This window comes from Syzygium oleosum, unplaced genomic scaffold (assembly GCF_021117445.2).
Source record: "Syzygium oleosum isolate NSW1041296 unplaced genomic scaffold, Sole_v2.1 Sole_v2.09, whole genome shotgun sequence".
Classification (NCBI taxonomy): Eukaryota; Viridiplantae; Streptophyta; class Magnoliopsida; order Myrtales; family Myrtaceae; genus Syzygium; species Syzygium oleosum.
In genome coordinates this window covers 5,090,799-5,227,077 of record NW_026607493.1, presented here as the reverse complement: position 1 = coordinate 5,227,077, position 136,279 = coordinate 5,090,799, and the positions used below count along the sequence as shown (strand labels likewise).

General features: G+C 40.4%; 17 protein-coding genes, 1 non-coding gene and 1 pseudogene across 41 annotated transcripts; 12 read left to right on the top strand and 7 right to left on the bottom strand.

The window, feature by feature from the left end:
* Window positions 1-1,125: 1,125 nt before the first annotated feature.
* LOC115673662 (putative pentatricopeptide repeat-containing protein At1g12700, mitochondrial) lies at window positions 1,126-6,339 on the top strand. 8 transcript variants are annotated; one of them, XM_056314865.1, is made up of 6 exons: window positions 1,126-3,136; window positions 3,961-4,022; window positions 4,266-4,374; window positions 4,572-5,433; window positions 5,570-5,701; window positions 5,811-6,339. In XM_056314865.1, exon 1 carries the CDS (start codon window positions 1,159-1,161, stop codon window positions 3,028-3,030), a length of 1,872 nt encoding a protein of 623 aa, XP_056170840.1. In that variant the 5' UTR covers window positions 1,126-1,158; the 3' UTR covers window positions 3,031-3,136; window positions 3,961-4,022; window positions 4,266-4,374; window positions 4,572-5,433; window positions 5,570-5,701; window positions 5,811-6,339. The 8 variants fall into 8 exon arrangements, with proteins under 8 accessions (XP_056170840.1, XP_056170839.1, XP_056170844.1 ...); XM_056314864.1 differs by having other exon boundaries at window positions 4,266-5,433; XM_056314869.1 differs by lacking the exons at window positions 3,961-4,022; window positions 4,266-4,374 and having other exon boundaries at window positions 5,347-5,433.
* Window positions 6,340-11,527: 5,188 nt separating this feature from the next.
* Window positions 11,528-14,351, top strand: LOC115673661 (putative pentatricopeptide repeat-containing protein At1g12700, mitochondrial). Its single transcript, XM_030595890.2, has 2 exons — window positions 11,528-13,568; window positions 13,771-14,351. Exon 1 carries the CDS (start codon window positions 11,584-11,586, stop codon window positions 13,462-13,464), a length of 1,881 nt encoding a protein of 626 aa, XP_030451750.2. The 5' UTR covers window positions 11,528-11,583; the 3' UTR covers window positions 13,465-13,568; window positions 13,771-14,351.
* Window positions 14,352-14,938: 587 nt separating this feature from the next.
* LOC115673596 (fructokinase-1) lies at window positions 14,939-19,801 on the bottom strand. Its single transcript, XM_030595808.2, has 5 exons — window positions 19,292-19,801; window positions 18,323-18,570; window positions 17,899-18,190; window positions 16,674-16,826; window positions 14,939-15,732 (listed from the first exon to the last, which is right to left on the bottom strand). Exons 1-5 carry the CDS (start codon window positions 19,685-19,687, stop codon window positions 15,346-15,348), a joined length of 1,476 nt encoding a protein of 491 aa, XP_030451668.2. The 5' UTR covers window positions 19,688-19,801; the 3' UTR covers window positions 14,939-15,345.
* Window positions 19,802-21,812: 2,011 nt separating this feature from the next.
* On the top strand, window positions 21,813-27,397 carry LOC115673663 (glutathione reductase, chloroplastic). 3 transcript variants are annotated; one of them, XM_030595894.2, is made up of 11 exons: window positions 21,813-22,268; window positions 23,215-23,440; window positions 23,530-23,808; window positions 23,900-24,076; window positions 24,176-24,229; window positions 24,299-24,447; window positions 25,574-25,637; window positions 25,712-25,882; window positions 25,967-26,104; window positions 26,603-26,695; window positions 27,093-27,397. In XM_030595894.2, exons 1-10 carry the CDS (start codon window positions 21,880-21,882, stop codon window positions 26,642-26,644), a joined length of 1,689 nt encoding a protein of 562 aa, XP_030451754.1. In that variant the 5' UTR covers window positions 21,813-21,879; the 3' UTR covers window positions 26,645-26,695; window positions 27,093-27,397. The 3 variants fall into 3 exon arrangements, with proteins under 3 accessions (XP_030451754.1, XP_056170745.1, XP_056170746.1); XM_056314770.1 differs by having other exon boundaries at window positions 27,074-27,397; XM_056314771.1 differs by lacking the exons at window positions 26,603-26,695; window positions 27,093-27,397 and having other exon boundaries at window positions 25,759-25,882; window positions 25,967-26,110.
* Window positions 27,398-29,743: 2,346 nt separating this feature from the next.
* On the top strand, window positions 29,744-33,470 carry LOC115673664 (aspartic proteinase oryzasin-1-like). 3 transcript variants are annotated; one of them, XM_056314223.1, is made up of 14 exons: window positions 29,744-29,917; window positions 30,166-30,565; window positions 30,658-30,718; window positions 30,860-30,954; window positions 31,043-31,155; window positions 31,245-31,449; window positions 31,523-31,562; window positions 31,689-31,753; window positions 31,860-31,973; window positions 32,067-32,131; window positions 32,206-32,362; window positions 32,471-32,590; window positions 32,858-32,940; window positions 33,127-33,470. In XM_056314223.1, the coding sequence occupies exons 2-14, from the start codon at window positions 30,194-30,196 to the stop codon at window positions 33,209-33,211; spliced, it is 1,575 nt and encodes a 524-aa protein (XP_056170198.1). In that variant the 5' UTR covers window positions 29,744-29,917; window positions 30,166-30,193; the 3' UTR covers window positions 33,212-33,470. The 3 variants fall into 3 exon arrangements, with proteins under 3 accessions (XP_056170198.1, XP_056170199.1, XP_030451755.2); XM_056314224.1 differs by having other exon boundaries at window positions 32,847-32,940; XM_030595895.2 differs by having other exon boundaries at window positions 29,746-29,917; window positions 31,245-31,413.
* Window positions 33,471-33,510: 40 nt separating this feature from the next.
* On the bottom strand, window positions 33,511-33,581 carry TRNAG-GCC (transfer RNA glycine (anticodon GCC)). Its single transcript has one exon. It is a non-coding gene; the product is annotated as a tRNA-Gly (tRNA).
* An 11,862-nt stretch (window positions 33,582-45,443) lies between these two features.
* Window positions 45,444-47,618, top strand: LOC115673595 (uncharacterized; annotated as a pseudogene).
* Window positions 47,619-48,125: 507 nt separating this feature from the next.
* Window positions 48,126-51,215, bottom strand: LOC115673667 (U3 small nucleolar RNA-associated protein 18 homolog). The gene is made up of 2 exons (XM_030595899.2): window positions 51,021-51,215; window positions 48,126-50,493 (listed from the first exon to the last, which is right to left on the bottom strand). Exon 2 carries the CDS (start codon window positions 50,463-50,465, stop codon window positions 48,771-48,773), a length of 1,695 nt encoding a protein of 564 aa, XP_030451759.2. The 5' UTR covers window positions 50,466-50,493; window positions 51,021-51,215; the 3' UTR covers window positions 48,126-48,770.
* Window positions 51,216-52,726: 1,511 nt separating this feature from the next.
* On the top strand, window positions 52,727-55,920 carry LOC115673632 (phospholipase A1-Igamma1, chloroplastic). Its single transcript, XM_030595848.2, has 3 exons — window positions 52,727-53,277; window positions 53,391-54,257; window positions 55,590-55,920. The coding sequence occupies exons 1-3, from the start codon at window positions 52,814-52,816 to the stop codon at window positions 55,822-55,824; spliced, it is 1,566 nt and encodes a 521-aa protein (XP_030451708.2). The 5' UTR covers window positions 52,727-52,813; the 3' UTR covers window positions 55,825-55,920.
* Window positions 55,921-57,787: 1,867 nt separating this feature from the next.
* LOC115673685 (putative uridine kinase C227.14) lies at window positions 57,788-68,006 on the top strand. Of its 6 annotated transcripts, none has more exons than XM_056314474.1 (13): window positions 57,790-57,959; window positions 58,616-58,746; window positions 58,881-58,924; window positions 60,203-60,280; window positions 61,200-61,392; window positions 63,673-63,703; window positions 63,782-63,840; window positions 64,210-64,283; window positions 64,863-64,949; window positions 65,889-65,950; window positions 66,080-66,108; window positions 66,195-66,327; window positions 67,765-68,006. In XM_056314474.1, the coding sequence occupies exons 1-12, from the start codon at window positions 57,902-57,904 to the stop codon at window positions 66,285-66,287; spliced, it is 939 nt and encodes a 312-aa protein (XP_056170449.1). In that variant the 5' UTR covers window positions 57,790-57,901; the 3' UTR covers window positions 66,288-66,327; window positions 67,765-68,006. The 6 variants fall into 6 exon arrangements, with proteins under 6 accessions (XP_056170446.1, XP_056170450.1, XP_056170449.1 ...); XM_056314473.1 differs by lacking the exon at window positions 67,765-68,006 and adding an exon at window positions 66,423-66,703; XM_056314471.1 differs by lacking the exon at window positions 66,195-66,327 and having other exon boundaries at window positions 57,788-57,959.
* Window positions 68,007-70,391: 2,385 nt separating this feature from the next.
* On the bottom strand, window positions 70,392-73,060 carry LOC115673613 (auxin-induced protein AUX28-like). The gene is made up of 5 exons (XM_030595823.2): window positions 72,629-73,060; window positions 71,787-72,007; window positions 71,112-71,247; window positions 70,967-71,028; window positions 70,392-70,749 (listed from the first exon to the last, which is right to left on the bottom strand). The coding sequence occupies exons 1-5, from the start codon at window positions 73,012-73,014 to the stop codon at window positions 70,712-70,714; spliced, it is 843 nt and encodes a 280-aa protein (XP_030451683.1). The 5' UTR covers window positions 73,015-73,060; the 3' UTR covers window positions 70,392-70,711.
* Window positions 73,061-82,769: 9,709 nt separating this feature from the next.
* On the top strand, window positions 82,770-84,276 carry LOC115673449 (auxin-responsive protein IAA1-like). The gene is made up of 4 exons (XM_030595620.2): window positions 82,770-83,236; window positions 83,348-83,559; window positions 83,679-83,766; window positions 83,899-84,276. The coding sequence occupies exons 1-4, from the start codon at window positions 82,788-82,790 to the stop codon at window positions 83,969-83,971; spliced, it is 822 nt and encodes a 273-aa protein (XP_030451480.2). The 5' UTR covers window positions 82,770-82,787; the 3' UTR covers window positions 83,972-84,276.
* Window positions 84,277-86,208: 1,932 nt separating this feature from the next.
* On the top strand, window positions 86,209-91,569 carry LOC115673447 (NADH dehydrogenase [ubiquinone] flavoprotein 2, mitochondrial). 4 transcript variants are annotated; one of them, XM_030595619.2, is made up of 10 exons: window positions 86,210-86,382; window positions 86,497-86,529; window positions 86,648-86,713; window positions 87,930-88,046; window positions 90,322-90,399; window positions 90,474-90,579; window positions 90,691-90,737; window positions 90,924-91,001; window positions 91,094-91,159; window positions 91,299-91,569. In XM_030595619.2, exons 1-10 carry the CDS (start codon window positions 86,314-86,316, stop codon window positions 91,404-91,406), a joined length of 768 nt encoding a protein of 255 aa, XP_030451479.1. In that variant the 5' UTR covers window positions 86,210-86,313; the 3' UTR covers window positions 91,407-91,569. The 4 variants fall into 4 exon arrangements, with proteins under 4 accessions (XP_056170848.1, XP_030451479.1, XP_056170850.1 ...); XM_056314874.1 differs by having other exon boundaries at window positions 86,324-86,382; window positions 86,497-86,558; XM_056314873.1 differs by lacking the exon at window positions 86,648-86,713 and having other exon boundaries at window positions 86,209-86,382.
* A 1,269-nt stretch (window positions 91,570-92,838) lies between these two features.
* LOC115673446 (histone acetyltransferase GCN5) lies at window positions 92,839-103,700 on the bottom strand. Its single transcript, XM_030595617.2, has 13 exons — window positions 102,885-103,700; window positions 102,247-102,311; window positions 101,898-101,978; window positions 100,974-101,045; window positions 100,103-100,271; window positions 98,731-98,774; window positions 98,202-98,301; window positions 96,774-96,842; window positions 96,083-96,137; window positions 95,221-95,318; window positions 94,961-95,054; window positions 93,242-93,383; window positions 92,839-93,164 (listed from the first exon to the last, which is right to left on the bottom strand). Exons 1-13 carry the CDS (start codon window positions 103,500-103,502, stop codon window positions 93,095-93,097), a joined length of 1,677 nt encoding a protein of 558 aa, XP_030451477.1. The 5' UTR covers window positions 103,503-103,700; the 3' UTR covers window positions 92,839-93,094.
* A 1,907-nt stretch (window positions 103,701-105,607) lies between these two features.
* On the top strand, window positions 105,608-107,924 carry LOC115673756 (histone H2A variant 1). 2 transcript variants are annotated; one of them, XM_030596013.2, is made up of 3 exons: window positions 105,608-105,769; window positions 106,119-106,240; window positions 107,288-107,924. In XM_030596013.2, exons 2-3 carry the CDS (start codon window positions 106,124-106,126, stop codon window positions 107,582-107,584), a joined length of 414 nt encoding a protein of 137 aa, XP_030451873.1. In that variant the 5' UTR covers window positions 105,608-105,769; window positions 106,119-106,123; the 3' UTR covers window positions 107,585-107,924. The 2 variants fall into 2 exon arrangements, with proteins under 2 accessions (XP_030451873.1, XP_056170227.1); XM_056314252.1 differs by having other exon boundaries at window positions 105,626-105,792.
* A 3,211-nt stretch (window positions 107,925-111,135) lies between these two features.
* Window positions 111,136-116,358, top strand: LOC115673755 (beta-carotene isomerase D27, chloroplastic). Its single transcript, XM_030596012.2, has 7 exons — window positions 111,136-111,642; window positions 111,770-111,909; window positions 112,347-112,439; window positions 114,406-114,467; window positions 114,752-114,858; window positions 115,813-115,905; window positions 116,072-116,358. Exons 1-7 carry the CDS (start codon window positions 111,381-111,383, stop codon window positions 116,110-116,112), a joined length of 798 nt encoding a protein of 265 aa, XP_030451872.2. The 5' UTR covers window positions 111,136-111,380; the 3' UTR covers window positions 116,113-116,358.
* Window positions 116,359-120,904: 4,546 nt separating this feature from the next.
* Window positions 120,905-123,079, bottom strand: LOC115673594 (ammonium transporter 2 member 5-like). Its single transcript, XM_030595807.2, has 3 exons — window positions 122,235-123,079; window positions 121,755-122,040; window positions 120,905-121,583 (listed from the first exon to the last, which is right to left on the bottom strand). The coding sequence occupies exons 1-3, from the start codon at window positions 122,823-122,825 to the stop codon at window positions 121,024-121,026; spliced, it is 1,437 nt and encodes a 478-aa protein (XP_030451667.2). The 5' UTR covers window positions 122,826-123,079; the 3' UTR covers window positions 120,905-121,023.
* Window positions 123,080-124,428: 1,349 nt separating this feature from the next.
* LOC115673451 (peptidyl-prolyl cis-trans isomerase CYP63) lies at window positions 124,429-132,162 on the bottom strand. Of its 3 annotated transcripts, none has more exons than XM_030595622.2 (14): window positions 132,004-132,162; window positions 131,274-131,371; window positions 131,088-131,142; window positions 130,272-130,360; window positions 129,221-129,245; window positions 129,072-129,110; window positions 128,881-128,998; window positions 128,572-128,753; window positions 128,121-128,466; window positions 127,862-128,007; window positions 127,583-127,748; window positions 127,171-127,455; window positions 127,013-127,093; window positions 124,429-125,171 (listed from the first exon to the last, which is right to left on the bottom strand). In XM_030595622.2, the coding sequence occupies exons 2-14, from the start codon at window positions 131,349-131,351 to the stop codon at window positions 124,781-124,783; spliced, it is 2,001 nt and encodes a 666-aa protein (XP_030451482.2). In that variant the 5' UTR covers window positions 131,352-131,371; window positions 132,004-132,162; the 3' UTR covers window positions 124,429-124,780. The 3 variants fall into 3 exon arrangements, with proteins under 3 accessions (XP_030451482.2, XP_056170578.1, XP_030451485.1); XM_056314603.1 differs by having other exon boundaries at window positions 127,013-127,078; XM_030595625.2 differs by having other exon boundaries at window positions 128,593-128,753.
* A 910-nt stretch (window positions 132,163-133,072) lies between these two features.
* Window positions 133,073-135,941, top strand: LOC115673452 (uncharacterized). Of its 2 annotated transcripts, none has more exons than XM_030595628.2 (3): window positions 133,073-133,882; window positions 135,389-135,534; window positions 135,692-135,941. In XM_030595628.2, exon 1 carries the CDS (start codon window positions 133,081-133,083, stop codon window positions 133,705-133,707), a length of 627 nt encoding a protein of 208 aa, XP_030451488.2. In that variant the 5' UTR covers window positions 133,073-133,080; the 3' UTR covers window positions 133,708-133,882; window positions 135,389-135,534; window positions 135,692-135,941. The 2 variants fall into 2 exon arrangements, with proteins under 2 accessions (XP_030451488.2, XP_030451487.2); XM_030595627.2 differs by having other exon boundaries at window positions 135,688-135,941.
* Window positions 135,942-136,279: the final 338 nt, after the last annotated feature.

Here is a 136,279-nt window from a genome sequence, read left to right as displayed (position 1 = left end):
GTTCCACAATATGAAAAGTTTCGTTAATATTTTCCTTCTTGGTTTGTTCTTTTCTGCCTTCCTGGCTTGCAGCCCGGCGACCAGCAAGACGGCGACCAGGCGGAGGCGGCCACGACAGCGGCAGCGCCGGCGGCAGCGGCGGCACCGGCGCAGCACGGCGGCGGCCGTAGCTGCGGCGGCGGGCTGGCCGGAGGCGGTGCGACCTTAGTGAAGAAGAAGAAGAAGAAGCTCGGAAAATGATTTCCGCTTTTGAAGAAGCGGAAGTCATTTTCCATAGACTTAGGCTATTTTGTGAAGGGGGAAGGAAAATATTTTCCACGGAAAACGTTTTCCGCCCCGAACACCTAAAACCCAAAATATTTTCCAAGAATATTTTCCGCCAAACGAACGGAGCCTTGGTTTGTTGTTCTTCTTCTTCCTTTTGGTTTGTTGTTGTTCTTCTTCTTCTTCCCGGCTTGCCGCCGGTCACAGGCCAGGGCCGGCGAGAGCGGCTCGCGGCCGCGACGGCGAGGCCGACCTCGCCGTTGCGACCCAAGCAAGGGAGATGGGTCACAACGGCGAGGTCGGCCTCGCCTTGGCTGGGCAAGGCTCGACCTCGCCCAACCAAGGTGAGGCCGACCTTGCCGTCGCGACCGGCAAGGGCCGCGATGCCCTCTCCGCCCTGGCGCCGGCGACCAGCCACAGGCCAAGAAAGAAAAGAGAAAAGAAAGAAAAAAATATTAAAATATTTAAAATATTATTATAATATTATTAATAAAAAGAAATTTTGTATAGTTACTAAATGCATTTCTGTTCTTTTTCTATTCTAAGAATATAAATTTTAAACAGTTATCAAACGCTTTCAAATGCTTATAAATTGTTCTCGGGCACGGAATCATTTCTGAATAGAATCAGTTTTCGGACACAGAATCGTTGCCATGCGCATCCTGAATTATATTTTTGTGATAATTTTTATGACTTAAATATATATTTAAAAAATTTCAAGACTCAATTATATTTTCATAACGAGTTTTTAAGACTTATAATTCACTTTTTCCGCAACTTTCGCATCCGCTTGGAAACCACGAATTGCAGTTCAATTGGGTTTAGGCTCTGGAGCAGTCTTCTCCTGACTAGAGAAACACTTCGCCTTCGCGAAGTGGTCGTCGCTCACCAGCCATGGCCGCCAAGGCTCTGCGTTCTTCTTCTTCATCCGCTGTTTCTGCTGCTTCGGAAGGTAAGCTCTCCTCTCTCTTCACATACCCACGTCGGCAATGTCCCAGAACTCGCCATCCCCCGCAAGAACCCGCCGTTCAAATCGCGCCTCCGCCACCAAAATCCAAACTTTCAGACACCCAGGAAGACCAAACTCGACTCGCCCTTTTCCTCCAGAAGAAGTGTAAATCAGGGGATTTCACCGTGGACGAAGCGCTCCGCCATTTCGACCGCATGATCTCCATGCAGCCCTCCCCTCCCACCTCGTCGTTTCGCTTGTTGTTGGGTGCACTAGCTAAGAAGAGCCATTACTCTGCTGTGATTTCGCTTGGCGCAAAGCTGGAATCTGTCGGGTTGTTGGCTGATTACGCTGTGCTCAACATTTTGTTGAATTGCTTCTGCAACGCGAGGCGGGTCGCTGAGGGTTTCGCGGTTTTGGGGGCCATTTTTCGGAGAGGTCATCGCCCGAATACTGTCAGTTACACTCAGTTGGTGAAGGGGTTGTGCTTAGAGCATAAAATTGGCGAGGCGGTTGGCTTGTTTATGAAGATGTTTCGCTCGGGTCGCAGGCCGAATATTGTTACTTATGGCACATTGATTGGTGGGTTATGTAGGAGTGGTAATACGAGTGTGGCGCTCAAGTTACATCAAGACATGGTGAGTAGCAATGGCAAGAATAGTGTCCTCTGCAAGCCTAATCTAGTTAGTTATAGCACCATCATCGATGGACTTTGCAAAGATGGGTCGTTAGAAGAGGCTCGGAAACTTTTCTTGGAGATGAAACATAGTGGTATTTCGCCAGATGTAATTGTTTACAGCTCTCTGATACACGGTTTGTGTAGCATTGGACAGTACACGGAAGCCAATGTTCTGCTTAATGAGATGGTAGATCAAAAAATCCCACCTAACACAATTACGTTTAATTCGTTGATAGAAGTTCTTTGCAAAGAGGGAAAGTTGAAAGAAGCAGAAAATGTGCTCAAAGTGATGATTGAAAGTGGTGTTGAACCTGACATGTTTACGTGTAACACGATAATGTGTGGCCTGTGTTTTGCTGGCAAGATTGATGAGGCAAGGGAACTGCTTGTTCAAGTGGTGAGTAAAGGTTGTCTAATTGATGCAGTCAGCTACAATGTGCTGATCAATGGGTATTTCAATCAGGGAAGTACTGAAGAAGCTATAAGTACATACAAGGAGATGATTGATGAAGGAGTTAAGCCAACGGTTGCCACCTTTAATACATTGATGAAGGGTTTCTTCCAGAGAGGTAGGGTTGGTGATGCACGGAATTTGTTTAGAGAAATGAAACGTCATGAAGTGGAACCTAATACAAGCACATTCACCATATTTATTGACGGACTTCGCAAAAATAATTACCTCTCAGAGGCATTAGATATTTTTCATTCTCAAGATCCCAACATAAAGCTAAGTGTACAGACCTTCAATTCCCTCATTGATGGATTGTGTAAAGCAGGGGATCTTGAAGCTGCATGGGACTTATTCCACAGGTTACAAAAGGGTGGGTTAGGACCAACTGTTGTAACATACTCTATCATGATAAAGGGACTCTGCCAACAAGGTCAATTTGACAAGGCAAATGAGTTATTTATGAAAATGGAAGCCAATGGTTGTGCTCCAAATGTCGTCACATTCAACACACTGATGCGTGGTTTTTGTCAAAATAATGAGATCGTTAAGGTGATTGAGCTGCTTAAGAAAATGGCAGAGAGAAGTATTTTACCAGATGACTTTACGACATCTGTGGTGGTTGACATGCTATCAAAGGATGAAAATTATAAGGAGTATCTCAATTTACTTCCTACATTTTCTGCTTGAAAGCTATTGGAAGAAGACACTTTTCAGTCATTGGGATGCTTTTTGCATAAGGACCGCAATGCAGCCGTCAAGATATTGATCCTGACCTTGTTCTCGTTGGTGGTTGGTAAGTGAAATTCTCTGTGGTTCTCAAGAAGCAAATTTGCATTGTGGTCTTGGTGGGTCATTTACTGGTTACAATTGGTAGAGGTTTTTTATACAGATGAATGCAAGTGAAGAAGCATATGCCACATCACTTGCATGCCATTCATAATAGATAATTATAACTATGGCCACTCGATAAGTGTTTCGTTTTTCCTTTTGCGGAAGAAAAGATAGAATCAACAGTGGTAGGATTTCTAGTTTGCGCCAGGATCTCATCTCATTTGATTGCAACAGTAGACAAATTACTTGAAATGACTCATGAGATGCGCATCTTCTCTTTTGATAGTTTTCTATGGGCTAACTTTTTGGACTTGCCCTAGACATAAAAATACATGTCAAGATTATATGACGCTTGCTTGTGAAGACTCAATCTTATCTGGATCCACTGGCAGGGGGATTTTTCTATGAAGTCAGATGCTAAGCATATTGAGACTGCTTTCTAAATGACGTGGCAAACTGGATACTTTAACAAGCTGGCTATATTCAAGTTCCAAATCAAATCTTGCTAATCACTTTGTGAATCAATTTTGCAAACTAGTCCTAGTATCTCTACCGTTATTTGAATATATTATACTAGCTTAAATACTCAGTAACAGTTTACTATATTACTTTTATAAACCAATTATGTAAAATCTCAAGCATTATTCTTGTGAATAAAGGTTGTGAATGTATCCTAAGAGTTCCCTTTAATAATTTGTTAATTTGTTAAGAATTTTATGAGCTCTATGAAGTCACATTTCACAACGCTTTGCAATCCTTAGTCTGTCTAACTTTCTTCTTTGGAAGAATTCCACAAATGACAAGCCATGAATTCTTATCAAATAATGGACAAATCACACTGATTACAGGTCCTGCTCTATACAACTTAGACCTCAAGCTCAAAGTAAAGTTCTAACTCAACCAGATGAGTCAATAGCAAGAATGAGAGACGACATGTTTTATGGCAGATAGAATGGAGCATTGAAGTATTTGGTTCTGTGATGTTTTCCATTTTCTTATTTGCTTGTCAATGCTTTTAACTTTTTTTTTATTATTAAATTTGTAGTATTCTCATAGTTTTTAAATCCTCATACATTCTCCTGCAAAAACAGGAAAACTGGATTTTGGTCAAAAAGCATTTGGAATCTACTTTCTGGTATGCGCATTGTTGAAAACTAGGGAAGACCAAGCAGCTAATTGGGAATGAAGTGGGTGAGTTAGGTCACTTTTTTTGGACCATTGCTAGAAATTTGGCTTTAGCACTCTTTAAGTTTCTTGAAGTGGGGACAAGTACCTAAAAATGTGAAGTTGAGGTAGTTTAACACCCTGATTAAATGTAATATGTTGTTTTATTCTTATTATTGTGACAAGTAAAGCTCTGGATTGTTGCATAGTACATTTTGCACTTTCTTTTGCAGTCTTAGTTTGAATATCTTTGATATTAGTGCATGAGGATATGGATTAAGAAATCACTTGGCACAATGGAGGAACTATAAGAACGATTAGGAGGCACGCTATTATGATAGCATGAGGTCATTGTCATATCATTTAACCCAAGTTACAGATAGTGTGAGTAGAGACCCATGGACAAGCCTTGTCATCTTCAAGGGTCGGGGCAATGCGTTAAACATTCAAGTGTTGTTTCGAAGTATAATAGTAAGCATTACAACTGTCTTCATCCTGCTGCTTGTAATTCTCTTAAATTGGAGAAGTTTTAGCAAGACAAACAAAAAAATTAGGTCGAATGGAAAAACTGGCCATACTTTGGGAAAGGAAAGCTATGCTAGGATCACCCTTGGAAAGGTATAAAAGCAATGATTAATCAGCCCTAGGATTACCTCTGGAAAAGTATCAAGCTAAAAATGCAATTGTTTGTCTTATCTAAGATAATTGTGCAAATACATTTATGTTTCTGTCAATGGAATACGAACTAAGATAAGTCTTTCTGTTTTTTTTTTTTTTAATATGTACAAATGAAGGATATATTGGAGCTGTATTCTGACTAAACAAAAGAAGATATTGTTACCTTAGCTTAAAACCTGGGTTATGTTTGATATTAGTCCTTGTCTTTTAGAAATTTCAGCCTCTTACATATAAGTATTTAGCAAACTTGAACTTGAACTCATAGATATAGAAGGTTTAAAGAGTTCATCAATTGGTGGACCTACAAATAATTATACAAACTTGGATCAGATGAAGAGGATGATGGTTCATGCACTGCAGACGATAAGTCGTGGTAATCCAGCTGACTTGGACTTTGGCTCATTGTCCACTACGCAGGTAACGTTTGACTTGGGTCATTGGATTCATTGTATTCTAGAATTTGAAATAAAGCTGCAGAAGATGCAGATTAGATGCGAGTGTGTTTCGAATGGACATATGGGGGATGTGGGTCTAATGTTGTGGTGTTTACTAGGGAAAATTCCAAAAATCCCCCAAAAGTGAGCCCAATTTCTCAAAGTTCCTCCTGGTGGCTACGGCTCCAAGTCCACCACTGAGCAGGTCACCGAGTGCCGCCGCAACCTCCGCTCTATCACTGCCATCACTGGTAAACTGGAGCTTTCAATGATTTTCGTGCTTATTCACTCTAATAGCGATGAAATTGATAACAAAAGTCAATTTCATTGATTGTGATAACCGTTGATGGTGATGATCAGGTGCGATGTTGGAAATCAAAGCCGAGATGGCTTGGGTGCTGGTGAAGTGCGGCACAAGGCGGGTGCTCCCCGGTTGGAGCCTCAAAGCCGTTAAGACAGCCGGTGCTTGCATCATCTCTGAGGGTCCTGATTGCTAAACTCTGTTCACGACCATTTGCATTTTCTCTGCACCAACGAATTGAAATTGTGAAATTTATAGATTAGGGTTTGATGGGATGTGCGGTTTCAGACATTTTGGGACAAAAGTACTTCTGTTAAGGGCTGGACACATGACTCGCATGTGATCGCCTTTTGGCCAATATTCTGGCTGCCAATGAGCTGGGAAGGGGGGGTGGAGGGGTCATCTGACACGATGCCGCTAACTTCAGGGGTTTTTCTGGGAAACAAATCCCATTCTGGGAGGAACTTTGAGAAAACGGGCTCACTTCAAAATGCTATTAATTGACTTTCATGAAGTGTTTAAATTGAGATTCGGTTAATAATGGCGTTGTCCTTTTTATTGTGCATTATACTTGTTTCTGCTGCTAAACATCCAGTTTACCAATTTACATCTGACAAAAGTGCCTAATTATGTTGTAGGAAATTGGTAAAGGAGGTTCGCTTGGTACCGATATGCGGTCACTAACCTCGAGTTTTGTATCTCGCTCCGGTGAAAAAGGTAGAACGCTGCACCATCTAATCTTTGCGCATATACGTAGATTCTGAATTCAAGCTGCTAGTATGACTTTTGCAGGTGGAAGTACTTGGGGGCATCGACGGGGTCCGATATTAGATGTTCGCCTTTCCTGTGCATGTTCTTCCTTTGTGCATCGAACTGTTGAACCTGGTTACAATTGACTGGTGTTCTTAGGACTTACAGGTAAATCAGGTTTAGAATTAGTAGCTCCCTACCTCCCTCCCTATGGTGGTTGTTCTTGTTAAGCTATCGAAAAACCAACGTCATGGAGTGACTTTTCCTGAAGTCGACAGGATTGGAAGATCTATCGGGGAAAATTGCAATTACCTTTATCAGGACCTTTCTCCAACATTGTCCTCCTCACCAATATATTGAGCAAAAGCCATTCTCGCCAATATCCTGAAAAATCACCTCGTTAAAATTTTTTCATTAATTCGATCGGTTTTATTGATTAAGGGTGTAAACAGTTAGGTTTGGTTCGGTTTTCTTGAAAAACCGAACTGAACCGAACCATTAAGGGCGCCCCCTTGAACCGAACCGAAACTCGCTCGAATCGAATTGGAACCGAACCGAAAAATCGATTTGGTTCGGTTTGGTCAGGATCAGTTTTCGATTTCTTCTTCTTCTTTTTTTTGCTTTTTATTCATGGCTCAGTATTTTTTTTCGAACTTCCTTCTTCCTTCGCAGATCTATTCTGAAAGAGACTCTCTCTCTCTCTCCTTTCCGTCGAAGCTGCTCTCGCCTCCAGCAATGGCGGCCACTGACACCTAGTTCGATCTGATCAGTAAGCCCACCCCCCTCTCCTCCATTTCCACTTTCCCTCTTCTTTCTCTCTCTAACCCCCCCCCTTCCTCTCTCTCTCTCTCTGTGCGTTTCCCTCGGCAGCCGTCGCCCCACTCCGCCTTCTACACCGGGTACCTCTCTCCCTCCCCTCCACCACCCATGCTGCGTCTTTTCGCCTCCGCGCGTTGCGAGTGTTGATAGGTATGTTTTTTTTTCACCTCCTTTTGTTCTTGTTGGGGGCCCTCGATCCAGGGAGTACGTGTTCGCCGATGCTGGAAACTTGGAGCACTGCGCTTGGTACTTGAACCAGACGCTCATCACTTTCGGCTTCCTTGGACCTCTTCGCCAGCGATCCGGTGCGTTCTCGTTGCAAGGGGTGGGGGGTTGTTGTTGAAAGGTTGAGCTTCCCCGCTGGTGGTCCTGATCTGCTTTGCTTTCTCCGGCAGGTATTGATCACCCAGACTTGTAATTGCCTTTACCCTTTACTTCAGCAGGGGCAGCGCGATGTCGAATTCAGAGACTCTGCTAACGAGCAGAGGCAGATGCAGCGAGGGCGAGATAGCCCTAGAGCTCAAAGCAAAAGACTTTAAGGGTAAAAACTGAAGTGTCTATTTCAGTTCGGCTCAATCCGAACCGAACCAAAATAAACCGAATTGAAAAAAAGAATTGGTTAATTTTGATAATCCGAACTGAAACCGAAACCGAAATCGAAATGCACGAAATTTCCGGTTTGGTTCGGTTCGTATCTCGATTCGATTTTTCGGTTCGGTTCTGACATCCCTATTATTGATAATGTCCTGACATCTATGGGCTAACAAATACGATGATACTTCAGCTCATTGTGCTTTGTCCTTGAATGAAATACCAAATTCATTGCAAGACAAATAATACCGCGACTAAAACGACGCTGCTAACAATCTGATCCTAATGGAGGTGACAAATACCGCATGATATTGATTGTGCGCTTTGTCGGGGGTGGTTTGAATCTCAATTCGTTATTGTCTAGTAGCATAGGATGAAAGTTCGTGTTTTGTTCAGTAGTAAGAGGTCGCCGATGTTGATTTAGGGACTGGTACATGTCACGTAAATAACGAGTATTCAGACCATATTTAGGTTAAGTTGAACATGGAAATTGTGACGACAATGCTTAAATAGTTGTAAAGAATGATAAAAACGTTGAACATTGTCCCAAAAACAAATGCAGATGCTAAAAATCGAACTCTCTTGTTGATTGTCCTCAAGCAACCTTAAAGTCACCCTCTAGTTGCCTGCATCTTAGCACATATCCCGACTTTTTCACAGTTCCGCCCCTGCTCTATGAGTCTAAAGCTAAATTGTAAATATCTCTAGCCAAATTGACCAAAGTCAACCCCTCACCCATGATTCGAATCGAATGAACCAAGAATTTTTTATAGCACATTTCTCCTTTGGTTGTTAACATGTGGCATGCACGATGTTGAAAAGATATTGCCTTCTTTCCATCTTCTAATATATTTGCAATGATTTACACAGCCTAGCCATGTCATAGAGAAAAAAGAACATAAGTAAATTTGAAACCAACTGCTTTTACCATGTCTTCGGACAAAATGTTGACAGCATCGTCATAAATCCATACTCTACTGCATCGAGCAGAACTTTTGGGACATTCCTGTACAATAAAATCTTTACCCATCAACCGAAGCAAGTCATGCATTTGCAAGGTCCCGGCCTCATGTTTTGTCAATGACCTTTCCATGATAATATCTATTCCTATGACTGTGTCAAAATCACAGCCGTCAAGAACTTCCTTGATTAATTTATACTCTTCCTTTCAAAGAAATAATCAATGTAGAGGAAAATCTCCTTCTCATTTTCCTCCAATCCATCAAAGCTTGTCTTGAGAACTCGATTGATAGCTTGTTCTGTACTTCTGGCAAGTTTTATCCAGTGTACTTTTCCATGTGGCCCTCCCTCTCTCACATAAGAACGAGCCTAACACCTCGAGTGCTAATGGAAGGCCGTTAGCATAATGAACCGCACTTCTACAAGATCCCTGCTTATTTCAACCTTTTTACCATTTGGAAAGGCATGTTGACCAAAAAGCTCTTGTGCTTGGCTGTCTCCTAGAGCTTTTAACTTCGTACACACGTTTTATGCCGTTAGAAGTTAGCAAATGTTTATCTCTTATTGTAACAATGATTCTACTTCCTTTGCCAAACCAATTGCATTCTCCCGCTGGCGCATTTAATTGATCCAACCGATCCACGTCATCTAGAACAGGAGGACTTTTTTGCAACAAAGTCTTTCTTACATCAGAGTAATCCCCCCATCGACACTATACACCATCAAATTTTTATGCAATAGAATCTCAGATAGTAGTTTTTTCTTGTGAAGGAACTAGATCATTGCATTTGTTCCAAGTTTCTCTAACTCAGTGCTAGAAAACTCGAACCTGCAAAGTGTCTCCATATAGCATTATATACGGCTTCTGCAATTGTTATCCTCCCTATGTCTCCAGGTCCCCATATGCTTCTCGTACGAACATCTCATCTGACTCCATTTCAGAGATGCGGATGTCCGCAACAACTTCCTCGGTTATCTCTATGCCGACCAACTGTACAGGTTCTTCGAAGAACATTTCCCTGAGTCGTAGAAAGAACCTGAAACTGCGTACTAGCTAATAAGCTCCCTTTATCACCAGTAAATTCTAGAGGCAAAGGATTACTTTGTCAATGAACCGAGACAGTAAAGGCATATAGAAAGAACCTGTACAGTAGGTAGTACTGTCATTGACTGTCCCAACCGCTCCCCGGCACTAGCTAAACTGGTCGACGGACAGAGAGAATAAGCAAAAATTCTTAGGTTTTCCGGTGTTCCGCGATGTGAGTTCAATGCATCATCGTTTTTAATTTTGGTGGGTTCCATGCAGCACTCGCAATATCGTAGGGCTAAGGTACAACACCGGGCTCACGTCAGCCCGGTACATCAAAGAATGCCTCGAGAATAAGATAAACAAACAAAGAAGAGAAAGAGAGAGATGAAACTTGCTGGCTCTACTCGCTCTATCATAAACGAATAAACCCCACCATGCTCATCTTTCTTTAAGTTGTACAATCTTCTCGAAAATTTTTGCACAAATAGTTGTTTAAAATTTTGGTAAAACTTAAAACTCTCCGATATGCGCTAAACTCGTATATAAGATCATCAATTGATTTGATACAATTATTTCATTTAAGCTACAAGGATTGAGTTCGAGCTAAATATGATGAACATGGACATAACATCTTTGTAATCATGAAAATGGTTGACATAAATATAAATTAATGTAGACATATATCTAAAAATATTATTTTTAAGGTTATATTTTATAAAGATGGGTAGTGTTTGATTAATTACAAATGTTATATGTAATGTGTTAATAGTTGGAAAGATAGAATGAGAAAATGGTTGTGGCAGCCAAAACAGCTGAGAAAGAAAAATGAATGAGTGTACAATAGCGTCTTAATTAAAAAATGTCACAAAGATATATACAAAGGCTAGCTAAGACATATTGTTTGTTTCGTACAAAAGAAGCACGCATTTAACATAAAACTTAAATAAAAAAACAAAACTAAGATCGAAATTGTCCCTACCAATCAGTGCTCATATAGTCATTCGACATTAATTGCAAGTTGGACGTGAATTAACAGTTTTTTTTTCTAATTTCACGTGTGTATTATTAGTTGAATAAAATGAAAAAATAAATTAATTAATGAAAATACAAAAACAAGAAAAGTGAAAAAGAAAGTAAAACGGTTGAGAGATGAGAATAGAGAAAAAGGATAGAAGAATAAGAGTTTGGTTCCTAAATTTTTAATTTATTTAATATAGTTCCTAAATTTTTAATCCAATGTAGAATGTGATCCTCGAATTTCTAATTTATTTAATGTCATCCTTGAACTTTTTGTATATGTTCAATTTAGTCAACGAATTATATGAAAATTTTCAATATATTTCTTTCATTAATTTAAATTCAATGACTACATTTGAATATTTTAATATAATTCAGGGATTATATTGAAAATATATCAAAATTTTTTTGATCATCATTTTGAATATTTCGCTGTTAAAAATTAATTCGAGTTAAATTTATTACATGTGCCCATTTTAAAAAAAAATTTATGACAAAAAAATTAATTTTAATATATTTATATAGATGTATGGATTATCCCACGTTTTTACGCAAAACTCAAAAGATCGGGCCTTCTTTTATTCATGAAAGAAAAACCCGTCTGAGCGACGATGAGTTGAACAGGATTACCGAGAGGCCTTAGCTTCCTTCGTTCAACGGTGGTGATGGCGGCTTCCAGGACCCTGTCTTCCTCATCTTCTTCTTCTTCCTCCTCTTCATCAGCTGCAAAAGGTAAACTCTCCTCTCTCTTCGCACACCCACTTAGAAGTTCTTCCCAAATTCTCAAACTTCCTCGAGAGCTCGCCGCCGGGGCCTCGCCGCCGCCCCCAAAACCCGCGCTTTCCGCCGGCGCGGAGGCCCGAGCTCGACTCATCGCTTTCGTCGAGAAGAGGTGTAAGACGGGGGACTTCGCCGTGGACGAAGCGCTCCGCCACTTCGATCGCATGATCTCTGTCCGACCCGCTCCTCCCACTTGGTCGTTTCGCGTGTTATTGGGCGCCTTGGCTAAGAAGAAGCATTACTCTGCGGTGATTTCTCTTCGCAGGAAGCTGGAACTTACTGGGCTGTTGTCTGATTGCTTTGTGCTGAATATCTTGTTGAACTGCTTCTGCAACGAGAGGCGGGTGAACGATGCTTTCGCGGTCTTGGGGTCGATTTTTCGCCGAGGCCATTGCCCCACTGTAGTCACTTACAATCAATTGGTGAAGGGATTGTGCTTGAAACATAAAATCGGCGAAGGGGTCGCCTTGTTTAAGAAAATGGCGCATCTGGGTTGCCGGCCGAACGTTGTTACTTTCGGCATTTTGATTAGTGGGTTATGTCAGACCGGCAATACGAGCACGGCACTCGAGTTGCTTGAAGAAATGCTGACTAGCAATGGTGAACATAGCGTTGTATGCAAGCCGAATATAGTTTGCTATGGTGCTATTATCGATGGACTTTGCAAAGACGGGTTGCTAGAAGAGGCCAGCAAACTTTTCATGGAGATGAAAGGTGGTGGTATTTCACCAAATTTGGTCGTTTACAACTCGCTGATATGTGGCTTGTGCTGCGTGGGACTGTACAAGGAAGCCACGGATTTGCTTAACGAGATGGAGGATCAAAGAATCGAACCTGACATAATTACATTTAATTCTCTGTTGAATGTTCTCTACAAGCAGTGGAAGTTCGAAGAAGCCGAAAACATGCTCAAATTGATGATTGAGAGGGGTGTGGTTCCTAGTATTGTTACCTATAACACGATAATGGATGGCTTGTGTTCAGCAGGTAAGGTTGATGAGGCAAGGGAACTGCTTGCTCATGTGTTGAATAAGGGTTGTCTAGTTACCACGGTTAGCTACAATGTGCTGATCAATGGGTATTGCAATCAAGGTAGTATGGAAGAAGCCATGAATGTGTATAAGAAGATGATTGATAATGGAGTTAAGCCAACAAAAGTTACTTTTGGCAGTTTAATGCTTGGTTTTTTCCGCAAAGGTAGGGTCCTCGATGCACGGGAATTGTTTAGTGAAATGAAACGTCATGAAGTGGAACCCGATTCATTCACATTCAACATACTTTTGGATGGACTATGCAAGAATAATTTGCTTTCAGATGCATTGGATTTTTTTCATTCCAAAGATTGCAATGGAAAGGTAAATGTTGCAACCTTCAATTGCCTCATTGATGGGTTGTGCAAAGCAGGGAATCTGAAAGCTGCATGGGACTTATTCCACATGTTGCAGCAGGATGGGTTAGCACCAGATGTTGTAACATACTCTATCATGATTAATGGGCTCTGCCGACAAGGTCAACTTGAAGAGGCAAATGAGCTTTTTGTGAAAATGGAAGACAATGGCTGTGCTCCAAATGTCGTCACATTCAACACATTAATGCATGCTTTTTGTCAAAAGCATGAGGCGCTGAAGGTGATTGAGCTGCTTAAGAAAATGGCAGGAAAAAATTTAGTACCAGATGCAACCACAGCATCCATAGTATTTGACTTGCTTTCAAAGGATAAAAATTATCACGAGTATCTGACTTTACTTCCAGCATTCCCTTCATGAAAGTACATGGGAGAAGACACTGTTCGGTCATTGGCATGCTTTTTACAGAAGGACTGCAGCGGACAAGACCAGCATCACCCTGCGATTGCGATTTTTGGCGGACGGTAAGTCAAATTGTCTGCTGTACTCAACTAGCTTTGGCATTGTGGTCTTCATAGGTCATGTAGGGATTACAATTGATACAGGTTTTTGATACAATTGAATGCATGTGAAGAAGCATGTGGCACATCCCTTGGCATGCCCGTCCATATATAATTGCTTTATGTTTGGCCACTCGATCAAGTCTTATGCTTTTTACCTTTATAGAGGAGCAGACAGGATCAATTGTGCACTCCAGTTGTGTAGTTGTAGGAATGCCTCTTGGAGCTCCGCACCGCTGGGTCTCATGTGGTGCATTTGGAAATGGAAAGGACACGCCAAAAGATTTTTGGATTTCATAGTTGGAAGCTGTTGTTTCCAGAAGGTAAGAGAATGGTTATAGGATTCTCTGCGGTGGTGAGCTAGAGTGGAGTTGGAGAAAGCGCTCTGCACTGTTGCAGTAAAAGGAGTGATGAACTGAGGGAAAGGTCCTGAACGATTCTATCAAGGAACTGGCACAGCTGGAGTTCTTAATCTCGAAAAATGCTGGGCTTAATGTACGTTAGCAAAGAAGAGTAATGTGTTCAAGAAGTTTGCGCCGGTCTTGTTATTCAGCTGTTACTGGAACTGTATGCTCATGTTGCTCGATCAAGAGTCCGCAACTTCGGATTTTCCTCGAGTCTGTGCATCTTATGTTTACCTTGGCACTCGATTCATCAAGGCTTTATCCTTCCTAACAATGAGATCCATATGATGACTTGGGTGGAATGTACCGGCTTTGTTGCTGTCAATGTGGTTTGTACTTCTTCCTGCTGGTGGGGCTAGTTGACTGTGCAGTCGCATTTTATTTCCAATAAAAGACTTCCCCTACCGTGGATGTAGAAGTTTTAGAAGGCCGGAACTGATAACCTGAAGTCGAGTAACAAGACTCTTCGCGGTTTATATTTCGAAGCTTTACTGTTTTTATTTTGTGATTAACGGCACAAGAAATTTATTAGTAAACAAGACCCTTCAAATGAATTGACTACTTCTGTGTCTAATCATCCCACTTCTATTACTGATATATCACAAAGCATCGCTTCCATGATCTTGAGCAAGAATTCTCTTTAAGATGCTATGTTACTATTTGATCCTTGGACTAAAATCTATAGGTTCCCTGCCATGATACATATTCCAAAGTGCAAATAATTGAAAACGCAAGGATTAAACAAAGGAAGAATCGGCTTTCCTGATATCCTAGAAAAGTGACATCGAAGAATTTGATTAATTTGATATGCCTAAATCATAACAGAAAAGTCGAAATTTTCATTCCCGTGCCTGCTTTTAGTCCTGAGTCCTGTGGCGGCAAAAAGGATTCATTTCCCTATCAAATTATGAAATTGTGATGAAGATGAAGTTCAATGCAAAAACAGGAAGCCCTGTCCACGTCATTTCCAATCTTAGCCTTGAAAGAAGTTGGCCGTCAATAATTCAAGAATGGTGAAGCAGTTGCGTATTATAACTGCACAAGACCCTCTAAGAAGGGATGCCTAGCAGTAAAGCAGCTATTGAGACCCCCAAAAAGAAAACAGCACAAGAATCAGCTACAAAAGCTCGAACTCAAGAACCGATTTTTACTGACTTAAGTGAAAACTAGAGCTTCCCCAAAAATGGCCCAGGCAGACTTCATCTCGGGAGTCCCTCTAATGAGGTTTCACCTTTCACCTTGAGGCCTAGCTTCGTGTTCGGTAACAACATGCATCCGCTCAAGCTTAATCTGGACATGATGGACCATGGAGCTGAAATATTAATGCAATCATCCAATCAAAATGTAACTGAACTCTTCAACCGTGCAGGCTCAAGCTCAGACAGCAGTTCAGAGACCACTTTTCGCAAGGGTACCCGATTCCCCTGAGCACTCTTCCCGTTGATGACCATCTCCGAAAGAATGCTAATTTCACAAGAATCCAGTTTCTCACCGAGAACTAACTTCCAAAATTTGTCATCTTCATTGAGATTTGAAGCTTTCATCAGTTCTATAGCCTGATCTAATTTTGCCACGTTCCTGCCTGCGCCACAACCCATAGCCGTTGCAGCACCAACTGCATTCGCAAGTGCTAATGTGTTGACCAAGGGAATATTATGGATGAAACCGTAGGCGATAGCAGCTACAAAACTATCTCCACAACCAACAGTGTCGACGACATTCACCTTACACCACAAGTTCAAACAGTATTAAAAATCAAATATGGAACAACTGAAGATGAGAACTTGACAAGCAGAAAAAATTGGATGCCAAGACTGTTAGCCATCATGAAACTTAAAGAAGTGTTAGCCAACAGATAATTCTAAGATTTTGCGTAATAGAATCAATCTTGAAATAGTAAAAAACAATCACAGACTCCTAACAAAGTTTAGTAACATCAATACGGCTACCTAATAAACCAATTTTGGTACAGACAACCGACCCTGTTGACGAGTGAAATTTGAAACTCCATTCTTCTTGTAAAAAGGAAACTCTCAGTTGCTTGGTCAGTAACAGCGAAAAATTCTTAAATAAACAGTCCCCTTAATTTCCCATCCATAAAGATATACCACTGCTCGCAATGTCAACTTTCATGTTATTAGGCTGACCATTCAACATCCAATTCCAAAAGGACTCAGTTATCCAATGAAGGTAAAAGAATAAGACTGTTTTTCACACTCGAGGCATGAGCATCATCATGATATTTCTTTTCTGTTTTTCACACGGGAGATTTTTTAGGGGTCATATCCCACTTATATCCAACCTTATCCTGTCTAGCAACCGAACACGGGATAGGACCTATCCTGGCTTTTATCCTGGTCACCAAGCATAACCTTACTGATTAAGGAGAATAAGTCCCCCACAAACACACTTGAACACGGAAATTATTACTAGAATTTGATTATGGCCCTTGGGCAGGTTAAACTGCCGAGTGCACATATAAAGCCCCAAATTTGGCATACCTCTACACAGTAAGCAGGGCCCAATCATACAATTATTCTTGGGTCAAGTCCAACTAAACCAGACACTGTTTAGGATTGAGCGTAAGATCCTCTGCTTGTGAGATAATATTAGTAGAAGAATGAGGATGACATACAAGAGTGCGTTACCGCGAGTATTTACAAACCTTGAATGCAGGTGCACAAGATATACTTGATCCCGTGATGATGATGGAACCTCTAGCGCCCATTTTAATGACTACCCACTTCATACGTACACCTTGCTCTAGCAACTCCTGTCCAGCTAGAATCGGGTCATTAATTCCAGTGAGTGACTCAGCCTGAATCCAAACGATTGAATAACAGAAAATCTATTAGAAAAGAGAGAAGTACTGAATAGAGATTGGCAGAATAGATAGAGAGCAGATCCAATATATCATGACAAGGTAAACATGTAAACAGAGTTCCGAGACATTATTACAAAATGATAGATTCAACTTCTCTCTTGCACAATCAATTGCCTGCACCCATCATTAGATTCACCCCCAATATAATGAGCACACAAGAAACAAAGGTACTCGGTCAACCAAACATTACAATTCAAAGGAAGAAATTCCTAAACAATAACTGCTTCTAAAAAAAACTGGACAAGCAATACATGCAAACTTGTAATTCGTTACGTGGTATGCTTCCCGATGACTGATACAAACGTGATTACGATATTTCTGCATTTGCTTTTCAAAGAAATTGCACGTATTTGCATGTTATTTATATATACATTAGAGACCATTCCAACGAATATCTCTTTCAAACTTGGGAAAAAAAAAAGGATCATGTCAGATGTCTTTGCCAACTATGCAGAAAATTCTAAATAACACGAGGTAAGACAAGAAAACTGCATGTTGAATTGCATCTGGTGGAAATTTAGCTGCAGCAACAGTGACAGTGACTCACTACGAGATAATGAAAACTAGTGGATTATTAAAAAGCTTAGTTGGGTAAAACCAAAAATTTCAGCATGTTGAAGAAAGGTTATTTGGACACAAGAGAGGATTGACTAACCAAACCAGTGAAAGTTTTGGGAGCTAAGGTAAACAAGCGGAGATGATTAAAGCTCCAGAACTATACACACTGAAAGCCATGTGGCTTTGAAAGTGTAAGGAGGGTAATGCTTCATCAAAGCACCTAAATTACCTGCCACTAAGAAACATGATCTTAAAGGAGAAAAATAGCTAGACTTTCTGAATGGGCATTTTAGTGCCCGCTTGAGGGTACAAGAAATAGGCATTAGTGATAAGAAACTTGGCAAGGCTACAAGATTATCGCATTATTAAAAATCCCCAAACAACAGTATAGAGTTGCAAGAATAGTACTCGTGATAATTGAAAGAATATTTCAAGGAAAGAGCTGAACCTCATCAGAAGTAAGAAGAAGAACGTCACTCATCTGCAGGATCTTTCTAAGTGCCTTCCGTTCTTCTGGTGTTCCTTTGGAAAGGTTCTTTCCTCGTGGTCCAGGATCAAAAAAAATTGATGTACCAACCTCAACAGAATAATCTAAAGCTGAGGTTATTAAATCAGGGGACAGTTCATCAAAGCCATAACCATTGCAGAATAAGATCTTTGACTGCGTAATAGCAAGCTTTACTTCAGCAGATAGTTCATTCAACCAACTGAATGCAGGTTCCTTTTTGAAATCAGCTCGACTAGTAAAAGAATAGATAATATCAGAAATATTCTTGACAAATATGTACTGTAGGGTTGAAAAATGATAGTGACAAAAATGTTCAACAATTCCAATAAAGATAAAAGACAAGCAATACTTTTAGTAAGTCTACCTGCAAAAACCATGTCTTTGTAATGGATCCACGAGAACCCAACATAAAAGTGTTTCATACGAGGCACTGGAGTTGTTCACATCGGCATCTTCATTCATACCAACCATACGAATGCCCTCGTCATGAAGGACATCTATGAGGAACTTCCCATAAATTTCGTCACCCACATGACCAATTGCAGTACAGTTGAGCCCCAATCTTGCTGCTGCTATAGCAGTATTGCAGTTGCCTCCAGCTTCCCAGTATCGCTATGCATGAAAGCACAAACAAATAACAATAGGAATTGCAAAAATGCATATACTCAACAGCGTTTCCTGACTACATCATCTGCAGGAACAAATAAACAACAATCATGAACAACTTGATTGACTCCTCCTCATAGTGCATGAGGGATTAGCAAGTTTTCTTGTTCTACCATGCACAGTTATTGGACCCACATAACAAAGTCCTATCAATCTATCACATCCCGCTCAGAATATTGAGGCACCCTAGCAGAGCAGTATCTAAAGACCGGGGTCAACTGTTCAACACTCAAAAGCAGAGTACCCTATAGTTTTAAGATCAGTTTGCTTTGAGAATCTATCTACCTTTGAAATCAGTACAACGTCCAACAACAGGTTCCGCCTTACCTACACAGCGGGAGCGTCCAGAATTCTAGAGGATGCGATTGCTATTCGGTCTTAATCAAAACCAAAAGGAGCTGAAAGCTCTTTCTTACATGTCAACTAGCGATCTATCTTTTCAAAGTGGCCACGGGAAGGAAACGACCAAACTGTCTCAGCCAATTCTCATTTAACTTGCATCTCAAACAGCAAAATTCCAAATTTTGTCCAAGTCATGGAAAATTGGATCTACCATTAGGCTCAGTGTACCTCCAAACAAGACAAGCGACTAAGATCTCAAGCCAAAGTAAACTGAAAAAGTCGTCACGAGTTCGCACAGAAACTGCATTTAAGTTCCTCAACTGACCTTATCGGGCGGCGAAGCAGACAGCTCTTCCATATAAGCCTTCCTCTCCTCCTTGGACGGCGGGGGCAGAGCGGGGACGTTGAGGACGATGTCGACGCAGAGATTCCCGAGCGTGGCGACATCGACGTCCCTCGCCGCAATGCCCCGCACCTTCCCGTCGCTCAAGCAGCAGCCGCCGTAGCCGGCGGTCGCGAAGCCGGGCGGGGCCGAGCGGCGGAGCCCCCCGGCGGCGGCGCCGCCTCCGTCCCTGCAGCTCAAGAAGAAGGAAGCGCAGCGGGGATGCCACCGGGCGTGGGGAGACGTGGTCGGCGGAATCGGGATTCTGAGTGGAGGGTTTTCGGATAAGGTCACATGGAAGAGGAGCGGGCGTTTCGGAGAGATTGCGAAGCGATGCATTCAGAGAAGGAGACAGAGGAAAGTGGAACAAGAACAAGAACAAGATCAAGAACAAGAAGCTATACCGCAAGAACAAGAATTCGCAGGAAGCCAGCACGGAGGGATACTGTTCTGCAACTGTTTTTATTTAGTAATGTGGAAAATGGAAAATGGAAAATGGAAATAGTAATAGTAGTAGTAGTAATTAAATATAATAATGATAATAATAATGAAAAGAAATTTGGGGAATGGAATCGAGTGAAGGCGAAGAGAGATCCTTCGGGTCAACAACTTGACCCCTTCCCCAACTGCCCTTTTCCCATTTATGCTTTGCGGATTGGATTCACAGAATCTTTCTTCTTCTTCTTCTTCTTCTTCTTCTTCTTCTTCTTTTCAAATGGATTTGCTTTTCTATTTATGCCCATTTTGTGGTGGATTTCTTTACCTAGCGACACTTGTTGAACGCTTCATTTCTTCCAGCTTGATTAAAATACGCTTCTGCTATAATTATGTCTTGTTCTCTAGTTGTATTACTGCGATTCCTTCTTGGAAAAAAACAAGGAACAATCTCAGAGATGTAGAGATCGATCTGCATAACGAGGGCGGCCGATGCTTGTTGAGCATTTGCAGAATGGGTTCGACCGCCGGTTGTGGGGAACAACTGCGGTTGGAAGTCCTTAAAAAATTGGGTGTGAGATGTCCTAGATCTTCTAATCGATGCAGGCGAGTCCCGAATCGGTTTACGAAAGTGAAGCGAGCCGGTCGGTAATTCTCCGCTCTCTTCGTGCTACTGTGTAGTCAACTATTGACTGCCATGTAAAGCAATTTTTTAGAGGAAGAATTCAATTGAATTTTTTCCGAAAGGATTCGGGATTTAACTGCATGAATTGAAGTATTGAGGATTTATTTGGGCTCCTCACACACAATTTAGGATTTTAAATGCACTTTGTTGTTTTTCATGATTGTATGGGGGGTAACTTTCGGCCCTTCCGACTAAATACATCTTAGGCGGGTCAATTATGAATGTCGCTTGCAAAGATTTCCTTTCCTTCTCCATCGATGTGTACAACATACAAACGAATCAAGATACAAAGGAATTTTACTGAGCAATCCTAGCTAATGTATCCATTTACTTGGATTTTTCTTGTTAAGCGGCGAAACGATGTCGTAGCCAACTCTTTTAAGCAGATTTTCAATCCATGGAATTGAGGATGGTACAAGTCTAACGAATCTCTACCGTTTGATTAAATTATGCGAGAGGAATATACAATCTGCCTCGCTGATTCCTTAAGGTCGCTCAGGGAGATGGATATGCCGAGGTGCATGAGAGCTAGTCTCGACAATATCTGACCATTAAACCAAACAAAAAAGATTCATAACAAGTTAATGGACTAACTGCTAAAGTGATGAAATGTATAATTTATATTGGTAAGTCACTGATAAAAAGGTTTTATTAGCGATCGATATGTTTATATTTTCTCTTGGAATATGTAAAATTACTTATCGTTATTGAAAATGGTCACTATAAAATATTGACATTCTCAACTTTAAAAGATTTGGCCGAACTCAAAATGGGTTCAGGCGGCCCGTCAAGGTGCATGGGCCCCCACCAGCATGGGCTACGTGAGATGTTGAGCCTTGCCCAGCCCGACACGACCCTAGCATAGCCTTACCAAAAAATGGGTCGTGCTGACTCGCCTCGACCCCTTTTAAAATGAGTCACCTCAGTTTGTGTATGAGATTTCTTATATATCAATATGGGTCGGGTAAGGTACGAGTTGGGTAAAAAATGGGTCAATGAATTTGTATTGCATGGGAATTATTCAATTTGGATCAAATCATTTTCGACCCAATCCAAAATCGACTCAATTCATTCATTTGACAGGTCTAAATTTTACATGTGTAACTTCTTTCGTTTAATTCGACAAAAAAAAAACAAGTTTTATTTAAAGTTTAAGCCAAATTAAAGATATATCCACGGATTGCCCACGCGATCTCACAAGCAAATCCTATCCAGCCAAAAAAAAAACAGAGAGATGAAATCCAAATTGAATTCGAGCTCAAGAGGCCAGTCAAACATATCATACACACATACATATATACATATATATGCGCATAAACATTTAAAAATAAAAAAAAAAGATAAAAAAAAAACAATTCAAATATCAAAATTTATATTCCTCCACAGCCATTACTAGCCAACCACCGCACGAATGGCCGCTTCCATCGCCACCCCGAAGCTCACCGCCACCTTCTCCGCCGCGCCGTCCCTCCAAACCCTCCGCCGGAAGCTCTCGACCCCTCTCTCCCGCTCCCTCTCTCTCCTGCCCCCTTCGGCTCCGCGGACCCTCGACCTCGACCTCGGCCTCCGCTCCCCCACCAAGCCCCGGCCCCGCCGCCGCCGGCTCTCCGTCGAGGCCGCCGAGCCCGACAACGGGGCCGAGACCGCCCGCCACTACGACTTCGACCTCTTCACCGTCGGCGCCGGGAGCGGCGGCGTCCGTGCCTCCCGCTTCGCCGCCAATTTCGGCGCCTCCGTCGCCGTCTGCGAGCTCCCGTTCTCCACCATCTCCTCCGAGACCGCCGGAGGCGTCGGCGGAACGTAAGCTGAAATTCGCGGGACCTCTGTTGCTTCTCTTCGCTAGTTCTTTCTTCATTCTGAGCGAATTTGTTCTGGCGGGCCAAGTCTGTGATGTTACTTGATGCTTCTGAGTTTTAGCTGGTGGATGTTGTTTTAAGGTCAATTGTAACGTTGTCTAGAAGAATATGCTCTGCTGAGTGTTGTTTTGTTCCAAAGTTTGAATTTTGTTCTCTTTGTTGTTTGTTGAAAGAATTGGGTTCCTACTTCCTAGTTAGTATGTAAGTTTGCAGCGTCATTATGCAATCGCTTATTCAATTTTGATCTTAACCATATCTGCTTTGCCATTGCCTCCAATACGTTTATATTAACGACAGAAGTCAATTCCTGTTTTCGTTTGATGTTCAAATGTCCTCAATCCTTACTGGAATTGGATCAATCTCTACCTGGGAATGTCATCGCAAGATGTGGGGTGATAAAGGAGAGAGCAAATTTTTGCATGCCAAAGCTTAAGTGCTTTGAGAAGGTTTGCTTGAACTGGTAATGTTTGTCATTTCATCAGTTAGCATCCAAATTGTTGGACCATAGTTGATTTACAATAGCAGGGAAGTTTGGCAAAGGCCTTGTGGAGAAATTATAGCAACCTATCCTTATCTTCCCTCACACAAGCATATCCCCTTATCCCATGAATGCTGTCCTGTTGACTGACCCAAACATAGGAGGGATAACAATTGCTCTTTACTTATAATCAGGAACACGGCCCAGGAGTCTAGTCTATGCAGCTTTCAGTAGACAACTGTATGTGTTGTGACGTTCTTAATTATGTTTAATCTAGAATTGAATGGATCCTTTGGTCCATGAACAAAGACTTCTTGGCAGTCATCATTAGCTGCATGAATGTCCTCATCGACAGGGTTGTCAATCGTGAGTTTTCTTTCTTTACTTCTTCTTAATCATTTTTTCAATGCAGATGCGTACTTCGAGGTTGTGTACCCAAGAAGTTACTTGTTTATGCATCCAAATATTCTCATGAATTTGATGAGAGTCATGGATTTGGATGGACGTATGATGCTGAGCCTAGGCATGATTGGAGCACCTTAATGGCTAACAAAAATGCTGAGTTGCAACGACTCATGGGTATCTATAAGAATATACTAAGAAATGCCGGCGTCACTCTAATTGAAGGCCGTGGAAAGGTGGGTTTATGTACCTCTTTGTAATCGATGTTCTAGTGTCCAATATTGTCCTTTCCAGGGGTTTATGTTTATTCAATGGAATTGGACAGATTGTGGACCCTCACACAATTGACGTGGATGGAAAGCTCTATTCAGCTAGGCATATACTAGTTTCAGTGGGGGGACGCCCTTTTATTCCCGAAATTCCTGGCAAAGAATATGCAATTGACTCAGATGCAGCCCTTGATCTGCCCTCAAAACCCGAGAAAGTCGCAATTATCGGGGGTGGCTACATTGCTCTTGAATTTGCTGGTATCTTCAATGGGTTGTCTAGTGATGTCCACGTATTTATACGGCAAAAGAAGGTTTTGAGAGGGTTTGATGAAGAGGTGATAAGTTGTTGACTCAAATAGTAATACATTACCATTATGCTTATGGATATATGTATGTCATACAAACATATGTTCTTCATTGCTGCAGGTCAGGGATTTTGTGGCTGAGCAGATGTCCCTACGAGGAATTGAGTTCCACACTGAGGAGTCACCTCAAGCCATCCAAAAGTTGCCTGATGGTTCACTGTCCCTTAAGACCAATAAAGGAACAATAGAAGGTTTTTCACATATTATGTTTGCTACAGGACGACGGCCTAATACAAAGGTCTGCAATTCCTTGATTCCATTAAATGGACTGTTTGTTCAAACATGATAGAAACATTCGATGAAATAACAGTATTTGAATGAATACCATGAAGTGCAGAATTTAGGATTAGAGACGGTTGGAGTAAAGATGACCAAGAACGGAGCTATAGAGGTAGTTTTCTCAGTGCTTTTGCCTTCTCCTTCTGTTAGTTATTACATATAATTTCTTCCATTTTTCTAGGTCGATGAATTTTCCCGAACATCAGTTCCGTCCATCTGGGCGGTAGGGGATGTTACTGACAGAATTAACTTGACCCCAGTCGCTTTGATGGAGGGAGGGGCATTGGCAAAGACTATATTTTTTAATGAGCCAACAAAGCCTGATTACAGGTACTGATATAGTCATATTTTGGGAATCAATGGATCCTCATCAATTTTTTACCTCTGGATAACCCACGCTTTCAATTAGAAAACCTGCCCGAACTGTTGGAGTTCCAGAGCACAGGGGAATGGGTCGATGTAGAATCATGCATGTGCTATTCAATATCCAATATCTCCAATTTCTATAAGATTTTGTTCGGAGAGAGATAAAGTAAAGACGGGAGTGGAACGAAGCCCCTTTTTTCTGGATCCATCTCACTCAATAATCTCTCCTGACTGGAGTCCTTCTCTTCCGAGGAACCCTACCTTCTCTGATCCATTTGATACGTGCAATTAATTGAGATATCTGTCCTTTTTGTGTATAATTAATCAGGCTTAGTTTTGGTAGTATACATATGCAAATGATTGTAATGACAGTGGTGTTGCAGCCATTAAATCAGTTGGGCAAGAGGAAGTTCTGCAATTCAACACAAGAATCAACGCGTAATTTCACTTGTACATTGATTCAAGTTAGAAAATGTTTGAGACGCTATTGAACCAACTCAATAGATTTTAAAATAGTTGTTTGGAACTACTGTGAACCTAGCCCTGCCTCTTCAAAGACCTCGAAGTTGCTACATCTGTATTGCTTTGGTCTTCTGCAGTGGCAATTGACTATCCCTAGTTTATATTAATCTCTGAAGAACTAGTTCTTCTTTATGCAATTTGATTATGCGAGAAATTGATTAACTATCCTCAGTTTATATTTCCCTCATTGTAGGCATTTGATACTCTAATTTACTAAGCAATTTGGTGGAGAGTACAACAAATATTGGCATGACCTTGTGTATGTTTTGTTCCCTGTGTTTGACTGATCTATTCTCTTGGTATGTTTCAGCAAAGAGGCGATGTTACTTAATTAATTGGTTTTATGGGCTTGGGAATCTGTGAAATTTAAGAATGTGAATAATTAACTGATTTTAGGCATTTTGTCTTGGCATCAACTGCTGCTGCTGGAGATCTACGGATCATATTGACTTTTTTGGCAGGATGTTGCATTTTAATCGGTGTATAAGCTGGGGTTACTCCTTTCAAGATATATTAATTAGGTCATCTGATGTTTTTAAATGCACTTTTACTTTTTTATTCTTTATAGAGCTGTTCCATCTGCTGTGTTCTCCCAGCCACCTATTGGACAAGTTGGTCTCACTGAAGAACAGGTGATAGAATATTTTCACACATTTATAGTGCAACGCATTAATTATAATTAATTAATAGTTGAAGAATGTTGCAGGCTATTCAAGAGTACGGCGACGTTGATATATTCACAGCAAATTTCAGGCCTTTGAAGGCAACTCTCTCTGGGCTCCCTGACCGTGTTTTTATGAAGTTCATTGTCTGTGCAAAAACAAACAGAGTCCTTGGGTTGCATATGTGCGGGGAAGATTCTCCGGAAACTGTACAGGTAAGATGTCTTTGACCAACGAACTTCGCTTCACTAAGTATTGGAACTTGCAGTTTTTTAATCATTTTGAAGTTTTAATTCCAGGGTTTTGCTGTCGCTGTGAAAGCTGGTTTGACCAAAGCAGACTTCGATGCCACAGTGGGCATTCACCCAACTTCTGCTGAGGAATTTGTTACGATGAGGACGCCCACTCGGAAGATACGGAGGGGTCCTTCATCAGAGGTACAACACGAGCCTGAGCCTCGCGGTTCTTGATTCAACTATATCATTCATCTAATCACAATGACAGAATATTTGGGAACTGGTATAAGTTCAAATTAAGAAAATGCTGGCTGTATTCAATGGCCTATTCTAATATCGTAATATCATTTCCCATGTGTGCTGCTGTGGCTGCTCAGGAAATCACTGTCAAGTCCACGAGAGTTTAATACCTGCGTATATCAAAAAATACGGAAATTAAAACAGCAGCTTGTTGATTTTACAATTACTCTCGAGATAAAATTGATTCAAGGATTCTGGTGTAGTAATGAGACTTGTGACTTGTCTAGCTGATCCACATGGTGACTTATTTGTCCAAATTACCAACCTACGTATATCCGCAGCCTTACATGATGGACATCAAGCTGGGTTCTGAAGTCCTTTTTACTTGAGTTTTTGAATGTTGTTTTGATTTCTCCAGTATTACATAATGACATCTTTACCTGATTGCCCACTTGGCAGGGAAAGAAGGACTCTGATGCTAAAGCTGCAGCTGGGGTTTAGAATGTATAGGACTACTGGCATAGCTAACAACAGAGTGGTCTCCCTTTAATGGTATGAGCAATCTCTTTAAACTGAAGTACTTGTCAAAAACTTTTAGTATGGTCATGCTAACTGTCATCCTACTATGAGGGTTGGAAGTGTGCAGAAGGGGAGTAACATATGTTTATTGATTAACTTTAGCTTTTGTCATTAAGGCAGCTTTTATTGAGCAAGCATTGGTTCAGAGTGCTTTCCTGCAATAATTTAAGTTTACCTTTAGCATGACGAGGCTGATTTTGACGGTATACAAAGTGTCTAAAAGGTTTAATATCTCAAGCATGATGAGGGCTTATTGAAACTGTGAAGTATCTTGATACGCAGTCTGCATATCATTTCCTGGAAAGGCAGCGTAGGATAACTCGGGACGTATTGATTTTTCGCTTACGTCAGCTGTTTGACGATGTGATAGGTTGCATTCTTGACTATGGACTGGTAATACGCCACTTTGCATGGGAGCATCGTATTTGAAGGGATATGTGGGAGGACAAGTTGACAGCCAGGTTCTAAGGACCAGCGCAAATCTTGTGGCATAAAATGTTGTTACTGTGCAGTGATCGATGTGATGCTGGTGAATGTGAAATAAACAGGAGGGCCAAAGAGCTATCGTATGGATCTTCTATACGGTCGTTCTCTTTGTTTTTATTTTATTCTCGCCTCGCTTGTTTATCACTCTTTAGTCATGTATGAAATAGCAAAGGAAGAGGTAATTGTTAGTGGTAACATTCTATTAGATTGATTGATTGTTACAGGCTTTCTTTTTTCTCTTTCTTTTCATGGGGGAGTTCCTATAAGTGACCAAACGGTAGATTCTGGCGTTTAGCTCTATTGATTTCCCTTTTCCTAACATTATGAAATCTATTGCTTTGATGAAAGTATGTCTGGATAGCTGATAGACAGATGAATTACTACCAAAAAAAGGAAATCATTAAATTTGTGAAAAGAGTCGGGAGTAATCCCGAAATAAAACTTATGGCGTATTTATTTTACGGAAAATAGATAATTTGGAAAATATTTTTCAAAAAATAATCGCTTACAAAAAAATAAATGATTTGCGAAAATGTTTACAAATAAATTGTTGTCGATAATGAAAATGCTTTTATTGACTAATTATTTTAAGCAATATGAGCGATCATTTTTTGAAAAATATTTTTAAAATTGTTCATTTTTCGCGAAATTAACGGATCATTAGGATGTGTTCATTTCAAATAAAGATATATAAGAAAAATGCTTTAAAACAATTTACCAATCTTTAAAACAATAATTGAAAATTTTATTATTATTTTCTTTTGCTTTTGTCCCAGTACTTTGACTCAATATTTAATGTCATTTCTGAATTTTTAAATTGTTCAATGTGATCCCTAAATTTCAGTCAAGTGTGCAATGTAGTCTTTGAACTTTTAATTTGTTTAATGTGATTTCTAGATTTTTTGTACATGTTCAAGTTAGTTCATAAACTATATGAAAATATTCAATGTCATTCTATTAATTCGAGTTCATGGATAACATTGAACATTTTCATATAGTTCAGAGACTAAATTAAACATGTATTGAAAGTTTATAGGCTACATTGAACAAATTAAAAGTTCAAGGACCACATTGCACATTGGATTAAAGTTGATAGATCACATTGAACAAATTAAAAGTTTAGGAACCACATTGCACTTTGGGCCTAAGTTCAGGGAAAATTTCATTTTGGTACCCAAAGTGGGGGCATTTTCTCAATTTGGTACCCAAAGTGGACTATAGCCGACGGACGGAAGAAGGAAAAAAAAAAAGAAAAGGAAAAGAAAAAGAAAAAAAACAGAAAAAGGAAAAAAGAAAAAAAAATAAAAAAGTAAAATACCTGTTCCTGTAGTAAACAAGAAATTTCTTGCCGACTCATTGGTGAGCATTTGACCCGGCGAACTCAAGCACCAAATTGAGACCGAATGGGCACTTTGGGTACCAATTTGAGACTATGTCCATTTTGGGTACCAAATTGAGAAAATGCCCCCACTTTGGGTATCAAAATGAAATTTTCCCCTAAGTTCATGGACCATTTGTGTCATTTTCCCTTATCCATTTTAACCTTCGAAATTGAAATGAGATTCATATCTGAGTTAAATAATTCATGAATGTGTTGTTACTTCATTGATTTTTATTTTATGTACCCTTTAAATATAACCGATTTGAACTCGCAATTGCTATTAAGGATCATTAATTTTGTTAGCTATTTTGATAGTTAATAAACACCACAAAACATCTTCTCGAGCTGCGTTTTCAGCAGGACCAAATACAAGAAAACAATTTGTTTTCTAGAAAAAACGATTTATCAGGAAAATACTTTTCACCACCAACGAGTTTTCTGTTAAACATACGGACTCCTGGTAGAAACGAGCTAAAGTCGACTGAAAAGACATAAAGACGAAAATGGGTGTGAGCAGAAAGACTCGAAGGAAATTGCTCGTGGCTTCCTGGAGGGAAGATGACAGACCAGAGGAAATTGCTGCGTGGCTTCCTGAAAGAGAAGAAGACACGCCAAAAATGGGTCTATTTTCACCGTAGTCCCAAGCAAACACCACGTCGTTGTAGTACCCAGTTTGATCGGTAACGTGTTCGTTTCAACGTATGCAGACATGGAATGCAGTACATCACAATTTACGCGATTACTTAACCACACTTCGTTATTGGATTACGACGAAAATGAACAGATGTTCGGCTGCTGGTAACCCGAGACACGGTACCCCGAGGCATCGCGGAAGAGGTTGCTGACTGCTGCAGATTTTTTTTGTGTGGTCCACACACGGTGTGGGGCGTGTTCGGGGCCGAGGGAGGGCGGTGACACGCACCTGTCCCACGAGAAAAAACTAATTCACATAAAAATCTTGCAATGTGATTGATTAGTTCACGATAATATGGCGAATATTAATGCCGTGGAGGCACTTGTTAAGTAATCAATAATGAAGACTTTACCGTTTCCAATGCAGTGACGTCTCTCGTATTATTTGTAATATACACTTTTAAAATTAAATTATTCCATAAAGGTTATGCTTAACTAGTGCACAGGACTCACCCATGAACACTGCCATTTATCATTTAGTGAGTTTATCTGATCATATTCTAAAAGTTGCATGTTATGGGCAAGGCGAGTCTGCTTGTAGAAGAAGAACAGACAACTAGCCAACCTTCACACTACTAAATAAGAGGCCACCAAGACATCTCTTTCTCCATCATGGATTACTTCGCTCAATGCAGGTATTAACTTTCCTACTTCTCATCTCTCGGCCAATACTAAATCATGCAAGTTTTCATTCACATTGCATGGAAGATGGACGAGAATTACTCGATGCTCTTGTAGTATTTACTCAGGTCAAAGCAGCCAACAAATGACACGATTTGAACAAAATACCAATAAAAACGGTGCTATTGAGTTGCGAGTTACGTGCAAACTAGTGTTTCTCCATCCCTTTTACATGTCTGAGTTTTGCTTTCTTGCTATGCAGCTTCTGAAGCATATTTAGATTGGACAGGATGAGAATGGCCGCTTCAAAGAGCCTCATCATAATAGCATTATACTCGTGGCTTTGTTCAAGCTCCTACTCATTCGAGGCTAATTCCTCAGAGGGGTTGTTGAGAATTAGTTTGAAGAAGCGGACACTTGATTTTGACAGTGTAAATGCTGCTAGAATTAGCAGAGCAGGAGACCATTATTACCTTAGAGAAAAGGGATATACAAGAAGGAATCAAATGGACCCGAAAGCAGAAATAATATATCTGAAGAATTATCTCGACACCCAATATTATGGAGAGATCGGTATCGGCACGCCACCGCAGAAATTCATGGTCGTCTTTGACACCGGAAGCTCCAATGTTTGGGTGCCATCTTCAAAATGCCTATTTTCTGTAAGTGACCGCAAGTCAATATACATCTACGTTTTTAATGTTTGTCCTATGGGGCTAGTTATGAAGTACGTAAACTATTTACCTCTTTGCAGATTAATTGCTATTGGCATTCCAGATACAGCGCGAGACTGTCGAGTACTTACTCCAAGATTGGTAACAGATTTGTTCATTGCAAGACTTTCATCATATCATCAGAATTTAAAACAATTAATTGTGGTTTGTAAGAATTTGCATCTGCGAATTCACTTCTGGTTGTTGCTGATTCGGTTTCTTTCCGTGTTCTTATTATTCTAGGAATACCATGTAAGATCCACTACAGCTCTGGTTCAATTTCCGGAGTCTTTAGCCAAGATAATGTCAAAGTTGGGGATATTATCGTCGAAGATCAAGTGTGTGCTTTGTGTCTGCTTTCAACTGTTCCATCAAATCTAGATTTGTTCTAGTAACTGCTTCAATATATACTTTCTCATCCTTCAGGAGTTCGTTGAGGCTAAGAAGGAGGGGTTTTTAGGTTTCTTAGCTGCTCAATTCGACGGGATACTTGGGCTCGGATTTCAAGATATTGCTGTTGGTGGAACTACACCATTGTGGTACCTTTATGCGTTTATCAGTGTGTTCTATCAATGAGAAGCTTTTCCTAATGGTGCATTCTACATGTTGGTTATTATACTGCTTGCAGGTATAATATGATGCAACAAGGTCACGTTCCTCAGCAAATATTCTCAGTCTGGTTTAATCGAGACCCTACGTCGACTCTCGGTGGCGAGATTGTCTTTGGCGGTCTAGATTGGAGGCACTTCAGGGGCGAACATTTTTACGTCCCACTTACTGAACCGGGTTATTGGCAGGTCCAGGGGGATGCGATTTTGACGTTTATGTTATTAGTAAATATCGACTCTTTTAATAACTCTCCTTACCGAAAGATTTTGCACCTGACTTTGTCTGCAAAATCTCCAGATTAATGTGGGCGACATTCTTGTAGCCGGCAATTCAACAGGTAATAACTTATCGTGCTTCGAGTTTGCGTTTCCACTGTCAATAGAGACATGCTTGTTTCGTTTATCTCCGAATTGCTGATTTATGATCCAAAAGCATTCGTAACATCCAGTCATGTTGATTTCAGGATTGTGTGACCTCGGTTGTGAAGCCATTTTAGACACGGGAACATCTTTTCTTGCCGGTCCAACTGTAGCATTCCCTTCCGAATTTTTCTTTTTCAAGATCAATATTTCGTGTTCGTTTTTTCCTTCCTACAATTGCTATTCGACGCCATTTTACGAGTTTCCTATCACAGAGGACCATCGCTCAAATTAATCACGCGATCGGAGCGGTAGGAATTGTGAGCTTTGAATGTCAAACTGTCGTCTCCAATTATGGAAATCGAATATGGGAATATCTGCTATCAGGGGTTTGTGCTTCTTCCTATGTCTTGGTGATTAATTCATGTCCTCCTTCATAGATGAACAAAAAACCTCAAATCCTTAACTTGCCGTTCATGCAGCTCAACCCGGAAACAATATGCGTGGACATCGGACTGTGTTTGTACAATGGATCCCGGCATTTTAGGTACAAAATTTGTCTAGATTCCAACCTTTCACAAACTTTCTTCTGGTCTGAGAAACCAGTTTTGACTATTGCAGCACACGAATGGATAAGACGTTCAACAATGGCACTGAAAAGGGTTCTTCGGTCAATGAGACCGCTCTATGTACTTTCTGCGAGATGATTGCCTTTTGGATTCAAATGCAGCTCAAGCAGCAGAAAGCAAAGGATCGAGTTTTCAAATACGTAAACGAGGTGATATTCCGTGAAAGATATCTGTTTCTGTGATGAACAGCAAAGGAGTTAAACAAGCTGAAGCAAGAATTCTTTGTTTTTTTACTTTTATTTTTTCCCATGTTGAAGCTGTGCGAGAAGTTGCCGAACCCAATGGGGAAATCCTTCATCAACTGCGATAACATCGAGAACATGCCACACGTTTCGTTCGTCATCGGCAATAAGTCCTTCCCGCTTTCTCCTCAACAAGTAAGATATCCTCGTACTCGAGCATTCCTCAATCCCTCTCTACGCTCGAATTTCATACTCTTTAACGACCACGAGGATCCGTGGCTACAGAATAAATACTTCTCTCTTATCTCACATGAGCTGTCACACAAATTTTGCTGCTGCACTTGCACCTTCAAAGTTAATTTCGCTCAAATCTTCGAGGTTCTCCGTTAGGAACTCCTGATCGAACAATGGTTTCATTAGGACACTGACCATTTCCTTATCTTTTTGGGAGCAACTACGCAGTATACTCTCAGAGTCGGAGAAAGATGCTCGACGATCTGTGTAAGCGGATTCGTTCCTCTGGACGTCCCGAAAGGTCCTCTCTGGTAGGCCATTCTGTCAATAAAGCACGGCTCTATGAGTTTGATTTTTTAGCTTTGGCCTTCCTAAAAACCGTTCTCCTGCATGAACAACCTCACATGTTGGGCATCAGATGTTTCCAAAAGATTTAGTAGTCTCGGACATGTCTCTGTGCAATATGGTATGAAAGTAAAATGACTGCATAATCTCAGGATTCTCGGGAACATGTTCATGGGAGCATACCACACGGTTTTCGACTTCGGCAATCTCAAGATCGGATTCGCAAAAGGGGCCTAGAAATCTCCGACGAATGGCGAGCCTGTAATTCGCCAATGTTGAATAATGTTGTGGCGTGTGATATTTTCTAAATCAGCATGCATGAAAGTGAAAGTGAGAGCTACTCTTGTCCTTGTACAAAAGCTAGTATTTCATGAACTGTCTTGTACAAATTGTCAAGCGCCAGCGCGCAGATTGTGGTGTTTTGTCTCAGCACGGCAGTTTGTATCATTACCAGATGTCATATTTCAATGATAAAGTTTCTGAATTTCCTCTGAAATTTAGAAAAAAAAAATGATAAAATACAAAATTAATTGTGTTGCACCAGCCGGGAATCGAACCCGGGTCTGTACCGTGGCAGGGTACTATTCTACCACTAGACCACTGGTGCTGTTATAAATTCGTAGGATGTGAAGAAACTATATATATATTTTGTAAAAGGAATCTTAGCTTACAAAGATATCGAGACTAACGTGAGGAATCGTGTCTTTGATCTTTGCTGGAGGATTAGGCCACTCGCAGCTCTCTGCTTAATTGATACGCACAAAACGTAAGGACATTACGGCCTAATTTCATCGACCGATTACCAAAATCCTTCTTTCCGACGATGAACTGATGGTCAAATCATCAAATGTTTATCGAATTCCCCATTTCTTGCGTTTTGGGAAACTTCTGATGCTGGAGAGATTGTGTTTACCAAATCCATATCTCCGTACACGAGTCCGAAATCGTTTTTTTGGAGGTGATTTTGATTTACACACACTATCGCAAGATATTGGACAGATTAGATGAATACACGAAGAGCTGGTTGCACACTCCAATGTCAAGGGGCGATAATCTGGCTTCTCCCGTGTCTAAGTGGATAGAGATAGCTTCGAGACGTCGTCTCCGAGATCTAATGCCCGGCCGAACGATTCAGCCTATCCCGATAGAAGGAACATGCACCTGTGCCCGGACTTGATCTCCGGCGCCGTCTTGGCCCTGCAGGTGATAATCCGGCTTCACAACGTTGTTTATCATCATATGCAAGTCGCCATTTATTATTAGTAGCACCATTGGATACCATCAGGAAGGTGGGATCTAAGTTCTCTACTTCTGGCAAGTAATATCAGTTCGACGTCGCCATCGCTTCATTTGACTTGTTTTCAATATTCCTCCTTTAATGTCATCTCTATTTTCCAGAAATCTCCGTTTTTGGTCAGCTGCCTACATTGACTGTTCTCCATAAATTTTTTTCCCTTTTTCTCATAAGATTCTTGGATCCTCTTGTTAACAAGGTTACGTCTTCATCTCAGTCTTCATCCTCGTTTGAGGTATCAGCTTTAAGAGGCAATTAACTTCTGCTTTATATGCTGTGCTTATCATTTTCCAGCTCAACTTCATTTGCCAATGGAGTGTCAACCAGCTCATCCCATTGATACTCACAGTGACTGCCTTGTTGACTTCCATTATCGCCGTCGAACTGAAATTATTTGCCAGAAGTAGAGAACCTAGACCCACCTTCCTGATGATATACAATGGTGCTAATAATAATATATGGTGAATTGCATATGATGATTAACAACGTTGTAAATGTTTGTTTTATGTGTTTGAGTCATTCGGACGTTTGAGATTCCATTCAGGGAAAATTTCAAATCAGTACTCAAAGTGGGGTCATTTTCTCAACAAAAGGTCCAAAATGGACATAATATCAAATAAGAGCCTGAAGTGTCCAATCAGTCTCAAATAGAAGCCCGAACTGCCCAATCAGTCTCAAGTAAGAGCCTGGGTTCGCCGGCCGGTCAAATGCTCACCGGCCGGCAAGCAAGTCACTATTCCGGTGATCGGAACAAGGGCAATTTCGTCTTTTACTTTTTAAATTTTTTTTTGTTTCTTTTTTCCTTTTTCTATTTTTTTCTTTTCCTTTTCCTTTTCTTTTCTTTTTTTTTCCTCTTTTCCCTCCGCCGGCCCCGAAACCCAAGCCCTTACTTGAGACTAATTGGGCACTTCGGGCCCCTATTTGAGACTGATTGGGCACTTCAAACCCTTATTTGACATTATGTTCACTTTATATCCTTTTTTGAGAAAATGACCCCACTTTTGGTATTGATTTGAAATTTTCCCTTTCATTTATGCAATGAAATCGAGCTTGATTTCATTAGCCTATAAAGCCACTTCATCTTCCCTCTCAGTCCCAGTCTCTATGTACTATCTTTTGTCCAACTTCCATAAGCAAGCGCCCAATTTTTTTTTTTTGCTTTTTATGAACTTTTTATTGTCGTTTCTGTTCGAAACAAAGATCAGCTCACTATATAATCCCAAAGAAGAAGAAGAAGAAGAAGAAGAAGAAGAAGAAGATATCTTCAAACAGTGAGTTTTGTCTTCTTTTTAAGACTGCTCCTTCTGATCGACCATGTTCTGCATTAGTTTTAGTCCCATGTTCTTGCTTTTATATTTGCTTAATTCTTCCCTGCAATTCTTTCTTTCTTCGTGAATGTATCTGGAAATCAGAGAATTGAATGGTCACTGAGAAATTTGGAAGCTTTTTGAGTTCCCAACCTGCACGGTATAATTCACTTGTGATCACTTTTAAAGAAATGCATGGTATGTAATGTACCCACATTTTAATTTGAACTTCTGAATGTGTTTTTCTAAAGTTTTACTGTAGTTTTCACTCAAAGAATTTGGTGAAAATCACTAAAGATGGTTATACTCATGAATCATTCAATATCTGCCATCTGATGGGTTTTCTGTTTGTGCGTAGGCCATTCCAAATTGCATTGAGGACCGTATTTAGTTGCGACAATGAGCAACTCCTTTCTTCCATCTTTAAAATCTGAGCTTTTCGACATTAGTAAACAAGAATTCTTAGATTCATATTACTGTAGTTGATCTATATGCATCACAAAGTTTGCTCCCTTATTTGATTGCAACCAATGAAGGATCAGGACTTTGTGGCCAGTTTCAGTTGAAGTTTTCGTTTTGATTAGTTTTTACCTGATATAAATTGTTTGCAATGCTTGTTTGTTGATCTTCAGGAAATGAGTTTCGGATGCCGAATGTGGAACTGTCTACCCTGGTGGACAGCAAAATGTATGTATTTTTTTTGTCGTTTACCTGAAACAAAGAAGAAGAGGAGAACTGACTATATACTTAAATTTTTTACCTTATGGTATACTTTTGATGACAGGAACATGCACAGCAATGGTGGATTCTATTTGCAGTCCAAAGCATTCAATGATGACTACTGGTTAGGAGGTGAAGATAAAGTGGCTATTCCTGCTCAGCCCCTTAATGATCTTCAAGCAGGTTTGAATTTTTTTTTTGGTGATAAAACTTTTTAATATATGCTGTGAAATTAAGGACAAGTCAAGAGATATTATATCGAGCTACACGAGCCACAAAATTTATCTTTTCTTTCTATGACTCCATTGTGCATCTAAGAAGGGATTAATGAATTTACCTTTTGAATTTGACAGGTTATGAGTACGTCACACCAAGCTATGATACAACAATCCAGCAGCCAAGAAAGAAGCTTTTGGTTCCACAAACTCCAAGTGTATGCTATTTATCTCTTTGGTTATTTTGATTTAAGTGTGGCCAATTATAGCTCAGGAATTTGAATGGTTAATGTAGTATAAGTTGATTTTGGCATCGATTGTATGTTTGAGACAGAGTGGTTCAGCGTTTTGACTTGTGATCTGTCTCCAGGATTTGCAAGCCAATCACAATGCAAGGAAGCACCAATTAGAGGGAAAAGGGTTCGTACCCGAAGAGGGCTTTAGCGCATCGCTGCTCAAAAGCATGCCTTTGAACGAGTGGAATAAGAACAAGAGGAAAAGAACCTTGTCTCATGAAGAACATCATAAAGTCAAAAATGGCTCGGTTGTGGGTCCACGATGCAGGGTATTTTCTTTCCTTTTAGAAAAAGCTCATCAAACATAAGAAAATAGTATGGCTATACCAACCAATTAGTATATTTCACCAAAGAAATACCAATTGTCAAGTCAACTAGTTGTTTCTCGGGCATCAAGTGATTTATCAGTTAAATTTGCAGATGCAAGTTCCTGTAAAGAGAAGTCAAAAGATAGGTGACAAAATTACAGCTCTACAAAAGCTGGTGTCTCCATGTGGTAAGGTCAGTTTGCATCCCATTGAGATAATTAGCAACTCCTAAAAGATGCGCAATCTTTGATTATTAGCTCCTAAATGTTAATTGCTTTCCTTCATGTTAACAAAAACATTTCAGACTGACGCTGCGTCAGTACTCCAAGAAGCTTCCCTATATATCAAGCTCCTTCAAGAACAAATTCAGGTAATGGATGATCTTCATCTACTTTGTCCGAGCGATAAATGATCCAAAGACTCAACAATCAGAGAATGGAAAAGAGACCGACCTTTTCATCTTGTTTCGATCCCTATTTATCTAGTCCTGTTTCAGATTATGCATGTCGATGAACTTCAAGTGAAAGCTGAATTTACCCGAAAAAGTCACTGATGATACTACCTCATTTCATTTGTGTTGCCTACAGAATCTTTTCCAAATGCTAAGCAGCTCATATAGTAGCATCAGAGCACTCGAACCACAGGTATCATTCACTAATTTTTCTCTAATATATTATAGAGCTTTAATCTCATTTGCTAGTTTCACAAATGTTATGTATGTACGACATTTTTTCCTGTTTCCGCAAGGAAAGTTATTTGAAAAAATTTTGGAGCACTCGAGAGATTTTCTTCTCAAATTCTCTTTAATCTGATTGGGTCGTGCTTTTCTCACAGCCGTGCATTGGTTTAGAATTGAACGGTGAAAGGAAACTTGATTTGCGAAGCAGAGGACTCTGCTTGGTTCTGATATCATCGATCCAGAAAATGTCGAGAGAGATCCTAGCTGAAGCTCAAAGTCATACAATTTATTAAGGAAGTTGGTGAAATTGTTGTTACTGGACTCGTCATACAATTTTTTAAGAGCTGAATAAGTATCACCCGCAGGAGATACAGTTGAGAGAGAAAAATAGAACAGGCTTTTGATTGGTCAAAGAACCTTGATTTACTCTTGAGAGGATGAGAACTAGTTGAAGGGGGTCTCTGGTTGCCTTCTTAAGTCATTGAGGCTTAGAGATATTTATGAGGGTAGATTGATGCATCTTTATTTGGTGATTGATTAAGCTTTTCTTGTTTGCTCTATCTCTCAATCTCACAGCGCGTGCGCACACGCATATCAAAAGAAAAACCATGAAACAATGAATGAATAACATCTGAATCTCAGATCAACACCCAAATACATCTTATGTCGAAATAGGGTCACAAACAGCAAAGAGACAGCTAAGATTTAGCATTCCAAAATGTCTGACATGAGATGAACCTACAGATAAAGCTATATCAATCTTCATCATGAAGAACACATCTCTTGTCACCGACCATGATTTATTAAGGGTTGAATTGGCTCTAGGTCAAAAGGTTTATGACTATTTTGGCACCATTAAAAGATTTATGACTAATTTGGCACCAATGTAATAGGTTTAGGACTTTTCTAACACTTTTCCCTATTGTATGATGAGTATGAGCCAAAGAGCTAGCTATGGACATCATAGCCTGCGCAGTGACCTCATGTGGATAAAGAGCATCATTGAACGTGCCAGGCATCGCTGGCCACACAGCCTTGAGTGTTTGAAGTTTGATTTCTTCCTGTCTGTTATAAAATGAGTGAATTCATCTCCAACAGCCTGCATTTGACTTTTCTGCCACCATTTACACACAGCAGCGACACTATGCAATTTCTTCAGGATCTATCACTCTACTAAATATTCTCTCTCGGACCTTTCACTCTGGTATGCCTCCATGTCCACGTCTCTGCTGTGAACTGAAAGTGGAAGTCCTGGTCGATCCCCACAACCGGGTAAGTCATCAGCAGCCGGACAATTCAGTTTAGACTAACAGGTGCGTGGTATGTTCATCTGAAAGATTCATACATCTTGCTTTTCTTCCTTTTTTCTCTCCACCACCAAGTATATTGTCTTTGATGCCGAAGCGCGAAAGAAATTAGGCTAAACAGAAGAATCGAAAGATAACGAGGAACAAACTGTTCTCTCAATCGATTAACAATCAAAATATCCAAAGTCTGCTCAAACGAAACCCTAAAATAAGCTTATATAGCCCCAAACCTAACCCTATTAGGGGGTCCGTTTTGGTTCAACTTTGAAAATGCAACTTAGGGAATGCAAATACCTTTGGGTAAAAGCCCATTGGGGAAATGCAAATGGTGTTTGGTAAAAATATTTTGTAAAGCTACTTTGGCCAAAATATAGTGTTTGGTGAATTATTTTTGCAAATGGACTTTGGGAATAAAAATCTAACTTACCCTTCGCCGGAGCCGGCGTGACCGGCCACGGCGAGCCGATCTGCGCGCCGGCGGCCGTCGCCCTTTGAGGTCGGCGGCCGCCGGCGGGCCAAATCTGGGGCGGCCGTCGCTCGGAGGTCGGGTGACCCTCGGCGAGGTCGCGGGACCTGCGGCCGCTGCGAGTCGCGCGACCCGGCGGCGGCGCACTGGGTCCCGTGACCTCGCAGAGGGTCGCCCGGCCTCTTACCGGCCCGATCCGGAGCCGGCCCGATCCGGAGCCGGCCGCCTCGCCGGCCTCCCTCGCCGGCCACCTCACGAAGAAGAAGATGAACAGTACACACGAGGGGCAAAACCGGAATAAGCCAAAATAACTAAGGGTAGTTTGGGGATAAAAAATTTTGGTTCAGCATTTGCCAAATGCTGAAAGCCCAAAGCTAGTCCGGACCAGCTTTGGGCTTTCAGCATCCCAAATGCTAGTTTTGGGCTTTCGGTATCTTAAATGCAATTGCCAAACGGTTCAACATTTTGGGAAGGGGCTTTCAAGGCCGAAAGCCCCTTCCCAAAGCTGAACCAAACAGGGCCTAGGATTAGTAAACATCAAAACGTAAAATTACGAAACTGCCATTTACTAAATTAACCCATAAAAATACTAAAATAATAGAAAAACCCATCTAAACGACCCCGAATCGCGAAAATCCAACGTTAGTCATAGCCAACGGCAATGTGTATTGATCAGCACGCCGTTTCGCTTCAGTCGACCAAATTTGAGCTCAATCCAAGATCGTTGACTTCGAGCCCGTCGGTTCGTTTAATCGCATAACGGGTCCACTTCGGTCCCCCTAGGTGCATCATCCTCCCTCGCTAGAGAAAGATTGTCCTCGAATCGCCGCCTTCATTGTCGTCAATCTCTTCAGATCTTCTTCCTCTTCGGCGTAGTAAGGTGACAAATCTGCTACATTAAAAGTTCCGGATACATTATACTTACCGCAAATCGATCTTGTAAGCATTGTCACTAATTCGCTCCAAAACTCGAAGGGTCCATCGGCTCTAAGTTGAAGCTTGCCAAACCTACCCTGGAAATCGTTCTTTCCTAAGGTGAATCCAAACTATATCACCTTCCTTGAAGACGACTCTTTTCCTGCGTATATCCACGCGCCGCTTATACTTCATGTTCTCGCCGTTGATTTGATTATGGACCCGGGAATGCACTCTTTGATATGCTTTGCATGTTCTTCAGCTTCCGAACTAAATTGCTTGAGAACTGGTATCGGTGTGAGATCTAATGGAGTAATTGGATTACGCCCATAAACCACCTCAAAAGGAGTCTTGCCTGTAGTTCGGTTCTCGGATCTCATATATGTAAATTCTGCGCCGAGGCAATGCCAAGTCCCACTGTCGCGGATTATCTCCAATCAAATTCCGCAGCAAATTCCCTAAGCTTCAATTGACAACTTCTGTCTGACCATCAGTCTGAGGATGATAAGAGGAAATAAACTGCAATCTGGTTCCCATGTGCCTCCAAAGAGTGCGCCAAAAGTGACTCACAAACTTCACATCACGATCTGAAGTTATGGACTTGGGAACTCCATGTAACTTAACAATCTTCTGCAAAAATAATCGGGCAACCTGTGAAGCATCAAAGGTCTTGTTACAGGGAATAAAGTGAGCCATCTTCGAAAATCTGTCGACAACAAACAATATTGGAATCCTTATTCCGCTGTGTTCTTGGCAATCCCAAGACGAAATCAAGGCTGACATCCTCCCAGGGAGCATCAGGAACAGGTAGAGGCATATATAAACCAGCATTGGTACCTCTAGTTTTTGCCACATGACATACTCTAAACCTCTCTACAAATCGAGTCACGTCACGCTCCATTCGGGGCCAATAAAAGTGCTTACACAGTAAGGCTGTCGTCTTATCCACTCCAAAGTGCCCAGCTAGACCCCCTGGATGACTCTCAGTAATAATTGATTCTCTCAAAGAACATTGAGGAATGCATAATCTGTTACCTTTAAATAGGTAACCCTTCACGATCTGAAATTGCTTAAAAGGCTCCGTTTTGCTCTTCCTCCAGATATCCCCAAAATGAGGATCATCCACATATAAATCTTTAAAAGTATCAAAGCTTAGAACTTTTACCTGCATCGTAGACAGCAAAGAGTGTTTTCTGCTCAATGCATCTGCCTCACTATTTAGCACTCATGCTTTATGCTTGATGGAAAAACTGAAAACTTGAAGGAACTCCACCCACTTTGCATGCCTTGCGTTCAATTTGTGCTACCCATTGATGTATTTCAAGGCTTCATGATCAGAAAATAAGATAAACTCTTTCGAAATAAGATAGTGCCTCCAATGCTCCAAACTCCTCACAATAGAAAAAAAATGCTTTATCATAAGTTGAATATTTCCTTTTCGCCCCATTCAACTTCTCACTAAAGAATGCTACAGGTTTACATTTTTGACTTAGGACACCCCCAATACCAACACCTGAAGCATCACAATGCACCTCAAAAATCTCATTAAAGTCAGGAAGCACGAGAACAGGTGCTTCAATCACCTTCTTTTTTAATAATTGAAAGGTAGCTTCTGCCTCCTTAGTCCACACAAATTTAATTCCTTTCAGACAATCCGTTAGAGGTGCAATAATAGTACTGCAATTCCGAACAAATCTCCGATAAAAAGACGCAAGCCCATGAAAGCTACGTACCTCATGAATATTTTTCAGAATCTCCCAATTTGTAATAGCCTCAACCTTAGCTGGGTCCATATGAATGCCCTCCTTAGTTACTATATATCCCAAAAAGGTCACACGATCAGTCAAGAAGTGACACTTCTTGGTATTAGCATATAATTTCTGCTCCCTCAATATCTCGAACACCCTTCTCAAATGCTGCAAGTGTTGATCAATCGATGCACTATAAACCAAAATATCATCGAAATATACGATGACAAACTGGTCAATAAAAGGACGAAACACCTGATTCATCAGTCTCATAAAGGTGCTCGGTGCGTTAGATAACCCGAAAGGCATCACCATCCACTCATACAGACCATCTCGAGTTTTAAAAGCGGTCTTCCACTCATCTCCAGGACGCACCCTAATCTGATGATATCCACTCCTCAAGTATATCTTCGAAAAGATAGTCGCTCCATATAGTTGATCAATTAAATCATCAAATCTCGGGATAGGAAAGCGATACCTGATCGTGATCTTGTTAACAGCATTGCTATCTACGCACATTCTCCACGACCCGTCTTTCTTAGGAACCAACAAAGCTGGCACTGCACAAGGGCTCATGCTCTCTTGAATTGCACCATTTTCTAATAGTTCCCGCACTTGCCTCTGCATCTCCTCATGCTCCTTAGGATTCATTCAGTAAGTCGCCTTATTAGGAATAGCACTCCTCGGAACGAGATCTATACAATGCTTGAATGTCCTCATGGGTGGCAATCTAGGTGGCAATTCCTCTGTACGACATAAGCAAACTCCTCAAGTATAGGCAGAACTTGAGTTGAAATTTCTGGACTATCAAGATTCTGTTCCATGACTACAACAAAGAAAAAGCTCTGGGCATTCACCGCCTCCTCCCGGAACTCGATTTGGAAAGCGTGATTACTTTTCCCCTTCTTTTCTCAAATCAAGGACCCGAGTAATGGTCCGGCCATCCTTCTTGAAGGTGTATGTATTTTTGAATCCGTCATGCTGTGTTTTCCTATCAAACTGCCAAGGTCTTCCTAACAGAATATGACAAGCATCCATTGAAATTACGTCACCCCACACTTCATCAGTATATTTCTTCCCAATCGAGAATTGCACTAAACACCTCTTGCTCACTTTTACCTCATTCCCTTTCCTAAGCCATGACAGCTTATATGGTTGAGGATGTTCGACAGTTTTCAACCCCAACTTTTCTACCATAGTGGTAGATATTACATTCTCGCAACTTCCCCCGTCAATTATCATACTACACACCTTTCCCCCACTAGTACACTTAGTATGAAAGATATTATGCCTGAGCCACGATTCATCATCTACCTCATCAATATCTAAAACCCGGCGCACAACTAAAGACTCACCAGAATCGGCATAGACAATGTCCTCCGGATCCGGATCCGCATCTTCTTGCTCTCCATCAGATTCATCATAAATTGGGTCTTCATCAAAAGTAGGATTATCTACAAGTGTCACAAACTGTCGGTTCGGACAATCAGCAGCAAAATGTTCGAGTCCTTGACACTTGAAACATCGCTTGCCTGCAGCTCCTCCCCTGCTAGATCCAGCACTACCCTGCTCTCCTTTTGTTGCGGATTTTGAACCAGCGCCCTTAACCTGTCACAGGGTGAAGAACTCCCCGCTTTCCCTCGGACTCTTTATCCGACCACTTAGAACCGCTGCCCGACCACTTAGAACCGCCGCTAGACCACTTGGACTTACTTGCTCTTTCTTTTAAACGCCCTCCACCTTTAGGGCTAGTCTCGCATACATCCTCATATATCCAATACTTCTTTGTAATTGAACAACATCGGATATCTCATATCGCAGCCCTGCTAGATATCGAGCAATCGTCTGCTCGTCTTCCTCCGCCACATCACAACGCATCCACAAGCGATCAAATTCCTCTGTAAATTCCTCAATTGTTTTGTCACCTTGCTTGACGTTATGATACTCGATAAACGCCTCTTGCCTATAATGGGTAGGCAAAAAAAAAATTTGCAACAACTTTTTCATCTTCTCCCAGCGATCCACCTTCGGCTTTCCCCTAGCGCGTTGCTTTTCACGTGTTCCCACCAAATCGAAGCATGTTTTCGCAGCCTAATAGCCACTAACTTCACTTTTTGGCCCTCAGTTAGGTCTTTAAGGTCAAAAATCCGTTCTACCGTATGTAACCAATCAATAAACTTATCAGGATGAGTCTTACCATTAAATTCGGGAATCTCGATCTTCATCCCGAAATTTTGAGAAGAGAGTTGATTTCCAGGTCGTATTCCTCGATTCCGCCCTTGGTTCAGAACCCCGAAAGGATTTACGTCCTCCTCTTCATCATCGGATGGATCCTCGGTTCTGCTTCTTCTTCGGATTGAACGCCCAACCTCGCCTCCACAAGTTGTCTCTCCAAATCTCGGATTCGTCTTCTCTGTTCTACAATTTCTACGTCTCGCGAGATCTCTTAGACGCGGTTGGTCGTCCCGCTTCAGAACGCGTCCACGCCCCGGCCACCACGAGCCCGCCGTCCACGACCGCGATTCTATTCAGCCATTGATTCAAGCAACCTGTGCTCTGATACCAATTGATGCCGAAGCGCGAAAGAAATTAGGCTAAACAGAAGAATCGAAAGATAACGAGGAACAAACTGTTCTCTCAATCGATTAACAATCAAAATATCCAAAGTATGCTCAAACGAAACCCTAAAATAAGCTTATATAGCCCCAAACCTAACCCTACTAGGATTAGTAAACATCAAAACGTAAAATTACGAAACTGCCCTTTACTAAATTAACCCATAAAAATACTAAAATAATAGAAAAACTCATCTAAACGACCCCGAATCGCGAAAATCCATCGTTAGTCACCAATAATAGCAGTTGAGTATTGATCAAGCACGCTGTTTCGCTCTTCACCCGACCAAATTTGAAGCTCAATCCAAGATCGTTGACTTGAGCCCGTTGGTTCGTCCTAATCGCATAACGAGTCCAGGTCCCCCTAGGTGCATCAGTCTTCCATGAAGATCTCTCTCTCGCTCTCTCTCACTTAGAGTATTCTGCAGAAATGAACCTGAACGTTTCATTTGAAGATATTATCTGCTTCCTGTTTCCTAGGAATCTTGCTTTCTTTTATGCTGGCAAAAAGAATTGAACTCAAGACAATCTGTTTCTATTTTTATGTATTACTTGGAAATCAACAAATATGACTAACTTCTCTGAGACCTTCTGTATCAATGCAGTGTGAGATTCCACTTCCACATGCTGCACGGCAAGATCTAATTGTTCTCTTTTCGGTACATAAGGTCCTTGGAACCCCTAAGATTTTGCACTTTTGACCAAACTAGAAAATTAGATGTGAACAAATCTTCTCTTTTTAGTGAAGAAAAGTAAAAGTTCTTCTGTTAGTAAAGAAAAAAAGAAATTCCATTGATATGTTACTCTGCTTGAAAGACTCTGCTGAAGAAAAGAGACCCGGAAGTTCATTTTGAAGATGAGTTGTTCTGTCTAGTCCTCGATTTCCTGGAAAAAATGAGCTTACCTTATCTTGTCTAGAAAATTTAGAAAGTGGAAGGGAGTGGGGCTTGTTTTCCCAATTCCAATGTCATTGAGCAATGAGCAACCGCCACTATTAGCGACAATACAGAAAAGGCAAATTGTACTAGTTCAAGCAAAAAGCATACACAATAGAGGAAATTCAATAGGTTTTGCAATGTGCTGCCAAAGAACACCTAGCGACGTTGGACTGACAAGATCACAGCACCCGCCACCTCGTCTTTGTATGTTGTTCCATATTCAGTACCAACTCCAAAGTCCAAACAACTAAAGTTGGAACTTCATGTTGGTTTCTGCACATTCTTACTGAGTGTTTGTCTTTCTCTAATTGTGCAGATGATTTTTTTTAGGTTGTCTCTTCAAATTCTTGAATCTAATCACTCCATTTCTGAAAATTCTACAATAATTGTTTCTTTCCTTCCTTTTTCTTTTCTCTAAGACAATTTGCTTAAATTGTTCCATGAAACATGCACTAAAACAAATGCAACAGACAAAAAAGTGACAAGAGAAGATCGGTTGTTGTAGGGCGACGCGATGCGCGCATTTACTTGCTAATTAATTAATGGGTGCAAATTCAAAAGCTTGAGACTTTCCTCCATTTCAAGGATGCAAACCGGAAGGTCTTATCGTTTGTGCAAATGCGATAACCTAATAACAATCATCAAGAACTTGACTTCTGCAGACACTTAACTCGATCAGAATAGGCTGCATCTCCTCAAAAGTTGTATCGCGGTCAATAAGCTACAGAGGAGCTATGTAAGAGCTTGCAGAGTATATGCAAATTCCATAACAGCGATAGAAGATATCTTCACCTCTAACAAGGGAAGCACGAATTCCTCACGCTTATATGTACTGCTAACACCTAACACGGTAGCCAACCGGCTCCTGTGTGGAAGTATCAATTGAGAGTGAAAACAAACCCCATATTGACCGAAGCTACGTACGAGAGTGATACAAAGTGACTGCTCCCCAGTTTCAGAAGAAGGAACAGAAGGAAATCAGGCGAAGACAGCAATTTCTCAGCACATCCATGAAGATTTAGAATCCTATAACGTTGAACCACCTAAACGTCCAGAAGTTGGCATTCATTCTTCGAAGGAGAAATGCTTTCAGCTAATGCTGAGAACCATGGCAAACTAGAGATAGACCCTAGTGGGAGTATAGATGCAGGGCTGTCGAAAAGCTTTCATACGGTTGAGGAATACGATGCATTGCTGGCTCGGATTTTGTCAACAAGCTTTTCTCATGATAATGTCTCAGAGAACCAAGAGAAAATACCATATCCTGAATCTCCAATGCACGGCCCTCAGAACAAGTACATCAAGACGGTGGATAGAACACCACCAAAAGACGATGTTTTGGTGGACAAGAACATTGTAAACGATGAAGCTGTAAAAGATGACTCGATCATGTTATTGGCCTCAGGATCAGAAACCAAAGAAGTGATGCCGAGTTCACTGGAGTTCCGCAACAGTGATGAATTAATTGCCAAAGATGATGTTGCTCAAGAAGAGAGACGTGTGACGGAGAAAGGATTCAAAAGAAAGACCTTTGCAAAAAGGCTTGAATCGCTTGCAATTGCGACCACCATTGAGTTTCCAGCGGGAATGGCTTCCTGCGAGGGGCAAGTCTACTCTCCTAGAGCCTACACAACTCCTAAGTTCAGCACCTATTCTTTGCCAAAGTCTGAGAATCTCTGCGAGGCCAGCAAGGAGGTCTTCACCAAGGAATTGGTGATCGCCTTTGAGGAGCACATGCAAGAACTAGAAGCAGAAGAAACTATTCCCAAACGAATTGCAGAGAAATTAGAACGGGAAGGTGCCAAGGAGAATCTAGATGAAGTTGCTACAACCTAGATAGGACGATTTTTTGTGTGGATTTGGATAATGAGCAAAGTGTATGGTCCAAGTCTGAGGAGAATTCAGGATTGTATCTCAGAGTTCATGCCCTCGGCCCCTCACATTGTAAGATACATTGAAGTGAGAAATATATCTGAAAATGAAAAACACAAAAAGGAGTTCAAGCACACTCATGTTGTGGGTGAAAAGCGCTGTTTCTTCATCCAACTAAAGCTATAGGTCCATGAACACGAATGTTTCACAACTCCCATCTCAGTTAAATATCCAAGAGGACACTTACAGGTACATATGGTCGTGCAATCACTAACATGATTGTTTGAAAGTATGTTTCAATGATGACTGCCTCATCACTAAACAAAGTTACTCATACTACTAGAAAAAACTGAAAATGACATTTGTCCTTCAGTAGCAGCAACGGACGTATGAGCTAGCAGTTCACCGAGGGCCATAATCAGTCAGTAGATCAATTTCGCAAGAACATAAGAATACTCTAGGTAAAGAATCAGAAGATTCATGAAAGTAATATTCAGAACAAGACCCTCAACAGACAATTTCCACATGACTCAATCCGAAGTTCAAGTAGATTGCCAGTGTACTGGAGCCAAAAAGTGTAAAGCTCACAAACAGCAACAATCAAAGCTGAAATAGTTCTGCAAATACAGAGAAAAACTTCAGACACTACTGTTGGGTTTAATTCAACATAATCTAGATTCTAAAGCATGCATATCAGCATTTTTCAATTGCCTACAAGTTTTTCAGTCATCGTGTAGGTTCAATTGCCTACACGCACGTTAACATGGCAGGACCTAATTTTTTAACCCGCGAATACTTCTGTGTCCATGCCCTGGTTTCCTCGTATCGGCTTCTCTGTTGTTTTTAAATGTGAGCAATTTCAGCAACAAGAGGGTCGTCTGGACTGGGGTCAGTGAGAAGAGAGCAGACTGAAAGGATAAACAATACCAAAGGCCACCAAAACAGAGGAAGTGAGAATTCTCAGTGTCATCTCAATAAGTTACCAGAGGGAGTGAAGCAATCATCATCCATAGCCTCAATTAATTGAGAAACCTTCACCAAACCAACAAATCCTTCAACACAAAGGAGGAATATACAGGCACTTCATTCTAGGATGGCGATTCTCATTTTTGAATCTCACGCTCGATCGTAATGGTGCAACTTGTATAACAAAACTCTTCCAGCAGCATTTCCTACAGCCAAGAAACCTCCTCCCGGGCTGAAATCCACACTGCGAGGGTAATCCAGCGTCCTATTTTGCAGAGGAAAGTTCGAGAATACACTAAAGGATGGGACATGTATCAACTTCAAACTGTTCTTCTTCATGCCAGAACAGATAGCCAATATTTGGGCATCATTATTAAATTTCAAGAGATCCACTTTAGTTGTTAGATTCTCAATGGCTTTGATTGGCTTTCTCTTACCACCCAAAAACTCGTGTCTGTTGTAAACATTCACGATGCCGCTATCTGAACCCGCAGCGAACAATGCTCCATCGGGAGAAGTGCAAAGTGCCGTGCCATTGATACAGCCCTCATCCACGGCCTTATGGAAACAAGTTCGTGTTCTTAAATCCCAGTGATAGACCTGCCCATCACCACCTGAGCTCAGCAATTCCTGCCCATTATTAGCAAAAGCTAGGGAGCGAGCAGTTCCGTTCATCTTCAATGTTCCAATCAACTCCTTTGTCCTGGATGAAACTAGCAAGATATAGCCCTCGTTGCCTACAAATGCAATTGTACTAGAATCAGGAGAAACCTCAAAGACTTCCAGGCTCTTCTCTTCCCTTCCGACAAGGGGACCTATTTTATCGACCTTTGCTTTCACCAAGTCAAAAGTATAAAAGAACTTTCTCCTTCCTGATACAATGACCTGAGATCCATCAGGTGTGAAGGATGCTTTTCTGATAGGGCAATCATCAAGAAAGATGCTCTGTATTTTTGTGTTCCGTTTGCCATCAATTTGAAAAAATCTAATCCTTCGATCTAGTCCGGCAGTGACCAGCAACTGAGCATTCCGATGAAATTGAACCGAATTAATCGGACCGTTTGATGGATCCTCGGCATTTGCATCCACAAGCCTCGAATACTCGAGAAGTCCAGGCAAAAGTTTTGCACCCCTCTTCACCACTAGGTCTTCATCGGTTCGAAGAATGTTGCCCAGTGGTTCAGCATCCTTGTGTCTCCCGGCAAGAACAACCCCGTTTTCTTCTTCATCAGATGATTCGTCATCATAGGAGCTATCTTTCTTATCAAGTTGGGCCCACTCGGTCCCAGGATTTAGCTTAACGTGTTGAGCCCTTAATCTTGATACATACTCGGAACCAGATATAGTACTTTCATTCTCTTCCTTCCTCAGTTTTCTCAATCTGTTAACAGTAGCTATGTTAATATTTGCCTTTTCCTCTTCCTCGTCCACCCAAACAGGTTTTTTTTGCTTCATCTCCTCTTCATCATTCATACAATCCGAGGACTCAGAGTCCTCCTCATAAACGGAAAGTTGACTATTTGCAGTACGGTCAGTGAAGAATAAAGCAGGACCGTTCTGGGCCTCGATCGGGACTTCTTCCCTGTCCTCCTTCCCAAACTCAACAGGCGCATAGAGGGATCCGAACAAAAAGTTCTCGAGCTTTTTCATTTCCTTCTGCTCTTCAATTTCAACATGACCATCCTTCCCTTTCTTCCTCTTCTTCGTCGTCCTTGAGATATCGGCATCCGAGTCTCTTCCTTCATCGTTCACCCTTTTCTCTTTCAACACCGCAGACTCATGGTTTTCATCACTTCTGCTCTTGTTTTTTATCTTGGAAGCAACATTCTGAGATATCAAACTCATCTTTCCCGACAAAACAAAATGACCGGTACTGCAAGAACAAACAGAGCATTAGATGACAGCTCGACAACAGCACCATCAATCAAAAATGCAACTCGTAATGATCCTTTAGATCAACCAGGTTCAGTTGAATTGCATCTCTGTCGAAAAATAAAATACATCACTCCCCTACTACCAAGCACGCGATCCAACATCAGCGAACTAACAAGAAAATAACCGACTCCGAATCCCACAGATGATTCATCAGAATCAATGCCTGCAGGATTTTGAGGTTCACTATTCAGGGTTTCGACGCCTATAGCTGCTGCTGCCTATACAATGTCGCTGTAGTTTCCAAACAAGAGAGGAATGCAAGCAACCATCCAGAACTGGGAAGCAGAACTCCCACATCACCAGACGGATTCCACAAGACCAAAACAAGTCATCTCCTAATGCATTCAAAAGGCTAACTTTCGCATATCAGCAACCAAATCACAAGTTCAAGCGCGAAACCAGATTTTCGGGTCACATCACTCGTATATGGAACGGAGAGAGAGAGAGAGAGAGAGAGGAGCTCACTGTCGCGGGTTTCTTTCGCGGTCCAGACGACGAAGGAAGCTGGATAGGGAGAGGCCTCAATCAGCCTTTGGACGATCGAGATCGGCGGCGGTTGCCGTCGATCGCCGCGGCCGCTCCGGCGTGCGATGGTGCGTCGGCTGGCGGCGGCGGAAGTTTCAGGGGAGAGAGAGAGAGACAGGACGCCGCGGCGATGGCGGGGGGCACAGCGACGGAAGAGAGATGGGAAAATTTCTTAAATCTCATCTAAAACCCTAATTGACAAAATAAGAGGGGCAAACATTAAGGGTATTCCAGTAATTAGACCTCCACGATAAGACATGGGGAAACCAACCCATTTTCACTAGACATATTGTAATGTCAAATGGTGTCACCAAATTTATTTACGTTTCTTCTCATTATGGCTTTTTTCTATTTTTATGAATATCCAGTGTTTTGTTTTTTTTTTATTATGGGTATATCGTGTATATTGAAGGCACTATTTTTTTTATTTTGAAATTTTACGTACGTAGAAGTTAGCTCGAAAAGAGATATTTCCCCAAAAAAAAATGAAAAGCTTAGTTCATCTTTACGTTTTAGAGAAAATTTATGGATTAATCGTCAAATAGAATCCAGAAAAATTTCGACATAAACAACTTTTTACACAATCACCATGTTGTTAATTGTTTTCTTTTTGTTATGCATATCACCATCAAACTGATCAAAAACAACAAAGCAAAAACCCTCTTAAAGATCTTTCGTAACAGAATCACACTCACATCCCCCAACATAAAATTTTAAGAGATGAAATTTGATTATTTCAAGGCTTTGCATGAAATAATTTTTTTCTTTTCAAAATGCAAGTTGTGGCTCCAAATTTTTTTTACTTTCTTTTTCAAATTTTAAGAATATCACATATTTTGTTTATATTTATTGTGGATATCTCGTATATGTTAAAGCCATTATTTTTTTTTTTGTATTTCACTTACCTAGAAATTAGCTCAAAGAGAGAAATTTCCCAAAAAAATTGATTGTTAAGCAAATTTATCAATTAATTGTCAAGTAGAATCTAAAAAGATTTCGACATGAACAAACTTTTACACAATCACCATGTTTATCAATTTTTACTTTTATTGTGCATATCACCATCAAGCTCTTTATTAGAAGTTGTCTTTTATATACATGTACACATAATGCGATGATCAAATAAAACAAAAAAAATCACAGTTACATTCTCGGCTCGAAACTTTGAAAATTGCAAATTTTATTCAATTAAAGCTTTGCAGAAAATAAGAAATTTTTCAAAATGCAAGTGAAATTTCATTCATCTTGGATCGACAAAAAATATATATATCATTCATGGAGTATTTAAAAAAAAGAATCATAATTGACGTTCTTGCATTTATCCCTGTAATTATTTTTAGAGCGAGAGAGGCGATAGAAATGAATTTCATTACAACGTGCAATTCGACATACCGAGATTATTTTCGGTTGATGAATTTCTTTTATCCTTAAGTGTTTTTCACATAACTTACTTATTTAAACCCCAATTTACAAAATCGCGATATCAATTTTTCGATAGCAACTCCACATGAGATGGAAAATCCACGAGGAACTTCCTTGAAACTCGAGAGTATTAGAATATGTATTCATAAGTGGTCCTATCTTTGGAACCAGCAATGCACCAATAAAAATATTGGTGCATTGCTGGTTCCAAAGATAAGATCAATACATATTCTAATACTCTCGAGGAACCTACCCCCACCACATGGCCGTAAATCAAACCCACATCCGATTCAACTCAGCTCATCTCCGCCATGGCCACTTCTCTGTCCTCCGTCGCTCTCTCCTTCCCACCACCAAGTTGCCAACATGACCACCGTGCCGTCATCCCCCAGAAGCCTCTCGTCAAATGCTCCCTAAATGCTGCAGAATCGCCGGACCCTCTTCACATTTGCCGGGTCTTGTCCAAGGCGCCGAGCGACCCTCTACCGTTCGTGGTCGTCGACGGCGGCGAGGACGAGGGCCGCCTCGAAAGAGAGAGGTTTGGCGGGTTGGTGGATCTAGACGGCGATGGGGGAGCGAGGCCGGCTGCCCGGGTTCCCGAGGGGCGGTTATCCGACGTGTGGCGCGAGATCCACGGCCAGGACGACTGGGCGGGCATGCTCGACCCCATGGACCCGCTCCTGAGATCGGAGCTCATCCGGTACGGCGAGATGGCGCAGGCGTGCTACGACGCGTTCGACTTCGACCCCTTCTCCAAGTACTGCGGAAGCTGCAGGTCGAGTTGATTTCGACAGATATATATATATTATTTCTGCATTGCCATTGATTTCATCTACGTCTGTTCCTAGAATGATAAGCGGAACATGACTGGTATAGTTTCTCCGGCAGGTACGCGAAGCAGGAGTTTTTCGAGCGCTTGGACATGAAGGGCCACGTCGGGTACGAGGTCACGCGGTACCTGTACGCGACGTCCAACATAAACCTGCCCAACTTCTTCAAGAAGTCGCGGTGGCCCAAGGTGTGGAGCAAGCACGCGAACTGGATTGGGTACGTGGCGGTCTCGGACGACAAGACCACGCGGCAGCTGGGGAGGCGGGACGTCGCGGTCGCGTGGAGGGGGACGGTCACGAGGCTCGAGTGGGTGGCGGACCTGATGGACTACCTCGTGCCGGTGAGCTCGCAGAAGGTGCCGTGCCCGGACCCGGGGGTGAAGGCCGAGTCCGGGTTCTTGAGCCTGTACACGGACAAGGAGGACGACTGCAAGTTCACCAAGTACTCGGCTAGGGAACAAATACTGACGGAAGTGAAGCGCCTGATCGAGAAGTACCCCGACGACGAGCTCAGCATCACCATGACGGGCCACAGCCTGGGGAGCGCGCTGGCCATACTGAGCGCGTACGACGTCGCCGAGACGGGCATCAACGTGAGGCGGGACAGCCGGGCCGTCCCGGTGTGCGTGTTCTCCTTCGCAGGGCCCCGGGTCGGGAACGCGCGGTTCAAGGAGAGGGCGGAGGAGCTCGGGGCGAAGGTGCTGAGGGTGGTGAACGCGCGCGACTTCGTGCCCAAGTCGCCGGGCCTGGTGTTCAACGAGCGGTCCCCGAGGGCGGTGATGAGGCTCGCAGGGGGGCTGCCGTGGAGCTACTCCCACGTCGGGGTGGAGCTGGAGCTGGACCACGAGCGCTCGCCCTTCCTCAAGCCGACCAGCGACCCCGCCTGCGCCCACAACCTGGAGGCTCACCTCCATCTGCTCGACGGGTACGTCGACTCCTTGCCTTGGATAACTCCCGTCCAATTTGACTAAGCGTAGAGAAAAACATGTTGTTAGCATGATTGAGGATTCTACGTAAATCGAAACGGGGTCAAGGATCTTCTAGTCAAGTTCAATAGTTTTTTTTTTTATTTTTTTGGTAAGGGTAGTCAAGTTCAATAGTTAAGTTCGGTTAAATGATATAGTTTCTAACTAAGACTAAAAATTTCGCTTTCGTCCAACTCGGAGTGATCAATACTATATGATTAATAATAAATTAAGATAAAATATATCCGAGTCAATCAAACACATTACGAGGGTCACCATCCGATGGTTGTTTGTCATTGTCTTACAGGTGGAGGCGATAATGATATTATTAATCACGACAGGTTTAGCTCATCAAATTATAGCCAAACTAGTAGAAGAAAATTTTTGGAGGATCTCTTTGGTCATCGATCGAGTCCGCCAAGAAAGTGTGACGGTCTCCCATTGAAATCATTCGCCCGTATGAATTAATTTTCATGTGTTATTCTAAATTTTGCGACGCATGCATTTTTAAGTTTTTCTATCTTGAAACGTTCGTAACATGTCGACATCGAGATGTAAATTCATGAATTATTTTTTATAATTTTTTTTGGAATTTGGACAATTTTTCAAAATTTGGCTAGAAAGAAAAACGATTCGTTTTCATTTTTGATGAGTTTGGTTCTTAAAAACAGTCGAAATACTGTGCATCATCATCATCCTACCTTGGCAGATACTTGTTTAACATTAATGGTGATGTACGGAACAAAGATTTTTTTTTTTAAATTATTATGAGCGTCACACGTTTGACTTACATGTGCTCAAGCAAGCAAATTGCGGTTGAGGCATAAAAAATTACTAAGCACGGTCCTCGTGACATGTACTTCCTCAATAATCAATAATACATTAAAAGTGTCCTCAAAGAAAAATAATTAATCAATTAATTAACAAATAGGTTACATACAAGACATGTTATGAACATCGTACACAAATTTCGTATCGCAGAGCTGACATCGATTGCTTGTGCACGTCTCGAAAGAACGTCATATTATTCATGCATTCAACAACGTCGCCAATGATTGAATATTAAAATGAGAAATTCGAAGGAAATCATTTCCGTTATGGTTCGAGAAACTCAGATCGCAGTGTTTCTTCGCATGGCAATCGTAATTGCTTTTGTCTCCCTTAGAAGGAAGGCCCCGACGATGTCGCATTATTACAATCTATGTCTTAAATTATGATTAGAGATGCAATTTTGGGAATTCACTAATTAAATGTTTTTTAATTAATAATGTTTAATGATGATGCGATTTCAGGTACCACGGAAAAGGGCAGAGGTTCGTGCTAGCGAGCGGGAGAGATCCGGCGCTGGTGAACAAGGACGCCGACTTCCTGAAGGACCACCACCTGGTCCCGCCTTTCTGGAGGCAGGACCACAACAAGGGCATGATCCGGAACCACGACGGCCGTTGGATGCAGCCCGAGCGCCCCAAGCCGGAGGATCACCCCGCTTACATGGACCATCGTGTAGAGCAGCTGGGCCTCCAATAAATGGTCACACTTGATCGAAAAAAAGAGTGAAAATGTCGCACATCAATTATGGAGTTTTTAAACGGATGGATCGTGTCGAGTTTGGAACGCCGGATATACAAACCTGAATCAAAGTGACCCGTTTAACTCGTATTTACCTATTTTCATGTAATGCGGTAAGAGCGATCCGTGCTAGTCAATTCACGGCAAATCCATATACATCCATATGAAAAACTCTTTTATAACATACTTTTTTCAAAGAAAAGTAATAATAAAAATAATATATCCGAAAAATTTTAGAAAGTACGCATAATTTGATATGAATTTCAAGAAGTTAGAAGTGGTTGCAAGGTGGTCGCTTGGTTGCAACTACTGAATAGTCGCATCGCCCAACTCTCTCTCTCTCACACTTGAAATAATTAGTCAATTGAGAATGATTTCATTATTGATAATAATTTATATCTAAATATTTTCATGAACGATGAAAATATTTTTCATTCGTTTGTTTTTTAAACAATACAAGTGATTGTGTTTAGGAAAATATTTTTCAAATCTTTCATTTTCCGCGAAACAAAAGGAATCGATTTTTTTTTTTTACGGTTAAAAGTGGGTGGAAAATAGATTTGTTCTAGACCAATTAACACCCGTGTAAGACCAGGCTTCTATGTTTTAGACCAAGTTCAATCTATGTAATGGAAGATTTTGTAACTATATGCAACCCAACCCAACATATTTGAATTAAAAAGTGGGTATATCGTCCATATTGCCACTTCTAACACATCACTAGGATTGAGACACTATCCATTCATTTGTGAAGAATTGGTGGAGAACACTTGGTAAATGTAAGTACGAAAGGTCATGCATGTAAAGCCCCTATTGAAAGAGGGGCATCAAAAGGTCACTCTTGTCAATGAAGTAACTATAAAAGTGGTAATACATATTTACCTGACTAATTTCCTCCTCTTCAACCCCTTCAGTCCTGAGCAGGACCTTAAAAGGCTCAAGAAAAAAAATATGGGGAAGAGACTCCCCGGTATGATGGAGGCTCGTTCTCATGGTCTCTCCGTATTCCCTCCCTTCAAGAAAGGAAAAGATTTGGGGAGAACATGAGGCTTCTTGGGTGATGAAGGTAAACATAACGTCAACTTCAGTTGGCTATCTGCGGGTAGGCAGGTATAGTAACCCTCACGCCTGGGAAGTGCACCCCAGTTTGACAGGCTTGTATTCGCATAGTTGATTGGAGTATTAGGAGATTTTTAACTTGGAAACTGTCGAATTCCACCATCTTTTTTCTCACTTTTTCGAGACTTTCTTTGATATTCTTTTTCTCCTTAATGAAAATAAAAAACGACTCCATGGAAACTTTCGGGAGATTAGGAAAAGAAATTGGTATTGCAATAGGGTAAAAGAACAAAAAAAACACAACCTGAATCTCCGGCAAAAAATTAAAAGAAAAGAGAATCCAGTGGACAAAATATGATTCAAATTAGGATGCATTTGTATCACTGAAAAATTCATGACAAAGAAAAATGATATAGTGAAAACAAACCTAGAGATCTTAGGCCGGGTATTCAATTACGTGTCTGTGACTGGGTAGCATCTCACGATGCCCTTTTGACAACACAGGCTATTTTGGTTTAGTCCTGTACCTTCCATCACTTATAATTTCCCAAGCATGCATAATCTTTTGTTTTAAAATTCTAAAATATCGTCAAAGCACTAATTTGGTGCGGCCATTATTTAACAAAACCGTTTTCTCCTACTCCATTTGCGGGTGAACGAGTGTTTGCAAATGAATATCAATGTTCATGCAAAATGTAAGCATGATTTGAGAAAATGACGTGTCATGACAATATTCATTATACAGAGCCCTAGTATAACAATCATCATCGGATTAATTTTTTTTTTTGGTCAGGATCATTGGATTAATTTTATTATGTCAAAGCCTAAAAATTAAATTTCCTAAAAAATCGGCGCCGTCCATCTCAGTTCCTTCCATCCTGCTCATCTTCCTTCCAGAACTTGGCGCTCTCGCTGCGATACTCACCTCGCTCTTGCCGCGTCGCTTCTCGCTCTGCAAATCTCTCAAGCAACAGCAATGGAGGTCTCTCCCATCGCCGCCGTCTCCAAGGCGCATCTCTCGTCGCCTTCCTCAGGTCCTCCTCGATCGCGTGTATTTCTCAGTTCGGTCTCGTTCGCGATCGCCGTAGTTCTTTTACCGCCACCGACCCCCTTCTGTCGCGCATCATCGTCTTCCTTAGAAGCAGTCTTGTTCCCGTTTGAATCAGTTTTGGAATTGGCGATTCTAGAACCCAGTAACGCGATCGAATGTAGTTTCTTGAATAGGCTACAGATTCGGAGGCGACGAATCGCGAAAACGATCGGGTTAAGCTTGAATTTTGTGTACTCTCAACTTGACCGATTACCCTTTTGTGGCGGGTTTAAGTTGAGTGTGTGTATGGAACCTGATTGTGGAATTACAAGTAACGAGTGCTTGGAACCGTAGTTAAAGAGAGGATGAGGTTGATCAGTACCTCACTCTGCGGCGGAAGAACGGAAATGAGGCGGCCGGTCAGGTCCAAGAACAGAAATTGCTCGAGTTTTGCTCGGCTGTCGTTGAATTCGGTATTATAAGGTCTCGTCGGTTTGTTCACTTATGTTCTTGCTATGTGCACCAAGTCTTGAGTTCATGAAAATAATCAAGGTGTCATGAGAGCGCGAATTTGATATGTTAGTGTTCAGAAAGTATTTTGTATTGTAACCCTTTGTGAATTTGCTAATCCATCTTCAATGAACTTACCATTGATTCCAGATACATTTACGTATGGAAGGATAAGATTTGCCAAACGGCCGCAAGTTCTGGTTTTTTCAACATCTGGAAGGAGCGCAAAGACTTTAGATGGTCGAGACAGTTCATCTATTCAAAAGCATCGTTGCGTAAAGGTCCGATTGATTACTGACCCATAGTTGCTATAACTGGTTCTCTCTTTCAAAATCTTTCCACTTTTGTAGATGTGATGAGATGATCATATTTTCTCTTCCACCCACCTTACCCCCTTGCCCATTGGAAGTTGTAGGTTTTCTGCAGCCAGAAGAAAGAAATTCCTACCGTGTCAGCCGGGTATCTTCTTTTTGAAGGCTATCCATTTGCTTATTCTGAAAGCATGCACCACTCTATATCACAGTAGAAAGTGGCTTCTGTTTTGCACTGCTGTTTTAAGTTGCCATATAAGTGATTCATGTATAGTCATGCTTAATTTGTCTGCTTCAGATTTTAGATGCATTTAATGCTTCTTGCTTTGTTTTTCATTGCGGAGCATCATGTGTGTATATATCATAGTAGAAAAAGGAAAATGTTAAGAGTTCCCCTAGGGCACTTGTTTAGGGTCATCAATTGTGCTTTGAAAATGTTAAAGAGTTCCCCCAGGGCACTTGTTTAGGATATATCTGAACTTATATTGTTAAGGGCAATATCCTAGCGATGAAAAATTTTTAGGATAATCACAAAAGCTTAATCTCTACTTTCCCCTTAACTACACTTTGCACTCTCTAATTTCAAAACTTATATTTTTCACCTTCTGTTCAAGATTTACATTTTATGCCATGAAATCTCAAGGGAAAAATAGGGAAAACCACATATTATTTTGACGGAGGGTAAAGTGTGTGGTCTATAGCTTTGTGTAAAATGAGTAACGACTTCACATGGTCTAAATGTCTTGTCCATGTCTAAGCAATTAACTTGATGTCAAAACGTGTAACTAATGTCGCTAGGTTCTACTAACAGCCAGCCAACGACGTAGTTCTCTTCACTTAGTAGCATTAGTTGGTGATTTTCACTGTATGGATTTGATTGGTTTTGTTTCCCATGTATTCTTCTACTTTCACTTTTTTAGATTTTATTGGAAGTATGTTGTTCCTGTTCCTTTTCACTATGTTTCTGAAAAAAAGATTGTGAAGAAGCAATTGAAAAGGAAGAGGTATCAGACGGATTGGAAATAGAGGAAGATAAAGAATAGCTTCTCACCCGTCTGTATGGGTGGAATGTCAAAGAAGGAAAATGAAACTAAACTACTAACATAACATTTATGGTGCCATTTAGTTTCATTTTTAAGGGTTCTTTGAGAAATTCGATTAAATTGTGTCTTTTCCTCTGTTTCTGTCCAAAGTTGGAGGGATTAAAATTCGCCCCACAGAAACATTTTACCCCCAAAATCAACTCCCGCAACTTCTTCTCCTCTTTCTAAATAGTGGAAAATCACTTTCGACCCTTATAAGCCTTCCACAAATTTCTTCTACCTATAATCCACCCTTCCCAAGCAAAGAACCAATTTTCATCTCTTGTTTATCTATTTCAACTGCTGCAGAAAAGCTTGATTGCTGATTACTTTATACTTGCTAGGTGCATGGATGATGTATATGATGCTTTGGCTAAACGCCTAGTCCCTACAGCAGCAGTTGCATCAAATCCTAATTCAAAGTGAGTTGAAGCTATTTGAACTGCGTAAAAACTTGCATAATTTATTACATTTTGTTCGTTGTTGGGTACAATATAAATACCGATTGCTCAAGTCCTCATAATGATGTATATCGATCTCACTCGATCTGGTCCTATTCAAGCTCTTCTTAACTTCCACTGCATTTCTCTTTTTGTACGTAATTATTCTATATGAAACACCATGGATTTACCCAAGTAGAACCTAGATCAATTTTGAGCGAAGAAGTCTAGAGCTGCAAGGATGCTTGATGATATCCCGATAAATAATGACAAGATGACTTTTATCCATGGAAATAACGGACTGAGCTGTTTAAAGAGTGTCTCTTTCCCCATGTCGGAAACCTATTGTTCTCAAGGTTGAATCATTTTGTGGCTGAACACTGGCTACAAAAAGTCGATGTTTTTGTTAGAATTACTGCTGAGACTGGAGCTTCACCATGCCTGGAACCTTTCCTTCTCGATCTTGAATCATTTTGTGGCTGAACACTGCTTACAAGGAAAGTCAATGTTTTTGTCAGAATACTGCTGAGGTTGGAGCTTTTATTGTTTTCCTCACTATTAGTCAATCACTTCTGCATTGATTACCCCTCCCTCTCATGTACATCCTCTCATCCCTTTCTCGCTCTAACTAAAAGCAGGCGACTAATCCTGATAAATGCCCATGATCATCATTTTTACAAGACCAAATTCGAACCTAGACACAATGGTTTATGATGTTCATCTACCATTTCCTTCAATGAATTTAATAACTTGAAAACTGTGCTTTTAAAAAAAAAGGGAAATTCATGGGACACTTCCACCGGACCGAGTGCATAGCTTTGTATAAAGTGTATATCATATCTGACCATGTTGATCATGCTTGTTCCAAATTTTGTGGAATAACTTAATTCAAGTATTGCAGGTATATTTTGGGTTTGGCCGGTCCTCCTGGTGCTGGAAAGTCCACTCTAGCATCAGAGGTAGTACAAAGAGTGAATAACTTATGGTCTCAAAAGGCTTCTTCCCTTGATTCTCTAGTGGAACCAATGGATGTTGCATTAGTCCTTCCCATGGATGGCTTCCATTTGTATCGCTCTGAGCTAGATGCTATGGAGGTGAACGTTTTCTTTTTCTCTGTGATTTGCATGTATAATTTTGCTATTTGAGATGAATGATCTTTGTGGTCTTTTAGAAATCGTAACTTTTATAGATCGACAGAATTCTTTCTGATGGTTTGCAGTAAGATGCTGTCACAAAGCAATTTCTGGTGATGTGGTCGTAATTTAGGGGGTGGAACCTGCTGTATGGATTTTCTACCCCCTCCCCGAACAAAAGTTATAGTTGTTCTCATAAGTTAACCCTATTCTTAAGTACAGGAGTTAAGCTGCCTGCATTTGTTTGATTAGGACTTTGAAGGAGATGCTGGGTTTTGCATTTTGTGTTACAGTTTACCTTTTTTCCTCTTCTTAAATGAGAAGCGTCAACATGTAGCGCGATGTATAGAAACGTTCAGCGATCACCACTAGATGGAGGCAAGTCAAGCCTTTTGATATTTTATAAGAAGCTAAAGTCCGGTAACCCCTTGCGCGAGTTTATGTACTAGTGATCTAACCCCACTCCAGCTATTCATCAGACCCTGCCCATTTACAGATTCTTTTAAGTGGTTTACTTAACCAACGGGTCTAAAGAGTCAATCTAGCTTGCCCAATGATGAGCAAGCTAGAGGGTCCTATTGGCTGTCTATTCCATGTAAGCAATAAAACTTGAAAAGCCTCTTCCGGGCTGGTTGCATCCACATTTGTGAAAGGAAAGAAGTGAAAAGGGGAATAAATATGAGAAATTGCTTTTGAAAATGTACATAATAAAGCAAATCCAGTAAGATGATGATGCACATGGTGGGTATGGGGAAGGACCTACTGTTGAAGTTATTCTGTGGATTGTGATGTATGAGCAACATTAGAAATACAACCAGTAGAGATAAAAAGAGAAAGTAGAAAAGGAAGTCAGATATCGAGATTAGCTATCCTTAACTGGACAAGCATCAACCTCAATGCTTGTATAAAGAGTATGACCCGTTTGGTGACAGTGATGGAATGAGAATTTAATGTGATAGTTATTATGTTGTAATGTGGTTTAAGTAATATAATATCTATTACACTGCATGGTTTCAGGAATGACATGAAAAATGGGGGGAAGAACCTTAGACTTTCCAAAATACCCGTAAAATCGGATTTAGAGGCAACATAATTATTATCACTTCAATAGTCCATCATTATTATTCTTGAGTTTAATATCCCATATGTATTGTTAGATGTACAATTTATTGTGTGCGATATTTGATTTTATTTTTGATAATTTATTAATGATTAAAAACTAACGCTAAGCGCATAACATATGATTATATTAAAGTACATATTATATTATGGTAATTATCACTTTAATGATGAGTTGAATACCCTATATATTATTAAGATGCTGCAGTTTACTTTAAATATTTATCTATTATTTAATAATTAATTTATGATTATCATTTGAATTTAATTACATAATATGTGATTATACTAAGATAAAAAATTATTCGTTACTTACCTTACCAAAAAAAAAATTATTCATTACATAATTAGTAGTATGATCGAAATATTTATTGTAGGATATTTTGAGCATTGATTACTACAATTAGCAATCAAGATAATTGTTATATTATGAATAATATAATATATAATTTTGAAAATTAGATAATCATACCTGATAGCGGGCGACTAACATATATCATATTATGATTAATTATTGATATTATAAATAATTTTCTATTGTCAAGTTAACATGATTATTATTGCGTCAATTATTCACTTATTATTTGATATGTTATATGTTAATCATATAATATTTGAATATGTAAAAAAAATCATACTTGGCATTATCATTTTAGGAACAATATAAAGAAATTTAGTTATAATATGATTAGTATCTAAACTTGGTAGATTGAGTGGAAGAAAAGAGATGGGGGTATTTTGAGAATAGCTATAAGAGACAGGTTGTTATAACTATTAGACAGAGGGGCCATGGAATAGCTGTAATATTATTCCTACAAGGTAACGCTACAATAGGCAGTCAACCTTTAATAGACCTGCCATGTAATAGTCATCACTGCAACTAATCGTGCTATTAATTAGAAGATATACATGCAATGCAGTTTGATGTTACTTAATTATCCCACTTTCAAGTTAGCCCCTTTTCTCCCAATGCAATATTTTGATGAATGTTTCCTACAACCTTTTGTTACACTCCGAAGAAAATCATGGAAATGCGTATTGTCTAGTTTACCTATCATCCTGCACATACCTCAACTCTGAACATTACTGATCCAATTTTTTGGTTTATTGTTTGGATATTAGGACCCGGAGGAAGCACATGCAAGAAGAGGAGGTGAGACTTTTGTAATTGTACTACCATATTTGGGGACTTCTGCAAAGTAACTTACAGAGCCTTTGTGTGATGTTTCAGCTCCATGGACATTCAACCCTGAGCTGCTGCTTACTTGTCTCAAAAACCTGAGGGATCAGGTGATTTGAGTTGTAAATTGCCTCTACCAATGTATTTTTCTTTTCGTAAAATTTTCCATCCATATTGCACGAATTAGCTGCCCACTCCTCATTGGACTTTTTAACCCAGTGTTGGCTCTTTCCGATTGTTTATCATGCTGAACAAAAAGTGTTTTTTTAAAGAACGAAAAAGAATAACCCGAGAAAGCTGCTTGCTGGTTAAACTTTGTTGCTAAATTCTTGTTAATGTCTGAATTGAAATGCTCGAGATAACAAGCCTTAATTTTAGTTTTCCTTTTTTTTTTTGGGGGTGGGGTTGGAACCCCAAGGAGGTGTTTACAAGTTATTCCTTGCCATTAAAGTGTTCTGTTTCTTTGCATCTATTTCAAGGGATCAGTTTATGCGCCATCCTTTGATCACGGCATTGGAGATCCAATAGAAGATGATATCTTTGTGACCCTTCAGTAAGTAGTTGTTATATCTTCACTATCGATTCATCTAGCTTTTGATATATAGATAGCGAAATAAATGAAGTAGGCAATCTTATTACGGTGCATAACAATTTATTGATACAGAAGGTTGCTAATTGTTTAATGGTGTGTAGTAGGGTCATGATTATGTTTCTAATTGTTTTAAACTAATAGATGGAAAACAATGCATTGAAAATCTATTAAAAAGCTTTGGTCAACTCCTAATAAACTTCCTTTTCGCTCTGTTGATTGTGAGACAAACCAAGAAGAACAGTTATCTCCTCTTCTTCTGTGCAGATTTCGAACTCAAATTGTCTCTGTCTCGAGATGCCTCTAATTTTTCCATATATTACCATCACTTTTGTGAGAGATTGCGAATCTCTCACATTGTGTGCAAAAAAATGTTTAGAGAGGATTGTACACTGGAATTGTTGGCTAGTCTTTTAATAAAAGATTGCAGATGTTCCAAATGTCGGATTGCGAGAAATATAGTGTGCTACCCTGGTAAAGCAACTTCCATGTTTGTGGAAATTAGTGTATGTGGTTCAAGGGTAACATTCACCTGTTTTGCAGGCACAAAGTGGTTATTGTTGAAGGCAATTATTTGTTGTCGGAAGAAGGGGTTTGGGAGGATCTGTCATCCTTTTTTGATGAGAAGTGGTATAACTTTCGGTTTTGCAGCCTTTCAGGCCCTTTTATGAGATTGTGCATGCTCTCTCATTGAATTCAAGTCGAAGGCACCCATGTTTATTTTATGCTCAGTTATAACGTTCTTATTTGGGAGATATGCCCGCCCACTTGGTTCTTTGGTCCAGACAACCCATGTGAAAGTCTAGTAGCTTTAGTCATATTTTGCATGATATGGCAAGATTTTAGGAACACAACAGAGAGGGATAGGGGACATAATGTTTGGTTAGATTGTTACTCAAATCACTTGAGCTCTCTATTGATAGAGCATATATATACTCATAAAACGTTAACCATCTTATTCAATATCTACCTATCAACTGATTCCTGATACAGCTTAAAATAATTCAGAAATATGTGGCAAATATGCATCGTACACATTTTTGGTCTAAATCACAAAGCACAATTAAACATCACAAATCTATCAATGTGCAAAGTGTCTACAAATGCTGCATGTTTGATGGCATCTGTATACCTTCTTTCCCCTCTACCATAACAGCTATAAAGAATATCATGTCATGAGGTAGGAATTTCCATGAGTGAAGTTCATTATTCATCTTTTGCAATCTTTGCTTGTAATACTGACCTGAAAAAATAATATCATGGAGTAGCTATGATGTTGGTGCATACTTATAAAACACCAGGGTCTAATCCTTTGCCGTTTGAACTCTGGTCCAGTTACATTAGAATGATCCGCTTGCAGTCTTGCATTAGTGGTTCGTATTTTTAGATGGTTATTATTGCTGCTTTGTTTGTGAATTGAGATCTCGTCTATGGATGCACTAGTTCAATTGACAGGCAGCTGATGAATAGCATCTTAGGAGAGAAGTTTTATATTTGCAATTACTTGGCGATCTCATAATGTTGCGGCTGAGGAATGTTATTTAAGCATTGTAATTCTTTCTGCGCAAGGTTTGTTGACGTTGACATTGACAAAGCCATGCAAAGAGTTCTAAAGAGGCATATTTCCACAGGTGGTTGCTTCTTCCAGAGTTCCAGTTGTTTTTTTTGGTTATATATCTCTGTTGATTTCTTCTTTGATTGATCACTAACGGGAGAATTAGATTAGATATTGACATACTTTGCCTTTGTTTTATTTGCAGGAAAGGCTCTGGATGTTGCTAGATGGCGGGTATGCTGGTCTTCTCTTCTTCCAACTGAATAAATCCCCTAACCTCTTCATCATCCATTGGTTGAACGCTGAAAGTCATTTTGCAGATAGAATACAATGATCGACCCAATGCGGAACTTATAATGAAGTCAAAGAAGAATGCCGATTTGATAATCAAATCAATTGACTTCCAAACGTGAATTCTCTGTGTCTGCTTTTTCAAGGAATTAGAATCCCAAGGTCGGTCAGATTTCCAAACCCTTGGGATTTAAATGATCTAGACCTAATGCCTAAGCTCTCTATTGAGTAATAATGAAGATAATACTGTGGTCCAGATGAAAGGATGCAACTAGTGCTTTTTTGGTCAATGCAGTCAGAAAAAAGTCAATCAACTGAACTGTACAAAGCAGTCAAAGAGAGAGTATATCTAAAGTTTAGTTTAGGGAATTAACTCACAAATGGGCCAGAATATCGTTTTGTTTCTGGGGAGTGCACGACAAGGATTAAACTTTGTCGACGCCATTAAGATGTATATGCGATCCATCGGGCAGTGTTACTGCACGATGAATTTTCAGTCTGTTTCTATGTTAATGAATGATGTTTGCAAATGTTTTAATTTGCTATCCGTGCAGTCAAAACACTGTTCTGCTTGAGCATTTTTTTGGGTGTAATTTGTACAGCGATTGGGCAATCTGTATGGTTTGATATGGAGAGAGTTTGAACATTAACTACTTGGGATGTATAGCAAGAAAAAGAAGAGACTTGTTGATTTTATGTGGATGGTGCACCAATTTAGGGCATCTGGGATGGGAGCTGAGTGCAATCTCTATCATCATTAGGTGTATGAAAACCACGTTGTCGGATGCGATGCATCTATGCCTGTGGTCCAGTGGCTGAGATAGATGTTAGGATAAGTGCAGCTGTCAAAATCTTCCGAACATGCTTTTTTTATCTTTAAAAAGGAATCAGCAAATTAGATTTTTACAAGTTTCTGGAGTTGTTGCAGCGTGTCTGATGATGTTTCGATTTTGGAATATAACTGATTCAAAGTGTCCTCGTCCCAACGATAAACATGAATATTCTGCTAAAAAAATTGAAGTACTTTTAAAATAAAAAAACTTACCTTATAGAAAGAAAAAACGCAGAAAAGGGGAAGAGAATTAGAAAAAGGAGAAGAAGAGAGAGGAAGGGCGTGGATGGAGGGCAAGGCTATTGCAGCCGCCGCCGCTGCCGCCGGTTGCCTCGAGCGGGGGCAGACTCTCGAGGCAACCGGCGCCTTGCTTGGGTTGCCCAATGCAATCTCCACCTGAGAGTGACTCGGGTTTCGGAGATTGACTAGGTTGCCGGCTAGGGCTGTTCCACCTTTGTCGTACCTGGAGTTGATATTACATGAGAATGACCCGAGCTAAGGGGGACTCGCTGTCGCCTAAGTTGCGTGATACAAGGCAAGCTTGAGCTCGACTAGGCCAGATATTCGAATAGCTCGAGCTAAAATTTTAATACTAGATCGAGCTTGAGTAAAGTGTTGAGCATTAGATTTGCCAGTCGAGTTCGAGCTTGACACTTTATCGGCACAACTCGATTCAATTCCACCCTTACTTTTTTTGTTTCCTCTTTTGCATTCATATACTTTATTTGTTTTGATATTTAAATGACTTCTTTTACTTTATGTATTAGTTGGTGGATGGATACCTTACGTGCTACCCCATGTGGTCAGAGATCGATCGTGACTGTGGCCGAAGTCAATGGCAAGAGCACATTGAAGAGGGTTCCAAAATGTAATTTTCCAAAGAAAGTGAACTGTGAAGAACAAATTGTGGTGCACGTGAATGACTGTTTACACGCGAGTCACGCTCAAGCATCCTATAATAACTTGCGCTATTGTTCAATAAATTAATTGCTTTTGTGTTTTTCGATAACCATTATGATCCGAACAAGTATTTAAAAGATTTCCGACGCTGCGCATATAGACTTTTACATCAAAAAAATGCCGTGCTTGGTGATCCCGATTTTCAGATCGGATAAAATAGGATGAGAAATCATCTAGGACAATTAGGACGATTGGGCCGAAGATAGCGGCAATGATTGAACAATCGATGTTCACGTCAAGAGAGAGAGAAAGAGAGAGAGTCATTAAGAATGGTGACCACACTCTGATGGTTGCATTCTTCTTCTCCTATCTTTTGGACATTCGTAATTTGAAGTGATCCGGATTTAAAAAAAAAAGTCATGTTTGGTGATTCAGATTTTCAGATCAGATAGAATAGGATGAGAAATCATCTAGGGTGTACGATCGTGGAAGACCGAAGATAGCAGGAATGGTTGAGCAATCGTTGTTCACGTCACATAGCAGGAATGGTTGAGCGATCATTGTTCACGTCACAGTAGAGAGAGAAGAGGGAGAGGGTCATGAAGAATGGTGACCACACCCTGATGGTTGCATTCTTCTTCTCCTCTCTCCTGGACATTCGTAATTTGAAGTGTTGGTTTGCTACTTTTATTTTCTTCTATATATGCAGAGGAATTCTTATCTAAACCCATCAGTTGATATTACTTACATCTGCCTAACCCTACAGATGATAAAATAGTCATCAAACACCAAATGATGGTGAGTTCGTTTTGCCGAAATATTCATGCCGAAAGAAAATACTTTCCGTAAAAATATTTTCAAGGAGAGTACATAGTTTTCGTTTATTTGGTGGTATGCTTAAAAGCGCATTAAACTTTATGATAAAAGGTGAAGAGGCTACTGAGCATTTGTGATAGGGGACTCGTCATGTTTGGGAAACTGATTTCCTTTATCTAGGGAATTCGTTTACCTGAATCTAAGAATGGGTGTTTTCTTTGAATATAAAAGTTTTTCTTGACGAAGTATTCTCCACGAACCAAACATGCGAAAGTCCGAAAAAACTAATTCGGAGAAAACTGTTTTAGTGAAACAAATGCACGCTATCCCAAACTGATATGTAAATCAACCTTATTTGTCTAATTACCTTGTATGTGTTGACGGGGAGGATTATCACATCCAATAGGATTAATTGTGCGCTCAAAGAGTCCCGAATGCCATATCAAAAAGTATAAGAAGAACACTTTCCACTTTCCTATCATCCATTCTTTTCCCAGCTATGTCAATACTATAGTACACAGGCAAGTGCTAATCAACAATTACGATCATGTGGATCATAAAAAGGCAAGCAATGTAGGGGTGTATTTAGTCCGGTTTTGCCAAAGATCTTTGGGGCCTCAAAATCCATTGAGCAAATGCAAATGGCGTTTGACAATTTTTTTTTAGAGTTATGGTGAAATACCGCATTTCCAACGACCTTAGCCCAAGATAGATACGGAGATACTTTGAAATGATGCATTTCCAGAATACAAATAGGATTTTATTTTTTTCCAATTTTAGCCTTACTATACTTTCGTAATTACGGAAATGTCCTCGAAAATCCTAACATTGCTGGTGAAGGCAGCCTTTAGCCACCAGCGTGTAGCTAGCGAGCCGTTGGCATGTGGATGGCGAGCGACCACCACCCTCACATGAGGTCTCCCATTTAGCTCACTGGTGGTTGGCCGCCGTCCCATTTAGATCTCTGGCGGCTAAGTTTCGCCGAAAAGGTTTGTGAATTTAAAAATAAAAAAAAGAACTAGTAAAACTGTAAAAATCCTTTACAAAGCGTAGTTTTTTCCGAACAGCATTTAAGTCAAAGTTGCTTCTCAATGTAATTTTTAAATTACGCTTTATCAAATACTATTTGCAATTTGGAAAACCCCTTTCACCTAAAATCTTTCGCATTTTCCAAAAAACTTTCTCTCAAAACCGAACCAAACGTACCAATAACATGGAAATTGCCAGCTACATCCTAGCCACTTATGACTCACAACCCTTGATGTCTTCATAACAAGGGACCATTGGTCCATAGTCATCGGTCAAATTTGTGGTAATGTTCATTCACTAACTCTCTAATTGGCACATAGCAATCGATATTCCCCCTCTAAAATTTAAATCTTTTTTTCCTGGTTTTGGATTAAGTATGACCATAAATTTTGCCAAATAAAAAAATATAATTCTTGAGAACCAAAAGAAAAAAAGAAATTGAGCATGAGCAAATGCCCCAATAAAAGAGCACATGCTGATGTTCCCTCCTCCAACATGCCATCAAACATGTTCCCAGCTCTGTACCGTCCACAACTAATTTCTATCCCACAAATTCAATTTATTAAAACCCAACATCAAATAAAGAATCTTGAAACTAACCACTAATACATTTAAAATAATTAAAATAATTAATCGGCAAAAGAAGAAATCATGGGAAACAAAGCACACTAGCTACAACGAAGCACGGTACATAGGTACATGTTATTGCTAGGCTAGCGCCACACAACATAGGTTTTACACTACGACAAAGCAAAGACAAAATCTGAGTCTTTGGACATACGAAAGAGTCATCAAGTTTTTAGGGTTCATATTTGATGAAATTCAAAAACATAGAACTCCAACTTTAACGTAATCACAAGACAACGTAATGCAAAAAACACATTCAAATCACCACCTGCTCAATCCATCTGTGCTGTCTTTCAACCACCAGATCAAAGGAGCAGGCTGTGTGTCATCCACACGCTTTCTTTAGCTTCCGCTCTTGCATTTTTCCATGGCTCTTGGAGCTGAATATATATTGCAGCCAAAAAAATCCCAACCAAAAGAAAAAGAACATTAACACCAAATAACATAAATAGATATAAAGAAACAAAGAAAAAGTGGTGCCTATATCGGTCAAATTGAATGCGCAACCGTTTATTATGAAACGGCACTACTTATCGCTTACATCCTAATTCTTAACGTAGAATTAAATGCTCCATAAATTGATAGAAAGATACTAACCGAGCCCAACCGCCTCGGTCCCTTTCATTATGCGGAGGCGCTTGCAAGATTCAACGAACATTCTGTAAAAGCCAAATGAAAAAAATGGGTTCGTGAGTCTTTCATAAAATAAAAATGGGTTTGTGAAAAATGGGAAAATGCTTACTCCCAGGGAACGTCGCCAACGAGCATCCAGTCACCATCTTTATCCTCATAGGTGGGAACGTAGTCAGAGCCATTCAGAAGATCCCTCAGCTTGCTCTCACTCGTCAAATCCTTCGCTCCTTGGGATTCACATCTTCCTTCAAACCAACTCATGAAAACACCACTTCCAATATTAAAACCTTGGATCTCACGTTTAGCACTAGCATCGACATGAACATTTACACACAAATTACAACAGGAATTTTACATGGGTACTCAAAGATACTTTGTCAATGTATGTCTACAACCATTCAAATTGAATCCATGTATGTCAATCTTGATGAAATAAATATTAAACTATTCTGGTTTAGGATCAATTTCTCCGATGATCAATCGCATACTGACATGCATGCGAGTTTTATTACCCCATCTTCTAGGTAAGCAGATTTCTGGCGGTATAAAAATCGGAATGAGACATTTGAAGAATGCTAAGAAAGGTGAAGTAAGGGTTGTTTCGAAATTATGCAGCTAATGTACTTTCATGTCATTTTTCTTTGGGTGACAAGTGAGATTTTGTGCTGGCTTTTTGCTAAATTTTAGTTTAGGGTATTGAAGAATTATAGGTTTGGTTTTTCTGGAAGCAAATGTATAAGAAGAAACCCTTTTGAAAATGAATGTAATGAGGATAATTAAGTACCGATGGTGAAGGAGCTGAACATCTTGCACAAGGCCTCAGACAGCTCTTGGTAGGTCCTGTACATCTTCAAGTCCACCTTACGCAGGTACGGCGCCCCGTCCATGCTCACCTTCACAAAGGAGGCTGCGCCACCGCTGCTCGCGTCCTCGGTGCTGCTCTTCTGCGCCGCCACCAGGTTCTTGCGGAACGATCGGACTGGCGGCCAACCCACCACCTGGGCCCTTGAAAGAGCGTGTGTACATGGTTTATTGTTATGAATGGATTTTCATCACAAGAAACAGTAAAATGGAATTCATGACTTGCTTGTACTTTCTCTGGAGCACTGTGCGATGTCAATCAGGAAGCGTGCATGACTGTGCAAGAAGATAGACATGGCTTCCCTCGTCTACAGTTATGTTGTAGTAAGGAAGAGATTTTTCAACAAGTTCTACCATTCTAGCGCTTCAATAATTTAAATAATGGGAACAGATAATTACTAAATTATCTGTATTTTATGCTTTTCAAATTTTACTATATGCTTAGTTACTGATCGAGAGACCAAATTTTGATCATGATTGAGATCTATATTACCTCACACTCTCTCTCTTTTATTACATCTTCATCCCCAGAAACTGAGAAATCCACTATTATCACTCGCAAACCTCCCCCAAAAATTTTAAAAAGAAAAGAAAAGAAAGAAGAAGAAGCAACACCGAGAGAGGAAAAGAAAAGCAGAAGCAAATCAAAGGGAAAGGAGAGACCAACACTCTTGAAAAGCCCTTGACACCAAAGGCAAAGAAGGAAAGAGAAAATGAAATCATGGTACATAAAGTAGATAATTTAACTTTAAGGAAATCACTAACTTAGCTGGAGGCTTGACAGGAATATCAGAAGTAGCGCAAGGCAAGAGGGTCTTCTTGTCCAGCTTGTTGGGCAACGAGTTGGTTTGGTCGTTTGGATCAGAGCCTGATGATGATGATGGTGGTGGTGGTGAACAGGAAGAAGAGAGATTGAGGTTGAGCTTCAAGTCCACCTCAGTCTCGGCATAGCATCTCTTCCTTGCCCCCACCACCACTTGGTAATCTGGTCCTTGATCAGATCCGGACCCTCCTCCATTGTTGCCACCAGGCAACCCCAGCCTCAGCTCTGTCTCTCTCTCCTCTGCTTCTGCTTCTTCATGCTTCTTCTTCTGATCTCTCTCTTCGCTCTGCATCAGCTTCCCACCCATCTTCAGTCCCACTTCCATCATTTCTCCTCTCTCTCTTGCTTTCTCTCTCTCTATGTGGTGCTTATATGGGTGCAGTTGCTCGGTGTTTCTTTTTTTATTGGTTGGTGTGCATGGTACCATGTGGACCGATACAATCTGAATCATTATTATGTAAGGATTGAAGTCTACATGATCAACGGTCCAAATGAGTTTAATCCATGTGGCTTGTACCAGTATACTTAAATTATTTTTTTATAACTTAAAAGCGTGAGCGTAAAATGGCTCATGAAATACCTTGTAAACTCTATGAACCGGTTAAATCCAAACCTTTGACATATGCCAATGATACCGATCTAGAATTTGTATGCAGTTAGTAGGATTGGAATGACTGAGCTAGAAATTTTCTAACGCCCTTATCAATTGTGCTAATTTTGGGAGTTAATCTACTGAATTGATATACTAAAATATCTTGATAGCTTATTATTGATGTTGATGTTAAATATGACCCACTTGTACAAAGAGGTTTATCGTTTGCCATATCACTCAATATATTGATTTAGTAGAACGGTCTCAATATATCCGAAATTACTAAATGTGTGTTGTAGAGTGTTCATTGTAATAAATCATTCTAATTGTAAATTTGTCATATAACGAGATTAGAATTCGACTTTACAAGAAAAGAATTTTATCTTTAAAAGTGCTCCGAAACTTATTATTTCTGCAATCAAAATTTTTTTTTTGGTCGAATGCAATTAAAGTTCAAATGACGAATTTTATACCTTTTTAATTAAAACAAGGTTATTGCACGAACAATGGATACTAATTAAGGCTTCGTTTGTTTCGCGGAAAATGTGACACTTCTAGAAAAAAAATTTCGGAAAATCATTTTTAGGAAAATGATAATATTTTTTGATGTTTCATTGAAACTTGAAAATAAACTGGAAAATATTTTCCATCTTTTGGTAAGGAAAATCTCATTTGGTACGAAATTGCTGAAATGAATGCCAACCGTCCTACGTGACACGGCCGTGCTGACGTAGACAAATTTTGTGATTTTTTAATAATTTTTATATTTTCTTTTCTTTTTCATTCTTCCTCCACCAGTTATCAAGCCTCGGCGACGGCCAGCGAAGGAATAAGGAAAAAGAAAAAGAAAGAAAAATAAAATAAAAAAATTACTAAGAAATTGTAAAAATTATTTACGTTAGCGCCAGCCATACCACGTAAAATGGCCAACATCCATATCAACAATTTTCGTGCCTAGCGTCCCGGACATCAATGTCTAAGGAAAATGATTTTCAATTTTTGAAAGAAGAATCATTTTCCTTAATTATTAACCCTTTATTATATTTTCCGTTACCATTTTCAATGTACACGACTTTTAGGAGGTAAAAGTGTATTTTCATCTAATTTTTTAGAGAGATCTCTCTTTTTCCCATGATTTCTTTAAAAAAGTCAAAAAAATAAAAAAAATGGAGAAAAATAAATTAATTGAAATATTAATATAAGAAAATAAATTATCAGTAATAGTATATTTGATGGATTCATTAATAGAACTAATAAGATACATAAGAAAGGAAACACAATTAAGTAAAGTTGAGAAAACCCAAATTACAAAAATCGGATATTCATTGTGTATTTGTAAGTGGTTAATTATGCAAAAAAAGAAGAAGAAGATTGGCATAGAAAAGATTTACAAAATTGTCGTTTAAATTTCGGTTAATCATTTCCTTTTATGAGTTGAGGACATTATATCTTTTTTTAATTGTTTTATATATATTATTATCAATCAATCCTTTCTTACATTAATTAACCCTTTAAATATATATAATGAGCAAGCAATTTTTGTCATCTGACATTTTTGTCATTAAGGTCTTTCCCTTTTCATCTTTAATTTTTTCATTCTTTTCCTTGAAATATTTTATTTAGTTCTGTTAAAATGGCTATATATTTATCAAATTTAAAACACTTATTATTATTTTTTGATAGTATCATTGATATTTATATACTATTGGTATTTTAATTAACTAATTTTTTTCGCATTTTGTATTTTTTTCATATTTTACTGCACTTAAGGGTAAATTAGAGATTTTTGTTATTGAGGTCTTTTCCCTTTTTATCTTTAATATTTTTCATTCCTTTCCAATGGCTATATATATTTATAACAGTTAAATAGTTTTTTTTATTTTTTTTGATAGTATCATTGATAATTATTATTTATACTAATTAGCATTTTAATTAACTTAGTTTTCTTGTATCTTGTATTTTTTTCATATTTTTCTGCACTTATGGGTAAATTAGAGATCTCTGTTAATAAATGAGATAAAAATATATTTTTACCATTTAATTTACATTACATGTGCTGATAGAAAAAATAACAGAGAGTTAACAGCTGTAACAGAATAAAAGTTAATGGGAGTATCGTATAACAATTGAAGATTAAAGAACAAGCATATCCTACTCCCAAAAAAGTTCAAGGGGAGTTTTATATAATATCCCCCTTTTTCTTTGTTCTTTTTAGCAAAAACTTTCTAGTTACTACCAATAATTTATAAAAGTAGAATTAGCGAGAATTAGCAAGATTCAACTTGCTCGTGCACTTTAACCAGATGAGCTATTAATAGTTCTTTTTCCCTTTTAAAAAGATTAATTTTAAACCAGACGCCATATATAGATATCAAACAAGTCTTTTGTTTTTGAATCAACATAGAAAAGAATAGCGATGAAATATGATTAACATAAGCCATGACTCGACCCGATCTCTTGGCAACTCTTAGCCAAGGTGGATTGTCTTGTGAAAATGTAATGGAATTATTTCGAGTTTGCCACTAGCTAATGTAATATACTCAAGCTAAAATCACTAGAAAAACTTAAAAATCAATGTTACCTTTTTATAGTGGAGACGAAATTGCATAAACTTTTGAACTCTTGTATTTATTGCATGAAATTTTATCTTGCTTTATTAGAACATTACCATAATCTCATTAAAAAAAATATCCGTTTTGCTAATATATTGGCTGTGGCTACTTATGGCCACTAATTTCTTGAAAAAATAATAGCAAATGTAACTTATGATATCTCAAAAAAAATTGATTATCAATTCCAAAATCTCCCCCTCGCACTCTCACCGACACCCATCCAGCACACTACCTCGGCCTCCATTGTTCCTCATCGCAAGGATCCGAATCGAAACCTAATTTTTGATAAGTGGCTCGAGGCTAAAGAGTGGTCAATTTGATTAAATTCCTCAATTTCACGAATTAATTCCTCGTATTTAATGTTCATATGGTCCATGGTGGGAACAATCAATCACCACAGATGATCATGTTTACATACATCCATACAACCATGGCAGCTGATCATAGTGGTATGTACCTAACCTAACTTCTCATCCATTTCATTTAATGTTAGGGTTTGACCGCCCACTGATTTCGAGCCAAGGAATTTGAGGCCATGTTATGCTGTCCCGAAGCATCTGTCGATCAATAATTTCAGCTATGTGGTCCATGTGACGATTCCATTTGCAGGAACTTAGAGGCTATGTATAACAAATGTTTTCCAAATCCAAGTACAGAGCTGCTGATTCATGATGGGCAGAAGTTAGATTATTGAGAACCAAGCTAATTAGAAAGGTTTCCAAACAAATTAAAAGAAATTAATTTGAAATTTTCTGTATTGGGTCCCAAATGAACTTTCGATTCAACGGGCTCTTCACCGAACCAATTTACGAGTGAGAGAGACTGAAACACTTGTCGACATTAAGCACTTCATCAGACATTAAGCACTTCATCGGGACATGTGTGTATATATATATATATTCTTTACGATTAGGATTTATATTACTAAAACGGATGAAATCTTTTAGGTATTATTTTATTCATTTTTCATTGATTTATTACATTTACATGCTCACTTTCTAGTATGTGTAAGAGAGCCGATAATTTTGCAAATAAAATTTATGTCCCAAAAAAGTAAAAAAGTCAATGTGAAAAGCATTTGTTTGTTTACTCTTCTTATTGGTGGGAGAACAGAGATCGCTAGCTAACAGAGAACACTAGCTAACTCACCCGACCCCACTTTTTCAAAATCGGCGGGCTCAATGCGGTGAGCGCCCTCTCGTACCGAATCCGGGGTCCGGTGAATCGAGCAAATCGTAACCGTCTAACACTAGTTTGCATGTGGAATCCGCGTTAGATCCGTAATTATCAACGGCCGTGATCCGCTACGTGAGGTCCAAGTCATGGGATTCCCGATGAAATGGGTTTTACCCATCCACGAGAGAAAAGGAGAATCTAAGGGCGCGCTTCTTCTGCGAAAGCCAAAGGATTTGCAAAACATTTTTCTTAAGAATGATCGCTTGTATCGCTTACAGAATTGAAAAGACGAAGAATATTTTCATTGTCCACGAGACGAGAATAACTAGATATAAATTGTTATCGATAATGGAGATATTTTTCATTGAAAATGTTCCGTTTGTTCCGCGAAAAACGAATAATTTTGAAAGCATTGTTCTTAAAAATGAATGCTCGTATCTTTTGGAATAATGAATCAATAAAAAAAAATACGAAAAATATTTTTATTACCGATTTTTTTTAAAATTTATTTATTTTTATAAACGAGAAATTAAAAAGGAAAAGGAGGTGGGGGGTTGGAAATGCGTGGGGAACCGCGGGTGGGCAATAGCATGTGGCGAGATTCACTCGATCGGGGCTTGCGTAAGAGCGGGGGGCCCCACGTGTGAACTGGTGGTATTGGCCCATGTGCGCCGTTGCAGGGCGTCCCACTTTTCAACTAAAAATACCCAAATTCTATTTTATGCACCAATTTCATGAAAATCGCAAATTATCGAATTTGAAAAATTATCTAAACAAAATCCTCCACCTATTATACGGCGACCATTTCAATCATAAGCTTTTCGATATGACCAATTTAATTCCGTAGCCTTTCGATAATTTGTCAATGTAGTTATTTCAGTATCGCTAACATGGCGATCCAGTCATTGCCAGCTGTCTCGATCCGGTCCTCGCTGACCGCCCACGTAAGGCCGCCGGTGTCCACGTCGGCAAATTCTAGCCAAAATTGGTTCGAAGGACTACATCGACAAATCGTCAAGAGGTTTACGACTAAATTGGCCAAATTGAACAGTTTAAGATTGAATTGGATGCCATACAATAAATTTAGGACTTTTTGGATAATTATCGCAATAAATTTTCCATCCCGCTTTAATACAATTTTCCATTCTCATATTCATTTCGTCCATAATACAAGAGAATCTCTGTGTCTCCCTGTCGACCCCTATCTATCACGATCTCCTGAGTATAATAAATGACCATAAGATTAAGTAATGCCATATTATACAATTAAACATTTCACTAATGTAATTAATTCTTTTTTTCCCTTCTTTTCCCTTTTTTCTCTTTGGGTGAAAAATAATGATGCAATGATTATCCATCAATTGAGGCACGTTACTTTATTCACTAGGTCGGTGATCATTACTACTTAAAGATACACAACAACACAAATCATTAAGAAAAGGAGTAGAAGAAGAATCGTTGTAAAGGGTCAGTTTGTTCCAAGTGGGTTCTGGTATTATAGCCCCTCCTCATAAAAGAAGTTGGTCAAACTCAAAGAGGAATCTTGATGTTCTAGAACCTCTACAAACTAATCTAAAAGTTAATAAGTTGTTAAGATGAATGAATAATTCAAAATTCATATCTTGTAATTCTCTCAATGTATATAAATATGGGATTGGCCTAAGATCAAAGGGCCAAAAGGATTGTAAAGAGAAGGTAAATGAGGATATTGTTAGCTCAACTAAAAGCGACTATTGGATCGAGGTTTGGTTAATATTTAAGTATTCTAACGAGATGGTGATGATGTTGACTGTGACCGATAGATAAGGTAGAGGAGCATCTCCGAGCAACGGTGATAACTCATTTCCATGATGCCCAACTCGTCAATCACGCATTTTGAAACTTTGCTCAATGCGACTAAATAATGTGATTGGCGGTATTATACTACATTCACCGGTAGGAAACTGTGTATTGGACCGCGTCAATTTGTTCAGCTATGTAAAACTGATATGTGGATTTTTCTATAAATTAATATTTTGAATAATTAAAAAATTTCGAATTGTCATTGTTATATGATGTAAGGTCATTTTATATATAACTAACAATATTATTATAATATCGAGGGAAGTTAACAAAAATATTTTAAGGAAGTACTTTATAGATAGAGTTACAAAAAGAAATGTTAAGTTTTCAATAATTACTAACTCACAATGCTAGAACTTATTGATGAGCATCCTGAATTTGCAATTTGCAGTTTGCACTCTTAAGAATTTTGGAGCAAAAAAAAAGAGACCCATTCCTGTGCATCCTTCATAAAAGATGAGGATGCAAATCATGAGCATTTGAAACTCCAGGATGTAAAATGTGGGTTTTCAAAACATTGAGATCTTCATACGAAGCTTCAAAAAATAAGAATTTAGAATGTAACAGAATGAAAAAGTCGGGTCGAATTAGTAAACAGCCCCAAACATTCGCACAATTATTAAAATTGAACTCGGATCCCTACCAAATGTCGAGTTTCGTATGAATCCATCAAATTTAGCCAGCAGTCCGAATTCATTTTAGTACACGTACGAAAGTGGGACTCCGAGTGACATGTCGAGCATTTTTGCTCATCATGCACGGTCCTCGTCGTGATCATCGACACTGTCCATAGACAAGAAAACGAGGACCAAGTGGGGGACGATGATAATGGCGGGGGGAGAAGCTCTTGTGGTCTTGGCCTCTTCCTTTGCCCAACTACCTTCTTGCTAAGCCAGAACGAGGCCAACATCTACTGTAGATGTTTGGGAAGTACTGATCATTTGATGTTTGCACCTCCCCCGTTCCCTTCCAATTTTTATCTTTTAGCTCGTTATGTTTCTACTTTACCATGAGGGTTATTGTACTTGCACTTCCATTCGCTGTAATATCCGGTGCGGCGCGCGCATCCCGGCTCCGCCTTCCTCTCTCTCTCTCTCTCCAGCGAATTTGTGTGGTGATGGACTCGACCAGGGGTTTGTCGACCATGTGTGACCTTCTATTTGAGGCCGCCCTAGATCGATGGTCCGTTCTTAGAGTGGAGCTAGGAGGGAGGGAGTAGTAGCCGGCGGCACCGAGGCGGCCAAAACCTTATTACATTATATCAAAGCAAAAGACGATACGTACAAATCTCTCCAAGATCAATTCCCTTGTCTGGCCACCCACCAGAGATTCGACTCGCATCTTATCTGATCCTCATCGGGTACTTCACGAAATCAGTGACCGCATCTCAAAATGAAAAGGGTTTATCTTAGGATTCGTCGTCGTCCAGCAAAATCCAGTGCATACCGAAACATGATTAGGTTAGACCGGACTGGCGAATGGGACAGAGATCGACATTATATGGAGACTTATAACTGGAGTGTAGGTGATAGAATCTCTCGCACGTTCCTCCAGTAGCTCAAGCTGATCCCGCGTAGTGGTCTGGGGACGGGGGACAATGGCTAGGAGGGACCCTACATGTCATCGTTTGGTCTATACAAGGGAAAGCGTGGGTGACTAGGATGAGCGTGTGTTGTGTCCGGTCAAAAGAAAGATTAATTTTGGTCTCTTGTGCAGCTATGGTGCGTTCAGCCCTTTGATCTGTCCAATTCCTCTTTCATTCCCTTGAATGCAAGAATGGTGAGAGCGTGTCGGTGTGGGCGAGTGCATTGAGTTATTAGTTGCATTTGTGGCACCTTTTGGTGGGCACAAGAGGATGGGATTCCAAGACTTGTTTGTGTTGGTTTTGTTAGGACCTTCGAAGGGGCAGTGGCACTTGCAAGAATGAGGAGTTTGCTTCATTGGCATAGAAATCAAATCCTTGTATTGATATTACAGAAGAGCGAATAATTCAAGAGCAAGAGGGAAAAATTGCACTAGACCGACCTTGTGCATGTGCTTTGCTTCACGAGAAGAGGAAAGCTTTGATCCGTTTGTTCAATCGAGTGCCTCAACTTTTTGTTTTTAGTCAAGTACGCGAGTTTTCTGAAGAGTCGATTGATGTGAGGCTCTCGATATGTTGACCACGGTGTCACGCGTTTTTTTTTATTTTTTTGGTGAGCTGGATCGTATACTTGGAGGACACTACAGTAACTTTCGACTTTTAATATCTAGCTAGACTTCGCTATGACTATTACTAAGACAAGACTTGGTAACGAGTTCATAATAACACCTATTGTGCATACATTGTAAGAGAGTAGAACGTATCATTAAAAGGTTTTCGATGGGTCTGAAAAGTGGTCTTTCCTCACGGGGTCACTTAATCAATGGGTGCCTTGAATCTAAAGAAGACTCATTAACAAAATCCTTTCTTGTTATGTCACGGAAATCAAGTGAATTCATATGGTTCCGATGCTACTACAATTACATTATAATGAAAGGGTTTGATTCCATGAGCTTGTGGGGGAGAAAGTTGTCATTCTCTTTCTCTTTTGCAATTGAGATAGAGAGCTCTTTCCAATCACCTCCAAAGCAAAGGCCGTTAAAGTATCACACATCGCATGTTTATGAATATATGACATCGCTCTATCAATAAATTTGAACTTTTTTTATAGGACTTTCTAATATGGTATCAAGACTTATCGGCCGATCCGAAGTTTTCGATTATAATAAATAAGGTCTTCAACAAATCGTATAGATATCTTCTTTTCTTTCATGTATAGTCTTAATTTTCGTTGTAGTTCCGCTTTTCATATGATAACATTCTCGTTTAATGTCATGGCAATCAGGCCCATAACAACCTTTCCTATGGCTTTTCCTAGTGTTGAGTCCACCTAATATTTCTAGGATGTGACAATTCTCTAGACATATTCACATTTTTACCCTTCTCACTCAAAGGAGTCATTGCGCCCTATTGACATAAATGAACCCATCACGCAACAATCATGAGATCATGTGAGTCCCAAATCAAGATCAATTGGCGTGTCTGCGACTCCAAGTGCGTACGATCAATCTCCTTTTGCTTGGCCCAATAAAAGCCGGTGCAATAGTGGACGGATCCAAAATTTGCCCACTCGAAGTCTTTAATGGCCAAATCAGAGCGCACGAGAATACAGAGTCAAATAAGAAATAGAATCGAATCCAAAGTCAAGATAATTGAATTTCCGAATCCCCACACTCTCTAGGTTATTTAGACCGACAGCATGTCGATTATAGCATTAATTATCAAAAATATTATTATTATTATTATTATTGTAGTTAAAAAGAAATGTACTAAGGCGCCCACCGAAATATTAATCGCGCAAAGATTTATTCGCCCCCATCCAATCAGGGACACCCACGTGGGGCGGGGCCCCCAACACCCCACACCGCACATGCCCCTTGCTCTCCCCTCCCCCGACCAGATCCGACGCCCCTCGTCCCGCCCCGCACCCCTCAAACCCCATCGCAGCCGTCCAGCGCCGGTCCACCCGTATTCAATTCCATCGGCTCCGCCTGTCCCCCCGCTGTCCCCTCCATGCACGGCACCGCACCCGAACGCTGCCCCTCCATCCGCCGGCAGCGCGATCTGTCACCCGTCCCCACCGGCCCCCCACTCCCTCCCCTCCGCCACGGAGAAAAGATTCTTTCCCTTAGCGCGCCCCAAGAAAAACAGTAATTATCGCCATCGCAGGACTTGGGTCAACGCGATGACGTGGCGCGTCCGGATTGGAGGGGTCGGGTCGGGACGCGTCTTTCGGGCGTCATGTGGTGGAGTGGTGAGGTTCGTTTGGGGCACGAAGACGAGGGGAGAGACAGGTAATGACCTCGAGACGGTGGAGATCCATACCATCGATCATCAACTCCAGGCCTTTCCTATTTATACTTTTGCATGAACAGACACGCCTCGTGGATCGAGCAGAAGGCAAGGGACTCATCAAGAACTCAGTGGGGGTGGTGTTTGAAGTCGGGGTTCTTCTTTCTCGAGCTTCGTCGTCCGTAGCTTTTCGAGACGCCGTCGCGTCGCGGTCGAGCCGAGCGATATATATTGGGGAGATCGGGATGGAGAGGTCTAAGAGCAACGGGTATGGCGAGTGTGATCAGGCCAACCTGAAGGCCACTGAGCTGAGGCTAGGGCTTCCCGGGACCGAGGAGGACCCGCCGTTGAAGCTGGAGTCTCCCGCTTTCAATAGCAAGAAGAGGGCTTTAGCAGATGATGAGGGATCAGCCTCCAAGGGCAATCCTGGCTCTGGTGTCCCTCCCCCTTCAAAGTGAGCTCTATACGCATCGTCTATACGTTCGACACTTAAAAGATTTTGGTGCGATATTTGAAACTTTAGCAAGATCGGTGATAACGTTCGGTGTGTGTGGCTATTTTGCAGGGCGCCGATAGTTGGGTGGCCGCCTGTCCGGTCGTACAGGAAGAACATGGCGGCGACGAAGAAAGCCGAGATAGCTGAGGGTGTCGCAGGGGCTGGCTTCGTGAAGGTGAGCATGGACGGTGCTCCTTACCTCAGGAAGGTCGATCTCAAGACGTACAAGAGCTACCAGGACCTCATGGAATCTTTGGAAAATATGTTCAACATCACCATTGGTAAGAACCGCATATACATTTCGACATATATGCAGTAGATTTTTCATTTTTTTTAAATTTGGTTACGATCTTATGATGTTCTAAATAAATTTGGTTACACATATCGTTGTATTTCACAGGTGATTACTCGGACAAGGGGTCTGATTATTCGCCCACCTATGAAGACAAAGATGGGGACTGGATGCTTGTTGGAGATGTTCCCTGGAAGTAAGTATTTTCTTTACATATTATCCTACCCTTTGTTCGATTGTTTCTTTTTTTAGGGTTTGGCATGGCTATTATGCTTATCAGAATGACAATATTGACTCATTTGAACTCTTCTTCAATTTGATGAGGCAGTATGTTTACGTTCACGTGCAAGCGACTCAGAATCATGAGAGGTGGATCCAGAAGCAAGACATACATAACATAGCCATTGAAGCTTCTGTCGATTGTTTTCAAGGTTGCTGTTTAGATGATGCACGGAGAAGACACTAATAACTAGCTGAAACCAGGCGAGACCGAACCCAAGAGAGCGATTTTGGGTCGCGGAGATCTGAAGCTGCCATGCAATGGTTTCAGTCCACTTCGGCTTTTACAGATTTATTTTTACCAAGACATGTGTACAAGGTCTTGAGATTTGCCAAACTGTACAAACATAGGGTACAGACACAGATCTAGTCAGATTCTTGTTGTCCAAATTTTCTTCTCAATAAAAGGAGAAAAAGCACTTTTCTAGACTGGAAAACTCCCGTTTATCTTGACATACTCCGCAGAGTGCGGAAGACATTCCTTAAAAAACGACTTAAGACTTTTGCAATTATCGACGGCCATCCTTGCCAACTTGGTTTCCCAGTGAAACTCCATATTTTTTTTCCCTATGCTTGATGTGGTGTGTTCGTTATTTTACTAAGCGGTGAATGTAAGAAAAGTTGAGTGCAAAATAAAACTGATTCAAAGTTTGGAACGATAGACCGCACGCTCAATTCAACCGTTGTGCACATAGCCAATGAATATAATTACTTTCGCAATATGTGGAACGATGATGATTGTGCCAAAGTAATCATCGATCGCGACATGTTCAAATGCTTGCATATCGAAAAGTTGATTTAGTTTGCTCACTTTTACTCAAGTATTGTCCTACGTACGAAAAGTTGTTGGCGAGTTTCGTCAATCAATCTCTGTTGATCGAATCTTTCGCCAATTCTTCGCAGCAAAATTGATTCCTTTGTTCTAGAACCCAATTTATCATAATTTAACAAGAGCGGTTACTCAAATTAAGTAGTCTGATTTTTCCTTTGACTCGCTATCTTTTGCTTTTCTCCAAATTTCTCTCTTTTATTTTGCCCGGATGCATTTTCCAGATGCAGATCAGCCCGTTTTCCGTATCGGTCCCATCTGCTATCTCCAAGCACGAGATGACAACACGTGAGCACTCTATTTGTGCTCATCCAACCCCAAATCAAATCCTTTCAGCCATCTCTAGAAACCTTTTCCTTTCTCTTTCTTCCCCTCTCTACCCCACGCCTCAGCCTCTAGTTTTTTGCTTTACCATGCTGACTCTACTGAAATATATATACGAAAAAAACCCTCGACGCTCTGTCCTTGTTTTTCTTTTTTTTGTCCTTGTTTGCACGTACAAAAATTTAGAGGACTCGAAAAATTACAAGAGAATTCTCAAAAGGCTTTTGATTTGTAGAAAACTAAAACTAGAGTTACTACAAAAACCAACGAGTCTCGACTCTCTCAAGACAAAATACAGGAAGGTCCGAGTTGGAGTAATGGACAGTAAGGAGCAGTTGTACTCTACAATCAGGTAGCAGCGTCGACGTTCTTGCTCCTAAACACGATGACCATTTCCACTCGATATCTATCAATCAAATGTGAATTATGAAGTAAAGATATACATAATCGAAGCTCTTAAACCCTTACGGATCTCTCTCTCTACTCTCTCCGCTCCTCCGCCGATGATCCCGGTGCCGCTGCTGACCTCCACCGCACCGGCGCCGCCGACGCCAACATAGGCCGTCGGTCTCTCTCTCTTTCTCCACACAATAGAAAAGAGACTTGTGCTTTGGATTTTTGGATGTGATATTGTTACCTATGCATGTTAATTTTGTGGGAATTTGACATAATGGTCTTTGAATTTTGGCTTAATGTGCAATGTGATCCCTAAACTTTGAATTTGTTCAATATAGTCCCCGAATTTTAGCCCAATGTGCAATGTCGTCCCTTAACTTTTAAATTGTTCGATGTGGTCCCTAAACTTTTTGTGCATGTTCAATTTAATCCATGGACTATATGAAAATTTCCAATGTTGTCACTGAACTTGAATTACCGGAAGGATACTTAATATCGAGCATTTTCATATAACTCGGGGACTAAATTGAACATATACCGAAAGTTCAAAGACCACAGTGAACAAACCAAAACTTCACGGACCATATTACGTATTGGGTTAAAGTTCAGAACCTATTCGTGTCATCATCCCTGATTTTGTTTGTCGCATGACATTCCAATAGCAACACAAAAACACCCGACCCATAAAGAAAGAAGAAAAAAAAAAGGGACCGAAGTCGAGATCCGATGGGCCGGACTTGACCCGAAACCGGCCCAATTGAGAAAGCCCGTTTTCCTCTCTCTCTTACTCTCATCGGAGACCTCAAGACATTTTCGGCGTCAGCTCGAGCAACAATCCCCCCCCTTTCTCTCTCTCTCTCTTCGTCGTCGTCGTCTTCTTCGCTCGGCGCGGTGACCGGAAAGCTTCCTCCGACAATGCTCGCTCGCCTGGCCACGAAGCGCCTCCATGAGATCCGCCAGGTCCTTCTCCGTCAATCCCCTCAGGTTCCTCCTCCTCCTCCTCCCGATTCCCTTTCCCCTCTTTTCTTCTCGACGAAATCCCTCCCGATTCCGCCGCTGATCGATGTTCCGTCCTCCGTCACTGTGGTTTCTCGTCAGGTTTCTCGGCCGTTCTCGACTGCTCTGAACTACGTGAGTTGATGTCCGACGTGTTTTTTGAGGTTTTCTTTGTGTTTGTTTGAGTCGATTCGGTGAGCGGTTGGGACTGTGCGGCTGATGAGTTGGGATGTTTTTCGGGCGCGTGACGCAGCACCTTGATTCGCCGGATAACAATCCGGACCTGCCGTGGGAGTTCTCGGATGCCAATAAGAACAAGGTAGCTCCGATTACCTTCAGTTTGTGGATTGTCCCGATCAATTCCCCTGTTTCTTTGTGTTAGACCGGATGAAGTTAGTGTGCAGGTGGACCCAACTTGAGTTCCTGTTTCCTTTTGCTATATTTTTTATCAGTCTTTTCGGGTATGGGAGTGGGCTGTTAGATAATATGGTTTAAAATCTTCATTACCTTGGTCAAATTTTGAAGAAATGAGAGGACTTTCCTGTTGAGGGAGAATGGAGCGAGTCTTATTGTAACATCAGAGATTTAGGATACGTTGTTTCGTGTGGCCGTGTTGGGGTTCCGGGTCCTTGAGCTATGGGCTCATCGAAGACTTCATATGCATATTGGCATGAGGTGCCAATAATGCATGGAACCTGCAATTCGCTACTTCTACTAGATTCTGCGTCCAGTTGTATCTTGTGGGTACCTTTGACACGAAATTCTAAGTTCTATGTGCTTGACATAAATGACCTAATTTATGCTTAGAACTGTCGAACTTCTGGCAATAAGCTTTAATAGGACGAGTGGTGATTCTTGGACTCTGTGGAAAATAGAATGCATTAGCGTCCTTTATACTAGTCATTGTTGTGCTGCATCTTCGCGGGAAAGCCATTGCGATACAACGTCAATTGTGAAAGTTTGCAACCTTGAATCTTCCTCTGATGCTTCTGTTTATAACTGATTATTCCAGAAAAAAAGACGGCATTATATAACTGGATGAATGTAATTGGAGGGGCTTTGCACCTTATACCTTCTCTGTTGATGCAATTCCTATAGGCCTATGTCATCATACGTAGTTCATAGGTGTTTCCATTTGAAATTTGGGGAGGCAAGGGAGTTGGAGCATTTTTGTGCTGCTCGCGTAATTATTTAGGCCTAACAAGAAGAATGAAGAACTGTGTACTTTTCCACTGGTTTCCATTTCAAAGCAAGTGCCATTGTAGATCTTCTTTTGCGACATAGAGATGTTAATATTGCCAGCAATAGCATTGCCTTTCTCCAATTACCATTTGGATTGGCTCACCCCATAATTTTGATGGATGTTGAGCCTTTTTCTTTTCTGAGGTTCGTTTCTTGCTAATAATTATTCCTTGAATGGCCATAAATGATTCGTAACTTGTAATGATCCATTGGGATGCCATCAATATATCTTTATATTCATTTTCTTAGATTGTTCGCTGATTGGAGTCCAAAATTCGCCCATGCATCTGTAGGTTAAGGAGATATTGTCTCACTACCCATCTAATTACAAGCAATCGGCTGTTATCCCCCTGCTTGATCTTGCACAACAGCAGCATGGAGGGTGGCTTCCAGTTTCAGCAATGAATGCGGTATGCTATCGTTGATTCACAAAATGTCTACATACACGTATTCTTTAAGATTTTCACCTAAAGGAGAGTCAATTTGGTCGCTCTTTCGAGAGGTAAGAGTATATTTGACATTGTGTCAGGTGTATGTGTCTGCTAATATCCCTAGAGTGATGAGTTCAATCTATCAGAAATAAAAAATCCCTAGAGTGATGAGTTCATGAGATGTGTCTTTATGCACATAGCTTTCTTTTACACCTGTATCTTTTTTTTGTGACATGATCTTGAGATTTTTTTTTCATGCTTCTCTTTTTTTATATCATGATCTTGAGATTCTTTTTTTCGTGATCATGGTAAGCTAAAGCCATTGGTAGGATTTGTAATACAAGTATCAAGATTATAGAATTCAAACCATGATGTTTCTTTTTCTCTTAGATTTTAGACTGTAATGCATTGAATGTTGTATTATACAATCTAGTTGGAACAAGAGGTGAAAGGCAATCACCACAGGAAGCAAATATCACATTCCAGTTCTGTATTTTACTGAAAATTCTGGGTTCTGCTTGTCAAACTTGAAGGTCATGTGCTTAGATGCATAATAGGACGCCATCTTACGTATTTTCAACTATGTTTATTATTTAACTTGTTTTTTTTTTTCCGTGGAGGTAAGGTTCAAAGTTTGGAAGTTTCTCAAGTAAAAGTAAGGGCTCATATTTCTTCAAAAAGTAATCCATCAAGCTAACTCCTCCAAGTCCAGTCACTTTTGATGATATGGACTTGGCAGAATGTTCAAACTTTTTTTCTCAAACTCAATTTTGGAAAATGTTGATTATGTTGTATATACTTTTTTTGAATGTCAATTATTGTCAGGACTATATGCTTCTGTAAAATCCATAAATCTTAATGTCTGTTAATCATTTGTTTATACGTGTGTTGCTACATTGGTAGTTTGTTTGGTGCGTCTCCTGTTGTCTGGTCTATGGGTGTTTAGATGATTCATACCAGATCTGGATAGCCACTATCTAATTTAATTTATACCCTTACACATAAAAAGGTGAAAAAGAGCACAGTTTCCTTGATGTGCCTTGATCGATAAGCTTACACATTGGTGAAGCATAGTAATGAAGATTACATGTTCACCCAGAATTTGAAGATCTCTACACAATCATGTTGCAACTATCAATAGTCAGTACAGTTCAACCTATGATATATTAGGATGTTTTTGAGCTGGCAAGGATCCACAAAAGAATGCCTATCAGTTGTAAAAAGAAAAGCCGTGCTGGCTTGTTTAACAATCTTGTGTATATGTTTTGAAGTCTTAGCAGTTAGCACAGATGTACTAACTATCGAGGCAGTTTCTCTTATACAAACATGTGCTCAACAGTAGAAGTAACTACGAGTTCCCCTTTGTTTTTCCTTGTATTTGTTGATCTTTCCGGTTCTCATTTCATTTTTGTGATGTGTACCTTTGGGCCTCAATCTCGTTGGCCAAAGATTAGGTTGTAAAATTTTTGAACTGATATGTGTTGTGCTATTGCTTATTTGACATTCATGCTGTAGCCTACCACATTAAGTTGTTTGACTAAGTCAAGAGAAGTGCTTGAAGGAAATGTTTTTCTGAGAAGAAGGGAACTGCTTTTATGCTTTTAGCTCTGTCACGTGGAAAGGTATTTGATGTTTAGTTGTCTAGTATGCCAAAATCTCTTGCCGGAAGCATCTTCTTGAGTATGAATAGTTGAACACTCCATCTGTTTATGGCATACATAACCTGAAGCAAGAATTTTGCCTATATACACAGTGGAGTGAGTGTACAGCTGCACTGAGAAAAGGCATAACCCCTCTTTATACAGCATCTATGGGGTCTTTTGTGTTTCCAGTAAAAGTAGCAAACAAGTACCCAACTTGTTTCTGCCAATATAAGAAAAGAAGAAGAAAAAATGCTAGCATTCACACACACCAGTGCTCAAGTCACTTGCGAGAGAGGGTCATGAGATCGTACCAATCGCTGCTTATTTCCAAAAGCTTGCATAGTGTTCTTTATTGTGCTTAGTTGCCTTATCTCATACTTGCTCTCTTACCCCTAAAATTTTATGTGCCCCGGTGTATGGTTCAGCATATACGAACTTTAGCTATCAAGTCTCTCTCTTGTTATGCAGTTACTTGACAGTCTTGCCCACGTCTAATCATACAGATTTAATGCTTTAATGCTCATGGAAAAACATGATTTATGTTTGATTATGTACCTATGAAAATTATACTAGTCAGATAAGTTTATTATGAATGTGTTTTATTGGTTCAGGTTGCTAAGGTCATAGAAGTTGCTCCTATCCGTGTGTATGAAGTTGTAACCTTTTATTCAATGTTTAACCGGACAAAGGTGAGAAGCAAAATCCATGTGTGCCCTTGAAATCACAACTCGTCAATACATCATCTTATTTTATGCTGTTGTAGGTGGGCAAGTACCACCTGTTGGTCTGTGGCACGACCCCTTGCATGATTCGTGGCTCACGTGAAATTGAATCAGCCTTACTGAAACACTTGGGAGTGAAGCGCAATGGCAAGTCTTATGCAATGCCATGATATTCTACTAAATATAGCAAACAATCATTTATTTGATGCCATAATAATATCAAGAAACCAACAACTTCCCTGTTTTCTTGATGCGCAGAAGTGACCAAGGATGGTTTATTCTCTGTTGGGGAAATGGAATGCATGGTCAGTATATGTTTACTTCTTTACTGATTTTACCTGTATCTTATGGAGAATTATATGTAAGTCTGGTATCAGTTTTCTATTCAAAGAATAGCGTTTTCGCCAGCTTGTATTTTTCTTGATGAGTTATGCTGCTTTTATGCAGTTGAAGATTAAAAGAATAAATTGTTTGATTTGCTTTTTGGGCAGGGTTGTTGTGTTAATGCTCCCATGATAACTGTTGCTGATTACTCCAACGGATCGGAGGGATATACTTACAATTATTATGTAGGTTCACTGTAGTTTTCATTTGCTCAAGTAATTTGAACGCTTGAGCAAGTGTTCCTTATGTCACCACTTTGTTATATCTCATTTTGCAGGAAGACGTCACTCCTGAGCGCGTGGTTGAGATAGTCGAGCTGTTGAGAAGAGGGGAGAAGCTACCGGTAAGAGATTCACTTTTTTCTTTAACTTGCTCTTAGGTTCTGCATCTTATCTACCTTTGTATAGTTATAGTGGAATAATTTACCAATGGCGTGTCCTTGGATATTCTAATCTCTCATTTGGTTTTTTTTTTTTTCACAGCCGGGCACTCAAAATCTGAAGCGCATCAAGTGTGGACCAGAAGGAGGGAACATGACTTTGCTAAGCGAGCCAAAACCTCCTCCGTGCCGGGACCTTGATGCATGCTAAATCTGCTGCAATTTGTTCTCTCAACAATAATGCAAGGCCAAAATGTTGTTAGGGCCCCTTTGTACCCCTCGTTGATTTTGCTTTACTCTCATGAGTGTATGGCGCACCAGAACCGTTTCTGGTTTACGTATTATTCCATGGAGTCGCATCTCCTTTCGAGATACTACTGTTTTGCTGATGTGAGATGATGGGAGGAGGGTAATTTCCTTTCGGACTTGCTTTCCACATGCTCGACATACGAAGGCGATCCCCAATTACGCTCGACATTGCGCATCGGCAATATATGTAGCCTCGGTGGAAGATACTGACGTAAAAGCCACATTATCCAGCACCAAAGGGAAAGAACATTGTTCTTTAAGGGGGAAGACTACTATCAAAACAGTTCTACATCTATTATAATTTTGTCAATTCATTTTTGAATCTTTTTCTTTTTGTCCCAATTCGGTTTTAAATTTTTTGCATTTGTGTCAATTCTACTCATTCGGCCAATTTTGGTAGGCCGGTGATGACAAGGATGCTAGCCGTCCGGCCAACAATGACGCGGTAATTTTAAAATATTTTTTTATTTTTTCTTCTCTTTTCCTTTTTTTTCTTTTCTTTCCCTATTTTTTTGTCCATTCATCTTCAACTTCTAGCCAATCGCCGATCCAGCGACCGGCCAAAGGTGAGGGCTAGCGAGGTCGGCCCCGCCGGTCGTCAAGCTCAATCTCGTTAGTGGCTGGCGAGGATCGACCTCCCCTGTGATGGCGAGGCTCGAACTCGCCGGCAACTAGCGAGGTCAGCCTCGCTAGTGGCTAGAAAAGAAAAAATAAAAAAAATTCTAAAGAAATGCAAATCAATTTACAATAGCATGATCAAAGGAGGTTTATAGGATACGAGCATCTTCTCCTTTTCACATACATTCGATTCTTCTTTCTTGCCTAGGGAAAAAGAGTTGCCATTTTCTTGGAAACGTTTTCTACCTTTGCATTTCACATTGAAGTCCATCAAAAGTAACCCAACATGTGGACTTGTCATATATCTTAGTAATCTAATCACCCCACACAGGAAACCATCCCAACGATCCACTTATCCAAAACAGAAAGCCTTTTTGCGAGTCGTAAGGTACTGCACATACGCATCTAAATTCAAATCCATATATGGCCGCAAATTTACAACACAAATCATCACAAAATCACCCCATGCGTGCGTCCACCTTAATACATGGTCTAGAGACAGAATCGTGATCTATGATGATGCACCTTTTGAAGCATGAGATTTTAACATAGTAATGTCCCGTGTCTGTACATCCTTTTAACGGGCCAAGGCAGCCAGATTCCATAAAGTTTTCATGTTCCCTCCAGCCTACTAGATGCTCTACACAAAAGGTTCAGTTCCCAGTCTCACCAAATAGTATCCACCGCACAAAAATTGATGGCCCACGTCACACAGATGACTTGAAAGGATATCAATATCACAATCTAGTTGAATTTCATCTTGCAGAGTTAGAAAGTGAAAAGCATCATAATTACATTATATAAAGGGAGAACTATTTTTCCAGCTCTTGAGGATATGATTATCAGCCTTCAGTCCTATGGTCAATCAGAGTTAGTTATTGCCCCCGCGCAATCATGAATCAGAGGAAGTGTCTAAAGCTCCATATATTGAAATATAGAGAAGTAAAGTTGGGTCCTCCAGTCTACCGAACACTATTGTTGAATCTTTCCAGTACCGGATTGAAGATTTGATTGTACCTTGCTCTGAAAATGAGCTTCCAGCCTGCACGTCAAGTAAATCATTTCATCCGACATAAAGGTTGACGAAAAACATAGCAAAAGAGGACTGTAGTAGTTTACCTTGTTGCACATTTGTAGTAAATTGTCTCAGGGGAATTGTAGGTGCGTGCATTTAAAAACATCCTTTTGACATCTGCAATGAACATCTCGAGTGTAACATAATATTGCTCTGAATCAACCCTCTTGCTCATTGTCTTTAAATCTGCAAAACCATGATAAGTTGTGAAACTATTGCGGCTCAATAAGTATATGCATGGACAATTTTCATATGCCGCAGTGAAGAGCATGAGGAAAATACTTGAATTTGCACTTCCCACGAAAGTTTGACAGCATTATGTCTAAGCTGAATTTTCTTAAATCTGATGAAATGGCAGGCTGGCAGAACCTTGCTCTAGCAGCTGCGGATGTTGGGCTAATTCCAGTTAGGTCCAACCTGTAAACTAAACTACAATTTGCAGAAGGGAAAAATTCATGACAAATTTGTCAGACTAGAACTACCCTGCCCGGACAAGGTTGGATCTTAGGCGATTTCCTCTACCCAGTTCTTCAGCATAACACCCCTCTGGGAACCCCAATCCCGGATGCACATCCTAGGTCAGGTGCTTTAGCGATGGGGATCGTCATGGTGCGCTGTGTAGATAACCGAGCATGGAAACAAACATTGCAGCCTCAGATGATGAGCCATCATGGCAGAGGGCAAAGTAGCCACTGCTACCATGCCCCTGCCCACTTGTTTCTCGAAAAGAGATGGGAAAGAGGCTCAATACATCTAGCTTCGTTCAAGCGACGGATTCTGGCCAATTGACTTTGCCACTAACTTTGCAATAAGGAGCAAAATGGGCAAGTTGCTTGAACCAAAAAATCAATAATTGCCCAGCTTATCATCATTGAAGCTATCTAGCAGGACTATTGCAAGAGGAAGAAAAACGAACACCTCAATGTAATGTAGAAGAGTGGAAAAGGAAAAGCAAGAGGAATTATTCTTAAAAGTTTAGCCCATGGTCTAGTATAGGATTTACAATAGTAAGTAAAATCCCGGGCATTGTCATTATGTTGAATTACGCTGCAGGTGGTTTGACTACTGTAACACTTGAGACAATTTTATTTCTTTTTTCATGAAAACAAGCGTTTTTTTCCTGGATTCGACCAGTGGTAACACTTCACATCAGCCTAGACAACACTTTGGTGCTATATTTAGCCCCCTAGACTACATGTTCCAACACATGTTGCAACAAAAAACCAAAGAGCTGTACCCCACATGTACCACATTTGTAGCCAGTGTAATACCATGCTCCTCTACCCATAACTCGACCTTTAGTGTACTGTGCATCATGCTTCAGGTAACTCTGCGCCCCCTAAAACTATATATGCTTTGTGTATGAACTGGCGGAACAGACCAGGAATATGACTCAGCCCTGCCAAAAAGCTAACGCATGCATTTGGGCAACCGGACAAGAAGCAGTTCCAATCTATGCACCATAAAAAGAATGAACACAAATATCACGACATCTATCGCCATGCACTACTGTTACATGAAGGCTAATTGCTTAGCGAGCATCCAGTTCCATGCTGCTCACAAGTGAATAGAATTGGCGAGACATCCCCATCAAATGCAATTCCGGCGTCTCATACACTATAAGCAGTAGTAGAATTCTCAATTTTAGCTTATGCATGCCATCATGAGCATACAAGAGATTGTATGTATGGACATTAAATGCAAGTTCAGGTAAGGAAATACATTTATCAAAACATAAGTTAATAGCTTATCCAGGTTCTCACCCATAGGATCTTTAATTATGTCATAGTAATCTGGGACCTCACGAGCATCAACCGGTTCCTTGAATGGCCAGGCATCAACATGGTCATGCATTGCCTGCTTTTCATAAGATATGTTAAAGATAACTACAACACCAACACCACCAGCAAGGCAAGATGATAGTCGATGAGATTTATGAAATATGCACACTGACAGCTGACCAGTTTACAGAGTGGTGCCATGAAGCAAACTGATAGAAAAACAAAGAAAGCTCACTGCTTGCCTTCAGAAGTTGGCGCATAAAGAAAGTCAACCGCTTTTGATCACTCAATCCTCTAAACCTAGAATGGCCCCACTGATCAGGTGTCCACCCGGCCTCCCCTAGAATCAGATGCACCACAAAATTAGTATCCCGAAATGCTCATCTAACAATCTGAGCATAAAACATCTTCAAAAAAATGACTCAAGCTGAATAAATCATCGAATGAATAAATAAATTGAGCATCTTTGTCGACTGATGTTGTATATGGTAATAATCAAAGTGAACATCAAACAGAAATCAACTACAAGGCAGTTCATTGTTCAGCATGTGGAATTTGGTAAAAGAGTATTTAATTTCATCCATGACAGTATGGCACTAGTAAACTCGTATGAATATTTGGTGGGAGAGGCTCTCGCATTCAGGAGTTTCTGTAATTCTCCTTCCACTGCTAATTCATTCATTTCCTAAACCACGTGTATACAGGAGTTTCTTTAATTCCTTAAACCTCTCTTACTTTAAAATCCATATTCTCATTTACAGTGACCAAACAGATTTTGAGATGGCCGTAAAGGGGAATAAAAATATAGTTTTAGAAGTTTATTACTAAACACCCGGCTGTACCCATGATAATGGGAAAAAGCAAACGATTCCCCATTATAGATATCATCTTATTATAGGAAAAAAATTGACATGCCAAATTACATCTGGTGAGAACTATTGAATCTCATCAAGACAAACAGTACCAAAACATATAATGCATGTCATTCAAGTTTTCAGCTCATGAACCAACCTACCACGTCAAAAATGATTGATGAAAATGAAAGGATGATAAGTGTGAGGAAACGAGCCAACTGGAAAGTAATTAAAAACTCAAGGAACTCACTCAAGCCAGCGATTTCCTCAACTTTGACGGATTTTTGGGGAACCCCTGCATCTTTCTAAGCAAAGAACTTATCTGATCAGAATCAAGTTCAGAAAGATATACAATGCACAAAAATTTTAGCCGAACTAAGAGAACAAAAGAAAAGATGCAGACACTAGGAAAAGGCTTTATCACTATCAACCTGGATACTATGAAACAAGGAAGGAAAGCAAAGAAAGTGAATTAAGACTTCCAATTTAAAGTGACCTGACTAGCCATGATAGGCGTGATTACTTTCCAAAGCTGGATACTTGACTACTAGAGATGGGAAGCAGCTCCAGGACTTGGTTTTTAAAGATTCATCCGATTGCAACTGCAATCACTATGTTGCAGTTTCATGTTAAAACTCCTCCACCTCATACATCTCAATTATCGAGAATCTTCTTTTCCATGCTTAGAAGTTTATCGAAGAAAGTGAATACATTGAGCATTACAGGGAAATCATAACTCATAAGTTCATAACAGGGAGTATCATGGTTTTACAATTGAAAGAACATAGCTCTCATGCATTAATCAAAGTAACACGGAAACTTGAAATGGTGAAATTGCTTTATAACTCTATCAATTACCTAATAGCAATATTGATGCATCTTCACGTCTTAAGGTACGATAACATGGTACTTAAAAGAGTAGAAGTGATTTCACTTTATACCTTCTGGAAATCGATCCCCTGGTAGACAATATGACAATTAGAGAGTTCCCTTATCTTTTCATCAATCGCCTACCAAAAACAACAGTATAATAACATGATCAACCTACCAATTTAAGAGTCATAACCAGCTTCTTGCAGTAATATAAAGATCCGGACTTCAGACGATATTTAAATCAAATGAAGAAAATCTGGACTGACAATGCTAACATGTCAAGGCAATGAAAAGTAAGACCGAATTTCCTAGCAGGTCGCTAAAAGAAAGTAAGAAAAGTTTCACATGACTGCAAATGATACATTGAAGCCATGCACAGGCCCCAGTGATGTGATATCATTCTTTACCAACTACAGTACTCACAGAATTTGGAAGTATACAAAAAGTGAGAACTTTCTCTCATGTACAGTCAGTTCTCATATTTAATGTCACCATTAAGCAGAGACAGCCTGAACAGACATGTATCTGAGGATGTCAAGATCAAAACTGAAGGAGAATGTGATTACTGCCATGTGTAAATCAAGAAAATGAGCAACTTGGATTATTGGTTTGTGAGGAATGCACAAGCATGGAAACGATAGCCTTTGAGAAAAGATGGGTGGTATGGAAGGACTTGAAGGGAAGATGAATTGGAACTGCAGGGGGAGTGGAACTCACTCTAACAAAACTACAATGCTCTTGTTTCAGACAGGAGAATGCAAAGAGGTATACATCATTTCTCTTTGAAGCTAAGTGGTGAAGGCTAGTGTTGTCCAGTTGTCTTTTTGCCATCCATTTCCCTAAACCATATCATAAGGAAAGATGCCTTTGCTTAGCAAGCACGCAAATTGAATAGTTTGATGCTCAATAACTTAGATTGCTTCAAATAAATTGCTTTTGCAGATGGAATATGCATCAACTCACCCTTTACTCATCCTAATTGTATGTGCACATGAGTGCGTGAGAGAGAGAGAGAGAGATTGTTGCAGTTATATGAATACAAACACTTCAATTAATGAGCCTCAGATACAATATACAGCATTTAACCAATATTTGATTCATGATATATGCAGCAATTTCATGGGGAAGTTAGTACTGAATGAATATTCTTATCACTAAAATACCCCTCAGATCATGAATGGTGCAAAAATAGTTAAAAGAAGCCTCATCTATACTGTCAAGCTTTCACATAATAATTGACCCTTAGAATCTTCTTACAAATTTGTTGAGATGTTCAATTTCCTGGATATGACAATTTATCTAGGTAAGCCACAAATTTGGGATTATGCAGACCATATTTTCTATTATACAACTAAATCAACTTATCCAGGCTGCAATTATCTCCTGAAGAGATACTTCTCTGAGCTATTTGAGTTTCAACCGGAATGCAGTTGCTCTTCCCCCTTAATAAGTCCTGGAAAGAATAAATGTCATAAACGGAGCAAACAAAATTTTACCTGCCTTTGACGGCGAATCATGGTTGATAAATCTGTATAAGGAAGTTTGGGATCAATTTTGCATTCCATAAGAATTCCTCCATCATAATCTTTAATATACCTGCAACACCAGCAGAAGACAAACTAAACAATTGCCCACCACTTTTTTCTCTTATTGAATTTATGGCATGTTTGGACCTAGGTTCTGAAACTCCCGTAAATAATTGAGAAAATAGTGAGATGTGAAAGTAAAAAAGACACAAAACATGGCAATAGTTAGAAAATTTCATATGTGATGATACTACAACACGTACGTGTGAGCACACTTCTTTTTCTTCCTTCAAATATTCCTATCTGTATTTATTGAAGTGGACGGATGTAGATTGCACATTTATGAGCATGGATGGTAAACAAGAAGGACAGAAGAGATGATATATGAAAATGATTAAATAAAAACTTTTGCGTGCGAAATATATTTGTGTGCCCAGTTAAAAACAATGCAATAAATGGTTTCCAAACTTCAATTAATCTAGAGGGTATGAAGTATCACCCGTGCCATCGATCTTTATCCAGGTATATCTTTTTCGTGAAACCCTGCACATGTAAAAAAAACACTTCCATCAGCTATAAAACAAATTATGAATACCTGAAGTACCAGAACATCAATTAATTTGCAAACAATCTGAAGCATGTTGACAAGAATTAACAAAAACAAAGCATCATATGTAACAGAAATCAAACTACCATGGTCAACGGCTTCTATAATGATACATAGCAGCATAAAACACAAATCAAGCAAAAGAGAATGACCCAATCAAGATGAAGGTCGTCATGATCTTAGCACAGTGGCAATAAATCTGTTGCTAAGTCCACCATCCTAAGACACAAGGAAGACAATCTTTTACTGCATATGTAATAGGTATGGATAAGTCCTGCCAATGACCGCTGCTCAGTTCATTGGCTTGCAACACCTATGTTAAACTGGAAGTAAAGTGCAGAGAACCTCTCAACGGAGCAGAAATTCGTCAAAAAAAATCTCAATACATCTGCTGCTAAGTCCACCATCCAAAGAGACAAGGAAGACAATCTTTTACTGCATGTGTAAATGTAATAGGCATGGATAAGTGCTGCCAAGGACTGCTATGCAGCTCATTGGCTTGCAATACCTACTTTAAGGATTTGTTTACTCAATTTCAATGCCTTAAAGCAACTACACCCCATTTTCCATATTAAAAATTGAGAAATTGAGGACGAATATCGTGATGACTGATGCGTATTCTCTGTGTTGGATAGTTGACAAAGAGTTGGTTTTATCCATTTAATCGACTGGGTTACTATCTACAACAACTGAGAGGTGGTCAGCGAGATTTGGGCATAAAAATATGTTATATGTGTGAGGATGAGGAAAGAAACAGAAAAGATACGAGTTCGACAGATTAGCAGTAGAAATTCCTGAAATAAGGTAGATGGATTCAAACATCAAATGATGATCGTACCTTAAGCATGCTTTTACAGATTATTTAGCACCCTTTATTTCTTCTCAAGCAATTACTTTCATCAAGGGGAAAAAGCAAGTCACAAGTGCCAGAAAAAATTGGGCTCTGTGCCGGCTCACGGATAAAACTCACCACAATGATCTTAAAAAAGTTGAGCATGTGTATCTGGAAGTCCATCTCCATTCTTTTCACCAATTTAACTCACCAAACAACTTGTATATGAACATAGCACTCATTTTCTGAAAGAAAGACGGACCACAACCACTCTTTCATACATAAACTTAGTTCATTCCCTTTTTCTTCTCTCTTATACATAAAATAATAAATAGGACATCCACATATATCACAAAGCAAAAACCAGTAAGTGCCATTTGAACAATTTTATAAATAAAGCACAAATCATAGGACATGGGTCAGAAACTAAACCTGCTTGATGAAGTAACCAACAGCGTTATTGTCAGCATAGGTCAGAAAATGAGTTAGCCCATCAACGTCACGAGCGTGCTGTTTTAAGTGATTCATCAGCCTCGTGCCATAACCTTTTACTTGTTCATCAGCCGTAATTGCACAAAAAGCTATCTCACCGAACTTTTGGCTGTGAGATAGTTGAGGAAAAGATAGTTTTAGTCTCAAGAATCACATCGTGTAGCCAAATCGGATATATAAGTTGCCACCAGTTAAAAGAAAGGGAGAATGAGAGAAAAAATCACTACTCAAAAGAAGGCACCATTGTTAATTCCTCGGTTTTCATTATCTCCATGGTTCACTTGAAAGTGCATTTGGCCTGGTTGTTTCGGGATTGGAGGATTTTAAAACGTGGTGTTCCATTCCATGAATAGCCAGAATTATAAGAAATGGTCAACTTAATTCTAAAGGTTTGCAAAACATGTCAAAACCTTTCTTGTTTCTTCTAAGCCCAACCACGATTTCTATCAAAATAGTAATGGAGAATTCTAAGGATAATGTCAAGAAAGTATCACCAAGATACGCAGTATTTCACTTAATGTTCTAATCATTTAGGTCCATTTAGGCACCCATAAGTCCAAATGCTCTGAAAAGAAAAGGGTATTGCAAGAGAACAAACACTATCACATGAATGATTGCTCATTTAGAAGCTATGCATTCAACAATGCATCTTACTTAAGTGATATTGTTATCCTAGGCTTTGCTAACTCCAGAACATGTATATACAACAACAGAAGATCAACAGGCTAAATTGACTATTAAATAATAGCAACAAAAGTAAGGAGAGTCAAGTGAAGAAAGAAGAGCACTGCAGAATGAAAAGGAACATCACCTGGCATATGGGCGGTAAGTGATACCACCAACAACTAGATTCCGTCTGATAACCATTACTGACTTGTGGCTTCTGCAAATGCAATATGAGTATGATCACTTAAAGAGAGGATTAGTATATTTCCCAAAAGAATCTTGCGAGACCCATAGGTATTACTGCCTTAGTGCCTTGAACATCGAGCAATTAGATAAGTAAAGCTATAGATGGCACTAAAACTGCATTCTGGAGCAAATTTCAGCCATGAATAACCGAAGACAAAAGATCATGCTCATACTGACATTAGTTTCTTTAAACATTTCCTTCAGATAAGGAAAGAAGTTTTTACATGGTCCATCTGGCATTGAAATAAAAATGAAAGAGTTTGATCGCCAGATGAAATTATGTGAGACAAAAGAATGCCTATATGTAAAGAACATCAAACCTGCTCAGTGACTCCAAAGATACAAAGTCTGACACAGAGATGGACCTTGTTCTACAATACTATTTTCAAAGTAACCTGTGCCTGTGGCTATACATTTATGCCTTGTTGTGGTGGTTTATGGTGTGACCTCACTAAACTGCTAAGAGTGAGTGCCCTCGTGCTTCCTTTCATTTGTTTAATGCTAAATTCCAATCCTATTTACCAAAAATGGAATAGCCAAAGGGCAATGCCTTTTCCCTTTAGTTAAGAGCTCTAGTCCGGAATGTATTTTTCTTTGTTATGTGAAAACATTCGTAGTTGTAATGTAGGAAAAAACCTTTTTTTATTTAATCTGATTCCAGTATCTTATTTTCTTCTACTTCTCTTTCGGCTTTTGTAATGATTGGATTCTCGTGAATACCTTGCAATATATAACACTTGCCCCACCCAATTTTAGATATTTATGTGGAAAGCTTCTTTAAATACAAAGAATGAGGGTATAACATGTCAAGTCATGGTAATACCTGTCCATAACAAGACGCACGATGTACTCCTTTGGCATATTAGGAAGTTGCCTGGCAAAGATATTCTTTAATCCTATTAACCTGAGAACCAAGAGAAACATTGAAGGAGTGGAATAAGACTTGCTATAATTAAACATTTACACAAGAACCTGATATCCAAGGAAGTTAATGAACGCTGTGTTTTCTTGAAAGTTAAGACAAAGGGGAAGGGCAAATGCAATTTTTCACCGTTGTTGCACAAACTTTGTATCTGTAAATTAGGGGGAAAAGAAGGTTTTCGCCTACGGTGGAACAGTAAAGCGAACCTCCCTGGGTGTTAAAACATTTAATAAATGAAAAGATTTAGTACCAAACCATATGCTCATCGACACCATCATTTGAAAGGCACGCAAACTTGAGTCCTCCTGCTTCTTCCTGCAAAATTTAGATAAGCCCTCGCTCAGAAATGAAGCTGCAAAGATGGCCGTTCTCTATGACACCATGTGACGGTTTCTAGAGAGACCTTTTATCATGAAACGATCCTTGATCGTAAGGAATCTCCAACAAAAAGGAACACTCACCACTTTAACTAGACACCAGAGCCATCATCCTCTAGGTCACACGGTTAAAAAAGAAATCAACATAATTCAGCGTTTACTAGCAATGTCCGAGATGCTTGTAGATAGTTGTCATTCTTTGCTCGTATGATTGGACCGGCATTTTTAGAGAGAGAGAGAGAGAGAGAGAGAGAGGGATTTGACTCTCTTGAGAATGAACAATCAAATGTCCCTGCAATAAGTACACCTAAGCTCTTCATTGGATGTACGTACACCTAAAGGTTTTTGGAGGGCAAGTGGTTCGAGGGTTTTAAAAGTGCTAGAAGCAACTCTTCAGGGTCTCCCTGAAACGTTTAAATTCAAACCGAATAACCAAATTCTAATGCTTCGAAACTTCAACTAATTACTTCCAACTCTCCACCCAGGAAAATGAAACTACCACGAACGTTACCTCTCTTTTCAAGTTCTCTTCTCTAGCACTGTAAGCCCCACTCGTCTGTATATTCTCGGTGAATATCTTCACAGCATCCTCCTTCGGCACAATTCCGGTGCCCGAACCGGCGCCGGAGGCAGCAGCTGGCCCCAGAGCTCCCACACCGGCACCATTACCGCCGTCCTTGGCGGAGTCCTCCTTCTCGACCTTGACCGTCGCATTGCTCTCGGCCTTGATCTTCGTGTTCCGAGCCGCGGCCGAGCCCGCGTTCTCAAGCCGGGCCGCGGTGAACGTGCGGAGGGAGGACCCGCCGTCGTTGTCGCCGTCGAACTCCTCCTCCTCCTCGTCGGAATCGTCGTCGGAGTCGTCGCCGGCCCCTCCGCCGCGGGCGGAGATGCTCTCGAGGTCGTCGTTGGAGGTCAGGGCGCCGTCGCGGGTGTCGGCGGAGATGGAGGAGGGAGGGAAGGGCGGGGCGTGGTCGTCGGCGGCGGAGGCGCTGGCGTTGGCGGCGGAGAGCTTCCGCTTGAGGTGGATCGAGGAGGTGGCGGAGGCGGAGGCGGCGGAGTGGGAGGGGGAAGGGGTTTGGGAGCCGCGCGATCGGTTCTGCGCGGCGAGGTGCGAGGAGTGACTGTCCATTTGAATCTTGTTGATTCTCTCTCTCTCTCTCTCGAGTTGGCTCCGGCGATCTCGGTGGCGAGTTCGCGACTCACTGAGCTCCGGTGAATTTAGCGGATGTCGAGGTTTTTATCAGGTGGTTTTGGGCGCACAGAGAGAGAGAGAGAGGGGAAGGAGGAGATGTGCCGTAATGAATGAGAACAGAGTCTCCTCCAAACGAAACGAAAATGGCAACCGACTTTTTTGGTTTTTATTTAAACGTAAAAATATATAGAAATTTATTAAATGAGTTGGATTTATTGCCATTATTTATTGGTTTAATCAAAAGATAAAAAAAATCCATTACAAATCAGGAGTGATAGGTGGAATTAGGAACCACCCACTAAAAGCCGATTCCACAAAATTGAAACTGAAAATCACCCACTGATATCTGGACCCAACCGAGAAGTAGACCATTGGTTCGATCCAATTCTCGGATGGATCCATGGAACTGGCCAAGAGAGGCGAAGAAAGGATAGGGAGTGGCGGAGGAGGAGGGGAAGGGCGGGCACGGGTCGTTAGGTGGGATGGAGCAGTGGTGGGAGAGTGGCAAGACAAGGGGTGAGGATGAGTATGGTGACAATGAGGCGGAGCTAGAATGGAGGCACGGTGGTAGAGGGTGAGGGGAGAGCAAGAGGTGGGAAAGGGCGGGCACGAGTCGTCAGGTGGCGTGGAGCATGGGCGGCAGAGGGCGAGACAAGGGACGAGGATGAGTACGACGACAACTCGGTGGAGTGGGAGTGGAGGGTGAGGGTGAGGGGAGAGAGGGAGAGCAAGAGGTGGGGAGAAGATTTTCATCTCTCGGGAGAGAGAGAGCATATTTTGGGGAGTGTGAGAGTTTGTAGGAACGTGAAAAAACATGATGTGGGGTGGACGAGAAAGAGAGAGAGAGAGAGAGAGTAAGTTTAGGGTTTTTGAATTTTTAACATAAAAAATGAAAAATACGTATAATATATATGTACTGATCCAATCTGGGTGAATGGTTCTACATGTGGAACCAAGAAGCTGAACAGTGCTCACCAGTTAAAGTAAATCGAAAAATCCAACAAAAAAAAAAAGTAAATCGGGAATCTAGAATTAAACCAGTCCCCATAGGAATTATCAGTTTTGGGCCAGTTCCGTTTCTTTGCATACCTCTATACAATTGAGTATGGATGAAAGACATTTAAATTGTTCTAAAGGTACGCGAGGAAATTGTTCTTGGTCCATAGTTATTTCATCACTACTTAAATATGCACGAATAAATTGATAAACTTATCTCGTTTGACATAACATATACTTGAAATTCGTGTTCTCTTGTCCCGTTCTCCAATTATTTACAATTGAATTTATCATGTTTGAATCCCGCGAGATGTGAATTGAGTGTTCAAACATCAACCGCATTTCATGTCGTCCTTCTTGTACGGTCTATTCATGTGATTGTACGGGGGAAGAAAAGTTTGATGTATATCATGAGGATTTTTGGTCTTTTACAGTAGACGACCATTACAAAAGTTGACTTCATACATACATACATACATACATACATATATACATACATATATATACACATATATATGCGCGCACGCGCGAATGTAAAGAATTTTCTTATTATATTAGCGATTTAATTTAGTTATTTGATAGATGCTCTTATTTAGGATTCAATGTGGTAATATTTATATGAATACATAATTTATTTTCTGGAAGTTACCACTAAAATTGATGCAACTAACAATATACTATATTGTTTGATTGAGATTTTTAAGGGATTACTTTATGAATTAATACGTGAATGATGCAGCAAGGATGTGCATGTTCGACCCCGGTTTTCTCTTGGGATCGGCCCAAAAAGGATCCGAATCAATTCGTAAATTACAAACACACGGCCCGAGAAGCTCGGGCTCGGTTTACTTGGAATCATGGGCCCGGCCCATTCGCGGCCCCGCCTTTGGCCCAGTGACCGATATGGAGCGAGACACAAGGAATGGCATAACCGTCATTCGGACGAACTCGCAGGGAGCGTTCGGTAAAATCAGAACCGGTGGAGGTAAAAAATTTTCAAAAATTCGCGAAAATGGGTTTTTTCCCACCCAAACTGACCCGCCAAGCCCGGTTTCGGCCCGATTCAAAAACACTCGTCAAAAAGCTTCCACAGAACGCATTCCCTCCTTCCATCTGCTCATTCTTCCTTCTCACCATATCGCCCTTTCGCTCTCCGCTCTCCGGCGAGCCTCCCTCGGTTCAGATCTCTCCTCCTCCGGCGCTCTCCGGTCAGATCTCTTCTTCGCTCTTGGTTGGTCCGTGTACTCGCAGCTCAAAGCTTCGAAATTTCGTCAACACCCCACGTCTTTCTTGCATCTGCCTTCCGCGTTTGTTTTTCTTTTTTTCGAAAATGGTGTTCGAGCGGTTTATCTCTTCGCTTTTTGGTCTTTCCCACTTGGAGAGCTCGTCCATTTGAGAGATCTTCGAGGCTATTCGTTCAAGGATGCTCATAATTTCGTAATTTCGTTTGATCTTTTGGTTTTTTTTTTTCTTGGGTCAAAATTTGATCTTTTGGTTCGAGTGGCATGAGATTGAAGGGAATTTCGCGTTTTCGTTCTTCTTTTTTCTCGTGGGCAGAGAACATGGCGGGGAAAGGTGGAAAGGGGCTCGTAGCTGCAAAGACCACGGCGGCCGCGAGCAAGGACAAGGACAAGGACAAGAAGCGTCCCATCTCTCGCTCATCTCGTGCTGGTATTCAGGTAAATTTCTCCTTTTTTGTATAAAAAAAATCATGTTTTTGGATCTTCCTTGATAGTGGTTAGTAGTTTTTGTTGGTTTTCTGTAATAAGTGGTGGAGCATCAGATTTTATGTACGTTAGTGGAAAAAGGTCGAAGCTTTTACAGAATTGAAGGGGCCCCATTAGCGCGCTAATGAGGGATGATTAAAAGTGTTTGATTCTTTAGATTTCTCATAAGCGCACCCTTGTCCAATCTTATATGAGATAAAGTTGGGAACTTGGGTGTCGGGGAGTGTTCGATTCGTGTAAACAACCTTAGAGTTTACATGTGGTTGATGAATTACAGGGTTTTTTGAACTTCAGAATATCTTGATTTGCATGGTGGGTGGAAATCCACAGGACCGCGAGCCTAGGTGATGAGTTTTCATCTAGTAATGGATTGGGTTGTAGCAATATTAGTGTATATGTTATCTTGAGTATGTTCATACTCTGATTAGGTAGAAATTGTTTCAGGCGGGTGATGTTTACTCGTTTTATCTTTTAGGAGATCTACTGGAAGATTGCATTGTTGGAGCATTTTTTCTTCTTCTTCTCTTTATGCTTTTGATTGCTGAGCTGGCAAAATGTGTGAAGCTAGGTAGTAGTCATTCATCTGATTCGGTTTATTTCACTGCTTAATGCTACTTAAGTATGTTGGAACTGTTTATAATTTGTCTCATAATTAGTGGATGGATGTGAAAGAAAAGGATCTCGAAGAGATGGAAGAGTTGCTTGGCCACTATGTCTCGCAACTATGCTTAACATGTTTCACTAGAAAGTAATAGAGGTTTTCTCTTAAGTATTGACAGTGGTATAGTACCATCTTAAAAGGTTTGGTTCTACTTGCATTTCATTTTAGCTGCAATTGAGAATCATTTCATGCATAATACTGATAGAATGCCTTTTGATGTCTTAGAAGAGCTAATAATTATAATCAACCCTTTTGCTCTCACCATAAATATGCACGTTGATTGCAATTAACCTTCTTGGTCGAGTAACCTGTTCTGGGTTTTGTTTGCTTGAGATCAGTTTCCTGTGGGTCGGATTCACCGGCACCTCAAGACAAGGATCTCCGCAAACGGCCGTGTTGGGGCGACAGCGGCCGTGTACTTGGCATCCATTCTGGAGTACCTGACAGCCGAGGTGCTCGAGCTTGCAGGCAATGCAAGCAAAGACCTGAAGGTGAAGAGGATAACCCCGCGGCATCTACAGCTGGCCATCCGGGGGGATGAAGAGCTCGACACTCTCATCAAGGGAACCATTGCGGGAGGCGGCGTCATCCCTCACATCCACAAGTCCCTGATCAACAAAACCACCAAGGATTGAATTGGAACTAAAATCCCCATCAACATCAACATCAACATCATCTTCTCTTAACTGGGTTTTATCTGCTTGTTGTTCTGATATGTGGATTATGTGTAGCTTTAGTTTTAGACGAGGTCCTTGGTGCTTTTAATAGCTAGGTTTATGTCAGAATGATGTTTAATTTGTGATACTGGTAATCGTTCGATGTTTGTTATTCTCAACAAACCGACCCCATCCGTGTTCAGTGTCTTCATTAGTTGTATCAACTCAAGATGGTCTCTAACTTTGCCTTCTGTTTAGGTAACGCCTGTTCATCTGTCTCCGCACATTAAATAGCACAGCAATGAACTTCGCCCTTTTATCCCCTAGTGTTGGATTGGGCCGTTATGTTTCTGCTGTCGTATCTCAATTTACATGATTTGGAGGAAGGGAATGGAAGGGAAGATCGATGGGTAAATGACCACATATAGTTCATCAGTAAGCTTTTTATAATATGTTTACAGTTGAGTCAGCCAAGAGCCTACCATTACACCTCACGAGACCGAGACAACCAAATGGTTTCATGATTATTTTTTTAACCGAAAGTATAAAGCTTAGTTTTAGGCTAAACTTGATGGAAAAATGAACATGGAAATAGATGGTACGAATGTGGGATCTTCATGCGGTGGCAACAGCTGGCGAGTTACCTGTCTAGGAGATATGCCTCTCGTCTTGTCGTAGAGATCATGTCGCACGTGTGTCATTTTATTCTGCTAACAGCAATTTGGGAGGTCATTTCATGATTATATAAATGCATCACGCAACACGTTTAAAAGATGGGTATGTAATAAAATTGGTTTATTTTCTTTAAAAAACTCTCAACTTCAGGTATAATCCCGATTTTGTCTTGAACTTTTCCTTAATATAAACAATCATAATTTTCATCATAAGTCTCAAATCTACCTCACGTTCAAAAATTGCCACTAGTTTCCTCAAAATTATCAATTAGGATTAGTTAAAGTTTCATTATCAGAACCCGCATCTGCTAGTGTCGGATTTTGGATAGTGGGCAGATTGGAGATTATATTCAAAGTTTGTGATTTTTTTAGAAAAAAAAGATTCAGGGCAAAACCGAAGTTAGATTTAAAGTTGGAGTTTTTTTTTAGGGAATTATGCCTAAAATAGGTTTAATGTCCATATCTCCCTTCCCTAATATTAAATTAATTTTTTTCTTCCTGTTTTCTAGATACGGAAATTAAATGCCTAATCATTTTGGCGGACCGCCTAATTTCGAGTTTCTTCACTGATTTTATCACGGCAACGCGCCAAACGTGACCTAGAGGGCTTTCTATTTCCCGTGTAAACTTGGAGCACATGATGACAAAACGGAACCAGATCCTCGTTTCAATAATTAGATGCCGAAATGCAGAAGAATTCCATTGGTCTTGTCCTTCGACGAAGCTAAGATAGCAAACAGCAAAGTCTGTCTTTAAGGAATCTTTTCCAGCCAACCATGATGTCTCTCCGACAAATAACCAGAAAAGATACCGACCATAGCCATGCAATTAAGCATTGCTTTAAACAAAGTTTATTGCCAGAACAGGCGCTCTAGGAGTTGATTTTTTCCTAAGGAGCAAATTTGGGTTTAATTAGTTTCGAATGGTTAAGCATTGGTTCGATCATGATCGTGTGTACACGCATCCAAAAACCATTGTGCTACGATAGTGTCGCGAACAGAATCAACAAGGATATGCGGCATGCATATTTTGGCGAGACTCGATGCAAGTCTCATCGTTTCTGGATACGTGATTGATTTGATCGAATAATAAAAGCACTCGAAAAGGAAAATAAATGTGTAGACGCTCAATTAATTAGTGGATTCTCTGCATAATCTACTGCAGTGATTTTATATTTAACCTATTCATGCCCCATATTTTATATGCTTAAGATGCGCGTTATGAGATAACGTTATGTGTACGATTGGAGGTGGATAGTTTGGGGGGCCCAAATAGCCCGGCCCACTTCTTTTAATTAGGGTTTCCTATGAGGCTATATATATATAGATAGTGAGAGAGTCTCATGCCTCCAAGGAACGGAAAACCCTAGAGATAGTGCCTCCAAGAGAAACTCTAAGATAGAGAATCGTTCTCTATTCGGCGTTCAAGAAAAAGGAACTTCAAGATCTTTCGCTAGCACGTGGATCGTTGGAGAATTCCGTTCGTGTGTGTGGATACCGGTAGAGGCGCAACACTTGGGGCGCTAATCCAAACACAATCGGTTGTCAATTTATCTTCGATCTGCAAAAGGTATGTTTTGAAATTCCTTTTCGATTTCAATATACACATGGATCCTATCTAGGGTTCTATATTCCGCTGCGTTGTTACCATTGATGAACCCTACAACAACTTCATTGTATAAATTCAAGAGTAAGTTGAGTCCTGTCGAGTTGATACTTACATACGTGCAAAGTAATTTCAAAAGTCGAAACTCTATATGTGCTCAATTTGACTCAATCGAGCACAAAGCTCGACGTTTCAAGTTTGAGCTTGATACTATGGAGAGTAGATATGTTCGATCAAGATCGATAGTTGATAAATGTATTTTCTGTGTACACAATTACTTTGAACTTTAGGAAATGAGATTAATTTCAAAAATTAGTCTTTTATGCTATAAAGCAAAATTCGGAGTAGGGTTTAAATCTTGAACTTTTGTCTAAAAAGTCCTTATACAATATGAAGTTGAACATATTAATTTAATGATTAGAAATCTTAATTATGAATTGTTTCATAAGTGATACTATCTATCATTTTTAGGAAAATGTATTCGAAATTATTCATTTTGTGCGAAACAAATGGCGCCTTAATCCTCTAACTTTCATTATTTATACACATTCTGAATAGGGGGAGTGGAGAGAGAGTTTTTACTTCCGTTCGACCACCACTACCCTCTCGCGGATGGCCAACCCCAACAAGAGTTGCAACGAGCGCCCTTCATGGTGTGCCTTGCCCCGACCAATGTCGGTTGACCCCTCGCTAAGTCACCATAGCAAGGATCACGCCGAGCCTGCCGTGTTTACAAGGGGCGGGGATGCCCCTGGCTTCTCTTTATCTCTCTAGATCCGGCAAGGGTTATCGGACCCTCATTTGACACAATGGAGGATGCTAGACCCTCAACCTGTATCCAACAAGGAGTGGCTAGTCTTTATTAGAACGAGTTCAATAGAAGATAAAAAGTACCTATCTTGCTCGAGAGGGAGTCGGTAACATCATGCAGGGGTCCATGACATCTGGTCAAAAACTACGTGTTAGGCTGGAACTCACGTCACCTTTTAATATGACAAATTGGTTGCTCTTATAATAAGCACTTTGGTATTTAGGAACTGCTGTGATGACAGTTTCGGCTACAATAGATCCCTCATGTTCATCGTCACCAACCATAGAACATTCTTAATAAATAATAGCTTAAGTGAAAAGACACCTCCTGATCTTCTCTCAATCTCTCTCTCTCCAGCAGGAAGAGGTCCTTTTCTTTGCTATAAAAACAGCCCATTTCGCAAGAACAGAAAGTTACATTTCAGATACCAACAATTCCTTGCATTCACAAGAAAAACAAAGAAGAAACGAAAGCATCTTTCGTGGGTTCTGTGGATGCTACGGTGGAGAATCTAATGCTCGCAAAACTCCAAAACTCCACCCGCCAGTCCTGAAAGTTCAGTCTCTCTCTAATCCGGACTTTGGTATATATACATATATAAAACCACCCTGTCCATGCACAAACATCACGCACAAGGCCCTTGTTATCTTCCTTTGTTCTCCATCTCTCAGCGTGGTAGCCAGTCATGGAAGCAAGGCTCCTTCATCAGAGCATGAGCCCTTTTATGCCGGCCCGCGATCGCCCTCACTGCCGACGCACTAAAAAGCCTCTGCGTTCTCCGGTTCTTGCCGTCTTGACGAGCCCCGCCGGGAAAATAGCGGAAATCGTGGAGAAGGCGACGACGACGATAAGGCTGGAAGAAGATGCCATTGTTACTAAGTACAAAGACAACTGGTTCGATCTCGTGGCCACTAATCATCTCTCTCGAAGCGTTCAAGCCGCTATAGGTTGGTATTTCGGATAGATATATATGTCGGGTGAAAATAAAACTTTTCGTTTTCAGTTCATGAGGGAACGATGAAGGGAAGAAAGCGTTGTGATATGAGCAAAATATGTACTGATTGCTTTTTGCAGGTATTAGGAACAAAAAGAGCGGGTATGAGGGCTTGGTGGAGGCGGCCTCAGCCGCGTACCGGAGCTTCAATCCGACGGAGCAGCGCGAACTCGTCATCTCAGCTCTCGAAAGAGCCTTCCCGAGGCCAATCCTGAATATGGCAAGTTCACGTCGCTTGTGTTTTATCTCCTTTTGTTTTCTTGTGCTACCTATTTGCTTTCTTCTCACAAGATTAAACAAGTAAAAACAGAAAAAAAAAAATGCAGAGACAAGCCGAATGACCGCATCATATTACATGAAACTCAACGATGAAAGCAAACTCTTGTAGATGCAAATGCTACGCATATAAGCTACCTGAACTACACATGCACTATTATCAAGAATTCACCAAGTTAAATTCTGGGTTTTGTATCACTGAAAGATGCCGACACGGTGAGATCCTTTGGTGCCTCAGATATAACGCCACCTTGAGTACGAACGACATAACGAAAAGGAACAAAGATTACCTTATTTTATTAGTTTTGATAGGTACCCCAATTAGTCATATCTGTATTTTTCTCCTTAACCCTTCTTCTTTCTTGGTATAATCGAGTGCAGATAAGGACATTGCTGCCTCAGTCTAAATTCACCCGGGAATACTTTGCTGCCTTCACCACTGTGTTTTTCTCTTGGTTGGTCGGAAAATGCGAGGTAAGGGAAGTCATCGTTATTAATTTTTTATTATTAATTTATGACTTACGATCAAGTTATCTATTGCTGCCGTCCTTTATTCTCCTTTTTTTCTTTTAATCTTTGTTCATTTTATGGGGCTACAAAAAGTAAGGGCACACGTCGTTATGGAAGATACGGTAGCACTTTGCAATTTTAACATCATGCAGTCCCAAATCAAGGGTCAGAAGGTGCAGTTAACATTGAGTTTTGGTTTGTCAATGAAGCTAGCTATACTAAATTGATCTATGAAAGATTTAGTCCTTGAGATAATTAGTAGTTTAGTACATGTTGAATGTGGAATACCCGTACTAATAGAGGATATGATGTATGAGTCAAATTTCAAGATACATCATGCATTTTCGCTACCTCGGTGTTAACATTTGGATGAGGGAGACAATTCGAACGATTCATAATTGCAATCCATCACTCAAATGAGTCACCAGCTTATGGGATAGTTATCATTTTGGAAGCTTGGTGGCATAAGAGCATGGACAGAATCACTAATCAAATAGGAGGGTCGATACTGACCGGGACATAGTGATTTAAGTAGAGGAATTTGTGAAACCACAAGTCCCATATTGGATGGAAGAGTTCTTTTTAAGTGATTCTTAAACATGATCCACCCTTGTGGACTTATCACCTGGTCTAAGCACCACTCGCATGACCCATGGAGCGAGAACATGGTGGTTGTGGATCCACATTGGCAATCGCGAGAGATGCACGATTCGACTCTTCTCTCCGGAGCCTCTCCCGATTCGCGGGAGATGGCATCAATTTGCACAAAGAAAAATGTTCACCAACCCTAGGACGTGTATTGATTTAGGTTCCCCCTAAAAGTTATAAGCCTATTCATTTTGATTATGCACACCTTAGGCATTAGAAAGGAAAGTACACAATTTGCAAACCACCCTTTATTTTATGTGCCCTGCACCCTATAGCTGGTCAGCCAAATGAATTCTGCCATGAACGGTAGCAACAATCATGGATCCACACCTTTTTGACTGCATGAAGTGGCCGACCCAGCAATATAAAATTTTGGCCAAGAAAGTTTTCAACGCTTCGAACTTTATTTTCCTGCCACTGAGTAAATTATGGTGTTTTCCTATAGTTTGTCCTTATTAACAACAAGGAATTAATGAGGCAAAGTGCATGAATATGGAGTACCACCTTGGACGCCTCTCTTTGAAGCCGCAAATTCTTTTCACATTGCTCGCTGTTTGTCAGGCATCTCCCTTGCAAGTCCTCCATTCTTGCATGACAACCATACACTCCTAGAGATAAAAAAATAAGGCATGAATGAGACTTAGCCAACTTAATTCTTCAGAGAGAGAGAGAGAGAGAGAGAGAGGAAGAAGAAGAAGAAGAAGCAGAGGAAGACACAGAAGTCTCTGGATGTTTCTAAAAGTGAGAGTAGAGTAGGAGTGACCCGGTTGCTTCATGTCTAGGCCATGAACCTGATCAACCTAAGTTAAGAGTGGCCACTGACCATCGTCACTCAAATGTAAATTCATTAAATTTTGAGGGTCTAGAGGTGGATGAGTTTGAAGAAGCATATAAAAACTCGCCACAAGAAATGTTGTTTCCATGCGTGTGTTTTACCTAAATCATGTTTTGAATTCTACATCAGGCTGTTAAATGTTTTGCCTCAGAGGAAGCAAATACTTCAGGAATATCTGATCCATCAGTGAAGTGTGTGCGTGTAGGGTCCTCATTGACCCATTTGAGAGTGCAACATATAGGTAAACAGCACTCAAGTATGGAAATGAAAAATTAAATCAGGACGGAATTAAAGTGCTTAATGAATAGTATGTGATGAGTCTTCATTCAGTGCGAATTTACACATGGAAACATGCAGCTAATCCAAGAGAAAGCATTTGGCACAAAAATAATGGTTTATGAATCGTGTCAGGAGGCGGCAATCTCATCATTTTCCTATTGAAATCAGGTGAGAGAATCAGAGCTCGATGGAAGAAGAGAAAAGAATGTCGTCCACATAAAGAAGTGCAGGTGAAATTCTACTTTCACCCTTTAATATCTACTTCTGCAGAGATTTAAGCTGACTCGTTATAGCAATTAGCAACACGAGACACACTTCAGCATTAAAATAATCTGCTCCAATGATTGTGCCTCACGGACACTTTGTTCTAATCACGATGATGGCCCGAATCATCTCCGTCGTAACCCACTAATCATATCCATTGTCAGAATCATGCAAACTTTGCATAAGCCTTACATCACCCAATCGAGAAAAGAAAAAAGAGGAAATAATTTCACCTTTCTTTACCTGGCAGGTTTTTGGAAGAAACCAACTGTGTGGGAATGTGCCTTAATCTCTGTAAAATGCCTTGCCAAACATTTATCAAAGACTCCCTAGGAGTGCCAGTCAACATGGTGCCAAGTAAGTATTTCTTTCTAGATCGGCACAATTGAAAAAAACAGGATGTGATTATGTTCAGTTTACAATGTTACTGCCCAAAAGCAGTTAATTATAAGCGCATGCCTTCCTGTGTTAAACTAAGGCTGCATAAACATTCCTAGTAGATGAAGCCGTTGCATTTTCTCAGCTGATGAATAGAACTCACAAGTGAGTTTCCATGACAGATAGAAAACGGTTTGAGTACATATACACATTGATGTCATATTTTTTTTTTCATGGATGGAAGGCTTAACCGCCTATCATCCATACTGAGGTCCACAATTACTAGTAGCACACTGATATCATATCACCCGAAGAAAATCAGCACAAGGGAACATACTCTAGTACCATTTAATTAAAAAATTGCCATAAGACTCCTGCATTAGTAAACTAATGAGGAAAAGACATCATAATATGAAGAGTAACAGTACCTGCACTACAATGTGGGAGGCCATGGTATCATGTCATTGGAGGGTCCCATATATGAACCACTCAGGGTGCAAAAACTTCAGGTATAGACATCCCATCTCAGGTACATAGAAATTAAATCAAGGGATCAATTCTTGGATCTTTGCCTGTGAGTTTAATATGTAAAATGATAAATTCGTGCAGTGAAATCCACTACGTTAATTTAAAGGCACTGAAACTCGTGTAATTCCATGAAGCCAATCATTCGTAGCCTGTCTTGTCAATGTTACAGCTCCACCTAAATTTCCTCAATATAGTAAAGAAAAGAAATCAAAGACTTCTAATTTCCATGAGCCAATCATTTATCATTAAGTGTAGAGTTATTTATACATAGTGATTTGGAGAAAACCACGGGCAAAGTAGCAGAACATTGATGAGCATATATGTTGACATATGCACCCGTGTGCGCATGTGTGGATATGTTTATTCTTGACTGGTGCTGATATTAGAATACAACTTAATTTGCAGATTTTGATGACATGAGTTGCCAGATGGTATTTGGGCAAGATCCGCCAGCGATAAGTGATGATCCAGCATTTAAACAGCCATGCTTTAAATTATGTAATGACTCAAAACAATAACTCACTTCTCTAGGCATACGCAACACCAAATGAACAATTGCATGGAGATACACTAGTTTCCTCGTTCTTTTTACTGTGAAAACAGACTCGTAAAATAGGTACATTTAAGAATGCAGGTTCTAACCTTAAGCATGTTAATCATGCAGGCAAGGCAAAGCAAAAGCACAGTGAAAAATGCACCAGTTGATGCAGAGAGACAGAGAAGGGGAATGATGGACAGTTCCATTACCAAACTTGGACCCAAATAATTCTTTGTAGTGGATATACAAAGGCCTAGCCAAGATTTATTTTCCCTTTTAGTTGTTCGTTACATTTATTACCCAAGAAATTATATATCCAAATATGTCAAGATATGCCTATCACCATGTTTATAGAGGTATACTCTTGCAGTGTAAAAGCTATTTCAGTAAGGCACACATTACCAAGCTGCAAAGCAATAGAGTCCAGGTTTCTTCATCAATCATACTAACCAAGTTTAAGGACATGCAGGAGATATTCAAGTGGAGTCAGCCACATACACGGTGGATCAACAACTTCCACTGGTCATCATAATGGGACTCTATCGAGCAAATTTGATGTAGCAATAGTTACATCAAAGTTTTTTAACTGTAGAAATGATAGCTTATAAAATGATTTTTCCAGCCGAGTTCCAAATTTCATCAAATCTCCAGGAGAAAAGAATTAAAAACTTAATTCCGATCAGTAAAAGTTCAACATTCCCCTCCTGAATATGTTGCCCAGCCTATCTTGATTCCCAGCAATAACTGGAGCCAGATAAATTGTTTTTTATTATGGTAACATAGCAAAACAAAAAAGTGAAAAGAAAACTCGACAAAAGATGAGACCTTTTCTTTCTCAGCATTAACAGAAAATATGAGAAAGGCACCTGAGAATTGAAATTCACCATAGGAGCGAGTTTGAGTGCTTGGCCATCCTTTGGGAATTTCTATCATCGGATCTTCTCCCGACTCCAAGCTCAGTAAGCATGTTGTTTTACTGACTCTCATTAGCTGTAATAAGTTTCAAAATTTACCGTGAAATCCAATTTAATCATTTATGTTCCAATAGTATCCCTCACAATATCATAGGGAATTTCCCTTTTTAGCAAGCAATTGCAAGTTTAAAATCTGTTCTTCTGCATGTATCTGAAACATGAGGTTAATGTTTTGTGGGGCAATTACTTCTTTGCTCTTGACTCTGGTATAAAAGGCTACAGCGGTAAGATAATCATAAAGATTGTGAATAACCAAAACAACATATGATTTCTGGTAAAAAAAGATATGTACGTTGATTAAGCAACCACATTACATAGACGAAGCCAAAAACAGAAAGTAGGTTTTGAATTTGACAGATCCTCAGATATAAGAACATCTGCAAACCAGATCCTCCCACCACTTGGAGACTCGACCGGGTGAAAGACTCAAATATATCCTCCAGAATTTTCTTCGAGTGATTGAGTCAAGAACGGACTTGATACTATCATAGCCTGGCTTTCATGATGACTTTTTCTAGGAAAACCAATCAGCTTCTTTCTGAAAGCTGAGTGTTTTGACCGAAGAGCTGGTGTAGGGTTCAAGATCAGCAAGTGGACCATCCATGTCTCCCACCTTTCATAAGCTGTGTCAAAAGACCTTGCTAAGATTCTTAAGCAGTCTTTTCTGTCTCAATGAGAGAGTGACCGAGTGATCCAACCCACTTTCAACCACTAACAAATTCAGCTGTAAGTGGATCTTTTCAATAATGAGGTTTTGAAACCGTCTTCGATGATTTAACTGTGAGGCAGCAGAAACAGAGGGGGCATGACGTGCACTAGAATTAAAAGATGAGCAGGGAAGATTCATGTTATGAAGGAAAAAAAGACAAGAGAGTCACACCGTGTAGCAGGAAGCAGATTACTATCTAAGACGAATTACCATGTTTAGTCATTCCCTTCACAAAGACATAAACGTTCTTCTCAGATATCAACAACTATGCGGCATCATATCATGCTATTCTGAGTTTGCTAGATACAAACTCTGCCTTCCTCAACAAATGGAATTTTTCCCACTTATCACATTGTAAAATAACTGGAGCGCAAGCCTTGCTGTAGGGGTAAAAATTTATTCCATAGTGGCCTGAGTTCACAGGTTCATGTCAGGAAACAGCCTCACTGAGAAACCAGGGGTAAGGTTGCATACATCAACTTCTTCCCAGACCTCACAGTGCGGGGAGCGTTGTGCACTGGGATGCCACCGATCACATTAGAAAATAACTATGAGATTAAAAATTGTGCGAGAAAGGAGTTTAGGGTCACAAATCCATAAACAAATTTCCTTTGGTGCCACACAATCTACTGCAAGTTGCTTCATAGGTCTTCACCACTAATCCCATTCAGCACCTATTTGCTGCTGCTCTGCTAAAACATATGAAAGCACACTGAAGAACAGTTGCCAATTGAGAAATGACTAGGAGCCATGACCACGAGTGACGAGCCACGCATTTTCTCTAGCACTTAAGATTCCCAAAATGTAAATGATGAGTAAAATTTGTCTTATATTTATAGTCAAATAGGAAAACAGCAAGGCCACGATAACTAAAGTTTGTTTTGTCACACGCAATCATCAATCATCAAAGGGATAACGACACAAACAGTCCATGAACTTTGGTCTAATGTGCAATTTGATCCCCAAACTTTTAATTTGTTCAATGTAGTCCCTGAACTTTAGCCTAATGTTCAATTTGGTCCCTAAACTTTTAATATGTTCAATGTGGTCCCTAGACTTTTAATACATGTTCAATTTAGTCCCTGAACTATATGAAAATGTTCAATGTAGTCCCCGAACTTAAATTAATGGAAGGACTACGTTGAACATTTTCAAATAATTCAGGGACTAAATTGAACATATTCTAAAAGTTCAGGGACCACATTGAACAAATTAAAAGTTCAGGGACCAAATTGAACATTAGGCTAAAGTTCAGGGACTACATTGAACAAATTAAAAATTCATGGATCAAATTACACATTGGGTCAAAGTTCATGGACTGTTTGTGTCATTTTCCCATCATCAAACCAAGCAATTCTACCAAATAAAATTAGAAAACTGTTCATATTCTCGGTTACATTCTCGGGACAAGTTCCGTCCCCCACGATCAAACACTAGTCAAAGATCACTGCAAATCGTCAAACTCCACTTCTACCAGATCTTATTCAGCATGGGTCGACACTCTCGTGGGAATTCACAGGCAAATGACGATCCTTAAGCACGGTGATTTTATAAAATATCTCTTCCTTAACTATCATATCTGTTTATGCAGTCTCAAATTTTATCAACCGCCAAAACCAGATAGTGCTATAGGCGAGCAAGACAATTTAAGAGACAAACTTACTCGTGGACCTCGCGCAATCGGGTGCGAAGAAGCCAATGGTCAACTGCGTATTTGCTTCTCTCCCCATGTCACAGGGTTACAAAGGGTTTCAGATATCCATCACTCCCTTATCCAGATAAATAATGGGCCTTTCTGTTCTTCCTATTCATCTGACCGCATCGATTTCTAGCTTGAAATTCAGAGACCCAGAATCCCTTAAAACAATCTTTTGGGCTACAAAGCGTGTCCAAATTAATGTCGATTCAGGATAGCCTCAGACAGGAGCAACAAATCACTGTGTACCGGAAACCCGAACAAAAACACTTGTGGTTGAAAGCATACGATCATGACTTGTATGTAGAAGCATGCTGTCTGTAATTTAAAGCCGACTGCCTCTATATTGTACAATGAAACCCAAAATGCAGACACCTAACCGTACAGATTATCTTTCAATCCTGTTCCATCTGAAAGAAGCCGAAATGATGATCTTTCTCCCCGGTTTTGGCGGGAAAAGAACTCCACATCGGTTCAAAAACTCGAGGCTTGCGACCAACCAGGTGCAAGATTTTGGTAAGCACGAAATGGACGGGACAAGATCGAAGGAGACGAGAGGGAATTCGAATGCAACTCGCATTGTCCATGAAGTTACGTGGAGACTCTGCGAGAAAGGAAGGAAATTTGACGAGCAATGCTCGGACGTCCTTAGTCGGCTCGCAAGAACATCGTTTTGGTCGGTGGATGTCCCTGTGCATTTATACATATAGCAAAATATTTAATTCTTTCTCATCTCTAATTTTTATCGACATTCGATACGTATGTCTCGTTCGTATACATAATTTGGTAATAAATATCTGATCAATGTACGAGAAGTTATTGGAATTATGTATATTTTGCTAATAAGTACTTAAAAATAATTTTTCTTTTATGTATATATAAGTTCCATTTGAAATATCTATATGTTATATGTTTACAAATAAATATGGGATAAGTGCACTAGAAATCTTAAAACTTACCAAGAAAGTGTAATTGAGTCCTAAAACTTTTAAAAAATGCAATTAAGTTCTAAACTTGTTAACTCGGTGGAATCGTGCAATCAAGTCATTCTGTTAATTCCGTCCAATTTGGTTAATAGAAAATATTATTATTTATTATTTTCTCTCTCCTACGTGGCTAAAACGATGTCGTTTTTGTCTAAATCTGATTTTTTAATTAAAAATAAGCAAATTAAAAAAAACAAAAAAAAGAAGGGTCAATACTACGAAAAATTCAAAACCGGTACATCTGTGACAAATTTACCCTCCTTTAATTTTTGTTAAATTTTTTCGTCAAATTTCTGAGTTGAATGACACATAGCAGCTAGCGGGTGTACTAGTTTGTGGTTTTACCCTTCCGTTTATCACAAATGTAACAATTTGTGATTTTTCGTGATATTAATCCAATTTAACGGAAGGTAAATGTGTCACAATGTACAAGTTTTGGATTTTTTGTTGTCAAAGTAAATTTGCCACGAGTGTATCAGTTTGGGATTTTCCGTGGTATTAACCCTTCGAAAAATCAAATCAATATTAAACGCTTGAAACTTGTGAAAGGAAAAGAGAAAAGACCTCGATTCTTATTAAACTTATGGTCTAGAGTACATCAAAGTCAACTTTTCCCTCTATTCTCGCTCCTTAAGAATAGGAAAACAGCGAAACAAAAGACCGAACGTAGCCAAATTTATCTCATTCTCATGTCATCGATCGATCTCTTATGATTAAGCCATTTGCAGTTCCCCTCCGGCTTTAGGCACCACCGACGGGAACTCATCGATGCCGTGGACCGAATTGTACTTGGAGGACGAGAACTTCTCTCCATCGCCCCACAGGGCGTAGGCCTCCTCGCCGTGGATCGCATCATCCCCGGTTTGCAACTCGTCTTCGGCCAGCCTCAGTGGCACGATCTTCCTCACTACCAAACATATGAAGCTCGTCATGATCACATTGATGAAGATCACGTAAACAATGCCCAGAATTTGGATGCCCATCTGCCTTAACCCTTTGTCAAGGTGGCCCGTCTGGACCCCGTAGGCGAGGCCGATGTAGTTCTGCCAGTTTGGGGGGTCTTGGTAGAAGAGGCGGTTCAGCTTGGGCTCAGCAAAGAAGCCTGTGAGGATGCCGCCAAGGCTGCCGGCGACGGCATGGGTGTGGAACACAGCCATCGTGTCATCAACCTGCTTTAGGAGCCATATCTTCTTGTGGAGCACCATCATGGTGTACCACGGGATGCTCCCGGACATGATCCCCATTAGGATCGCTGCCCAACCTTGGACGACTCCTGTGTGTGCATAGCAAAAAGAAAGTTTGTTTCTAATTAATGTATGGCGAGTTTCAAGATAATGCTATAAAAGATTCGGTTATTATAGTTACCGTTTGCGCGGTAGATAGAAAGAGTCCGTACCCTTTTTAAATTTGTGCTTCTAATTAAAGCGATATTTTTACATTATACCTGCGGCGGGAGTGATGCAAACCAGGCCGGTGATCATGCCCTGGGTGGCGCCGATCACGGAGGGTTTCCCAAAGAAGAGGATGTCGAGCAAGAGCCATGTCAGCAGGCTCGTGGCCGTGCACACGTGGGTGTTGAGGACGGCCATGGACGCATCGGTGCTGACAGTGTAAGGATCCCCGCCATTGAACCCGGTCCATCCCATCCACAGCAACCCGGCCCCGGCGAGCATGAGGAGGATGTTGTTGGGAGGGAACCTCTCCCTATCCTTGGTCGCCCTTGGCCCTACCTGTGTAGAAAATTTGATAATTTTTGTAAGCATGAGCAGACATAGTCGAGGGATCTTTATGCCTAGGTACCACGCTCTGCCAAGGTTAAATTCGAATCAGATATGTTAATAAGGTCCGTGCAATTCTAATCCTAGCTGTCCTATTTCAGTTGTGGAAAGAGAGGATCATAGACATGGTATTGATATTCATTTACCCAGTAAGCTGCAGTGAAGCCGGCCACACCCGAGGAAAGATGGATCACATAACCACCGGAGTAATCAATAATTCCCTTCTTAGACAGCCAACCACCCGGGGACCATATGCTGTATGCCGTGATCGTGTACGAGAAGGTCAACCAAAGAGGCACAAACAACATCCACGCGTGGAAGTTCATTCGTCCGAGCAACGCCCCGCCGATCAGGATCAGCGTGATCGCAGCGAACACAAACTGGAAATAGACCATGCTCGCGTTGGGGAACTTGTAATGGTTGAAGGTCTGCGCGAGGAGGAACTTCTGGTCGAGCGCGACGTTGGGCATGCCCAGGAAGTGGATGCCCTTGTCCCCGAAGGACATGTGGTAGCCCCACCCGACCCAGCACACGAGCACGCACGCGAAGGCGTACAGCGCCATGAAGGCCGAGTTCACGGCCCACTTCTTCTTCACGATGCTCCCGTACAAGATCACGAGGCCCGGCACGCTCTGCATGCCGACGAGCGTTGCCGCCGTCAGCTGCCAAGCGTTGTCGGCCTTGTTCATCCATTCCGGGCTCCCGCCGTCGGGGATGAGGTTCTCTGGGAGGTTCATACTCTCTCCTCTCTCTTGATTTCAGCCTCCAAACAAAGGGAGTTGATAGGACTGAGGGAGTGATGATTCCATTTGAAGGAGGATCTACTCTTTATATATGAGTTAGGATGCGGAGATTGGCGTGGTGAGTCGTTTCTAGGCTAAGCTGTTGCACGCCTGGACAATCAATCAAATTTACTTAATTATTCTCTTTTAGGTATTGCAAGTTGTGAAAATCTTGTCAAAGCCCTTTGGACTATGTGTGAATAGTGAACCAAATTGCGTTGCAATGAGGGCAAAATCGTCAAAATTAGTGCTTGCTAAAGACTTCTTGCTGTTGTCTTTGCTTAGTGATGGGGCGGAGAACACCACAGCAACATGTTTGCAACACTGGAATTACCGCCGAAAACAAATGCAATCGGGGAGCTTTGGTGCATTTGAGGACCAACGGATGATAATTCCTATGGAATGAGGAATCCGATATGTTTAGATTTTTCTGAAGAAATTGAACAGATCAACCTTGGTATGACAATCGATCTACTGTTGCTATTTCTGGGGTGTCGACCATTGTTCTTTTGGCTTCTGTTCTTGGAATCCTGAAGTGACGGGACAAATGACATGGCATTTCCCAAATCGGGCATGTGTTTGTGAAGTAAGATTCAAGAGCATTGCATTGGTTCTTTACGTTAGAGGGAAACACAACCGAAAGAAGACAAGAAAAATTGGCGGACGAGGATTTGGTAATGGTTGTTGGCGTGTTCATCTTGATTCCTGGGCAATGCAGTGTTGATGCTTGGAACAATTCGAATATATAAGAGTAACGAATCTCAACAAGAATAGAACTTGATAGTAATTTTTTTTTTTGAAGTACATAATTCCAAGAAAATGGGCAAAAAAAGGATGGAATTGTGCTGGAAAAGAACTTACCTAGCCAAAGTTTTAGGATCAATCATTACGAAAAGCCCGATTACGGGTAGTTGTTTTTACAAGTACCATTCACATGCCTTTGAACAAAACCCAACATTAGAAAGGCCAAATTGTCCTTCCCTTGCAAACTCATTGTAGCATCTTGCTTCGGGTTTAAATGTTTTGGTTTTCGGTTAATCTTGAGTGATTTTGGTAGATATGAGAATTTAAAACTTCGAGGATGGATAATATTGGAAAGAAAATGGCATTTCCGTAGATAAAAATATAAAAATAAACGATATGAAGGCACAAAATGATCTTCAAAATGAAATTTTAAGTAGGTAAGTTGTATTTTGAACAGTAAAGGTAGGCAAATAGGTGTTGCATAAAAAGTAGAGCATGTTTCTAACCTTATTTTCAAATCTAAAAACGAAGAAACCGTATAATCGTAGCAGTTGCCATCTCAATTGCGCAATTTCTTTAGACCAAAAAATTACGGCAAAATGATGATTTGAATTTTATTGATCTATCGCAAATTTTGGAGGTAATTCCTGGCCAATGTACTCCAAAATCGAGAGGTTCAATTTCGCCCGAGAGCTTACTCTGCGATTGTCTCTGGCACGCTAACGCTACACAAGCTATCTTGATGAGATCCCCATGCAAGTTCGATAGCTTTTTTTGTCACTTAGAAAACTAGCATTCAAACCACCACCTAAGATTACCCTAGAAGTAGATAAAATCCATTCAGTCATGGCAAATTGGAACATACCCAAATCACCAGCAGCAATCCAAGTCTACTGAAGTTTTATAAGATGCAAATGAGAGGGCCATAGTTTCAGGAAATTCTCAGAAAGATGGCTTCCTAAAAATCAAGCAGCTATGTTCGTTAAGTTTTCATTTACCAAGTACATAATATTGAACGAGTGAGGCCAGCCCCAGCCACTCTCGGTTCATTCCAACAGTTGCAGACATCATGCGAGTCCACCGGACTCAACACGTTGGGTGCAGGTACTCCACAGATCATCAAATCTCTCTGCCGAGAGTGATGATGGCAAAAAGTGGAGAACCCTTTAGTTGATCCCAGAATCAGGACTGGCGTCGCCATAGGAGACCAACCCCCTCCCAGAAGGGGAGCTGGATCGAGACCTTACAGGAGATACAGGGGCAGCTTTGCCCTCGCGCTTGTCTGGCACTGCATCAGGGGATCTAGATCCCGAGGAATCGTGGCTTCTTGAGGAGGAGCTTCTTCTGCGTGGAGAATGCTCATCGACTCTGGTCCCAAGTCGCGATTTCAACCTCTCGCTCAGTGGCAATCGCTTATCCGCTGGACTGGAACCACGCATTGGGCTCCGACTCCTGCTCCGACTCCTGCTCCTGCTCTGGTCCCGACCCCGGTAGCGGCCTTTATTACCACCCGGGCTGCGAGATCTACTCCTGCTTCGACTTCTTTTTCGTTGGTATCTACGAGGAGCCGGATAAACATAACATGTGCAGTAAGTACAAATGTTTCATCTATATCCAGTAAAAAAAGAACACCCCTTCGCTTAATTTTTACTATAGAATTAGTCAACATGCAAATTGCACTTATTTGTAGCCATAAATTGTTAAAAACGCTGTAATGAAAGATATATTGTTCTTATTTTTTAAAAATGAGATTACGAAAACTCATGTAAAACAGTAAAAGGTAACACATTTGAGAGTGGAGAAGTGTCTTAAGATGGTAGGGGGATCGATAGAAATGAAAATAGTGGAGAAGTATGTGACTTTTTCCATACAAATGTATCTATTTACTTTATTGACGTAATTTTCCATGAGCAATCAAACTTTATTATACTTACCATGAGGTACTTTAGGAAGCAAAGAAAGCAGTTTATTACAAAATCAAAGACCCACTTATTACATCCAGTATATTAGTGTTTGTGTGTACCACATGCGATGCATTTAAAAAGTCTCTAAATACGGTACAAAGACGATAATACTTGCGGAAGGATAAAATTAAGGGTTTTGCAACGTTAGTAAAATCATTGAAGCGATTAGAACAATCTACAATTGTGCTATACGATGGCTCCAAAAATCATCATCTTTAGAGAATAAGAGAAATAAGCAATTAATATGAAGGAATCACGTATTGTTTTGTTATTCTAATTACTCTTAAGGCAAAAACAAAGTTGGAAATTTAATATATAAATGCAGGGTAAGTTTGCAAGAGATTCTCCGCGGCCATTAATGAAGAGTAACACATGCATACAAAAAAGCATGAATTAAAAGCTTTTGGATTGACAAAAAAAAGTTAAAACCAGAAACTGACACTATTAAAATAGGCTCACAATATTTCCACCCCTCAAATAACTTTAGACACGCCCTGAAATTATAATGGTCCAAAATAACCCTTATTGGGATCTCATTAATAGTAAGATTGACGAAAGAGAAAAACATATCATATGGATCAACCAATCTCAGGATTTTCATCTACCTTTCTTAAGTGTTCTCCCTTCTCTCTTCTACTGTGTTTTTTACAAGAATTCTTTAAGATTTGAGCACCTTAATAAATTTAATGCTCGGGATTCTAATTTAAAAGAATATTTATAACATTCACACTATGATGTGTCTATGGAAAATTTTATTTACAATCCTTCCCTTAAAATTCAATCTCTAATAATTATATGTCATAATCAATGTTAAAGTTGCAAACTTTAAATTTTGGCCAAGATTCTTCCCAAAAAAGAAAGTTTTGTCCAAGACAGGTTATTGATAGCTTTTTGTGTGGAACAAGAAAGAAAAATTTTGGAATCAATGTACCAATGTTTTCCTATCAATCAGTTCGACTCTTTGTACCCTTGTGCCCTTGAAATTCCTCAAGTTTGGATCTGTTGAAGGTATACATATCATACCTTTAACTGAACGAGTGAAGATTCAATACCATCACGAAAAATCCGAAAATAACATACGCAAGTAGAAGAGACAACATGAAGTTGGGTATAGAATGGAAAGGAAAATAACACAAGGTTGGAAAATAAAATCACATTGTTTTGATTAATATGGGCAGTCTTATATATTGGCATTTTTCAATAAACAATCTCTTTCAACCTTTCCCTCTATGATTTTCACCACTTAGTTCTCTTGAGGTTATTTTCATCAACTTAAAAAGTCAGGGTGCATCGCAACTATTTAGAGTGTGGAAATCAAGTGAGCCTCCAAATAACTTGTACTTCAAATTCTTAATATCTAGTTAAAGAAGAAGATTTGTACAGGCCTTCTACTAGTAGCATGAGCAAAAGTGTGTTTCAAAGAAGAGAGAGAACCTTGGAGGGCTCCTGCCTCTTGGGGGGCTTCTATATCTTCTCTGTGGTGAGCGCTTAGAATAACTTCTGTAATTTGAATACCTACATAAGTCCATCAAGCACTAAGCGATAGCGAACATAAAATTGGCCATACCACTTTTTGAAAAAGTCCAGCTCACCTATCATTCCTCCTGTCATTAAAGTTTCTTCTACCATAATGGTTGGGCCTATAAGTTGAATCTTCTGGAGATGGGGTACGATATCGACGGGCATAGGAGAAACGTTCTGTGAAGCCACGGCCCTTTCTAATGCGCTTCGAATTACCATCTGGCGGAGGGCTTCTCGATGGATTGCGGGCACGAATAGAGGAAGAAGGTTCAGAGGCTTTACGCACAGGACTGCTCGATGGACTTCCCTCAGGGAGGTTGTTGGCCAACCTTTTGGGGCTGTCCCTCATGCTTCCGCTGAATTTCAGGAAAACACCCAAAAGTTTGCATCAGTCAGAAAGTGTTGGGCAGCATTCTGAACAATGAAAATACACCCAAACCTTCTACTAAGAAAAAAGCACATAAGAAAGGCAAGTGCTGAAACCTGGACTTCTTTGAACCATCTGAACGGGGACGTTGATCATCATATTTACCAAATATTGCATCAGTACCATGCCCATTATGCTGAACATCATTCTTTGGCGAAAATTCACCTTCTTCATGTGACGAATTGTCCTCAACTTTCTTGATTTCACGATTCCTTGGTGGTTCTACAGCAAATTTTTCCAAGTCAAAAGCAGCAGAGATCCAATTGGACAAACTCCTAATTAAATCAAAAACACTTTATAGACAAGTGAGGAGATAACTCCGAGAATTGACATACCTAAATTTTCAGGAGAATTTGCTTCGGCATCTTTTGAATTGCTAATATTTCGAGCAGAGTCACGTCGAGAAGATTTCTTCTTGTCATCTCTACCCTTCCTACCGCTAGAACTTTCACTTTCTGAATCACTTGAACTATCTGAACTCCTGAAAAGAAAAAGGTAAAAAAATGGCCATTCTCAATACGTAGCGAACAAAAAGCAGTTGGGTTGAGTGCCAAAACTTAAATGTAGCAAACAAAAAATTCAAATAAATCCAACCGTTTGGATTTGCGCCTTGATCGTTTGTCATATCCGGCACTCTTTCGTTCCCCACGACTATCCTTCCCTCTTTGCCGACGAAGTTTTTCTCTTTTTGCTGACCTCCTTTTCCTGCGCCTTCCGTCACTCGAGCTTGAATCAGATACCGATGACTCAGAATGCGATTCGGATTCCGACTCTGTGTCTGAGGAATAAGATTCAGAATCGCTGTCAGAGCTCTCAGAGCTGTATGAATCAGATGAAGAGTATCTCCTCCGTTTCCTTGTTCTCTCCTTGTGGGATTTTCTCTGTCGTCTTCTTCCTTGGGATTCAGAGGAGGAATCTCTTGCAGATCGTTTCTTTCTCGCTGATCAAAAAAATTCTATTACACATTGGAAATAGGAGAGTCATAATAGTCATCCCACAAAAGGTAGCAGGTAGCAAATTGAGGGCAGCACAAAAGCAGAAGTACCTTCTAGTGTTGCAGATTTACTTTTTTCCTCCACAGCAGCATCTTGAATTCTTCTTTCAGAAGTCTCGCCGCAATCCACAATTTTCACTGGTTGGAGGGGTTTTCCATCAGCACTTCCTACCTGTTCAAGTTTCTTCACAACTTCCATTCCCCTTGTAACCTTCCCAAATACAACATGCTTCCTGCCAGGAAAAACATGTATAAGTTGTAAACATCATATTCATATGAAGAACGGTAACATGGCCATGAGTACTACTAACTACTTGGAAAGCACGTTACAATTTTTTTTTTTTAAAAGGAAAAATGTACCCATCAAGGTGAGGTTGGCGCTTGAATAGTATGAAGAACTGGGACCCATTGGTATTTGGCCCACCATTTGCCATAGAGAGAAGACCAGGTCCATCATGTGCTAGTTTGAAATTCTCATCTGATGTATGAAAAACTTAAATTACTAAAATGGTAGTAAACAAAAAGCATTCAAGTTGATGGAGAAATATTACCAGCAAACTTCCCCCCATATATACTTTCTCCACCAGTGCCTGCAATCCAAAATGGGTCATCCCTTCTTCTAGTCCGATCATGACTATGTAGTCAAAAACAGTTTATCCAATCATGAACATTAGGAATTTTTACAAGAAGGGAAGAGTACCATTTCCATTTGAAAAATCACCACCCTGTGATGACAGTGAAGAGGATTAATGAGCTTCCAGTTATACACATCACATAAACAGAGTGCACAAAGGAATTTGAACCTTCAGATCAAAGGATTCTAAGTAACAACTTATCTAGTGACTCTAAAATCACTCATCCAATATAAGATTCAATATTCAAATGGCTATGACAATACTAATAGACACTTAAAATTGGCTAGCACTCTTGGCCAGCTTCCCAGCTTCAACTTTTCTCCAACTCTCATTTGCAAGAAGTTCATGACTTCTGAGACTATCGAGATTGAGGCTTTTACTGAAGGGGAAAAATTAAGAATGTATTAATGATTGCTATCTTCCAACTAAAATCATCATCCATAGCCCACAAACTGGCCTCTTCAGATTTCAGACTTCTAATTATAGCTTCTTTTCCCCAAAAAAAATATGATTATTCTATTGACAGTAATTAGAAGCCATGTAAAAGATAAAGCAATGGCCAGCAGCCTCCCCCACCTACCAAGGCAGGGAATAGATGCCAAGTGATGCTATTATTTGACAGAAAAATGACTGTTAATGTGCATTGAACAATTTTTTTTTCTTCTTCTCTTGGTCTAACAAGTGTATTTGACAATCTTATTTCATCGTTGAACTTCACAGCTTTCAAGACCAATTTTAAAGATTTCGCAATCCAATGGACAAGCAACACTCAACCCCTTAGCTTAACAGACTCACATCCTTTCATCTACAATCAGGACCTCACTAAACCTACTAGCACTCTCAAGCCACATAATAAGGCCCATACATCTGAACGAGATGCTTGCATACATTAAGTCATTATACTAACTTGACAAGATTTCTTCAACTCTCAGAGATAAAGGCTCAATAGGCAGTGGACACGACAATTATATGCAGTCAGAAGGTGAAGCAATTAGTAGCAAGCATCTTTGGCAGACTATGACCGCTAATTGTGCCAATTAGACTATGCTTAAAATTTATACATCACAAGAACGACCATGAAAAAATATATATCAATAAAGAAACAAAATAACGTACTTGAGCCATGAACCCTTTAATAATTCGATGAAAGTACGATCCTTTGTAGTGCAGAGGCTTGCCAGTAGTTTTCCCCGCTCCTTTCTCTCCTACATTGAATAGAAAATACTATCAACAATCAACAAAATGCCAATGCAACCCTTACTGCTTACTCTACACCGACAGAATGAAAAGAGTGTTCATTTAGTTACACTCATATTAGAGTGGAAGCGAGCAAGAAATTAAAGAGCAAAGCATCATGGAGCTTGCCAATTGATGGCATGACTTCCAAGAACCTTGGTAGTAAAATTGAGCCAAATCAGAGCTTCTAGTTTTCATGCTCTGTTGCATCTAAACATTACATGTCATGTCTTTTAGATATATCTTTCCTGGACCAACTAACCAAGACTCACAATAAGTGCCATACCCTTGTTAAACGCAGTGGGAGAATCTAGAGATCTCTTATTCACCTAAATGAAAAGTTTGATAACAGAGACTATGCAACATGGTATCCACATCAAATCCATTTCAAGCCTGGACAGAGAGCCACCATAAAATTCATTCAAAATCAATAATCAGTGATGAGAAATCTAGTTCACTTTCGAACTCTGACTAAAGAAATAATTCGTCCAATGCACCGAAATGGACGACCTAAGCATACTTTCCCATATAATATAAGCCTATTGCATGGAAGAAGAACGCTCACTACTAATGCTAATAGAAGGAGACTCTAACCAATTTCTTTAGAGAAAAATGATGAACAGCATTGCATGTACACAGTACACCATACCAGCATTAATACTTTTGAATCATGACAAACTTAAAGATTAAATGAACCTGTACAGAGTGATCGGAAATTTTCTGCCGTCCTGGGAACAGTGTCAGCAAAGAGCTGCAAGACTCAGAAAAAGGCACAATTGTAAGTGTGCTTCCAATAGACAGCAACAGTCAAGACTTCTTACAGAAAAATGACATTGACAAAAAAAAATCTTTTAAATGAACCGACTTCTATTCTAGGTTTACCTCGATAACAATTCTCTCCACAGGATCCCCATCAATAGACACATCTAAGAAGACGAGAGGGTTCTTTCTCTTAGTCATGTCCCACGACTTCAAAAATGCTGAAGGAGAGTACAAAAGAGGAAAAGATAGGGAGGTCAATGGTCATTAATAAACCAAGCAAACCAATTTCTAACACACACCTGCAGTCCAAGGTATGAGTACGAGAATGGTATCAAGCATAAACACAAGTATGCTAAGTCTCTACAGACGAAACCCACGAGGATATAGAGGGAAGTTTCACAGATTAAATTGTCACACCAATCTCTAATGGGAGATCATAACGTGTCACCCAAAAGCCCAAAACACAAAATGGACTTCGTCTATAAAGAACCCATATAAAACCTTGTCTTTGTCTCTACAAATCCACAAGAATACACCGGAAAGTTTTCGACTTTGAATTGTCACACAGTGGAAGCACATAGGTCGTCCAAAAAAAAAAATCGCATCTTTCGCCAACCCGCAAGTACATACATCACGACCCACAAAACCCAAAACCCTAATCACTCCACTCTTCGATTCCAAGCCATGGGAAGATGCACATTCGTACAAACAAACTATCGGAATTTTACGAATCAAGAGTTCACAATCGTAGGAGAAGCAACAGATGAACGAAAGTGTAACATCTGAATTAATCTTAAGAGGGGCCGAAGAAAAAAGGATCAAGAATGCGAAACTGAAGAGCGAGAACTACCTTCAAGTTCAGAACTTGGAACTTCTGAGCGAGAGAGAAAGGGAGAAGAGGAGGGAGCGGCTGCAGAATCTCACTTCCAGTTCCGAAATAGAGAGCTCGGTTTGCCTCTGAGAGAGAGGGAGAGAGTCTAGGGTGGCATCCGGCACGCTCTCACGTGTGTCTGAGATTTTTATTTTTTTTCTCACGCAGGTTTTCTTGTTGTGTCTTACGGTAACAAGGAATCGACAGTAGATTTCAAAGATGGTAAAAGTGTACGTCCTATCTTACAGTTTTAGGATTTTCAGCGAATTTATGTTTTTAATTTATTCAATATGATCATATATTCAACAAATTAAAAATTTATAAATCACATTACATATTGAGCTAAAGTTAAAAAATAATTTTCAGGAGTAAAAAATACAAAATACAAACTAAATTAAATTAAAAAATAGTTAAAAAAAAAAAAGGTACTCGCCGATGGCCGCCGCCGCAATTGCCAATAAGGGCCGGCAAAGGTTTCCTGGGCCTTCTCAAAGCCCAACGAGGGCTTGAAGGCTTGGATCTGGGGGAGGGCGCGACCCTCTCTCACCTAAGGTTATTGAAGCTTGCTCAGGGTCGATTCAAATTAAAAATGTTAATACTTGATTGAATTTTTGTAATTTTTAGGACTTAATTGTACTTTCATGATAAGTTTTAGGATTTTTAGTACACATATTCTCAAATTAAAAGTTCAGAAATCACCTAATCCTTGTGTAGTGGGCTGTGCCCAAGTATGATCCGCTTCCTGTCGGGAGGGGCTTGTGCTCGTGTTTGGTGGGGCTCGACCCGATTCATTTTGTATTTTTCTATAACCAACGTATGACTGATCACTTGCCCAACAGCTACTGATTATCGACAAGTTGGGCTGGCATGATTTGGGCCTGAACAACCCACGGGCCTGACCACGAGTGGCCCAGCGCATGCTTTGATCGGTCTAGGAAACAAAGGCCCGTCCGTACGGACCATAATTCTCATGTCCGGGCTTTTCCCGGCCGGGCCCATTTCCTTTGCTCTAGACAAACCGGAACCCCTCAGCTTTAGAGTCCGAAACCGAAACCAATGTCGTCGCCGGACAACCTCGACGACTACTCGCCCTCCGCCACCACCGCCGTCTTCCCCCGCCCCCTCCCTCTCCTCCGGGGGCCCCTGCCCGCCGCTCCGACCGACGACCCCTCCTCGGGTCCCTTCGTCCTCGCCTTCCGCGGTCTCGATTCTTGGTCCGCCGCCCTCGCGTCCTCCAAGTCCAAGATCCTCGAGCAGTGCGAGGAGGGCGCCAGGATCGGCTGCGCGGTCGCCGCATCGCGGGGCTGCGCGCCACCGTGGTGGGCCCCGCTCGCCGGCCGGAAGGCCGACCTGAAGCGGAGGGAGGAGTGCGAGGCGCGCGAGATGGAGTCCTGCCTCGTCGCGGCGAAGGAGAAGTGCGCTGGCTTCGCGGTGGACAAGTGCTCGAAGCCGTTCATGGACGCGAGGGTGGCCGTGGTTGGCGAGAGGGATGCGAGCGAGAGGGCGGTGGTGAGGCGGTTGATCTCGCGATCTTGTTTGGCTGGTAAGAGTGAAAGTTTCGATTTGGGATGGTTTGACGAGTTGGGTTTGGACGATTTGGTGAAATGTGGACGTGGCGGTGTGAGTTATGTGAAGGCTAGTGAACTGGTGGCGAGGAAGACTGATTTTAGTGGTAATGATTGAGTTCTTGATCTTGTCGGTTCAATGAGGGCATTGCTAGTGCTAGTTGAGGTTTCGATTTTGAGTGCTGGAATGTGATTGTGCGGACGTAAGAGATTTTCCAGGCGGAAGTCGATGTTGAGCTTGGATTGTGGAGACTTCAAGAAAGTGCAGTTTGGTTCGGACGAGGGTGTTTGAGGTAATGCTTGTTCGATTGCTCAATGACTTGATGAAGATTTGAATATTTCAATTTGTTCAGGCAATGTAAGCTTCGTGTCGATTCGCCGGCTGGCAATGGCATGAGATTTGTAAGTGAAAGAGCGAGAGCTGTCAAAGATCCAATGTCATAATGTATATTGTTCTTCGAATTGCTTATGCACTCAGGGGTGTGGTGGAATAGTTTCCTGATGCTGTTTCATAATGATATTGTCCGGAATTTGCAGATACTAGATAAATTATTGACTGGGTGTTTAGTGCCTTATGATGTCACAGAGCCATGCTGATTTATGATTTTCTGTTTAAAACTTCCATTTTGACTAACTGGCTTGTTTCCTTTCCATTGCTATTAAAGATTTTTACAGGTTTTGTTTTTCTTTTGGGATTTGTTGACAATTCGGGGGTCTGTGAGAGAGAAAGGCCTGTTACCGGCTGTAGGGAAATGGAAAAGAGGTGTGATGCAAAAGATGTATCCGCCTATAAGCGTCCCGACTTTAACAACGGAGACACCTGAATGTTTTTGGAAAACAGTTTTCTTGGCATGGTCGACATACAAATTGTTTGTCAAACAAAATCAATTTGGTCACATCGTGGCTTACAAAAGAATGTACTATTAAATAGGAAGGTTTTTCTCCCCCAGTGAGAGCTAGTCCTTTTTGGTATCAACTCATAGTTTTACACACAGTATGTAAGTGCGCGCAAACAGTAAATAGGACTCTCAAGTCTGCATCTGACATTGTGCTAGTTTATATATCTACTACCACCTTTTGATAAGTCATGCTGAGTAGCAAATTCTTTTCTTTGACCGAGACTGATGACCATTTGACATAAGCTAATAATGCAAGAAAATTCTTGGCAATCAATTATCTATTGTTGTTCTGTCGCTTATGATTGCTCCTTTCATTCGACTTTATTTTGTTGCCTTTGAGATAATTGGTCTAAAGGATTGTCTGATGGAATATGGATCACTAGAAATTGTTTTGCTAATAATATTCTTCTTTCTTATCAACTGCACTCTTCATGGTCATGGACACTCTCCTGGCCTTTAATGTTGGATGATATTAGCAGCTGATATATAAAGCAATCTTTATTTCCTGAAGTTTAAAGAGCTTTCTTTTCTCTTTATCAATGGATGAATATTCCAGTGGCTGTTTGCTTTGCGCGACTGATTATTACAACTAGAGTCGGTTCTGTTAATACAGTACCTGAGCTGAGGTAAAATGTTTACCAACCAAAAAAGATTTTTTGATTTTATCTTTCTGTTGAAATTATGCCCTTTTTGTTTTTCATATTTGATATCATTGAGATGAGTCTTAGCCATGAATCATTGGTTTCCCCTCCTCCACCGGTGTGATGAGTGTCGTGAATGGAGATTGCTGTTGGCCTAGCCTATCTGATTGCCAATGAGTTAGTGTCAAGTTTCATTTTAGTTTTTAGGCTCTGGTTCAGTCTTAACTGACGAGTGCTTTTTTTTTAATGCTGGCTGCAGATCATCCAGATTATCAATGGCCATGAGCCAGATATGGAACTCCATCCTGTAACCGGAGAATTTTCTCGTTGTTACTTGTCCTTAGCCTTTCCTTCGACGCCATGGTCTAAAGATTTAAGTTGTCACGCTCGCGGTTTTGGCACGGGGTAAGCATCGTGGTTGCAACTTGTTCCATTCTTTGCATATTATATTCAGTAGTAGCTTTGTTCATCAATAGCTACTGTTCTCGGTGCAATGCCATACTTGGATGATTAATTTGCTTTTGATAGTTTGACTGATGGTTCTTGAAAACGGGTCAGCTAGGCTGCTGCTTCAATGGGGCCAACTGTCAATCCACATTTAACTCGACTCTCAGACCGTGCAAGTTCAACTTCAAGATCGTTTAGCACTCACTGCAGCTAATAAATGACGATGGGTTTTACCTTTTGGACGATGGTAGATGTGATAACGATTGATCTATAAAGTTGGTATATTGGACGAAATGGCAAGTTATTGGATGTTAAATATGATCGACTTGTTTAAAGGCTTAATTATAGTTCGCCATATTATTTAGTATATCCGTAGATCGGTGTAGAATCTTAGGGCGCGTTTTGCAGCCCGGGTAAAAGGCCAGATAGTACTGGCGTTGGGCCACACACTTTAGACGGGATAGACCTGGATAGGTTCACATAAAAAGCTGGATCAACTTTCGTGGCCTTAGGGCTTTGGATGAATTCAGTACAGAAATATCAAAAAAGAAAAAGAGTAAGAACAGAATGAGCCTATGGATTTGTGTCTTATTCACCCTAAAGAGTTGCAGGTTATAACAAGTCTCCGCACATATTTTATGCTATCCTATCTCAATGTTTATGTTGCGGCTAATTTTAGCTTCAGCATAAAATAAATTTCAAG

What these genes read in the sequence shown, in the direction of transcription:
- LOC115673662 (XM_056314869.1), top strand. Translation starts at nt 1,159, where the DNA reads ATGGCCGCCAAGGCTCTGCGTTCTTCTTCTTCATCCGCTGTTTCTGCT.
- LOC115673661 (XM_030595890.2), top strand. Translation starts at nt 11,584, where the DNA reads ATGGCGGCTTCCAGGACCCTGTCTTCCTCATCTTCTTCTTCTTCCTCC.
- LOC115673596 (XM_030595808.2), bottom strand. Translation starts at nt 19,687, where the DNA reads ATGCATCGCTTCGCAATCTCTCCGAAACGCCCGCTCCTCTTCCATGTG. An exon ending in CTGCTTCGCCGCCCGATAAG is followed by an intron (nt 18,571 to 19,291) that starts GTCAGTTGAGGA and finishes TTTCATGCATAG; the next exon opens with CGATACTGGGAAGCTGGAGG. An exon ending in CAAAGACATGGTTTTTGCAG is followed by an intron (nt 18,191 to 18,322) that starts GTAGACTTACTA and finishes TTCTTTTACTAG; the next exon opens with TCGAGCTGATTTCAAAAAGG.
- LOC115673663 (XM_030595894.2), top strand. Translation starts at nt 21,880, where the DNA reads ATGGCCGCTTCCATCGCCACCCCGAAGCTCACCGCCACCTTCTCCGCC. An exon ending in TGAGAGGGTTTGATGAAGAG is followed by an intron (nt 23,809 to 23,899) that starts GTGATAAGTTGT and finishes TCATTGCTGCAG; the next exon opens with GTCAGGGATTTTGTGGCTGA. An exon ending in GACGACGGCCTAATACAAAG is followed by an intron (nt 24,077 to 24,175) that starts GTCTGCAATTCC and finishes CATGAAGTGCAG; the next exon opens with AATTTAGGATTAGAGACGGT.
- LOC115673664 (XM_056314223.1), top strand. Translation starts at nt 30,194, where the DNA reads ATGAGAATGGCCGCTTCAAAGAGCCTCATCATAATAGCATTATACTCG. An exon ending in GGTGGAACTACACCATTGTG is followed by an intron (nt 31,156 to 31,244) that starts GTACCTTTATGC and finishes TACTGCTTGCAG; the next exon opens with GTATAATATGATGCAACAAG. An exon ending in TTTTGACGTTTATGTTATTA is followed by an intron (nt 31,450 to 31,522) that starts GTAAATATCGAC and finishes CAAAATCTCCAG; the next exon opens with ATTAATGTGGGCGACATTCT.
- LOC115673667 (XM_030595899.2), bottom strand. Translation starts at nt 50,465, where the DNA reads ATGAGTTTGATATCTCAGAATGTTGCTTCCAAGATAAAAAACAAGAGC.
- LOC115673632 (XM_030595848.2), top strand. Translation starts at nt 52,814, where the DNA reads ATGGCCACTTCTCTGTCCTCCGTCGCTCTCTCCTTCCCACCACCAAGT. An exon ending in AAGTACTGCGGAAGCTGCAG is followed by an intron (nt 53,278 to 53,390) that starts GTCGAGTTGATT and finishes TTTCTCCGGCAG; the next exon opens with GTACGCGAAGCAGGAGTTTT. An exon ending in CACCTCCATCTGCTCGACGG is followed by an intron (nt 54,258 to 55,589) that starts GTACGTCGACTC and finishes ATGCGATTTCAG; the next exon opens with GTACCACGGAAAAGGGCAGA.
- LOC115673685 (XM_056314471.1), top strand. Translation starts at nt 57,902, where the DNA reads ATGGAGGTCTCTCCCATCGCCGCCGTCTCCAAGGCGCATCTCTCGTCG. An exon ending in CTGAGCTAGATGCTATGGAG is followed by an intron (nt 61,393 to 63,672) that starts GTGAACGTTTTC and finishes TTTGGATATTAG; the next exon opens with GACCCGGAGGAAGCACATGC. An exon ending in TGGATGTTGCTAGATGGCGG is followed by an intron (nt 66,109 to 67,764) that starts GTATGCTGGTCT and finishes TTTATGTATTAG; the next exon opens with TTGGTGGATGGATACCTTAC.
- LOC115673613 (XM_030595823.2), bottom strand. Translation starts at nt 73,014, where the DNA reads ATGATGGAAGTGGGACTGAAGATGGGTGGGAAGCTGATGCAGAGCGAA. An exon ending in GTTCAGCTCCTTCACCATCG is followed by an intron (nt 71,248 to 71,786) that starts GTACTTAATTAT and finishes GTTGGTTTGAAG; the next exon opens with GAAGATGTGAATCCCAAGGA. An exon ending in GTTGGCGACGTTCCCTGGGA is followed by an intron (nt 71,029 to 71,111) that starts GTAAGCATTTTC and finishes TGGCTTTTACAG; the next exon opens with AATGTTCGTTGAATCTTGCA.
- LOC115673449 (XM_030595620.2), top strand. Translation starts at nt 82,788, where the DNA reads ATGACCTCGAGACGGTGGAGATCCATACCATCGATCATCAACTCCAGG. An exon ending in GGTGTCCCTCCCCCTTCAAA is followed by an intron (nt 83,237 to 83,347) that starts GTGAGCTCTATA and finishes GCTATTTTGCAG; the next exon opens with GGCGCCGATAGTTGGGTGGC. An exon ending in GTTGGAGATGTTCCCTGGAA is followed by an intron (nt 83,767 to 83,898) that starts GTAAGTATTTTC and finishes TTGATGAGGCAG; the next exon opens with TATGTTTACGTTCACGTGCA.
- LOC115673447 (XM_030595619.2), top strand. Translation starts at nt 86,314, where the DNA reads ATGCTCGCTCGCCTGGCCACGAAGCGCCTCCATGAGATCCGCCAGGTC. An exon ending in CTTGGGAGTGAAGCGCAATG is followed by an intron (nt 90,580 to 90,690) that starts GCAAGTCTTATG and finishes CTTGATGCGCAG; the next exon opens with AAGTGACCAAGGATGGTTTA. An exon ending in GATATACTTACAATTATTAT is followed by an intron (nt 91,002 to 91,093) that starts GTAGGTTCACTG and finishes CTCATTTTGCAG; the next exon opens with GAAGACGTCACTCCTGAGCG.
- LOC115673446 (XM_030595617.2), bottom strand. Translation starts at nt 103,502, where the DNA reads ATGGACAGTCACTCCTCGCACCTCGCCGCGCAGAACCGATCGCGCGGC. An exon ending in CATAATTAAAGATCCTATGG is followed by an intron (nt 93,384 to 94,960) that starts GTGAGAACCTGG and finishes ATGGTTTTGCAG; the next exon opens with ATTTAAAGACAATGAGCAAG. An exon ending in TACTACAAATGTGCAACAAG is followed by an intron (nt 93,165 to 93,241) that starts GTAAACTACTAC and finishes CTTGACGTGCAG; the next exon opens with GCTGGAAGCTCATTTTCAGA.
- LOC115673756 (XM_030596013.2), top strand. Translation starts at nt 106,124, where the DNA reads ATGGCGGGGAAAGGTGGAAAGGGGCTCGTAGCTGCAAAGACCACGGCG. An exon ending in CATCTCGTGCTGGTATTCAG is followed by an intron (nt 106,241 to 107,287) that starts GTAAATTTCTCC and finishes GCTTGAGATCAG; the next exon opens with TTTCCTGTGGGTCGGATTCA.
- LOC115673755 (XM_030596012.2), top strand. Translation starts at nt 111,381, where the DNA reads ATGGAAGCAAGGCTCCTTCATCAGAGCATGAGCCCTTTTATGCCGGCC. An exon ending in GGTTGGTCGGAAAATGCGAG is followed by an intron (nt 112,440 to 114,405) that starts GTAAGGGAAGTC and finishes TATTGAAATCAG; the next exon opens with GTGAGAGAATCAGAGCTCGA. An exon ending in GCCAGTCAACATGGTGCCAA is followed by an intron (nt 114,859 to 115,812) that starts GTAAGTATTTCT and finishes CTTAATTTGCAG; the next exon opens with ATTTTGATGACATGAGTTGC.
- LOC115673594 (XM_030595807.2), bottom strand. Translation starts at nt 122,825, where the DNA reads ATGAACCTCCCAGAGAACCTCATCCCCGACGGCGGGAGCCCGGAATGG. An exon ending in GCTTCACTGCAGCTTACTGG is followed by an intron (nt 122,041 to 122,234) that starts GTAAATGAATAT and finishes TTTTCTACACAG; the next exon opens with GTAGGGCCAAGGGCGACCAA. An exon ending in TTGCATCACTCCCGCCGCAG is followed by an intron (nt 121,584 to 121,754) that starts GTATAATGTAAA and finishes ATGCACACACAG; the next exon opens with GAGTCGTCCAAGGTTGGGCA.
- LOC115673451 (XM_030595622.2), bottom strand. Translation starts at nt 131,351, where the DNA reads ATGACTAAGAGAAAGAACCCTCTCGTCTTCTTAGATGTGTCTATTGAT. An exon ending in AAATTCTCCTGAAAATTTAG is followed by an intron (nt 127,749 to 127,861) that starts GTATGTCAATTC and finishes AATTTGCTGTAG; the next exon opens with AACCACCAAGGAATCGTGAA. An exon ending in GATGGTTCAAAGAAGTCCAG is followed by an intron (nt 127,456 to 127,582) that starts GTTTCAGCACTT and finishes CCTGAAATTCAG; the next exon opens with CGGAAGCATGAGGGACAGCC.
- LOC115673452 (XM_030595628.2), top strand. Translation starts at nt 133,081, where the DNA reads ATGTCGTCGCCGGACAACCTCGACGACTACTCGCCCTCCGCCACCACC.